General features: G+C 40.7%; 7 protein-coding genes and 1 long non-coding RNA gene across 11 annotated transcripts; 7 read left to right on the forward strand and 1 right to left on the reverse strand.

Moving 5' to 3' along the window:
- Positions 1-37,465: 37,465 nt before the first annotated feature.
- On the forward strand, positions 37,466-55,920 carry frmpd3 (FERM and PDZ domain containing 3). Its single transcript, XM_029512663.1, has 16 exons — positions 37,466-37,587; positions 39,412-39,524; positions 39,639-39,793; positions 39,949-40,051; positions 40,348-40,393; positions 41,099-41,203; positions 43,797-43,904; positions 46,095-46,226; positions 48,466-48,585; positions 48,923-49,059; positions 49,603-49,729; positions 50,000-50,089; positions 50,229-50,408; positions 50,752-50,887; positions 51,525-52,412; positions 52,870-55,920. The coding sequence occupies exons 2-16, from the start codon at positions 39,484-39,486 to the stop codon at positions 55,659-55,661; spliced, it is 5,160 nt and encodes a 1,719-aa protein (XP_029368523.1). The 5' UTR covers positions 37,466-37,587; positions 39,412-39,483; the 3' UTR covers positions 55,662-55,920.
- LOC115049984 (uncharacterized) lies at positions 39,428-59,263 on the reverse strand. The gene is made up of 4 exons (XR_003841163.1): positions 59,205-59,263; positions 58,916-59,009; positions 41,934-42,000; positions 39,428-40,114 (listed from the first exon to the last, which is right to left on the reverse strand). It is a non-coding gene; the product is annotated as an uncharacterized LOC115049984 (long non-coding RNA).
- A 236-nt stretch (positions 59,264-59,499) lies between these two features.
- prps1b (phosphoribosyl pyrophosphate synthetase 1B) lies at positions 59,500-63,447 on the forward strand. 3 transcript variants are annotated; one of them, XM_029512181.1, is made up of 7 exons: positions 59,500-59,839; positions 60,268-60,471; positions 61,149-61,248; positions 61,462-61,586; positions 61,780-61,953; positions 62,148-62,307; positions 62,481-63,447. In XM_029512181.1, the coding sequence occupies exons 1-7, from the start codon at positions 59,718-59,720 to the stop codon at positions 62,571-62,573; spliced, it is 978 nt and encodes a 325-aa protein (XP_029368041.1). In that variant the 5' UTR covers positions 59,500-59,717; the 3' UTR covers positions 62,574-63,447. The 3 variants fall into 3 exon arrangements, with proteins under 3 accessions (XP_029368041.1, XP_029368040.1, XP_029368042.1); XM_029512180.1 differs by having other exon boundaries at positions 60,268-60,457; positions 61,150-61,248; XM_029512182.1 differs by having other exon boundaries at positions 60,268-60,451; positions 61,150-61,248.
- An 836-nt stretch (positions 63,448-64,283) lies between these two features.
- LOC115050240 (solute carrier family 25 member 53-like) lies at positions 64,284-65,486 on the forward strand. The gene is made up of 2 exons (XM_029513061.1): positions 64,284-64,443; positions 64,598-65,486. The coding sequence occupies exons 1-2, from the start codon at positions 64,439-64,441 to the stop codon at positions 65,484-65,486; spliced, it is 894 nt and encodes a 297-aa protein (XP_029368921.1). The 5' UTR covers positions 64,284-64,438.
- Positions 65,487-66,652: 1,166 nt separating this feature from the next.
- Positions 66,653-69,632, forward strand: LOC115049513 (thymosin beta-a-like). The gene is made up of 3 exons (XM_029511783.1): positions 66,653-66,801; positions 67,900-68,014; positions 69,202-69,632. The coding sequence occupies exons 2-3, from the start codon at positions 67,912-67,914 to the stop codon at positions 69,240-69,242; spliced, it is 144 nt and encodes a 47-aa protein (XP_029367643.1). The 5' UTR covers positions 66,653-66,801; positions 67,900-67,911; the 3' UTR covers positions 69,243-69,632.
- Positions 69,633-72,157: 2,525 nt separating this feature from the next.
- LOC115049512 (SLAIN motif-containing protein-like) lies at positions 72,158-82,583 on the forward strand. Of its 2 annotated transcripts, none has more exons than XM_029511780.1 (9): positions 72,158-72,449; positions 72,887-73,563; positions 76,229-76,365; positions 77,276-77,398; positions 79,272-79,412; positions 79,693-80,022; positions 80,175-80,318; positions 81,164-81,461; positions 81,574-82,583. In XM_029511780.1, the coding sequence occupies exons 2-9, from the start codon at positions 72,896-72,898 to the stop codon at positions 81,626-81,628; spliced, it is 1,896 nt and encodes a 631-aa protein (XP_029367640.1). In that variant the 5' UTR covers positions 72,158-72,449; positions 72,887-72,895; the 3' UTR covers positions 81,629-82,583. The 2 variants fall into 2 exon arrangements, with proteins under 2 accessions (XP_029367640.1, XP_029367642.1); XM_029511782.1 differs by having other exon boundaries at positions 79,693-80,016.
- Positions 82,584-83,045: 462 nt separating this feature from the next.
- On the forward strand, positions 83,046-89,671 carry znf711 (zinc finger protein 711). The gene is made up of 8 exons (XM_029511779.1): positions 83,046-83,192; positions 84,243-84,322; positions 84,431-84,528; positions 84,851-85,693; positions 85,812-85,958; positions 86,092-86,274; positions 86,565-86,699; positions 86,827-89,671. The coding sequence occupies exons 3-8, from the start codon at positions 84,450-84,452 to the stop codon at positions 88,005-88,007; spliced, it is 2,568 nt and encodes an 855-aa protein (XP_029367639.1). The 5' UTR covers positions 83,046-83,192; positions 84,243-84,322; positions 84,431-84,449; the 3' UTR covers positions 88,008-89,671.
- A 3,861-nt stretch (positions 89,672-93,532) lies between these two features.
- kctd12b (potassium channel tetramerisation domain containing 12b) lies at positions 93,533-98,062 on the forward strand. The gene has a single exon (XM_029513138.1). It carries the CDS (start codon positions 94,099-94,101, stop codon positions 94,948-94,950), a length of 852 nt encoding a protein of 283 aa, XP_029368998.1. The 5' UTR covers positions 93,533-94,098; the 3' UTR covers positions 94,951-98,062.
- Positions 98,063-121,896: the final 23,834 nt, after the last annotated feature.

Consider the following 121,896-nt stretch of genomic DNA (forward strand, 5'->3'; position numbering starts at 1 on the left):
AGTGGCTGCTGCTCAAATATAACTCGGACTGTCCATCTGGTGTTGTGATATTTGAGAAAGTTATTTAAATGGTTACAATTTACACAGGCACATTTCATGTCTCGGTCCAAAAGCAGCAGTGAATCGAGTGAACGTGTGAAACATGCTGATGATGGAGTGTGAAAGAATATATTCCTGCTCCAAAACGTGGACCAGGGCATCTTATTAACTGTATGGTGTTTGCATTAAATCTGAATGTCTTCTAATGTTCTGTTGAAAGTAAATCAGCTAAACTTCCATCATTCACTTCATAAATGCACGTGACGGTTCAAGAACATTTGGATACAAAAACACACCTCTCCATCCAGAAGCAGTTTCTACAGCTGCTGACTTCATACATCTTTCCTGCCAACAGGACATGTGGACAGTCCCTCTTTTGCCAGACGGCTCACTGGGCAAAGGTGCTGTTCCCAGCTAAAGGCTGTAATCTCTCTCACACCTGGCTAGTGTGGCCATGGCCAATAACTGACTTGCTCTCAGGCTCATCAGTCTGGCAGACAGTGAATCAGACTGGGACCCTGTAGGAGCCCTGGAGCTGAGCTGCACTTCGCACACAGCACTTTAAACCTAATGCCTTCCTGCAGGCTTACCCCTCTGTTGGAGATGTACTTGCTTTGTGAACATAAGTATGGGGACGAAGACGGTTGGGTGTATTCTCAAAAGCACAAATTCTTTTTTCCTGGATGCTTTGCAAACATTCATTGTTATGTTTTTTCTTATCATTCATGATGCAGGAACAGATAATAAGCACACCTTCATCCAGAGGGAAGTGTTTTGGGGTGTTTTTTTTTTTTTTTTACTGAGTGATTACTTTGAATGCAGCTCCTCTGGTAGGTACAGTCTTTTGTCAGAGGATCTGAGAGAAAGTGACACACATTGTTTGTGCTTTTGCCAGTGCTGGGACCTGATGTGTATTTGTTATCAGTTTGTGCCTGTGCTTGTGCGTGTGTTAAGTGGATTTCTTAAGAGCCTGGTATGACAAAAGCTTACAGTTTTAGACAGACAGATGTTCCTCTTCAGATAACAATCTCAGCACACAACATGGCTGTGAGGACAAAGCTCTGTCCTGTGATTATGCTCCCTCTACAGTCTGAACCTGGGGAATACTTTATGCATGGTATAGTCAAGAACCAGCTGATTGGAGTCACACAGAGTTAAATGATTAATGCATTTATGACATTTTCTATCTTTATATCTACCACTGTAGTGGTTTCAAAGACCTGTGCAGACTCACCAACTTATTTATGTTGTTTTGCTGTGAGACTCAAAGCCCACTGAGATAAGAGAGTTAAGGATATGGCAGCTGGCAGAGTGGAGGCTGTTTTTGAGAAAAGAGAAACTTCAGAGCCGCGTTGCGTTTAATCTCCACCTTCTCACCAAAATCATCCCCAGCAGCTGGGAGAGGACGACCTGGACAGGTGATTACCAAAGGCAGAGCCAAGGATGTGCCTGAACACACAAAACTGACACAGCCAAGCTGTCCTGAAATACAAAAGCTCCAACTCAAGTAAAACACCCCCACACACACACACACACGTGCACAAAGTGTTCAGTATTCATCCTTCACTGAGTGACAGCGTCAGGGTTTTGGTGAGTGAGAGCTGATATCTAGAGGGGGAAAAGGTGAGTGCTTCAACATCTTCTCAGGCTGATGAGCTGCCTGCCACAGTGAAGCATGAAAGAGGGAGCCTTAATGTAACAAACTGCCTAAGAGGAGGCTGCAAGGCCATCCTGTTAGAAATGCACAGTAAACAGTAAATTTCATTGTGGGGGAAAAAAAATCTCAGTATGGAGAGTATATCTGTTTATCTGAGAATCGGCTTTAGCCTCAGGTTTTGCTATCTGTTAAGCCAAGGTGCAAATGATGGTTCTTTTTTTATCTCAAAATATAGAAAATTCATTTTTTTGAGAAATGATTGTATTCTTGATCTTAACCTTTAGTACATTAATGTTGTTTAAAATTCTGAAATAATCTGCCACACTATGGTCACCATGACTGAAGGGACTGATGGGTTTCTTTGCATGTCTGATCGTTTGTCTAATTTCTAAGTGTTTTCTCGGTTTTCTGTTTTTTTTGCAAGATGACAGTATATCTACAGGATTAAGGCCCCATGTGAAAATTCATTTGACTTCTGACTTTAAACTCAGACCTCTTAGAAAAAAGTCTGAATGTTGAGATTTTAAAATAAGAAGTCAAAATAATTTTTCACGTGGCCCTAAATCTCTTCTGTCCGTTTCACCACCTCTCAGATTTCTCATATAACCCTTTGGAGGGCCCCATCCTTCCAGGCCGCTGCACTAATAGGTAGCTGTATAGAAAGTGCTCTGTATTCTGGAATAGAAAAATGCTGTTACATGCTGATACACCTGTATGAATAAATATAATATATATTTATTATATATAATATAAATAATAAATCATTTACTTTTACATAAAAGAGCTGATTAAATTTTATCCTTTAATGTCTTCTATCAGATAATTTCAAAAATAATCACATGAACATAGTTACTTACTTGACATAATGTTATGAGGACCTTAGTCAGTTTTAATGAGCACAGCTATGAGGGACACAAGACAGCAAAGGAGACATGGGAATGAATATTGTGCAGCTTTCAGATGGGGTGTAGTTGCTGCTGATTGTATTCATTCAATTATTATTACGCATTTGACAATGAGAATTGTATATACCGTTTGTTGTAATCATCAAGTCATGTTTGTGTTATTTTAATGTCAGATTATAAAATTCTAAATTCTTATTCAAGATAGTTATGAAAATATGTAAAACATGTATAATGTACACATTTTTAACCTTATATGATGCGGCATATAATCTATTTTATCATTTAAATGGACAGAATAGACTTCTGTCCATCCACTTCACAATGTCCATATTTTAGCCGGCGGTGACATCAGAAAACGCACACACATCTGACAGGCTAAGATTTGCAGTCACAACTGGGGCTGTAGAGAGGAAAAGGGCAACTTTGACGTATTGATGCAGAGTGGGGGCATAGCCTGTTCTGCTGCCACTGATCAATGTTCACTTCAACCTTCAACGTTTCCAAACCAAAGCAGAATCCCATGTGTGCCAGCGCCATCAGACTGCATTTCCACTGCGTGTGTCACCCCAAGATGGCTGAATGGTGACTGTACTTGCTCCTGTTCAAAGAGAGGTGAGCTTTGGTGGCCCAGTGCAGGTGCTGTTTAATGATCTTGGTTTTATGGTTCTATGTAGAGCGTGACGCGAAGGATACGTGACAAAAATGTTGAGGAGGCAAAAGCAAATGGTGTACGGCACCCACCCCCTTTTTCTAATCACAGCCCTCCTGAGCTCCTCCCACTTCTTCATTGCAAATTTATGGCTCCTGCTGAATGCAAGCTGGGCTGTTTTGCATTTTACCCATCACCCCTGTGGAGGCAGCACGGTAGATCATAGGTTGTGCAAAGGGTTAGGGTTAGAGCAGATCCAGGGAAATTTCACTGTTGTTAATTCCAGGTAGAGACAGATGAAATTAGGAAAAATTACAAGAAAATGTTATTTTATGCTTATTTATGATTATGTGTTTCACTCCACACATAACCAAGGATTACTGTTTGGACTACTATTACGAAACCTGAACAAAGTTGAATTTTGTTAAGAAACCTTTTATCCCATGTATTTTCTTCAGTAGCCAAGGGCATAAAAACATATCATCTGACGAGGAGAAACTGGAGTGTGGTAAAAAACAGTAATTAAACTCAAACATCGTCTCATGAACCCAGTGGATTAGAAGTTGTCTTATAGCTTTGTAGACATGTTTCATTCTCCACTTAGCCTGATGGCGAGGCTCTCTCAGCACAGAACGTTTCATTTTAAATGAAGAGCAGCACTCCGTGTATCATCAAGTCATTTCAGTGCGTCAGCATATGAAGATCTCTTCAGAGTTTTTAGTGAGTTTACATCAGCTTGTTGAGCTGAGAACTGTTTCCTGAAATGGCAAGCACAGGCTTCTCATTTTCATCACAGTGTTGCAGCAGTTCTTATACCATAGCTCATTTACATAACTATATCTACTGTACTTTAGTTTATCTTATCAGGCTCAAAAATCAAGTTGAACATGAACTGTCTGTTATAGAGCTGCAGTGACTTTGCCATGTTACCTTGTGCCAGAATCTGATATCGATTCATTTTTCTTGTTGACACCTACAGTTATTTTCAGGATTTCATCATTTAAACAGCCGTAAAGATTCTTTTTTTTTTTTTTTGTACAAAGACATACATTTTGAATTAATCTCCTCAGGGTAAAATATTAAAAAAGATTAAACTATATAAACAATGTATATCTTGCTATGTGCAAGTTAGCTGTTTGAACATGCGTTCATTAGTGACTGTGTTAAAGTGATTGCAGTGGAGATGAATTACATTTCACTTGCAAATGTCTCAAAACAATATTATAGTACCAAACGATTTATAAAATTAATACTGTAATGTAAATGTAATTTTGGTAGTAGAATGAAAACTAATAAATTCGCCTTAGAAATGTCCAAATCCCAGTAAAAATAGCTGCTTACATTGAGGAATCAGAGCCAGAGCTGCAGTCTCCTGACATTTCTTTTGGACATTCACTTTCCTCAAAATGTTCTTGTAATTTCCGTCTTTCGATAGTGATTGAAGACATGAAAACACAATGCTTCAGCAAATTTCCATTATAATCCAAGTTCAGTTTTAAATCATGAAACAAAATTCCCCCGTTATTCTCAGTTTCTTGCTTTCAGTGAGCTCACCATTTAAAAAGGGCTTTAGATTGTTTTTCTGTGACCCTTTCTGTGTAATAGCTTTCTCTGGGTGACTACCTGTAGTAGGCCAGATGGCCTCAAGCTCTTCAGTAGGCTAAAGCTGTTATGATGCAATGCTTTTACCACTTCCTCTTGGGACTTGACTTTTAAAGAGTTCAAGGCAAGGCCCTCTCAAGTATAAAGAGGTAAGTTTATATTACAGAGTTATAATTGGCTTGAGACTACACTGCCGTACAGTATGTCCATGGATGCCAGTTCTAAGTGTGCTGGGGGCCACCTTCAGGTTTCTACATTTCAAGTACATAATTTATAAAGATATATATTCAAGTATAGTGTGTGGCTAGACTTTAATCGGTTGAATAACCAGCAACTGGGATTTTTTTTTTTTTTTAACCTTAGTTCAGACCGACACTGAACGGACTCAAGATGATGAACTTTGATTAAAAGCCAGAACACAAAACTCTTCAACCCTTTAATATGCAGTGTCTCTCATTTTGATTTGGACTATATGGCTGAATGTGAAGAGCTATAATATTTCTGAAAAGCAAATTTCCAAACCAATACAAAGCAAAAGCTTGTTACGGTTGAGAGAATAAATAAAAATCATTAATAATCACAAGGGTAAGGAACGAAGCCAATTCAGGAAGCTGCATCAGACCTGTGTGACTATGATGCCCCTTTTTTCGAATTGGAAAATAACAAGACTGAAATAACAACGATAATGATAATAGTTTTAATAATAATAATAATCATCATCATCATGACCATGCTTTAAGAAAACAATGTTGATGTTGGAAGGGGGTGTGGTTGAAGTGAACAGTTTTTGTGGGAACTTCCTGGCTTCCTTATCCTGACGGAGACCACTCGGACATTTATGAATATCTGTGTGATGAATAACCCACATGAACAAAAAAGAAAGACAGAGGGTATGCTTGAAATGAAATGCATTGATTTGATGGGCTGAGGGAAAATACATGATTGGTAATTGAGCCATTGACAAACATCAAAGGAAGAAGAGAAATAGGAGTTACTGAAATAATCGGCAGTCTAGTAGCACTCAAACTAAAGTAAAGTTTATTGTTGGCTACACTCAAAGTGACTGTATTTCGAAAATCAGGTTAGGACTGAAGCTTTTTATTAATCTGAATTATAATTGCAAATCATCAGCAGCTGGATGTTGCTGCCTTCTACACTGCAGAGCTGTGTTGAGAGTACAGTGTGAATAATGGTCATTTTCTCCACACAGAGCATCTAAGTGGTGGTGGTGCGGGGGAGTATTTTGGGCTCTGTTTGACATTAAAAAAGAAAACGAGGGGAAAGTGCAGTGAAAGACATAGTTAGTCACAGGTGCTCATGGGCGCTGATGTAAACTCCTTATGCTGGTCACTGGGTACATTTGGGTAATGAAGGACAGATTCCACAGCTGAGATGAGTGGGATGTAAAAGACACTATGAGGCAACATAGGATTCAAACAAATGCTAAAAAACATTAGAAATAAATATTTTATATAGAGTGCGGGGCATTTGAAATACATATGGAGAGTTACCCTCTGTGTTTACTCTGTATGAAACATTAAAGCTGTGCCAGCTGGACAAAAACTACTTTTAATAGAAAAGCAGCGGGAAATCAATAAAAGCAATAACTGTACAGTTGCTCTTTTTAATTGGGCAGTGACTGGTAACATACATTCACAAACAAAAACAAACATTATTGACAACGTTATGGCTTTTCTAATTGCACTGGACGATTAGTAAAAGTTGTTTGACTATGAGCAGGTAATGAACAACAACACTGGCAGTGGCCCACATATCCCACCTTCAACACACATCTCAAATGTCAAAGCCAAGATCATTTTTTTAACCAGTATTTGCATTTTTTCCAAATTAGGTGATTCCCATCAGTTTACATTGTGTAATATTAGCCTTTTTATTTGTGGTAGTGCACTGTGAGTGGTTGGCCTGCAGATGTAAAGTACAACTTGCACGCTTACAACATATATTGTATGTTGTTGATTAACCCTATCAAATACATGAATAAATAAATACATAGAATTGTTATATTTGGATATTTGAACTGGTTTATTAGTGTACTGGCTTATTTGTTGGATTGCTTTGAGAACAAATATTTTGCCCATTAATTGGGCAAAGGTCTGGTCTTCAGTATGTTCTGCCTAATCTAAAAAGATAGTCCATGTATTTATGATAGCACCTCCATAAATTTGTGAAAATTTATGGACGTGGCAGGCCATAAATTCACAAGAGACAGATTTACATCCTGAGTTTTTGGTCAAAAATGTGGGTAAAGCTGCAAAACAGCAGGATTTTGCTAAATCCATATTGGTGAATAGTGTCTGCAATGTCGATTTTTTGTTGAAGGTATTAAGCTTGAATAAAGTCAAAAAGAGACAGCAGAATTATTTTCCAGGCATTTCCTCCAGAGCTCACATAATACAGTTGTTATGAGCTGAGAAGGAGAATGCATGATAAAATGCATGTGTACTGAATCCAGCAAGGCCCTACATTTGACAATTGAAAGTGACTGATGATGACCTAAAGAGTGGCTGGTGTTATTATTCACATGGGGAGAATGAAAAATGTCCACTTTGTGCTTGTACCTCACATTTTTAATGTACATCAATCTGTAGTAAGCAGTAGTAAAGGTAATCAGTGTAGAAAACCTTGACAGCCTCTGTGAATGTTATACTGCAGTGCAACGTTATTAGATCAGATTATTATTGTTGATACAAAACTTTGCTGCCAAAGTTTCAAGAAAAATGTGTCAGATGCTTTAGCAAATTATAATCTGTAAAGTATCACATGAATAAATGTTGTCACAAATACGGTGGAGTACTTCAGTAAATAAATTGATTTTTGGTTTGTATGTATTTCAGGCTGCATGCCAAACTGGTTAGAGTAACACAGTTGATATTGGTTTTGGATTTAAATGCAGAGTTTCAAATGGATTAGGACTGTAGTCCTTTGTCTCATGAGATCAATTTGTTTCCAATTTAAAATATCTCAGGATACTGACAGTGAATGTGTAAACTGTTGTGTCTGGACCCAGACAAGCACAGCACAAACTCAAAGGCCAAATATGTTATTAATCCATCCAACTCCAATTCAGACATATTTTCATTCTTAAAATCTTGAATTTGTGAGAGGTTCAAAATCCATCAGCTTTTGACTTTTTTTTTTTTTTTTTTAAAGAACATCCCTCTGAGTAATTTGGTATAAGCTTCAGAGCAGCTACACTTCCTTTAGTTTTTATTGTGATCCTCAATGCACCTCCCGTACGAAGCAAAAATTAGGACGTCATAGTGCTTACATAATGTTAATATAAAGTTTGGTGTGATGTTGAGACAGCGGTGAATGAATGTTTTCTTGGTAATTTGGATCATTTCAAAGACAAGCAAGTATCAGGTCTCTGAAGACTTCAACCAATTTTGCTTTAGCTCTGAGATGTGCAGGGAATTAGAGACTGGTAATCATCCAACAAGCCCTCATCAGCACCACCACAGACTCCCGCACACACACAGGACCAGATCATTGTTCTGAGAAAACACTAAATTAATTAGATGCCCACCTTCCTATTCACTGCTCTCCTTTAGGCCCAGTTTTCTCTCTGTATTAATTAGGTAATCATATATGATTGTCCTGAGGTGTAAACATCAAGCTGAAAAGTAAATCATCATAATTAGCCCAGTAAGGTCTGTGTGGCTGATTCCCTGGGGGAAAAACTCAGTAAAGCTTCTATAGATGAATGTTGAGGATTATTTAAGTTATTCCTGGAGGTACAATTTATTGGAAGGGCTAATGAAGCGAGCACATGGTTAAAAGATATAATTCCCAGGTGGCTGTATCTGATTTTTGCTGCCGGTAAGAAAGAGAAAAAAGTATATGAAATAATGTCAAGCCAACTTTGTTGGCTGAGGGAATGTTTGACATTTCCTTCACACTAGTAAATGTGATTTACACCCAGATGAGGAGTTTTTGACATTGTTGAAAGCTTGTGTAAAGCAGGGGCAGTCCCCAAGGAGTAACAATCATTCCCAAGCTGCAGCAGTGGAAGGGAGAAGGACACAACCTTGTCCAGCTTTCCAGTTGGTATATTACATATACTACAGATTTCAACATAAGCAACAGTGCAAATCACTTGATGTCTTTGTTCATAACTCCTGAGCTGAGAAGCATAGAATCCAGATTTTTAGCTGGATAAAAAGTTTTGATCACAAATCCATGGTAGCTGTATGAACTAAGCACACTGAGGCTTAGGAAAAATGGAAATAAACAAAACCCAAATCCAGCAAGCACTGATAAAATATTGGTATTGGCCCAGTGAGCATGTTTGTGTGTTCTGTTTTGTGTATATGCAGTGCATGGTAAATTGATGAAGATGTTTTCTAACTATTTTACAAATTTAGGTTAGTAATTTATATGAAAAAAAAAAGACATTATTTTACCATCAGCAGCTGCCAAATGTTTGTGGGCTTGGCTTTTTAACAAGACCTGATATATATCTCAAAACAGTTATTACAGTACACTTATCCACTGTATACAGTTCTGAATAATTAATTACATTCTTCTGTGAAAAAGGAAAGGGAGTGAGCTTTGAACGTATCATCGCCTCATAAAGTTTGTTAGCTAACAGATCCCTGTTCACACCTGCAGCGTCTAGTGGACTGTTGTTTTTTTACTGGTGATGCTTTCCAAACTGTTGAAATGTGGGTTCTACAAATCTCGATTAGAACTTTTATTTAAAATCGTGATGACATGATATCAGGAAATCATCACATTTGTAAACTCCGTAATGGTGCCATATTTGGTGAGACATAGTGACAACATTGTTCTGTTAAATTAAAAAATCTCTTTCCTTGATATGAACTCTATGAGCTCCCTGTATTTCCCTCAAAAGAACTTCACCCTCACACTCTCTCTCGTCTTTTATTCTGTGATTTCCACAGAGGTTTGAGGTGCATACAGATCCGTCACCCTCTTGCTCACACAGTGGCCAAAGACCAACCTGCAGCTTAACATTAAAAGCATAACTAGGTTTGGAGCTAGCAAGAACATCTAACAGTTGGCTGGTCGAGGGTACTATACATAAAAATCAATGTTTACTGTCCATGTGTGAGCATGTACATCAGAGGACTCCAACTACGGTGCTGGAGGGCCACTGTCCTGCATGTTTTAGATGTTTCCTGCTCTAAACACACCTGATTCAAATGAGTGGCTGCTGGTCAGAGTTCAGCAGAACTTGAATCAGGTGTATTGGAGCAGGAAACATCTAAAACATGCAGGACAGTGGCCCTCCAGCACCGTAGTAGGTGAGCCCTGATGCCCATGGTTCAAATGTGTACGCAGGTGTGGCCTAGACGACTCACATAAGATACAATACAGGTTTGCAATAAATTGGAACCATTTAAACTGAAAATAGCCAGTTAGATGCCATGAAGCCTTGACACTCCAGAGGGCATATTATGGTTATCTAAATTCACATAACTTCCACATTTTTCCTTTCCCACCATCCAGCAGTTCTATCAGCTATAGCCAGGTGTTACCTAGCAGAACAAAGAGCAAAAGAATGTGCTCTTATAACCACTGAGCCTTGGATGGCATTTGGATGCATACTGACAACACAGGCCTATGCACAATTATAGGCCTTATCTTCCTGCCTGACAAACATTCTGCTTCATTATAGGCTTTTAGCCGGCATGTTACCTCAGCCTTCCACATTGAATCATCACTGCTAATGCAGAAAATGAAACGACTAAGAGGTTTGTTAAATATATCTGAATTGTTTAACTATAATTTCCCTCCTTAATAATCCTTTTAAAGCTTCCATCAGTGAGCAGATGTAGTGAATAACAATTCAAGAAAGGCCATTGGGGGATGTATGGGGGAGTAATAAGTAAAGCATAAACTTCTAAAGGAAAGAAGGATATATAATGGTTTGAAACTCTGTCAAGTATAAAAAATACAAAAAAACTAAGTGAGGTCTGTTTTCAGTGTAATTATCTTAGAATGAAATTGATAATGGAGATTACAGGTTAGGTATTTATTGTTATATTTCTTCATCCTTTTATGTCAGAAAAAAATCCTTCTGCATATAAAGTACATCCTTGAGCTAGCTTTAGCAGCTGTTGGCAGAACTAATAGCAGTTAAAAGGTAAATGTTTGTTTGTTTGGTTTTTCCTTCCAGTTTTTGCTATACATACTTGTACTTGACGGGAAAACACTTTTGTTTATGATGATATTAAGCTGTGCTTCTTTGTTGAGTTTTTTTTTTTTTTTAACTCAGGCTGCCTCATGTGGGTCTTAATTACATTGTCCACCGTTGGCAGATGTGCCACGGTTCTTACTCAAATGTTTTTATTAGTAAGTAGCTGTCCATGGGTCTGAAATCTCTTCAGGGCCCTGTTTACTAAAAGACGGATGTGAGACTGCAGATTAAAAGCCCATGCTCACTGAGGTTATGTGGATGTGATAATGTACAATTTTTGACAGTAATGATGGGCGCTGTTTTCATATGAGCCTCACTGTGTTAACTTTGTCTCTCTAATGAGTTGGAGGACTAACCATGAGTCCATCTCAACACTTTATTCCCATCCTTAAAATTTGGGGTACAGACTTGTGGACAAATGAGCTCTAATTAGTGATGATAGCTAAATGTACCTGCCATAAGGAATCTCACGATGTTACCATAGTAACACAGCAGGTGCCAGCCATGTGGGCAGAGTTGATATACAAATGTTGTGTACAATATGCTCCCAGATTTTCAAAGAAAACAACGAAGGCATGCAGCACGGCGGCATAGTGGTTAGTGCTGTTGCCCCACAACAAGAAGGTTGTGGGTTCAGTTCCCAGCCTTTCTGTGTGTGGTCCGGTTTCCTCCCACCATCCAAAGATATCATGTTTGGGTTAACTGGTGAGTCTAAATTGTCTGTATGTCCGAGTGTGAGTGGATATTGGTCTCTGTATGTTGGCCCTGCGATGGACTGTTGACCCTCACGCAGTGTGAGCTGGGATTGACTCCAGCATCCCCTGTAACCCAGAAACTGATAAGATGAATGAACAATATACTGCTGACATTAAGTTTTTCCATAAAATAGTTTTGAGATAAAAGATTGAATTTTTTTTTTTCCAGGTGTGTATGATATGACCAATCTAAAAAGGGCAGAGTCCGGGATGTGTTTCTGCTGGCCTGAGAAATAATCTCAGTGGAGAGATACGAGGGATGAGGCAGAGAAGAGAGTGTCCAGACAGACACAGTTGGCACAAGACAAATAAAAAGCCAGGAAGGGTTAGAGAATGCAGAGTCTTGCAAGAATTGATGGATGGATGGCTTACTTCATTTTACATCTCCATAATTCAAATGCTGGATGGTGGACAGAAAAGTGAGTTAGAAGAAAAATAGAAGAAAAATAAGTATCATCCCTTTCTGCTAAAGAAACAGTGGGAAAAAGTTATGAGATGAGAGGACACAAAGGGTAGGCATCTGATGCTGATTAATTCACAGCATTCGTTAGTGAAAGGGCCAGACTATCTGACTGGAAAATCACTAACAAAGAGGCCAAGACATCAAACGAGCTTCAGATAAGTTCACAGGTGACTTAAACAAATGTCTTCTCAAAAGACAAAGAGATCAGCCCAACAAAGACATATAATAGGGCTATTGAAAAATAATGAAGCTATTACATCATCATTATTACACGATGAGTATGCGTCATACTGCATCTCTCTAAAGACCCCGCTCTTTACATGAATAGTTTCCTCCAAGAAGTTAATATTTTATGTCTATATAGGAAATAAGACTGAATTCTAACTGAGACCCATAATGGGAAAAGAGTTTCTTTAGAATATATTTTAGTGAACTGAGATAGAAAAGCATCCTGGACCTTGTTTCATAACAAACAGGAATCCATTAGATTCCATCAGTGAAACCGGAGTCTGGGGGAAGGAGAGTCAAAGAACAATATGAATACAGGTAATTGACAACGGTTATTGGTTATAGTGTTTTGGAAAATGTATTGATGAGACTGATCATCATTTCATGTGTGAATTGTGACCTCCAGCCGCATTTCATCAACATTTCTACATTTAGACAACACCAGTAATAACCCTGACTCATAAAAGGGAAACAGATGGTAAAATTCATGCTGAAAATGAAAAACAGGGAAAGGCAAATATAAATGGCCATGTCATTGAAAGAGAAATATAAAATATGTCATCATCTGATTGAATGCAATTATCTGTGTAGCAGCATCAAAAAACACTGTAGTTCAAGATTAGTGTTTTATGTCTTTCACTCTTTGACCTCTAATGTAATTATTTAGTTTCCCGCAACATCCACAAACAAATTAAAATTCCACCCTTGACGTGGTGCACGTGTAGCCAATATTTTTACAATGATGGTGACCATGTGACAAATATGGAGAATTAGCACCTGAACTTTACCTTAGCTCATGGTCATTTTCAACTGAAGCCTTTGTTGCAGTATGAGCAGCCATTCAGACAAAATTTGCATCTTTTTTTATTTTGGCTAACTGATACTCAATTTGTTTATGTGGCCTCCGAGTGACCAAGAAAAAAACAATCTGTTATTGCAGGTTTGAAGCTTTAAAACCATTAAAAATTTAAGATCTGAAAGATGAAATTATTGACTAGTATCTTTAAATAGACTTATGAAATATTTACTACTCAAAAACATTCTCTGTCTAACTCTATTTACCTTTCTCCACTTGAATTACTAACTGTGAATTAGTAAGTGTGACTCAGTATATAGACATGAATAGTGAGGTCAACAGTCCCATTTACTTAAATCTGTGTGTTGTTAACCCCCCGAGCATTTCCACCCCAACTTTCCACTCCTTTGCCCAGCTCTGTGTTTTTTAAGTGCCCTTTTGACTGTTGTAGCTATTAAAAAAAAAAAAAAAAAACGCACAAAGGTCTATTGTCCTGAACAAACAATGAACAGCTGCCAGTGAAATTCTTACTCAGACTATCACAGACCACCAGCAGGCATTGTAGGTGTTGATTATTTCCACCCGCTTTTATGTCAGATCTGATTCTTATCTTGGATTTTACTTTTCATGATGAAGCAATCCTCCTGGGTCAGTTGTAAGCCACAGTGGGAGACTATTATATAGGCACCCTCCTGGTTCCAGTGAGTATCCACTCCTGCCTCTTGGAATCAAAAGCTGCAGGCTGCCAGTCTGTGAAACATATCATCTGTGCAATTATGAAATGAATATGGATGTCATTAAGCCCATTAAACCTGGAACACTGCTCCTGGTAAGAGTGGAGTATTTCGGTCTGTCTGTCTTTATGTGGTGAAAAAGACCAAATTACAGCGTGTTTCAGTGATTGGAGTGTCATTAGTAGGTTCACTATCATATCAAGAGATGTACACTTTAAATAAAAGCAATTTTCTTTGACAGGTGCGTTCCTTTCCTAATCAAGAGTCCATTTGAATATGTTGGATTTTGTCTTAATTTTTCACCTAAACAAGAACCTTCTTAGTAGCCTAAACATGCCCCAAAACTCAGAAACAGGTGTAGCCCCTGGCCTGTTGATCGTTTCTCGCAGCTTCAATCACTGTTGTTGTCATTCATTCAAAAACGTGAATAATAATAAAACAAAAAGCAACAGAAACACTACATAATGTTTATGTTTTTATTTGGAGATGTATATTTCAGACAGTTCTCATAAACCACTGATAAGTGAACCACTCTTGTCACCAAGATTGAGAAACCTAACAAGAGCAAGCACTTGGATTTTAAAAACTCCCTTTAAGAGGAAGAAACCTCTGGCAGAACTGAGCTCAGGTTGGGCAGCCAGCCATCTGCCTCGACTGGTTGAGTGGTAGGGGGGTGAGAAAGGGAGGGGAGTGAGGGAGGGGGCGGGGGGGGGTGAGCTTTGATTGGTAGAATTTGGACACTGTGATCAACGTAAATAACCATTTATTCACTCAATTGTTATATTGCCAAAATGAAATAAATCCCAATATGGCAAAATTGTGTTGGAGAGTGGGAGGGGTCTGGTGGGGAGGGAGGGCCATGGGGGGATGGGAGGAGCAATTATGTTATGGCACAGTTGCAATTATAAAGCCTGTAGTGAAGCGAGGTCAAAATGGCTTCTTAATGGTTCTAGTGTTAAAGTGTGCGTGTAACGTATGAGTGTATTTGTATGCACCCCCCCCCAAAAAAAAAAAATAAAACAACAAAAAACTATGGTATAAATAAAGAGGGATTCCTCATTCAAGCAGGGTTGAGAAAATTATTATTACAGTTTTGCGTTTTTGCTCCATCAATGTGTAAAACCTATGTTAGCACTAGCTTTATGCAATCAAGGGACACAATGATGATATAAAATGTTAAAGCAACAATGTGTACCTAAAACCCATTTACTAGTTTTATTAATTTTAAACTACAAAACACAGTATAAGAGAAGTGTTCAAATGTTTCAATATGAACAATTCAAATTTGATTTCAGCAAAACAGCTGAATCATTTAAATGTTAGCTTAATAACATTTCTACGTTGCAAGCACTTGTTGTAAGTGTTGCTGCTGTATGACAGTAATAAATTATATCACGTTCAGTTCTACAGTACTTGCATGAAACAGTCAACCGGACACAAACATTAACTGTCCATATCAACGGTCCTGCAGTTCACCCTTGTGATGCAGATGCCATTAACAGACTCTAATACTGTCAACATCAACTGAGCTTTCAATTTGTTTGCTTTATTTTATTTGTTTGTCTTTTTGTGTCTCTTAACAGATATACATTTCACCAACCAGACTCTTCAGTATGTGTGTGCATACATGTGTGGATGTGTGTATTTGTGGGAGATCCCTGCTTAAAAAGAGATCCTCTTGTGCACCAGTCAGCATTGAGAGATCATAAGTACACTTCCATCTTCTCCCGGTGCTTTTTATGAATCAAAGCTGAACATGCATCCTACAGGATTCCTGTGTTAATATCACACTGTGTGATTGTTTATTTAGTAGAAAAGCTAAACCCAATTGAAAGCTGAACAGACTATTAGAACATTAATCATATGAATAAAGCTTTCAAACTTCTTCTCTTTCAGCTAGATCTAAGAAAAGCAAATTAAACCTCAAAAGGATAAAATGCTAAATCCTTTATCAATGTGAACCATAGACAAAAGCTATGGACTAAAAATTATCTCAAATGCATAAGCACTTGCTCATTGACTGATCATTCTGCTTCTGTAAGTTGTCTAAAATGAGTCCTGTATTATTTTCGCAGTGCCGTACGAATCAGCCTTCAAGGTTTCCCTATCTTACTCTTTACCACCAAGAAGAATAAGTTGTATTCTGTAAAAGCTTATGAATTCCTTTTTAGATGGGAGACCTCGGTTGTCATGATATTGCAGTGAAGGTGTGATAACACACAACAGTAATAGTGTATGTGTGTGTGTGTGTGTGTGCGCGCACCCTCTGCAGCTTTTTGCTCACATCTGCAATTCTGCATTGATTCCATGCCAGTGAGCAGAGAGCTGATGCAGAGTGGTGGGTTCTCTGTTAGAGCCAGGTACATGAGCCAGCGGCTATTGCCATAACAGGATGCGTGTGAGGGAGTTTAATAATGCTGCAGGGTAAATGACTGCAGTCAGTATAGTAATTACATTTGCTGCAGTCATACGCAATTGTGTGGAAAAGTACTGTGTATACCATTAATACACAATTACAATTGTTCATGTCTCTCAGTTTTAGAAACATACATTCATACGTTGTATTATTAACACACTGCATTTCATGAAAACGAAACCTCAACAATTGGAAGCTCTAGTTAATTAGCATATGAAACACAATGTTCTCATACATCAAAAACATGGTGTTTATCCTTACAGCGCTTCAGGATTATAATCAACTCACAAAACCACTTATTGTCTCAGAGAGGCAGCCACTTATGCTTGGTAGAACCTCCACTCTGCTGAATCACTGCCACATGCGTTATCACCTTGCTTTCTCATCAAATTAGCATGCGTCCATGTCAGGGAGGGGGACTAAAATGTCAAAGTGTGATGTGTGTCTTACATTTCAACAGATGGAGGGGGAGCAGTCTGAGCTGATATTAACAAAATCTTGGGGGAGACATTAAGATTGTAAATCGCTTTCAGGACCTGTCAAAACAGAACACTTGCATTCCCAACACGCTACAACAGAGCTGGTTGTATTTGTAAAAATGTGTTGTCTCTTGCTGCTGCAGAGATTATTTCTGTTGTTGCACAGACTGCAGTGTTTCAAGCTTTTCTGACTGTATTTCGTTGACTTGCACTAAATGCTAATAGAAACATGCTAACATGCTCATGATGTTAGTATGTTGATGACCTATTTGCAGAAAGGTGTTAGACACCAAGTGCAGCTGGTATTTGCACAAAATCTAAAACTCCCTAGCAATACAGGTGTTGATATTGTAGTCTGGGCTAAAGCAGGGGCTTGTCTGATAGGCACAGTGGCCTAAATATTCCATCTAAATGCAAGGTAAATATTATTATTTTTCCAGAGGATTCACAGCTGCATATTGTTGCAGCAGACAAATAAAATGCCATTCCCAAATATCTCGGTATTACCTCTGGAAGAGAGAGGCCAGTGTCCTTCCTACCACTTCAGAAGAATTTGAGCTTTGCTGAGTGAGGAGCTGGAGTGGTGGGATAGACAATTTCAATGAGCAAAAAAAAATAAAAAAGCTCTGTGATCTGATGGATGAATAAAAACAACCACTCAAACATATGGAAGGTGCTATCACGGGCAAAGAGAGGGAGAGTTTGGTTTTATGTGCGTGGTGCATAATGAGTTTGCAGAAAGATTCCTGTGTGATCTGTTCCTGACCTTTAATCATTTCTGAGTATATGTGACCATATATACTGGAGGAGAGGACAGCTCCAACCGACACATCAGACAGTGATTAATCCTGAGGTACAGATAAGCCACTGCCACATGATCAGAAGCACTCTACAGACACTTAATATTATGCTAACGTCACTAAGAAGGAATTTATGGGACTCTCACCTTACACTTTCTGCATCTCATTTCTTCCTAAATGAGTCATAGGCCAATGCTAATTCAAGGATGCATGTAGCATGAGATTTACTTCCAAAAATGTACGTTTAGGTTAACTGGTGACTTTTGAAATGCCCATGGGCATAAATGTGAGTGCAAATGGACGTTTGTCTCTATATATCAGCCCTGCATTAAAGTTGTGACCTGTCCATGGCATAATCTAACTTCCCCAAATGTCAGCTGGGATTGTCTCGAGCAACCCCATGACCCTGACAGATAGGTAAATAAAGAATAAAAAAGTGAGATGAGTTGGGAAACTAACAGCAGCTAATCAGGAGACCACAGAGACATTGAACCATTTGAAGGAACCTGAGGCAGTTTAGACTTTCTAGCCTGTATCCAATCTTTTTCACAGGGCTTCATCAAAGATAGATGTACTTTAATATGATGAAGCCACTTCACACTCAGTCTCGGCCTCAAATGGCAATCCTCTGCGGTTAAGAGGTCCCTTTTACCCTTTTGCTATGTTACTGAAATTGGAGCTGACCTGATTGAATGCCTGGATTGAGGAAATTTATTGAATAACAGTCTGTCATTTGACTACACACTGTGGAGATCTCTGTAATTCAAGCCCAACTCTGCTGCATAAACCTCAGTGTATTTCCCCACAGTGCAGAGACTACGGATATCCTGTTCAAAGTCGTAAGAGCCAACATCAGTCATAGAGACCCATCAAAGGCCAGGCTGGATTTCCTAGTGGGGAGCGTTTACCAGTTCAAAACCAGCAGACTGATCCTCAGCGTCTTCATATCTAGACACGATGACCCTTGTTGCCTTCATCCCTGTCCTCACTGTTCATCTTAGCATTTACTCTTGCTTTCCTCAGCTGCTTTATCTCAGCTTATCCTTCACTCAGTTTGCTGTATATAATGGATACGACTTGTTTTTTTGTTCTTTCTCTCTGTTGCTCCATGTAGATGAAGATTCTGTGATGATGAGCAAAGAGAAACCATCAAACGCAGTCAATTTTCTTATCTATGGCCTCGTGAGCAGAGAAGCTGATGTGTTTCTTCTCTTGCTCAGAGAGGTACCAGTATCTTTGGAGGTGCTACCACAGCTGAGCTACCATGTTGAAATCACTAATTGCGGTAAATATTGAGCTAAAGATCACTTCTGCTAATCACTGCTGGCATAACTGTGAAATTGCAATCTGGTATTTACAGGTAGGTCTTTTTTCTCTCTCTTTCTTTGAAAAGTTGTGCGAATTTCAGCCAGGCCTTATTCTGAAATCCTTCTTTTATCTCTTATCTCTGAAGTGGGAACTTCATGCTTGTTAGATAAGACAGGATGTGTGAGGACGCTGCTTACTTCTGTACATATGTGTCTGTTGGTCTTACAAGTATACATCAGTGAGTGTGTGTGTGTGATTATCTCCAGTCTAATCAACATGGTACTCCTCTCCTGTCACAACACTGTCTGGCAATGAGCGCTGCTGTCACATTGGATGACACAGGACTCCAATTAATCACAGAGTCAGACCACTAATGAAGTCATTATGTATTCTGATAGTTTCATCTAGACATCTATATTTCCCACTAAAGAAATGACTGATACAGAAATATATGTAAAAGGCTTAAAGGCGTTGTGGTAATGGATTAGCAGGAACAGAGTTTGACAAATGATATATAGCTCTCTACAGGAGGTGGTTGATATCAAGCATGAGTCCATCTAAGTGTTTATGTAATTTCCTTCCTTGTGCTAACACTCTGTTAATTTTGTCATCCCTTCCTGAGTATTAAGATGTTTTATGCTAATGAATCCAAGAACAAAGTGCTCAAACTACTCCTACCCCTCAGCTACGTCCTTGTCAAAGTGAAATCTTTATCAGAAGCAGAGAACTGAGTCAGATCTGCTGTCAGAATTAAATAGTGGCGGCTGCTACATGTGGCTGATTTTTGTTTTAGCATTATTTGGTCATGAAGTTGTACATGTACGTCCTCATGAATGTTGTCAGACTAAAGGGTGAAATAATAAATTGTCTGTTATTTCACTGCAATGAGCGTGGGCTTTATCACAGCAGGATGCTTTGTTTTTCCAACTTTTAAAAACATTTTCACCAATCACTCAAACCGTGTCATACTATTACAACTGAAATGGAAAAAACACGATTACGTGGCAACCAGCCGCAAATTGATTTTCAGCAACCCTTTAATGCTGCATGTTTGCCAAATTCTCTAGAAATGTGACACCTTAGTAATACCAATCTGTGATTCAATAAGAATTTAAATAAATAAATAAATACATTTTTACAGCTTTCAAAGTGAGGCTGAAATATTGGATTGTTGTATCAGACTATGCTATCTTGTCCTAATACAGTAGGGAGATTACAGTGTGGGTGTAAGGATGTACAGTATGTACTTCAAGTACTGCCAAAGAACCAACATTTACCATTTACAGAAATATTCTCAAGGGAAGCACTCCTTCAACCAGTTTCAGCTCTTTAGCTCTTGAACAGAATATAATAAATACATTCCATATATTGCTGGTCACCCTGAGTATATTACGTCAACCTCTCTGAGCCCTCGCTCTCTCTCTGCTTTATTCAGCGTTAAAAAAAGACACTGCTCCAGTAACACAATATTTTTCAAAGAACCTATCAGGTGATTTTAACTTTCTCATATTTCAGCTCCAGTCTGAAGGTGTCATTTTCTGTCATGATGACTGATAAGGATCAAACTGCATTTATCTACAGTTCTCATATTTTGGATGATGGCAGGATGGCAAACTTTTTAATTCATTGGCTTTGACCAATCCCACCAATGATTTATTTAAAGACTGGATTAGACTTCACTTATGCTTAAAGGAGCTGTTACATAAATTTCAATTCTAATAAATTAAAAAAGAATAAAATATCTATCATCTGACAAACCTCACATTAAGAAGCAAGTTCAGAAAGATCTGTAAATACCAAATACGATGTCACATCCTAGTAATTCCCACCTTATAGCCCATAATTAGAATGAAATAAACAGAATATTTATAAATGATGTCTAAGCTGCAGACACAGACACAGTTTCTATTTTTTAGCTTTCCAAAACATAGAGGGGACACCACTCTGGGATGAAATATGATTCTGTGTTTATAAACTCTGTCGATTCAGTAATCTCTGAAACTGGCATGCTGCACATTTGGAAACCCAAGACTAAAAATCATGAAAAGACAGTTGGCACTCAGCAGGGCAACAAAATCAGCTTCAACCTCTGAAAAGAAAGTTAAATCTCCAAAATTCTTTACACAATTCGTCATTTTCATCTAATCTTATATGAGCAGGCTATTTTTAGACAGAGAAAATGTCACTCTGGTAACCTTTCTTAATTCAATATCTGAAGGAAAAGTGCCTAATCAAAAGGCAGTAACACTAAGTCGATATAAAGCACTACAATGCTCTGTTAATCCACTGTTCCCATGATGCTCAGACCTGCCAAATGTCATTTTCAGGCTATGCTTTATGTAACTCCTCTGAAATTAGCAGCCTGACAGCTGGCAGGCACACCTGCCTGCATGCAACAAGAGAAAATGTTGTGCAGCGAGACAAAATGAAGTGAAGACAGACAGACTACAGCAGAAAACAACGAAGCTAGAGATTAATGATAGAGCTGTATACATGCTGAATCTGCTAAATCAATCACAATGCCTTTTCTTGGGTGATACTATGTGACAGGTTATCTGATGAGTTAGAGCATTAACCATCTTCCATACATTACACCTAGCTGTGTACATCAGTGTGTGTATGGACATATGCTGAGAACAACTAAATAAACGAGATTTATGTAAGCTTTGCAAACAATGGATGCCTACAATTATTAGCAGGAGAGGTATTATGTATAACATGGCATTTCAGATAAACACTGGACTGATGGTGTAAGCCTCCAGATATGTTCAATTGGACAGCCAGATGAAGGGATGAGCGGGAGAAAGAGATAAAGAAATGGAGTGAGAGAGAAAGAGTACGAGGGTGTTGTAGACGGAGTTCTACATGTAGAGTTTAGTCTCGGGGGTTTTGTACGGCGTGTCCTCTTACTCATAACCTCTCTCTTCGTTCCTCAGCCCTCAGGCTTACAGCTGCTGCACTGTACAGAGGATATTTTGCTTCTTGCTCCACAGGTTGCTATGGTGATCACTTTTTAGAAAAAAAAAAAAAAAAAAAAAAAAACAACCAATGGATGCAATTTTGTTTTTAGCACATTTCCTAACTCTTTTTTAAATTTTATTTTTAACTAATTTGAATCTGGATCTCATTAACTACCTGAGTGATCAGTAAGCAGTTTCCATGGCACTGGCAGAAGTGAAAAGGTCAGCAGATAAGAAATTCATAGAAAAGAGCTGCCAACAATTCTGATCAATGATTCACCGTTTAAAAAAGGACATTTAGCTTCTTGCATGAAGATGTATAAAAAAGGATGGAAAACAAGAATGATTTTGTCATATATGACTACTATAATGGGATGTATTATTAGAAAATTCCCTCAGATATAAGTTTAGAACTGATAATACCCATAGTAAATATTTTATTTGTCCAGACAAATTAATTATTAAATAATTAAATATATGTCATGAAGACAATATATGTCTTCATGACATATATTTAATTAAGTCCAGCATTGCCAAGGCAACATAGTATTCTATGTTGTATATAATAATTTTATTACATGCCAAATATACTTTTTCCTATATTTTTTCTCTTATGTGTACATATATTTTATACAAGAAAAATTCAATATATCCAGTACGCACACATTTTTATATGGTTCAAATGTCAGTATTTGCTATTTTTTTGTGACCTTTGAACAGTTGCTTGGATTAAATGAGCAATCTGATGATGCATGTTACCAAAATATTAGCATGCCCTGCTAAAGATTTATAGGCCAAAAATGAAAAGGTTGAATGTGTGCATCTATAAAAACAATACTGAAGATTGATAATCAAGAAAAGTAATGAGAGATTTTAGATTTCGGTACAAGCAAAAACACACACAACCACAAAGACACACACAATTATGTATGTGTATGATGTTTGAGTTTCTGGAGCATGAAATAAGCTTTCTTAGGGTTCAGTGAAGAGCTGAGTAGTAGATGTACCCCACTATTTCTTAATTAAGTACAAGCAGTCATCATCTTAAAATCGTAAATGTCACCTCAGAGCTTCTGGCGACTGTTCCAGCCCTTCTTCTTGGTTATGGCTCTTAAATAAAATGCTGAGGTGCCGTCTGAGAAGTACAGCACTTGACCATACTACATACAAATAAGATGCAGAGAGCGAAGGGCTCTGCAGCTACAGCGGCAGGTCGCTCATTAGTTTGTGAATCCAAACATAAACTTAAAACATTTTGTCCTAATGTTTGAGTGTTTTTTAATGCAACTATGAAAACACACAATAATTTCACAAGAGCTTCTTTTCCAAAACAGATTAATGAATTCTCAATTTTCATCCACCTCCCTCTTCGAATCTATTCCTTCCTTCTATATCACACTCAAGGATGTGTATGTGTGTGTGTGTGTGTGTGTGTGTGTGCGAGGGTAGTTTTGTGTGTCTGCATGTGCCTGATGTGCTCTGGACTGTGATGAGCTGAGATGAGGCAGCTTAGTGATAGGAAACATATCAGTGCTCAGCACCTGCCTGTCTGCAGTGTTGGGAAGTGGTGAAATGCATTTTATTAACTAGGTGAACTGCTTTCTTCACAAGCTATTTTTCTGGCAGCTCATGTATAGTGATTCAAGTAGTTAAATTATAGTTATTACCAGTTATTTATCAAAACAATATTTTGGGATATAAAAGAAAAGAAATCATTTTTTTCCTGTCCTTACCAATTTTACAAATCGACCAGGAAATCCATTTTTCTTTCGTGTAACAGCTAAGATCAGGCTTTGCTCAGACCATCTAGTATAAATCTCCTGAATCTCAGCATGAGGCGCAATCATGACCAAACTTAAGCTATTATGTTTTTTAATTTAAAACCAAATGTTTTAATTTTAATTAATTAACAATAATCAATAATTAAATTTCCAGCACTTTTTTTGTTGATAACAATACAAATAAACTAAATTCAGTGGTATATTTTTAATCACACGTACAGTAGCCTGTCTTTTTTAGTAGTGTGGACTACTTTTTCTGAGTAGCTTTAGCTAAACAAACTAGATTTTTCTACTTTGCCTTTTCAAGTTTCACTATAAATTAATTTGTAGATTGCAAAAATATGCTTTATAGTTTTCATAGTCCCAATGCTGTCTATCTCCCAAATGACTGCAGGCAACAACCCAAGCTGATGCATGCGTAGATAGTCACAGCAAAAGTCAAAATCTGTAATGAGGAAATAAAGTGCAGAGTGTAGACTTGGTTATGCCAATGAATACATCTCCTCCAAGTATGCCAGCTGCTGAAATTAAAATCAAATACAAATAAAAAAATAATAATAATAATAATTTTTTGATCGATCCTCAGGAAAGATGAGAGGTGAAAGCTTTGAAAAGAAGCAGCAACTATCCTAAAAAAAACAAACAAACAAACAACAACGAAAAAAAAAACAAAACACAAGCCTCAATAGTTTTGTTGCCGTGAAACAAAATACTGTAGTAATTTTGCTGACAGGTTAGCTTCTGTCAGCACAGTTGTACATCTCACAGGTTGTGTTTGTGCTATAATGGCTCTGACATCTCCAATCACATCTATCCAAAACATCCAGGTCTATTGAAATGGACACACCAAATGTTTTGTGTCCTTTATTACCCTGAATGGATCAGAAGAATATAATCTGTCATTCTAGTTACTTGTTCTGTTTGGTTTGGTGGGCCTGCAACTCAGTGGAACAGCAAAGGGAAGGTTAGAAATCATGTTCAGCACACAGCTGTTAATTATCTTAACGCTTGTTGAGTTTGTTGAGTTTGTAAGAGTTTGTTTGTCAAGGCTTCAAAGCTGAAGGCTTGAAAAAGACAAAGGAGTGTTTAAACTCACTAACTTTTAACCCTACTTTAAGCAAAACCTTAAATGTTTCTCCCTACACAGAACGTGATCTAATTCAGCTATCCAATCCCTCTCCTCCCCTGCAGTCACCCCCCTCCCCACATCCAAATATATGTAAACATGCCTTGTATTGCACAATCTTTTCAGTGCCCCTGTCACAACACCATCTCTTTGCAATCAACTTTGCTTTCTCAAACGTCACACACATGGCTGAGCACCAGCTTTTGAACTGTGCTGGAGAGGAGGAGATGAGATGAGACGAGAGGAGGGGAGGGGAGAGGAGAGGAGAGGAGAAACCCACTAAAACTCACTAAAACATTATTTGGTGAGGAATTATCAGCATCCTCTACCATCATTAGATAACCTCTGCATCTTGATTGCTACATTTTATTGTCTGTAGAGGTAGAAAAGATAAAAAATTATATTCCTGGGTAAAAGACAAGCTGAAATCCTCACAAAGTGACAAGGTTGCACAAATGAGACCTATCCTGGTCAGCTGTGACTAAAATCCACTCATATTTCTCCTATTCTCAGCTCCAACATCCTTGCACAAATGTTACGTAGTGCACTGTAGGTGCAATGCAACACTCTTTGGGCAATAGACAATTTCACTGATTGATCCCTTCAAATGGCCCTGCAAAAGGGTCGATATCACACAACATCCGGAGCATTACCTACAATCTTGTTGATTATCTGCACATTCACATCGATTATCATGTGGTTCCCGCCCTCCTCATACGCTGTTATCACACTGTGGTTGCTGGTATGAAGCTACATTATTGATCGCAGCCCATTAACAGGTATCCAAGTGCGCAGTTGTGGCCTGATTCAACACATTTCACAACAGAGCCATCAGTCACTTCTCCCCCTGCACTTGCATCTGGAATAAAAATCCCTTGGCAGGTTCACTTTACACTCGTTCTTCTGTGGAATTAATTCAGAGAACTTACTAAAGCATAAAAGACTCAGAGCTGAAAGGTTATTTGCTGTGTATCACACTGTGCTTTTAAAATCAAGCCATAGGTACAGAAGCATAGTGCTGCCACATCAGTAAAAGAAAAAAATATCAGTACTGCATTATAACATGATAATTTATTGTTAGAATAATACACCTCCAGAGGGTCGGACTCATTCTTCGTTCTGTACAGCCCCATGCTTTTTTAAAACCTTCGTTGTGTACACATAGCTATCACAATATCATCCACTGTGCGCAATAATAGTAAAATCTTGCTATGTCTCAACTCAAGCATTAAGTAGAACTTGAGCAAATGGTGTAAATCCGCCATATTCCTTCTCTGTTCCCTCATTCAAACACGAAACCTTTCACGATATAACAAAATAAAATATCACGTTATAACGTGATAAATTTGTGTATTGTAATAACGTGAAAATATTAAATTACAATGTGAAATGTTTATTGTTCTAACAATAAACTTGTCACATTATAACAGATTTTTTTTTTTTCTTTTATCTATGTGGCAGCACTACGCCACATAAGTATGTAAACACTACGTAAACAGCAGCTCCTCTAAAACCTGTACTCTGGATTCTCTCCATTAGATGTAAAGATTGAACCTCCCTTAAAAAATGTAAACTGTGCTGAGCTTAGTGAGATTTTGGTCACCAGGAGGAGTGACAAACACTTGTTGGTGAAAGGGTCAATAAGTCACGGCTGTAAGAAGCGATGTCCGATCGATTAATGGCTAGGAGAAATTCATTCTGCATCCTTATTTTCTCTTTGTAAGATACTGGGGAAGGCTTTTTCCCCCCATTCTGAACACCCTGACTGAAGCTAGCAAGCGAATTACACATGACAATGAAAACTGCAACAAGAATTGACATGCAGTCAGGGGTTCTGCTTGAATGCAATAGTCAAGCTCTTTTTGATATGTGCACCACAGCAAGTTACATATTTCTCTCTGCTATTCTATACCCAGAGTGCATTAAATGGATTAAAGCACTAAAAGTAGCCAAGCATATATTCATTTCTTCCACACGAAGGGTGAAAGCAGCAAGCTGTAGGCAGCATATTATGAGTGCCATGAAGTCCCTGGACCATTTCTGCAAATCACAGACACAAGATTAAAATCTGTGGATACAAAATTCTTCATTAAGCAGCTTTGATGTTAGAGTGTCTGATTGTTTTTTGTAAGTGTTTAATGTAAGTGTGGGTACAAATGTATTTCAACTTGCAAAAATGCTAAGGAGTTGTTGCATGAATTATGTTCACAGACACACGTGTTTTACAATGAACGACAAATTCAGATTTACATTTCCAAAGGCAAATGATAAGAAGGAGGTCACATTAGTTAGCCACATACTGTAAAACTCATGACGTTCACACTTCGACTTTCATAGTTTGCATGAGGTGAATTGTAAAATGAGCATTTCACAAAGCAGCTTCAGAAGACACTACAGCGCAGACTACATATGTAAATACACAAAAAAAAAAAAAAAAAAAAAAAAATCACTCACTAATACAAGCTTTTCTGTTATTTTTTAAGTTCTATTTAGACCAAGACAGCTCAGTTGTTCTTTCGCTGGAAATTGCAGCTTTGCAGTTCAACATGTCATCTTTTAGTCTGAAGGTCAGGCTCCTAAGACAAGTCAAGGATTAGGGCAGAGAAACAGTTCTGGTACATATTGAAGAAGTTGAGAGGAGGGGGGGGGAGAAAACTGTCTTAAAACCCAAAGCAATAATTTCTCACTGCTGGCTTTGTCAGCTGGACACTTTGAGAGTAAGGATATTGGAAGGAAAACAAATTAAATTCACAGAGATCTCTGCAGATACATCCTTTGCATTATTGTTAACCCAGAAGAAAGTTAATACGGGGGTTAAAAACCCAATTCTTGTGCATCAGTTTCAAATTAAATTTGATAGACGTTGTTTAACTGAGGCTTCAAATATTGGCCATAACAGCAGGAAGACCCAGGGGAAGCAATGCATGATAGAAATGTACCCTAAAGACATGTTAGCATGAGATAGGTTAATACGATTTTTGGTACCATCCTTAATGAAGATGACATTCAAATTAGTAATTTAGTGTAGATACATAGATAACATTATAAAGTGACAATGACAACATATTAAAGAACAGGAAGGAGAATAAATGATGGCTACACAGCAGTGCCCTCAAGGTCCAAGCTGAGAGTTGGGATAGGGCTGGTTCCCAGCACACAGGCAGCAGGAGCATGGCAGTTCAGCAGGCCAGATAATTACACACCCTGACGGGGCAGCTGATTGGTATTCTCTGCACACCCACTAAAACATACCAGCACTAGATAAGTCAGTTGCAAGAGACTTCGACAGAAAGAGAGCAAGAGAAGAGCTGCCACAGCAGCTCCAAGGCCAGCTAGACCCAGACATTAAGGAAGAGTGGGTTACAAATCAACCCCATGCTGTGCTTTGAACCTGAGGTGCTGAAGCTTCTTACAGATGAAATCAACACACTGTGCTGATGTGTCAGAACTTACATTTTAAACAGTACATTCATCTTTAGATTGAGTGGAATCACCTAATTTTGTCCTGAAACACGAGCCTCTGGGCACAGACATTAGAGCAGGTGTTGTCGTTACTGACTTGCTGCACTGTTGTGTCCATACCTTGTCATGATTATGTGTAAATGAAAGATACGAGCAGAAAGCAGGTACCAACTATTATTATAGCAAAGTTCATTAATATTCTCTGCTAAGCTTCTTAAGTTATGTTCTTATGTTCTTATGCTACATGGAAAGGTACAGAGGGGGGAAATCCAACTGGGAACATTATGTTTTGTGCAGTTAAGCACAATGCATGCATGAATATTGCAGGGAGCGACAGAAAATTTGTTTACTCTGTGTGATATAACAAATATCCATCAGTGGCGCAAATAGAGAAAACAGGGAGGGTGTGGGAAATAAACTGCATGCTGAAGCCTGCAGGGAGTAGACCATTTCGCTGGCAGTCACAAAGGGGCGGAGCTGGGAAGGGCAGAGAGTAATATCTTCTGGGTGGCAGTGAAAGGGAGAGGAGGGGGGTGGGGGGTAACCATACTGTATTTCTGGAGAAAGAGTGTCACTCTGTCATTTCACTGTCAGGCATGCTTTACTGAAGAGACTGTCTCTCTGCCCCTCTCAGTTTTTGGCTTTGGGAAAACAGCTGGTGCAACTAGCCACTAGCTGCTGGACATCGGTGGATGATCATATCATTTTCACTATGTATGTGAGAGTTATAGTCAGAGTCAAATATTAGCAGATGCCTTCGTTCAAAGCTCATTTGTGGAGAAAAACGTGGAGAAGGATAGAATTGATTGCATAAATGCCAGGTTTATTTTGATGGAAGCTTTGCCACACTGCCCAGACCAAAAATGTCTGTCTTATTTACAGTATTTATATGCCTTGAAAGGTTAGGTCGGGTAAATAGCCAGAAACAGAGAGGGAATAGATGGAAGTCAAAGTAAGCAGATTGTCTGCAGAGTGCAGGCTGTATGTTTGGCTTTGGGGAGGGAGCAACACTACGCTGGCCAGCCTTGCTGTTTTCAGCTCCTGACTGATGAATCAAATGTAGTCAGTTGGAACCTCCCCAGTCTGGGAACAGAGATTCAAAATAACCAGCATGGTCTTTCCTTCTAATGAAGCTTGTTGAACTGTGATGGTTGATTTTTTAACTCTGCTCCTCTATTTCATTTTGAAAATATTCTTCATCCATTATTTCTCTGTTCTGTGTTTAATTTTACATATTTAAATTTTACTGCCTTGTGGTTTCATTTAGTTTCTAAACTTATTCCTCAATGTTGCTCTGTTTTTTTTTTTTTAAGCTACAACAACACTATGATTTCAATAACAAGCAAAACTCTCAATTATGTGCACACTCACCCATGCACAATTAGAGCTGCTGGTGTGGAGATGCAGAAGATAGAGGGTTGATGTATGTACGCATATTATATAATTACACATTTTCTCAATAACTCAGTATTATTTGCCCCCTCTTTTCACTTCAGTTTAATTCATGTTCACTGGAGTAACAAGCGAACATCTGACTCAGCACATCCCATGGGGCAATTGGGTAATGGCTCTCCGTGTCATTTTCTCATATACCCTATATGTAAATTACATTCAGCAAGCCAATGAATATGTCCTTTCATGGTTGGATGAAGAGGACACAGTGGAAGGCTAAGAAGATTGCCTCTGTGGTACTCACCAAACCCCAGTGCTATGGAGATGCAGCTCCACACATGGCTGCCCTTACCTCTCTCGGTTTAAAAGCCTATCCCTGTAGCTGGAAATTAGTTAGAGCTCATATCAGATGGGGATTATGGCATTGGGTGATGTATCGCAGGTGTAGAAAACATTTGTGACTGACTGTAAAGTTAGTAATGTGAATGACCTCTGAACAATTTGGAGTAATAAAGTACAAAGTTTCCAGCTCGTAACATCAGGAAGGTGACTCCGACTATTGTATATTCATGAGTGTGGTGCAGAGGTATAAAAACAAGAAGAATGTCCAGACCATTTTGCCTATCATCAGACTGCACCACCATGTTTGCCTTAATATTTATGACCTTTACAGAGGTGCTGCAGTCTCTGGACAGCATTAAAATCTGCCCCTTGCCCTCTATAAATATTTTCTTTATGGCTGGAGAAGTGAGAGAAAGTCAAAACAAACTATTACATGCGGCAGATGAATTTCTTAACTTCATCCAATTTTCTATCATGCAAGGTCCTGCACAGTGGCCTGCAGACACCAGCAGAGATCAACATCTGTTCGGTTAAACTCCTCCATCCATCTCAGCTGTGTGACAGACCACCTCCTATCAGGTGATCCATCACCTTGTGCTACCCCTGCTCTCCATATGTCTGTCTGTCGGTGCGGGGGCAGGTTGGATTATTGATCTGAGCTAAATGAAGTGGGCTCAAAGTCTTAACAGCAATGTTAACTGACTTGACCTATGAGAGAAGCACACTGTCCAACACAGTTTTGTCACAGTGAGACAAGTTCTGCGTTGAGATGTGGGACTTAGCTGTCAATGTCAGTGGAGCTGAGTTGGACTGAAGCACAGACATCACTAGATTGGTTCATTTAATTTTAACTTAATTTTCTGAATGCAAACTAAAATTTCAAACTCATTAATATTATCAGGACTGTGAATTAGAACCACAACAGCTGGTTTACAATAATCAAAAGTGACCAAATTATACAGTGCATTAATATTACTACATCGACGTGCCTGCAGTAGTCAGGAGCCATTTGCTGTTAGGACAGTTATTTGATGTTTCCGTGATCAAATTTCTTGAGGGTTTTTTTTGGTGATTAATTAATTAACCATTTTGTCTAATTATTGCAAGAAACTGTGAAAATTACTTGATAAGCTCTATTAAAATGGTTTTTGTTTTGTTCAACCAGCAGTCCAAAGATGTGGAATTGTCAGTGTTAAACATAGAAAGCTGATAGCTCAAAACTATGATTTAATCAAGATAATCTTATTTGTTCCCAGTTAATTTACAATCAACTAACTGATTAATTGTAACAGTTCAATTTATATCATAACCTGAGTTTAGACACAACAAAATGATGAGTGAATATTGATTAATTTGCAATTTGCTTTCCCATTGTATTTATTAATTATATTAATTACTGTTAAATGTCAGAAAATTGTGGGGGAAAAAAATATGTATAGATGCAATGTATCTTTTAATATGATTAATATGGGTATAATTATGGATTCATTTTCTGTTATTTAAAAGATTAATCACACATTTGTTCAAGTCCTAGTGGGAATTCTTGCCATGGAAAGGTCACACAGCAATTATTCTGTGATAACCCCTGTGAAAATAATCCTGTTTGTAGAATGTGCAAAGGTCAGCATTATGTGGCTGCTGTGACTCAAGGATACACTGTAGAGCCAGATTAAGGCACAAAACAGGAAAAAGCTATACTGTAGAAGAGGCTCATAGAACAGATAGCAGACCAGGGTGAGGACTCTAATGTGGTCCTGACTTGTACCAGTGTATCGCTACTCTTCAGCAGGGAAAATGGGGGGATGAGCCAACCTGCAGTCTGTGCACTCTGTAGGGTGAGATATTAATTTCCATGTTGTGGTGAAGGTTATGTAAGTAACAATCAAATAAAAAATGTAGGCATTAGTCAGAGAAGCAGCTATGCCCAAGACCAACAGGTCAGCCAAGTCCGGTCAAGTAGAGCTACCCACCCTTTGAACATGCAGCCAGGCCAGATGTTACGCTTTTTACCATATTTATATTCAAGGTATTCCCAGCTAGAATAACGATGACTCCACTTTTGAGCTTTATCAAATCCCTGGGTATTCCAGTCAGATTTTATAGTGATCTACTGTTAATTTAATTTGTCTCCAGTTTATCACAGTAGTAGTTATAGATGTTATTGTTACAACAACAAATAATATCGTGATATAATCAGTTTGAGAACTGAAAAAGACTCAAAGATCCACAACTGTGTAGTATGTGCACAAAAAAACAAAATGGTTGAAAATATATTTGGCAATTAAACCACAAGTGTATATGTGACTTGAGTAGGTTTGTCCACTCAATCACAATCCAAACATTTCCAACCTAATATGACCACAGGCCTAATAATATAATTATACAAATAAAGAAAGGGGCTAATTGTTTGGCAAGACAAGAAAGGCAAGCAATTCTGTCAGCTGCCTGGAAACATCCAGGGGACATTTTCTACACAAATTACAGCCCAAAGAGCTGCATCAATCATGACTCAAGCTGTCACTTTTACCCACAGCCACAATCCATTTTCAAATAAGCAGTCATAGGAGGCTGTTAGAGGAAAGGGAATAGGCGGTGACAGACAGAGAGAGACAGTAACAGAGACAGGGGGCTAAAGAGTTTAACTGAGAAAAAAAGAGTGAAGAAGTACTAGGTGGGCAGCAAGTTCTGAGAGTGAAAGTGAAAAAGCAGTAAGTAGCAGTTGCTAAATGGACGTCATCTGGGCTCTCCTAGGGAGGCCATTTGTGTAAGAGTGGAAAGGATGCAGCCATCCTGTCAGGAAGACCAGCAGGTGACAGAGACACGCAGCCAGGGACAGACAGAGAGATGGGTCAGTGCTGCAGCTGCACCAATCTTTTTGTCTGGATCTGTATTTCGCAGGACAGGAATGACTATTGTGTGGACCCTGGCAGCAGGCAGCCTGTCAAGTGAGGCTTACAAGATTAAGTTCATTTTGTTGTTTACTTGGCAGTGAAGGTAAGCGGGGCTTAGGCTGGAGAATGTAACTGCGAAACTGAGGAGTGAGATACAGCGAGAAAACAGTTGTTAATGAAAAATGGAAAGCAACTCCGTGTATACATGGGTGTTACAGGTATAACACAGGTATAACTGAGAGCGGCTGAAAGAACTGCATAATAGCGATGAAGGACAGGAGAAAAGAGAGTTGGAAAATATAAAGGGAAAAGCAATGTGAGTAGTATCAAATTTTAGGCAAAGAACTGTCTGAGGTTTTAAATTGATCCTATCCAGCTGATAAAACACACCGTGAAAGGTTTATCAGGAAGGAGGTCCAGTACTGACTTTTATATAGCAACCTTCACTTTTCCTCCAGAACAAATTGGTTGTGTTGTCCTGCAGGAATTCAGTGGCATTGGCAAGGGGGCCATACCGTGACAGACGGGATTAGGCTCAATGCCGATGGTTTCGTTTGATTGGCCTTCTCAGTGAAAAGGCCTGTTGATTACCGCGAGTCACAAACCTCAAATCCTTTTAGAAAAACAGCTGCAAACAAATATTTAGCAGATGTTTCATTGCAGCCACCAATTGAAAACAGAGTGAAGACAGTGGCGACGCTGCTGCCAGGATGACTTTGCAGCTTCTTACAGGGCAAATATGTGAGAGGCCAACTATCTTTGTCTTAGGAAGGCTCATTTCACCCTACACAGGGGGAGATTATTATGTCGCCTCACTCATAATTCTAACAGGATTTTTTCCAGATTCAAGGATTTGCTTCATTTATTATGAATTGCCACATTTTGAGCTGACAGAGGAATGCTCTTTGATAGAGTAGGAGATTTGAGTAAGTAATATGACTTTAAATACATTTGAATGGAAAATTAGACAGAGCAATGATCTTGTAACTTTATGCTGCATTATCTTGCTATCTTTTGTTTTCTTAAATATCTATAGATATGATTGACCTTCACCTTCCTTTCAATAAAGCAAAACAAAGCATGAAGACAATGTCAGATTTTCCTCAGGAAGAAATAAAAAATAAGTCTTTGACAAAATGGCTGATAAATCCATCAAATTTTCGTTGGGTACTCTATGTGTCCAGTGGCACACTCTGTCACCACTGATCCACCACAAAAGTGGTCATGCCTATACTGACTTCATAAAAGATGTCACATTTAGAGAAGCATCTTCTTTACAATTACACTGAAGCCTGTAAGGTCTTGCTTGCTGCTGGATCATTTTCAGTAAATCGCTCGTGTATGAGACTGCAATTTGTGTGTGACTGTGACACTTTATATGGCACCTACCAGTGGTACCTTTATTGTCTGGCTATTTTCCAGTCCAAGTAATTTATCTCCAAGCATTTGACCCTGCTGCACCAAAGAAGAAACATATTGCTCTGACAAGTTACAGTTTCTTCTTACACTTTTAAGTTGCCCTTGAAAAAGCAAGCACAAAATTGAATTTAAACAAAAAACTTTATTATTGTCATGCATTTTATTTATTTTATGACTAAAGAAAGAACCCGGTATAACAGAGTAGAAGCTTGTTTGTGTTTTGTATGTGTGTGAAAGCAAAAGAGAGAGAGAGAGGGGGACCGAGAGGACAAGCTAGTTTAACACCAGCAACATTCGTTTAATTAATTTGAAATATAAAATTACGTATGTGGTGGCAGCATCTTCAGTCACGCTCCAGACCGTAAAGGGACCTTAGGCCTAAGGTCCCTCAACGATGCCTTTGTGAGGTCGCCTTGTCCCCTCTTTGTATGCCTAACACCTATTAGTTTGATTTTTCCAGCAGGCACACAACACAACCCGTGAAGGCTACTCACTCAAAGTAAATATGTAAATAAAATAAAACTAGTAGCAGACCAGGGTGAGGACTCTTTAATGCAGTCCTGACTTGTACCAGTATATCGCTACTCTTCAGCAGGGAAAATAGGGGTTATGTAGTGGCTCAACTAAGTGGTCGGCAAACTGACACTAGTGCTGGCACACCCTTACCATGCAGATAAAAACTTGAAGGTTCTTTAATTAACAATATAATGTTTACTATTCCTGCTGCCATTCACCATCTTACATAATCAAGATTAAGTTAACTCAGAGCAGTTCACTAATGGTACCAGCACAAACTAAGGAGCAAGCAGAGAATGACACACCTAGTGCTAACTCCAAACAAGGGAAAGCACATATTAGATTGAATTCATAAATGCCATTGCTCATGTCCAGCGGATATAAATTTTCCCTGTTTGTCTGTCAGTCAGTCACAAATAATCACCACGATACCACACACCTATTGTCTGGCAACTCAAGGCAATGATCCAATAACATACAGTCACTTATGTCTCTCTTCCATTTCCAATTAGTGTTGCACAACTCCCATGTTTCTGCATCTGATTTAATCTCTGATTCAAATTAGAATTTATAATTCAGGCATTTGCCAGACACAGTTAATCAGAAAGAATAACAATTAGTGTTACAGTGAAATAAGTGAAAACTCCTGAAGCATCAACAGAGTAAGTAGCCAGATAATTCGGAGCGCCTTGTGGAAGTTCCATTCTAATTGTCATTGGAATGGACTCTTTAATTCCTATTAAAGCATAATTAAGAATCTACATTTGAGATGGAGAAGCTAAAAGGCTAAGCTGTAACTCCTGCACTTGGGAATATCCTAAACTAATTAAGTCTGGATAATATTGCACAAGCAGAAATTATGTTGCATTCACTTAGCCTATATGCATTAATCACTGCTAGTTGACAAGTTAGGTATTTTATGAAGTAGGCTAGATACCATACATCCCAATTTTCAGTTTTTAGATTTTTCTCCACTAATGCATTTGATCATGTTCACAAATGCTGAATTTGCCAAGCGAGGCAATTGTGTTTCAGCAAACTCATTTTGACATAGGCAAAGGCTTCTTTTGTGTTTGCTTGCTGTGAATTGTGAATAGAAAATTAAAAAAATGAACCATTTCTACCAACACTAACATATTTCAGAAGTTGAAAAATTTGAGAAGCTTTTTGTATTAATGTATTTATACAGTCATGATTTCTTTGGGTCGTATGAACTGACACAGGCAAACCTGCAAAATGCAGGGTTTTTTTTGTATCTGCACCATCCTCTATTAGCCAAGGATGACAATAATTATTTCAACAAGAAAAGAGCACAGAACAATTAAAGTGCAATTCTGTATCAAACTGAGCAAATGCATTAGCTGGCAGCAGACTATAAGTGTATGCTGTTCACCACACAAAACAGCAGACAGCTCTCAGCCTTCAGTACTTGTACTCACAATGGCTAAGATGTCCTTCATCTATCCTCCCAGACTAAACTAATTTGCCTTCTTTCATGGCAAATTTCATGCAGAGCTCATCCAGTTGCCACAGTAGCTCCCTCAGATGGCCCGTTACTCTCTGCATAATAATGTATTTCACTCTCACAAAGTATTTTTAAATCTGTGCCGCTAGTGTAATTATATGTCAGAAAACACATTGGATATCACTTTTTTGGCCACTTTTTATATTATTATTTTACTTTATTTATTTTATTTGCATGTGTCTGCGTGGGTTTCCTCCCACCGTCCAAAGACATGCATATCTAGGTTAACTGGTGACTCTAAATTGATCGGAGGTGAGCATGAGTGGTTGTTTGTCTCTGTCTTTGTGTGTTGGCCCTGTGACTGGTGACCTGCCCAGGGCGTACCCTGCCCCTCGCCCAATGTGAGCTGGGATTGGCTCCAGCAGCCCCGCGACACGGAAACGGAAAAAGCGGTAGAAGATGGATGGATAGTTTGATAAAACATGAAAAGCCGCTCTTTTCAAGCATATCTAAAGTGTCCTCAGTCAGTTCTTCTCGTGTTTTACTGACACACACTGACACATTTTTCTTTAAAGTAATTTTTAGTCATCTAATTCAACTATCACAACATTTAAACGAAAAGTTCTTTTACTGCTGTCTTGTCTGATTTCGTCTTAATTAGCAACACTGCCACGTATGAAACATTAAACACGGAATGATACACAGTATTTTGTTGTATTTTCCTCAGTAAATGATTGATCATTACTTTTTGAGCAACTGATTAACCTGTGGTTTTTACATCTGAGCACCTGATCTCACTGTAACTGAACTTCACAGCTCTGTGGGATGCACTGTCCCTCAAACCTAAGGAACTCGATAGAGTGCAGGCCTGAGAGGACAGCAAGTAAAAGGTCTTTTTCTCCCAGACCCTGAGGCCTGATGAGCTGTTATAGACTGGGACACTGGAGCAGAGCAGGTATGTGCTGCCCTGACCTCCGATGCCCGAGGAAATGTGGGCATCTGGCCAAAATGGTTGCATAGTGATCGGCGAGCGTCTGGCTGTTTCTCTCTCTCTGTCTTATAGCGACTACATCACTATTCTCATCCACCCACAATTCCTCCGTCGAGCTGAGCTTTGACAAGCTACCGAGAGCTGTAGTCATGGCAACGGACAGACCTGCCGATGCCCTTGTGGATCATTTCTTGACAGAATTCCTCAGTGTCCTCGCCCAGTAAAAGGTCAGCCCCTCTCTGAATGGCTGTTTATCTTTGCAGATGCATAGCGCCAGTGTCCCCTGGCTACCTACATCGCTCCTGCCCAGGAGCTGTTCTTTTTCACCGTTTATTCTGAAAGCCAGAGCTCATCTCTAAATTGAGTGAGGAATTTGCTCTGTGGCATCCACAAAGAGGATCCACTCCCATGATCCTACAATTGTGCTACAAAATTTCAGCCCTCAATTTCAATTTCTTATTTCATCCTCATTTCTTCAGAAAGACTCAGGTACTATCAAACTACAAAAATGCTTTTGCAAATAAAGGTCTATGGTTCAGCATATTCACAACAAGGACATCTATACTGTCTCCTGAAGGTCACAAATCTTGGCTCCTCTGCACTGAAGAAGCACTGAGGAGTTTTTGACTTTTGTTGTGACACACAACAACAATCACACACACCTGATGAACAGCCAGCTCAACAGAATGGATGTCCTTCCAGCAACTGGAAAGAGGAAGCCAGAGACTGGAGGCTGGTGGTTAGGGAATGGGGACTGAGGCTGGTGACTGGTGGTGGTAGGGTGGGGCAGATGGTTGAAAACGACATTTGTGGGAGTGAAAGAGGGAGAATAAATGAAGGGAGAAGGGCAATGCCAGAATCCATTGGGAGAATCAAAGGAGAAAATAATCATTCTCAATCAAAAACATGTAATCCTTTCTAGAGCCCCAACCAGCTGGTGCAGCACCATTCATTACCATTATACACCTTTGTTACAGACAGGTGATTCCTTTTAAGTCAGATGACTATTGAATACAGAATTTTTCGCTCAAATCTAATCTTTTCAAATGATAAGTATAGTTAAAATTCAAAGCGGATATTATGCAATGTATTTTTAGTCATGGACTGAACTCACTATGAAGCCTATCGATGATGCATAAATCATCATCTGATATCATGACACAAGGTAGGGATCAGTAATGCATCACTGGAATTGTAAATGAACCATGCTCCCCCATAAGCCACTGTTATCAGAAATAACAAGTGACAAGAATACAAATCTGAACTATTGACTAATGTGACTCACACTCCTGTTACTGACAGTTTTTTCTCTGCCTGTGGCACTCAAAAACATTTTTGCTTTCAAAAGCCAATCCCTACATAATAATCCTTAACAGTACTCGTTCCCTTTATTTGTCTCTTTCTGTTTTAGAACATCTGTACCATTAACATCACAATCAATGCCTCAATTTAGTCAGTAATCATCACAGGCCTAGATCACAGATATGAGCAGAAATATCTGGCTCTCTTTCTATCACACAATCATTTCCATCCATTTTTTTTTGCAGCCATTTTTCTACCATAAACACAGAAACCCACGTGCCACATAGACACTATCACAAAAGACTTTCAGTAATCTTGCTTTCACTGCCTCCCACACAGGCATCTGCAAAAGAGCACGTGTGGTTCACAGCAGTAGCCTGGTCCATGCTGCCAGAGACTGGCAGATTCAGAGATCTTAATGTGCTGCATACTCTGTCAGCATTAGGTTGTACTGTAGGTCTTTGACAGCTCAGAACTAAGATATCAAGCTTTTAGCAAATCCATTTTAATCATACTGAAATTTTTATTTTATTTCCCTACATTGAACATGCCTCCATCCTGCATATTTCATCATAATGCAGAATATGTCAGGGATTGTGATAGTGACTCTTTCAGTTTTCAGTTTTCTTAGAGAAGCTGAGCAGCATAAAGAAGCAAAGGAAATCTTATGGTTTTTTGGTTTTTTTTAATAGAGTTAAAGAAACAGTTTACACCTCTGCTTAAGTCTTTTTCTCCTTTCTATTGTCCAGGTGAATGATTGCAAAACAGAGTGAGGCCTTTGCAGTGCGACCCTGTCCCATGCTGCTTCCTCCTCTCAGGGGATGGCCAAGGTCCAGGATGGACACACAAACGCATGTGACAGGTACGTGATACTAGCCATGACCTGCACAAATGACAAATGCCTAATCCTCTGTTGCATTTGTATGGATATTTATTTAGCCATTTAAACATATATTTGTGTCTATACACATTGCAGCTCTGTGATGTTAGAGGACAGTCAAGATGGTATGGACAATGGTACCCTGAGTCCTGCCTCAGCTCGACAGGTCACCCTCCAGCGCCATCCAACTCAAGGCTTTGGCTTCATTGCAGGCAGCCAGAGGCCTGTCATTGTACGCTCCGTCTCTGCTGGTTAGTGTGTGTTTGGTGTGTATTTTAGTAAGAGAGGCAGATATTGAGGATATGTGGAGAGTGATGACACTTTAAGTAGACTCTGGGGTGGCTAAATTTAAACTTTCCCCTTCACTGTGTGTACATGCTGGATGTGTGTCCCACCTCACGTGCAGGCGGCCCCTCCTTTGGCAAGCTTCTCCCTGGGGACCAGATCTTGGCCATTAACGAAGAGACGGTGAGCGACGCGCCCCGAGAGAGAGTCATAGACCTTGTAAGGTAACATCCTTTACTGTCCCAGGAGGGAGGGAGGGAGGGGAGGGCATGGGCCAGGGTACCACACTAGGGGACAAGAGGGACAAAAGAGGATATGGGTAAAGAGGCTGGATCAAAAGGAATAAACTGTTTCCTACTGCTGGTGATGCATTACATCAACACAGATCTGAAGATGAGTCAGTCCTTTTGCAGCTGAAGGACAGCAAGGAAATGGCAGATATAAACTGGAGAAGCTCTCTAAATACCATTCTGTCCGTAGCATTATCTAACCCACTCCACTCTCTGTTGTCTTTCCATAGACGCTGCAAAGACACTATAGTTCTCACTGTGCTGCAGCCCCATCAGGTAGTATAATGCAAAACTCGCTTTCATGTTCCTCTCCCTCAAGATTCCTCTTACTCTTTGGCAGTCTTGACACTTTTCCTTTCACAATGAATCATGCAGCAAGATAACACAATGCTCTGCTCCAGCACACTCTAATACACTTCAGACATACATTTGGTATTCATAGACTGTGCCTACACATTAGAGTAATTTCTTTTTCTGGCTACCTTGTTTCGAACAGCCCCATGTGGGCACATAAACACAAACATAAGATCACATTAAATAAGGATTCTGGGTGCCTCCATATCAAGAAAATATTTATTTAGCCAACTAACCAAATTGTATATTTAGAAGATGAAAAACTGCTATGAAAGTGTAAAAATATGTAAATCTCAATAATTTTTTTCCTGGTCCATAATTTGCAACATGGAGATATGAGTTACGCAGCTATACTGGAGGGTTTTGCTTATTAGATAAAATGACAAAGATCTATACTGCACTCAGCAAAAATAAGCAAACAAACAAAAAAAAAATACAGAAACTTTTAGCAGGTGAATGTCACATATAAAAAGGTTTGTCGCATTGCAGGAACATTTGCCAGCTCTCAAGAAAACGTCTCTTTAACAGTCACACAGCAGTCACAGGGGCTTTTCTCTCATTTACGTCTCTTCCTTTCAAGCTGATTCAAGAGTTCCCCTGTCTCTCTGTCTCTCTTCTTGTCCTCAGTCACCTAAGTCTGCCTTCATAAGTGCAGCCAAAAAGGCCCGCCTGCGAACTAACCCGCCTAAAGTGCGCTTTTCTGAGCAAGTGTCCATCAGCGATCCAGACTCAGTAAGTTCAACATGTCATGTTTTTCCGTGACACATGTATGGAAACATGCTGTCACAATGTCCTTTCTTCTCCAGCTGTGCATTTCTTTTGTCTGATCATTCATGCATTCATCTTCTACCACTTATTCGTTTCCGTGTCACAGGGGGTGCTGGAGCCAATCCCAACTCACATTGGGTGAGGGCGGGGTACACACAGAGAGAGACAGAGACCAACAACCACTCACACTCAGACCTACGGATAATTTAGAGTCAGCAGTTAACCCAAACATGATGTCTGATGATGATGATGATGATGATGAAAACATGTACATAAAGGCCCGGGAACCAAACCTCTGGCCTTCCTGTTGTGGGGCAACAGTGCTAAACACTATGCCATCATGCTGCCCACACACACACAAAGAAAATCCAATTTTGGTATTGACTATAATTTTGAATTTTAAGAACTATGATTAATGAACAAATTTATTATCTATATGTTATTTATTCAAAAATGTCAAACAAAAACATATGAAATCGTTTTTAATGAAGAAAATATATTAATATATATATTTTTTTACCACACACACATCTCAAAGGTTTTCATTCAGTGCTAAATTCTGTGGGGTCAGTAAAGAATCTATGGAAGAAAAGGATGCAACCAACTAGTGATCGAATGAAAATGACAAGCATGGACAATCAAAGATTCAGGACTCTGAGGAAGGGGCTATTTCATCATGTTCTTTTCCATTTACCTGAACTTAATGGAAGACAGTAGAGAGCAGGATTGCCAATCACATGTTCCTCCAGGTGGTTGATAACCTTTGAATGAAATACAAGACAGTGTTAGTGAACCAAGCTCACTTTTCATTACGACTGATTATACCATCCTCTTTAGTATGACAGTGCCAGAAATGGCGTTCATGTGATGGTCATAGATTTCCTTTAGTTGAGTTCGGTCAGCCCAGCAAAAACCATTGGTTGACAGCAACGGGAAGCCTGCATAGGTTCTCCTCCCAAATCTCCTTCCCTCTTCCTCTAGCAGTTGGCAGGGAGATGCTACAAGTGATAATGATTGGATATTTCAGCCACTAACCTTTTACTTCTGACAAGACATTTCTTAATGTGTGTCCTTGGTGATCAGGAGCCACAAACTACTATTGATCCTTTAAAAAAACCTATCACTCCTGGCCATCAAGGCTGGTTTTTATTGAGGGAAAGAGATGAGGCCATCGCTATGAGCTGCCTGCCATAAACCTTTGCCTATATGAGGTGAATCTGCTCCAGCTCACCCTCAATAACAAGGGCAAAGGTAGTGGCTTCCCATTTGGGGCATTTTTTCAATGCTGCACTCTTGTTTTAATGCTGAAGTAGAGAGATCTGTTCACTCATAATGCAGGCTTTAGACATTTCTTTCTGCAGAGGAACAGCTTGTTGAGGCTTCTGAATACTTAAGTTCTCAAAAAAACAGACTGCTGGGCATCTGCTGTGGACACAACTGTCTCTCTATTCCAACTAAATGCATTTTCTGAGATATACTGTTACAATGTCTGCCTACTATTTCTATAAATCTCATAAGCAGATAAAATGGGAGAAATGGACAGGAAAAAGATAAGGATTGATTTTGTTTTGGAGTTCCTTCCTAAGAAGTTTTTCACTTCCTGTTGCCTCCTTGCCAAATGTCACATTTAGACCATTGGGTCTGTCTTAACATTAAGATCCTTCTTTTTCTCTGATCACAACTGTGATTCCTTAAAACTACATAATTGGAACTGAGTCATTCTCTTAAAAGGCCTTTAGCAAGATTAAAAACGAGAGGTTGGAACAGAAAAGAGTAGTGTCCCTGTCCCTTGTCACAGAGGAATGAAGAATGAACTAACCTCCATACCACCTGAAGTCTTGTTCTCACACAAGCTTTAAGTAGAAGCACTAACCTTGAATCAAACACCAATTTGATCGATTCCACTATCCAGTTTCTTAGCATGTATACATTGCAGGGGCAGCACAATGGCATAATGGTTAGCACTGTTGCCTCACAGCAAGAAGGCTGTGGGCGTGATTGCCAGGCCTAGGCCCATTCTGTATGGAGCTTGCATGTTCACCCGGTACCTGTGCGGGTTTCCTCCCACCATCCAAAGACATTGGGGACTCTAAACTGTAGGTAGGTTTGAGTGTGAGTGTGAGTGGTTGTTGGTCTCTGTGTGTTGGCCCTGTGATGGACTGGTGACCTGTCCAGGATGTACCCCGCCTTCCCCCAGTGTGAGGTGGGATTGGCTCCAGCACCCCATATGACCCTCACAGATAAGTGGTCAAAAATGAGTGAGAGTGTAAATTGCATTAATGTTTTGGAGAAGGTGTTAAGTTAAGTGTGTATGGTGGGCATCCTGAGGCAGAGTTAGCCCCCTTGCCAAACTGAGCAGAGTTCAGTTCAGGTGAATGTTCATTATTCACTTAAGAACTCCTTTCCTCATTTTTATTACTTCTCCTTCAACAGCACTACAAGTGCACACCCAGCCTTGTCCCTGATTGTGTTTGTATTGTGCAAATTATTTTTGAATATTAATCTCATGCCCCCCCCCCACTAAATCGAAGGTGTTCTCTATTTCAATCACTTTCAGACAATGCTAAAGGACGACTCCTTGCTACTCATACCAAATGTGCTGAAGGTGTTCTTGGAAAATGGACAGATTAAGTCCTTTACATTTGATAGCCGTACCACTGTTAGGGTATGTATTCACAACAGCTCAGTCTGATATTGAAATGTGTGTGGATGCTTTTGCAAGGGTTGAACAATTTTAATATCACTGTGAATTAGGGGTGTAACGGTAAGCTAAAGTCACGTTTAGGTATGTATCTTAGTTTTGAAATTGCGGTTCGGTACATTTTCAGAAAAATGAAAAAAAAAAAAAAGTGTCTTGTTTTTCATTTATTGTAAAATTGAGAACAAAACACTGAAAATATTGAACATAACAATTCTCTGAACAAGAGATTTTTTGCTTTTTAAAAAAAAAAAAAACAATAACATACCTGGGTCTAAGTACAAAAATAAAAACAAGTAATAAAATAATGAATTAAAATACAGTATGTATAAAATACTGTAAGCATTTTCAACTTCACATTCAAACTGCTCAATAACATTTGGTACACCCGTCTATGCGTACCAAATTGTTTGGTACACCAGTTTATTCCTACCAAACGGTTCGGTATGAATACACGTATCGTTACACTCCCGCTGAGAATTGGGCTACTTAAGGTTCAATCATAGTAATTAACCCAAAGGGATCTATTACTGGACTGCACGTTCCTCAATTGTGTAGAGACCTTTCAGGTGATAGCAGCTGTCCAACCCAAAGCTTTGCCATTAGGTTTCACTCCCTCTCTGTGTGCCTGCCCAAACAAAAAAGCTGGTGAAAGTAAGTTGCAAATATAGAGACATTTATAGAAGTTGGGACAAGGATAGAATTAACAAAATATGGAACACTGGACAGACTTCAGTCAGGTGGCAAAGAAAACACCATCATCGCGAATAAATAATAATAATGCTTCATTTCAGCATAACTTGCAAATACGTTTCCATGTCATTATAAAAGTTTGGAAATATGTCAATGTTGTGTTTACAGCTTGTTACTCCCCCCGAAAAGAAATATAAAAGTTCAGTGTATGATAGAAATACCACCACTTCAATCTTCAGTTAAGTTATGTTTTAGAGCTTAATAGAGTGATCACCAAATACAAAACAGTCACACATTATGAATTACTACATATCAACAAGGTCAGTCACACATGCATAAACAACTTCATTTTCGCCTTCAAATTTATATTTAAAAAGGATGTGTTTGGAGAAAATAAAAGGAAAACAGCCAATTTTGGGAAACATCATCCTCTCAAATTTTTGGAATTTAAAATCTCCTCTATGTAATTAAAGTTATAAAGTAACAAATGAATCCAGCAAGACAGAGGTCATTTCTATCTCCATGTCAGCCACTAAGATGTGTCTGACATCTCCGAGCAGACTCATTAAACAGACTATTAGATTTCACAAATCTCTCCTCTGTTCATGGAGGGAGAAACAGAGCAGCACTTTAAAGGAGAGATGGAGAAAGCGCTCTCCTGTCAGCCTAATTAAATGAAATTTCAGCATAATAAGATGGCTCAGATCAATAAAACAATATCACAGATTAAATCAATGGAACAATAGGATGCCCAGTGGTACGCCAATTAGGCTGTCAATTTAAGAAGCCTTCCTACAGTATTTTATTTTAAAATCTATAGCACACTGTGGGTCCTTTAGTCAACTGTGAGGCTTCCCAAAGCATCATTTAATGCAAAGCAAACAGCTCAGCCCTGTTAAAACTTTTAGGGGCAGTTGCAGTTCAGGTTATATCTGCAAGTGTCAGTTAAATCGTTAAATCGTTTACGGGAAGCAAATCATGAGTATAAATATTTTCCTCCACATTGACTTACAGGCAACATAGCATCACAATTGAATCCCTTTTAATGGCCATGCCTCCATTATATTCAAATTATGAAACTTCATCCTCAGACAAAGCTCATGGTAAAATGCAATTTTTCATATAGTATTCTCTGTGTATTATCGCCAAATCATTTATAGATATCAATTTATATGGGACCAAAGGTTTGCCCAACCAGGCACACAAACATTTTCTTAAATAGGATGCATTCACTGTGCAGAATAAAATGTCATTGGAAGCTTTCTACTGCAGAAACATCATATCACTATAAAAATCTTGCACCAAAAATAGAAATTTCAATTTGGTAAACAATTCTGCTCAGACACTGAGGGAATTCATGAGGAAAATAGCCTTTGTAGATCAAATATACTGTATATTTTAGCTAATAAAATCAGTTTCAGCTGTATTCTGGCCTCTAATCTTTTTCCATCTCCATCCCTCCAGGACGTAATCTCCTCCCTGCAGGACCGCCTCTCACTGCGCTACATTGAGCACTTTGCCTTAGTACTGGAGGCAGGTGGACTGGACCAGAATCAGAGGTTGCAACTGTTGCAAGAGAACCAGCCTCTGACACATGTAAAAAAAAAAAAAAAAAAAAACTGTTGAAATAATGGCTACACTTAAACGTGATAGTTTGGGTTATCTGTTGTGTTTTGTGTTAGGTTTCTTGTATTACCTATGGTAGATTTGGAGCATCACACAGCTTATAGAAGCAGCAAAGGCACCATCACAGAAGCTGAGTAACGATGTGGAGGAATCCATCCACAAAAACATGCATGAGCCATTTTTTCAAAAGTGCACAAAAAAGCCAATATCAGTTGAAAAGTACATTTCATTCTAAATATTTTCACAGATTTTTCTTTTTTTGTGTCAAACAGTCATTTCTGCTACAGTTAGTGAACCACTTTAGTCGTGTACAACTACAAACAACCATAGTTATTAGCCACTCCAGAGATCAGCTGTTTGACTCATATAGAACTAGAAGCAACCGCTTTTCTGGTATGGTTGAAGAAAATGCCGTTTTGTGATGACAAGGTACAGCAACGCTCTACGGTGCGCACTTAAAATCCTTAAATTTTCTCAAAAATCGGCAGTGCGCCTTATGTGTGAGTTCTTGTTGTGCTTTCTGACCTCGAACCAGTTTTATGTGTTACACTGCGCTCAAAAATCTGTCAGAGTGTTTTGGTGCGATGAAGCATTCAGCTGACACAGGGAGTTGTGTTAACGTTGGTCCTTGGTTGGATGTGGGCTGCAGCGTCAGACAACCTTAGATAACTAATTATGTAGTGCTGCCAAGCAACCATCATTCAACATTTAGTCAGTGTTACCTTACCATAATTAGACGTCAAGCCAACGTTAGGTTTTTAACGTAAACCCGATTTTCAAATCCTTATCATAATCCAATTATAATCAAATGTTGGGATACATCACACTAACTTCAGGTGTTTTCTATCACTGGCAACGATAAACCAATCAGAGAACAGGACGTAGCATGCTTACCTCCGCCATTTTTTGCAATACGGAACTGTGCTTCCAAAAAATATTACTGTACATTAAGATGTGAGTGTATTTTTCTGTATTTGTTACAACTGAACAATATTCTGAGTTATTGGGAATGAGTTGAATGAAGTTCGGCTAACCCGACTGTTTTGTTTCGCTTTATATGTTTTATCATGAGCCGTTCATTGATAGTGCGTCTTATAATGCGGTGCGCCTTATGGTCCGCAAAATACGGTACTCAAACATTAGCATTAACATTGAAGCATTAACTTCAAATGATATTGGTTTTCATCTGTGTGCATTTTTGTGGATGAACTGCACATTGCTCATCTTCTGTGCCAGTGCTCCCAACAGCGTCTCAAAACTGAGAGGCAATGATGGGACTGCAGATAATGCAGATTCAACACTTAGGACAGTTAGTACCTCACCCAGCCAAAAATCAAACAATCCAAATGGTTACTTAAAGGTATGAAAATAATAAAATCAACCACAATCTACAACATGTGTCGCTTGCGTGCTGGAGTGTTGGGCAATTGGTTGATTTTGCTTGCCCATTCTCCATTTATTCTAAGTGTGTATTTCTGAGCTTGAGCTTGTGTTTATTTGACAAATGCTCAATGGGAAGAAATTTTGGGTGGTGAGGCTCTGCTGATCTCCTATTTGTCAGAAAACTACCAATGATAATCTGCAAGAAGAACAAAGAGAACAATGTTTTTAACACCCAGGCAATCCTACTAGGCATGACAGCTGGCTACCAGTGTTGTTAGACACTCATATTTGGTTGAATGTAGGGTGCGATGTCAGTTAACTAATTTGTGCCCCAACAAACAGCTAATACTTTGTTGTTGTTTTTTTTTTAGTCTGTTTGTTTTAAAAATAATTTTAGTAATTAAAGTCCAATGTCATCCAAATGATTCATGTCAGGGTAATCTTGACATTTGATACTAAAACTTCTGTCTGACATTGGCGTCCAACATCCCTCTAATGCTTCTTGGGATATCACTAAAACTAAAATTCGAAAATGAATTGATCTACAGATGACTAACCTAACTAGTATCTGACCATCTTTCATCTATATTTCATCTCTGTCACCTTTTATAGTACTAATAATTTGAGGTTGTTTGAATTGTTTCATATGTGGTAATGCATTTCATCACCTTGATTAAAACAACTTTGTGCACATAATATGAGGGAATTGTGAACCTAGAGGCTGCATCCACAATTGACTTATTGGAAATTATCCTGTGATATATACCTTATGTGTGACTAATACCAAAGATTTAGTTATGTAGCTGATAATATTGTATTCCCTCAGGTGGTGCACAGAACCTATTTCCAAGGGATGAAGTGTCTGTTCCGCATCTGCTTCTTCCCTAAGGACCCTGCGGACCTGCTGAGAAGGGACCCTGCTGCATTTGAGTACCTTTATATACAGGTAAAGCACTTGTTCAAAGAGGATATCCTTCTAAAATATATTTAGGCAGAGGGTTCTAAAAGGGAGCCACAATTAGTCCGTATCTAGCTTGTCCTATAGATAGTTTTAGTCTCCTGGTTTAATTAAGGGGTCTTGAAAGGATGCAAATGCCAGACACAGACTTTTGACACATTGTTGCAGAAAATGAACTGCACATTGCTCATCAACAAAACACTTTAGCTGGATAAATTAAAAACCAAGTAAATTTGAATGCTCTTCCTAGCAATCAGACCAAATATATGACGTACAGAGTGATTCCAGACTTTGGCTGTGTGCAAAACAATTCATGTCTTTACAGAGTCGCAACGATGTCATCAAGGAACGCTTCGGCATGGACTGGAAATCTGACATCACATTACGTTTGGCTGCTCTCCATATCTACATCACTGTGTCCTCTGCAAGGCCCAATCAGAAGATTTCTTTCAAGCATGTAGAGTAAGTCCCAAAAAGAGAATTAACCTTCAAATGAACTAATGAGAAATTACAGACATAAATTGATGCATTGCATTATTTTTTGCCTCATTAAGAAATATGAGTAGCATATCATAGAGTCCCACTGTGAAGTTTGTTCATTCAGTAATATCTAAATGATTAATAGTTAATCCCAGTAATATGAAAAACTCTAATTACTCAAGGATCATTTTCCACAGGTCGTTATGAGACAAAGGAATCCATTGCTTTGTGAAATTACATCTCTCCCTCAATTTGTTCATTTATCCTACAAAAACTCCACCTAGCAAGTAATTGGCTTCTCCAGTCACAACTGAAGAAGCATAACAGATCCACTGTGCTTGTAATAGACTTAGGGTGGCCATGCCAAACCCGCAGTTATGGAAGATGTAAAATAGGCACACTCTTGTGTTCCATGGGATAAAATAACTCCTTTGACTGCTCAGTTGTGACTGAGCCTGCCTAGCTTCTGATAAAATACACTTTAGTTTTTCTTCTTTTCTTTCACTGACTGCTGTTTGCGCACAGAAAAGAGTGGGGACTAGAACCTTTCCTGCCCCTCACTCTGCTTCCAACCGTCAAGGAGAAGAATGTGTGTAAGACCCTATCTCAGTTGCTAAAGACCTATCAGCATCCACCTCCATCAGGCAACAAGGTATCTCCAGATCAATCATTTCCACACTGAGTCCTATAGTTAATTTCCAATATTATTACCATTTGTATCTCAACCTTTACTTCACTGTATTCTATATGAATGTCTGCTGGATTATCAGCCACAGCCCCTCATCTCCGAGATGAAACTGTTGCATAAGAGTTTTTAAACAACATTTGTGGCTCAACAGCACCCCCAGGAGGACATAATTAGTACAGGAGGAGGATGCTGTTCCCAAAGATGAAAGCCTCTTGTTTATCACTCTGTTGACAGGTCCCTCCCCTCCAAGGAAAACTGCAGTACATGCGTGTACTCAATGACCTCCCACCTTTTGGCGGAATACTGTTTCACACTGTTGGACTGGTAACACATTTTTGAATCTTTGTGCAAAAGCAAATGTGTGTATTTCTTCAACTTTTAATTCCATGTTCATATTGAAAAGGTGTATATCATATTCTAGTAGTCTCAGCAAAAGCAAATAACTTCCAGTGTTTTTCTACAGGATGAGAAACAATCAGCTACAACACTTCTTGTTGGTCCTCGACATGGAATTAGTCATGTGATCGACTTAAAAAACAACCTCACAACAGTTTTGGCCGAGTTCAGTAGGGTTGCCAAGATTCAGCTTTACCGGGAGAGTCAAGGAGTGGCTCGTGTGGAGCTGACAATTCATGAGGCTAAGGTATTACACCAGCCTCAAAAATGCATGTGACCAAAACACTGGGCATTAACATGACAAATCATAGTACTGCAGAGAAAAAAGGGATATTTTGCTGGGCAAATTCTTAGAGAAGGGTTATTACACTGTCTGTGGACCTTTTGTACTGTAGGAAAAAAAAAACAAAAAAACAAAAACAACAACTGCTATACACAAATGATAAAAATAATAATAAATAAAAATTAGGTACAAATTCATTCAACAGTTTTAGAAATCTGATCATCTCCGTTCATTACAATATGAGCTAAAAATACTCATTGTTTGTTGCCTAAATATTTAACTAATCCCCTTCACTGTCATCATGCAGCCCCTGGTCCTGCTAATGGAATGGCCTGATGCCAGTAACTTTGCGTGCCTCATCTCTGGCTACTACAAGCTGTTTGTTGACCCTAAACGAACTATCTACTTCCGGACTGCTGGTCAATCTCAGCTGACCAAGGGAGGTACGTTATTATTTTTCTTGACTTTTGGTTAACTTTGAACACCTGATTTGCTAAGGCAATAAATTCAAAAACACATTTGTGTTTATTTAGAGTTTAAATGAAAGAGCCTTTATCTCAGCATCATTCAGCAGAAATGTATGACAATATTTGCAGTCCTCATGTGTTTAGGCTACATAACACCTGATTTAGTTCCTCATTAGCTGAAACCATCAACTTTAGTGACCAGGTTATCTAGAAATATCATCCCATGGCGCCCTCTGCTGTCTCACCTCTCATCTTCATCTTGACTCATTGGAATGAGATAATGCATATTTCTTTTTCCCAAGCTATCATAACAATTCAATTAAAGTCAACGGTGAATTGTACTTTTTGCTGTAATCATAAACATCTTACTGTTCAAACATGAACAGATTGTCTGCCATCTGCTGTCTCAACCTGTAGTCCACACCATCACATTCCACCAGAATTTAACCCTCCAACCTCAAACAAATTTCAATTCAACATCCATCTCTGAAATACAAAATAACCTCCATGTGACCACCAGCTGTCGCCTCTGCTTTCCCATCTGGAACTTCTCTCTCGCCACTAACTTCTTAACACCTCAAACTATCAACTGCTCTGACAATTCTATCCTCAGATTACAGAACCTCCCACCATGTTCACCCACGTCCTGGAACAACCAGCTTGCCAAGCGGAGGCCGGCGAGGGGATGAGAGAGAAAGCTCGCACAGGGAGTCAGGGTCTTCAAGGGCCCTAGTTCCAGCAGAACCTCAGCATCTTGGCTTGTGTCATGTCCACCTTCGAGAACAACAATTTCAGGAGCTCCAAACAAACACTGAAGCTGAACTCGACATCAATGAGAATTTAATTTCCCAGGAGCCCCACGGGCGACCTCGCACCAAGTCAGACCCTACTCAGCAAAGTACAGAGGAAATAGCTGAAGTTTTGGAGAGCCCACCAGTGGAGAATGCCAACTTTAGAACAAGAGCCCAAACACTGAGTCAGTCCCAGAAAGCTACACGATATTTCTGTGACTCCTGCAAAGCTAGGCTTCGAGCAGAAGGTTTCTCAGCAGCAATGAACAGTAGTGGCAGCTCTGGGAAACATTGCTCTAGTGCTTGTGCCTCCCGAGATGCAGGTGTAGTTGACCTCATGGCCCTTCCGCCCCCAGGGAATGAAGAGGAGGATGAGGAGGAGGCAAATGGTGGAGGAGATAAGCTGCAACCTCCGCCACCTGCTATTGCTGCACCACCACCTGGATTCAGGGACAATAGTTCAGACGAAGATGACACAAAGAGAGGGAAGAAGGCTCGAGTCAGTGCCAGTCCAGCAATCGCCTCTGGGAAGCTGGCTCAAGCCAAGGAAGATGTGCCAGTGACTCTGATTGATAATGTGGCCACAAGAACAGTCCGAGATCATGCCCAGGAGCTTGATGATGCTCTAGTGTCTACCTTACAGGCACTTGAGGCTTTGGCAGCTTCTGAGGACTACCCCCATCACCCTCAACAGCCAACACAGACTGCAGGTCAACAACCTCAGTCATGCAACAGCCAACATCTCAGAATTAAAAGTAACACTAACCCAATTAAACACATTTTTATCAATTACAATGTGCATTTGCAGTGCATACTCTTTATTACAACCGAACAATAATATAAAGCAGAGGGCTTAACACTATACTATAATGTTTTAGACACGCTTTGTGTCTAAAACATTATAAAAACAAGCACATTATTTAAACTGAGTGAAACCTTTTGATTCTACAAATACACTGTGTGCACATATCTGAAGAACACAGATCTATGTTGAAAAGCTACAGTTCTTCTAGGTTGAGTGAGACCTGCTCACTGGTCCAGAGATGACTTTGACACTTTCCTTATGTTTTTTGTGAATAAGGTGAACTCACTTGACTGCAAATGTGCTGTTGCTGTTTGCACTTAATTGATTATTCTAACAGTGTGTTGTTGTGCATTCTTCCTCAGGCCTGATTGTCTTAGCTGCCATTACACCTGAGTCATCATTGGACTCAGGACACGAGACCAACTCTTCTGAATTAACAGATGTTTCTGAGATGGTGTCAGCCATGAAGCAGAACCAAAACCAGGCCTACTTGCTGGCTCACCACATCAACAAAGAACGTATTCTCTGCCGCCGTGATTTTCCCCTGGCTATTCCTGGCTGCACTGCAAAAACCATTGGGACAGGGGCCTTCTCTGTGGGTCAGATTCGTGCTGGCTGTCCACCGAAGCAAGTAATCCTCAGCAAAACTGTTCCCTTTAAAGTCAGTCCAAGTCCAGATTCAGCAATACTCAGTGTTGTGACAGAGCAAGGGGGCAATCAAGACACAACTCAGACTGAACAGAAGGCAGAAATTAAAGAAAGTTCTGAGTCCACCAAAGTAAACACCCCTATTCCCCCTACTAAGTCATCCGAAGAACTTAAAGTATCTGATGCTTCACTGAAAACTCAAGACCAGAAGTTATCAAATTCATCTGGGGAGACACTGTGCCAAAATCTCATTGAGGGTATAAAGGGGAAGGCAACAACACCCCTTAATACAGACCCTAGTAACAAAGCCTTACCAATCCTCTTGCCTGTGGACAGAACTGCCTCTGCCAAGATTTCCCCCACAAAAATGTGCCAAGATGCCAAGACTGCCTCTAGCGAGACCATGAAGCCTTCAAGCTCAACAGAACTTCTGCCAGTCGACGACCTTTTCTGCACATGCCCAGTGCAACAGGAGACTGGGCCTCAGCTAAGACTAAAAGACCCACAAGTTCAGAAGGTAGTGGTGTTTCAGTCCTCGTCCCCCACAGACGATGAGCGTCTTCGGGCCAAAGGCCTCCAGCTAGCGAGCAGCAAAGAAAATGCAGTTAGAGTAGGAGATTCTTCTTTAGCAAAACCCAGCCCTCAAATACAAACCAAGTACCCTCCTTGTTTGCCTGTAAAAGCAGAAAAAAAAGAAGCAGTTGAAAGCAAGACTGAGACTTCCCAAGGAAAATCCCACCCCGATACACAGAAATGCCACATAAAATCCTTACCTATTTTGGATGATCCAACAATGTCAAGCCCATCTGAAGAAATGGTCTCCACTCTCCCAGTTAGAGACTCAAAGAAACAAGGTAAAGGGAAGTCCCAGCGTAGTGCTCCTTTCTTGAGCTTTAGAAACCTTCTTTCAGCTACATTCCCAGCAAGAATGCGAAGAGAAACAGATGAGCGAAGGGCCCAGTTGCAGAAAGTCCGCCAATATGAGCTAGAGTTCTTGGAGGAGTTGCTGAAACCCAAGTCATCCCAGGGAGAATTTTTGCCCCAGGGATCTTCACCTGTGCCCTCAGGCACTCCTTGTGCCTGCCAACTCCGCACCAGCCCTGTCCTAAAGGCACCAGGTATCTCTAGGGAGCAGAGACGCAGCTGTGACTGTAAGCGAATGTGTAGGGGAATGCGACTACCTGACACTCCTGTTGGCTCAGCAACAGAGACACAACACAGAGGCAGGGAGAGAGCTATCTCAAAGACCTCTCCAGCAGTCTCCAAAGCCGCTCACATTCAAGGTGCTACAAGGAGACCCCAAACCTTAGAGATCAAGACCACACGAATACGATCTACCAGCCTTGAGTCAAGAGAGCCAAGAGGAGAACATGGCTCTTGCCTGCCCACCTGTACTTCTCAAACAGATTGCATGGGAGCACCGCAGTATAAGAAACTCCAAAGGAGATACAGCATTGGAGAACTGGATAACAGTACTAGCACACCTGTGTATGCTGAGGTGAAGCCCAAAGCTAAGAGTCTGGAGAAGGAGATGGAGAGAGTGAGGGCTACAGGGCTGAGGCTCCCAACCCCAGTAGAGCCAGTCCACACGCAGTCTCATCAAGTGGAGGGGAAGGGGAAAAAGGGTGTGTTTTCCATTCAGGGAGAAGAGCTACTGTGTGAAAATAAAGAAGGGACTGGCGAGCTGCTGACCCTGCCGAGTGAAGACAGTGATGAAAAGGATAAATGTTGCTCCTTCTGTTTCTGCTACAGAAAGTGTGAAGCAACAGATGAAAGCAGTGAGAAGGATGAGCTCTCATACTCCATCCCCCTACAGGTCCTTCCAGGCATGGAGCTAGACTCTCGTACCTTTCCCGTGGTGAGCAAAACTCTCCAGGTCCTCAATGCAGAGGACTGCAGTGGGGAGGAAGAGGAGGAGGAAGAGGAGGAGCCACAGACACAGGAGATTGACCTGAGAGCCTGTCGTACACTGGAGGGGAGTTTGGCAAGGGTACAGGCTCTTCAGGGGAAAACATTCAGCTTACCTGATGGTTTCCTAAATGCCCAGTTGGATGCTAATGAGTTGCTAGCTATCTTACGTCAGTGCGCAAACAGCCCACAAGCTGAGGGTGAGGCTCGTCTTCAGCCCTCAAGGATTGCAGAGTACAAACAGGAGCTGGCAGTGCGCTTCAAAGAATTCAGAGCATCTTGTCGACGAGTGGCAAGTGTTGAAAAAAGTCCAACACGTATGCTTGCCGTTGTCTCGGCTAGCTTCCAAGTGTTGTGCGAATTGACACAAACCTTCATTAAATTGGTCAGAGGGGTTCGTTCAGAAGCGCAAAGGCTGCAGCTGTTGAGAAAAGTTGAGGAAGTAGCTATCAATTACACTTTGCTTCTGCGTGCAGCAGAAGAGTCAATGGGACACTCAAGCAGTCTACCGACGAAGACGGTGAGCCCTCAAGTTCCCACCAACACCAACAACATGTGCTCACTCACCCGACCCATCAAAACTTTGCCTGCCCAGTAAAATTTAATCTGGCAGGGTTATAATCAAAACAGTTCAGAATGTGGGTGGCTACTCTATACAAATTCATTATTTATTCATTGTTTACAATTTTTTTACAAGACGTGCAATTAATCATCCTCAGTAAAAATTGCAATGCAGCTGTCCATCCCATGTTTACAGGCCCTGAGGTAGCCTTGTGGATCTTGTTTTGAAATATAAAGATACACCGAACTAATGCACAATGGAATAAGAACCCTATAATAGACTGGGTGATACAGGGCTAATCACCTCATATTGATATTCACAGTATACAGAATTCATTATAATATCATAATTTATATGTAATATATATTTAAGTTATGTTTACTTAGCAAATACTATAAAGTTTTGTGAAGAAAAAGGGTACAGAATATATTTGAAATTTATTGAATTAAGAGAAATATAAAATCTATAACAAATCATGATAAATTAATGTATGCTCTGGACAAAATATTTCAAGGATCTCGTTAAGTAGCGACTTCTGTAAATTTGTAGTCCAAGGCATTGGTTGGTTAGATGGTGATGTGTTTGTCTGTTGAACTTTCTAACTGTTGTAATGCAAAATGGCAATCTCTGTTGGCTATGTTGACCTATGTCTGACATACTGATACAAAAGTAAAAATGTAAGTAACAGTGTTAGAAAATGAAACCCACTGAAAGAAAAGTATGACATTAAACTATCCTTACTTACAGAGGCCCATTCTCTCACTAAAACAGTGCAGGTATGAAGCATACCTGCTCAGGGCAGACAATGTAGCAGATACCTAAGTCACAGTCTTATACACTACACACTAACGAGTGTTGTTGCATCACTTAGTTGGAGAGAAGAAATACCCATAATATACTTCATAATGCACAGAGTGTATTTTACACCATCACTAACCCATAGCTCACTTGCCTCTCATGTGTTGTGAATCATAGTTTTAAATATAGCCATCCACTTGCAAATGAATGAACATATCACAAGGGTGTTTGTACAACCTCTGAAATTAGTTTTAAAAATCAAAATTCATCTTTTAATATTTGACTGTGTTTTTTTTTTTTTATTCACTCACCACTGCTGAAACCCCACACAAACAGTTTCACACAATTGATCGCCTCAAGTTAAAACTTATCCCTTTCAAAACCCCTTTGTTTTTATTCAGGGTTCCATATACAATATAAATACATTTGCTTTCTATGTGCTATTATACATTGTGCGATCTAGCAAATATATAAGAAACACACAAAGTAGTTTTCTATGTATTTTAATAAAATTAACACATCTGTTTCCTGTCTGAAATCTCCTTTGTGCCTCATCCTATTGTTATTCTTATTGTTATTCTTATTCACAGAGGCTTTATAGTTGTACTGGCCTAACATGTATACTGGACAAACTGTTAAAAGAAAGTGCAGTGAAACCAAATTAATAGCATCATCTGGGCTGCCAAAATGCTGAAGACCAGAAATGCAATATAGCTGTTTTTTGCAAAAAAAATTAAAAATAAAATAAAATAATAATAATAATAATAAAAATAAATAAAATATTGCTCAGTCCAATGGGATGTTACATGGTACTCCAATAAATCTCACTCAATATCACTTTTTTAAATATACATTTTGTATGGTTTAAACATCCACCCTGAGACATTGCATCTGATCAACCTCAAATCAAGGCATTAACTCTTATTGTTTGGGGTTGAGGAATTAATTTCACTAATTTTATTGCAGTTTAAAAGAAATTCACAAATGTTCATTTTATTGCACTATATTTTCTAGCCAGATTGTGATTTTGTACTAAGTGTAAATTTGAGATAGACATTTTTCTGCTCATTTCATTCAGTCTAAACTTAGAGTGGGGTTCTAAAACATTTTTTCATTTTGTGCTGATAATGTCCATTCCATACAAACATATCTAATTTGTTGTACTTAATTTCTTGGTTTGAGCATATAAATGTGGTGTTGACAAGCACTTTCTTTTAACTGGCTTTCCTCTCCTGTTGAAGTGGCAGTTTCCATAACCATATGCAGTGTTAGTGCATGTTTTCCCTTCTGTATTAGACTTTCAGGGGCAGATGCTGATGATACTGTTTGTCAAGATCATTGTCCCATTTCAGTGCATAAAAATGGGGGAAAAAAATTAGAGGTCATGGAGGCAACATGTTAATGTTTTGCAAATGACATTTGGTATGTTAACGGATTATTCTACGCTATTAATGTAAATAATAAGATAAAATATTTGAGAGAGCAAGAACCACTTTTAAAACATTACTCATAACAAGATTTATCCAAACTCTTCACTATTTTGTAAAAAGGACAAGATGAAACATGTCTGTAAGGTAATTATTTATAGTAGTAATGTAACATAGAGACTAATAGCAAAACATATATTTTAAAGAGTATATTATGAGTATAAAGCATGGGACATGTTTATTTTTATAAATAAAAATATTAGACAATGTTCTCCCATCAGCAATTGAAAAATTTAACATACTTTCTGTGGTTGTCACTGTTCAGTTGCTTTGCTAAACTATGTGGATTTATCTATGTTTCATTCACTCAATGAGCGCTCCAATCCATAGTTTCTTTATGAGCACATATTCATTCCTGCTTTTTTTCTCCCCTCTTACTGTCAATGACCTTGTCCTCACTGTGGTCCTCTGTCTGTGTACAAAGTTAACTCATGTTTTAAGAGCAATAAAGTATATTATTTAAACTCTTTAACAGAATTGGAAAATTACATTGCATGCAGAAAACTTGTGGTAGTCACAGGGTATCCATAAGACGGATGTCATGTGAAAGATGAACATCCTGTTTGTGTATGTCTTGGTGTTACTTGTAGGTTCTTATTGCTGGATTTGTTTCATTCATGGGAGTTTGGCAGAAACTGGAATAGCGCAACATCATGGTTGTGCAGTTCTGAGCCATTTCTGAAAGGCTAATGGGTTTATGTAAAAAAAAAAAAAGTTACTTAATTGGTGCAACATTTGAGCAGAAAAAAAAAAGATGATCAAGTGCAACTATAGCTGTCTGTGGACGAACTACTGTACAATACTCACGATTGCACACACAGGTCAAACCACAACATATTTCAATAGAATTAGTGTATTCACTGTGGGCGCTTTAACACTCAGGTGTTATAATAACACTATCAATGGCAACTACAAAATTCCATTGAGCTGTGCTGCCAACTGTGCTTTTCCACTGTGGGAGTAAGAAAAATAGTATTGTTCTTTAAATAGACATATCATTCTTACCTCTTTGAGTAAGTGCAGTTTAGTGAAACTGAATTGAAGTCAATAAGGCCACCGTGTTGTCTCTGAGTTCCTGAAGGGAGCATCGGGAAGACATCTGCCAAACACAGAAAGTTAGATTATGACCATATGAGAGAGTTGTGCAGTTGTGTTGTCTTTCTACCAACAGGAAGGCAGGCTAAATACAAACATGCTTAAATGTATGAGTAGTGTAACTGCAATGCCCGCCCTAACAAAGAAAAGATAAAGAATATTCATTTTCAGAGAAAACACTAATACAGAAGCATATTACCTGAGAGCCAGTGCAGGTGTGTTTGTTGTTGCTTTTTCTTTTCTCTCTCTCTCTCTCTCTTTTCTGATTTATAAAAGAAACCTGCACCCCGGAAACGGATAAGTGGTAGAAAAAGAGCGAATGAAACTGTGTTTTTATTTGAGTTAATATAATGTAAAAAGGTTACAAATCTCCCGCTATTCGTTAAAATACTAATCACGTGCTTCTCAGACGCTACCTACTAGGCGCGTTCACGTGCAGCTGTTCTCGACTTCTCGCTCGTGGCCGGGATGACATCATCACGCCAAGACGTAAGTGCGCGCCGCGCAGTGAGGGAGAACTGCACGCGTGATGTGTGGGGACATAATGGTGGATAGGTAGGCAACACGCTTTAGCTCTGCAAGTCGCTCATCAACTGTTGATTCATTTCCAGCTTCCGTCTCGGTCTCCTCGTCTTCGTCCACACCACCGCCCCCCACCCAGACTCTCTGCTGCTGCCCCCTCGGACTGACCGACGCCCTGGACCGCAACAAAATGCCTAATATCAAAATATTCAGCGGGAGCTCCCATCCGGACCTGTCGCAGAAAATAGCAGACCGCCTGGGTCTCGAGCTGGGGAAGGTAGTTACGAAGAAATTTAGCAACCAGGAGACTTGGTGAGTCGACCTGTTTTTCTGTCCGCTTTAAGGACGCTCAGGCTCAGAGGTGTGTCACGGCCGCTGGTGTTCCAGCCTGGCGACATTGTTTTAGCTGGAAACGTGGTGTCACGGTGAATCTGCCGCGCGGCGTTGGTAGGAACTTGTAGTCCACGCGGGGGCTGAGCGCTGACGTTAACTAACCAGCAGCCTGCTTCATTTTCAGGGAGAAATCGTGCTCATTTGGCTGATCTGATAATATCTTATCACATACCGTGTTGACACACTAATTTTTCTGACTCAGCATCCCCGCTTGACCCGTAGGCAGATCAGATCACACACACCCACAGGCCGTTGTTTACTCTGCCTCATCTGTCTCCTGCCTGACATGGTGCGTTAGCTCCGTGGCACTAAGTGATGTTTGTCTTGTCACCTGTGTCCTCTGGCAGCGTGGAGATAGGAGAGAGCGTTCGTGGGGAAGATGTCTACATTGTGCAGAGTGGTTGTGGGGAGATCAATGACAATTTGATGGAGCTGCTGATCATGATCAACGCCTGCAAGATTGCCTCAGCCTCCAGAGTCACCGCAGTCATTCCATGCTTCCCCTACGCCCGACAAGACAAGAAGGACAAGGTGGGGGTGAGGGATATCTGTCTAATTACTTCTGTCATGCCATTTGCCCTCCAGCATCATGACAAGAAGCCTGCTGCCATGTCAGTCAACACAGACTCCTCAATGCACATTTACTTTGTTTTGTTTGTTTTCCTCTCCACCATCCTGCATATGATACAGGAACAACTGTCATGCCCATCTCCTTGTTCCCTCTGAAGCTATTTGCCTGTTATCTACTCCCATTCCAACATTTCACTCATATTGCATGAATTGGAAGTTTTGCATGTTGTATTTACCAAACCTAAACTGTCATTAATGAGTAGAACTGTTAGTTTTTTGATACTGTGATGTATGAAATAAGTGTTGTATTTAATGCCACCAAATAGTAAGACAAAATATTTATTTTGAATATATTTAAGTTGTTATTGGAAAATGTAAACTGCTTAGCATCCATACATATGGTACATACAGTGTACATCAAAACAGTGATTTTTGTATATCAGTTATCTTAGTTCATGTAAAAAAGAAAATAGTAAAAATATCACTGACCATTAACTAAATTTTGTCACTTTAAAAATAGTGTTTTCTAGACCCTTAATATTGACTCTTTATAATTTAAGGGAAATGTTAAGCTCTCAGTTAAGTGTTATTTTTAGAAACAAGCCTTGCTTGCCAGTTCACTTATTCCATGTGACTGAAGAGATCTATTTTCATTGCAGAGCCGTGCTCCTATCTCTGCCAAGTTGGTAGCCAACATGTTGTCAGTGTCAGGTGCTGACCATATCATCACAATGGACTTGCACGCCTCTCAGATTCAGGTGAGCAACATAAAAGCAAATCAAAACAGTGCACCTTGTTTCCCATCCTGGCAATTTTGGTTTGCATCATAATCCCACTTTAGCCTGATTTTTGGAGAGCCTGTGTTAAAAACATGACCTTACATTTACCTTAATCCTGATCAAGACCTTCAATGACATAAAATAAGCCACATCTTTTGCTAGCCCAGTGGATAAACTGTTATCTTTTTCCAGGGTTTCTTTGATATCCCAGTGGATAATTTATATGCAGAGCCAGCTGTTCTGAAATGGATCAAAGAAAACATCCCTGAGTGGAAAAACTGTACCATAGTGTCACCTGATGCAGGAGGAGCCAAGAGGTTTGTCAAAGCAACTTGCCATAAATGTTATACCCTTCAGAGTAGTGTACAATCTTACCTTATCTTCACCAGAGTTTACCTAGGATTAAGCTTCTGTTGACTGATTTCTGATTTGACGTGTACAAATACAGTTTTATATACTTACTCAAGCACACCAGCTCTAGCTCATGAACATTATCATTTTCCTTTGCAGGGTCACTTCAATAGCAGACAGGCTGAATGTTGACTTTGCCCTTATTCACAAGGAGAGAAAAAAAGCAAATGAGGTGGACCGCATGGTTCTTGTTGGAGATGTGACAGATCGGGTCGCTATTCTAGTGGATGACATGGCCGACACATGTGGAACAATCTGTCATGCTGCTGACAAGTAAGCCCTATTATTTGTGGTAAATAAACAGAATCACAAAAGTCTTGACCACAGACCTGTTTACCACAGTCTAATGTGGCTACCAGAGCCCTAATAAGATAATAGAAGGTGATTTCATTTTGATACCTTTGTTCCAGGATATATCCAGTGATGCATGTGGATAGCTCTAAAGTGTTGTACTTCTTGTCCTATAGACTAATTTCTGCTGGAGCCACCAAGGTGTACGCCATCCTAACCCATGGCATCTTTTCTGGCCCTGCTATCTCACGTATCAACAATGCTTGTTTTGAAGCTGTCGTGGTCACCAACACGATCCCTCAGGAGGAGAAAATGAAACATTGTCCCAAGATACAGGTCAGGATATATTTACTACAAATTAGGGTAAAGTGGCTGATGTTTTTTGATAGTGAGTAAAAACAATGCAAGTTCCATTAAAGGTGCCTGTATTTAGTGTGACATCAACTAATGAATTTAATCGATGTTCTCAGTAAACTATCCTCACTACTTGCCATCTTCTCTGCCTCCAGGTTATTGATATCTCCATGATCCTTGCAGAGGCCATCCGTAGAACTCACAACGGCGAATCTGTGTCGTACCTGTTCAGCCATGTCCCCTTATAACTGATGATGTTTACCATCAACTTTTTTTTTTTTTGCTGTTACACCAAATATGAGACGAGGGAATATCCCCGACCCAAACACAACCATATGAAAATATGTTCAGCCAACTAACCGCGGGGATAAAAAGAAAAAAAAAAAAAGAGAAACAACCGTTTTGTCTTTTACTAATCCCAACCCCACTCACATAAGTTCCTTCTTCCTTGCACAGTGTCTGGGGTACCAAAGTAATCACAAGCTACCATTTTAGGCCAGCATATTTATTGTACATGGATAAATAAGAGTTTATCCACTATCCTTCTTTGTACCCTTTTCATAACATTTAGATGCAGGGTTTCTCTTGACTATTTCACCTTTCCAGGAGTCCTTACAATCTGTTGTCACAGCTTGTATGAATATCCCTGGCAGGTTCCAGTGGTCAGGAGAAGCATCTGGCATATAAAACTGTCTGTTACAGTGCTTTTTTTGTTACTATAAACAACTGTAGTTTTTCATGTTGCTCTTGTTATCCTCTTATGTTTGAAAGATTATGATGAAGTGAATGTGTATTGAACTAGTTTACCGTGCCACTGAAGCTCCACTCAACCAAGAGTGCCTCAACAGTCTGAAATGAAATTACTTTGTTCCCAGATTTGATCCAGTCCCCCCACTGTTATTTTACTTTGTTAATTTTTTAACTGCATGCAGAGCCTTCACAAGTCTTAGACTGCGGTAGACATTTTGGGATGTTTCTTTCAACTCTTGAGGTGCCCTCATTGAGTGGGGTTTGCTCAGTGTCCAGAATATATCCTTTGAGGTCCTACATTGAAAATCTTTCTAAAGAGAAGCTGTTGGGTTTTTAGCTCGGGGTCTCTGCAGGCAGGAGCTTCCTTCAGAACCCCCCCCCCCCCCCCCCCCCCCCCCCCAAAGTCTGAATGGAGGGATTTGTCACTAATGTGCATATTCCAAACCTGTGTTTACTTTTTCAATATGATGAATGCACCAGTCATCTGAGGGTACGTTCCTAATAAAATTAAATATGCGTGAAATCTTAAAAATGGCTTTTTCTTTATTTGTTATAAATTGTACATGAGTTTAAAATGTAATTTTATAAATATTCAAACAAGCTGATTAATCAAACATTAACTAATTTAAATTACTCCTGAACATTTGCTAATTTGGTCGATGTTTCTATCCAAAGCAATTTCAAAGTGAGGGATTTTATCAAAGCTTTTGTGTTCTCAGGAGACATGAGTCCTGGGAATGTGAAGCTGTGGCAACATGGAGGGAGCTAACAATCTGCACTGACACATTGCTGTATGCTTGTTTTTCTTGTGCATTGAATGAGGAATTTCACCACCAGAAATTAATGAACTGCAGTAAACCGCATTTTGAGTATTAGATATTCAACAATATAGCTGAAAAGTTTATCTGTAAAAAAAAAATAATAATAATAATTTAACTGTCTGATAACAATTCCGGATGAAAATGCACATTTTTAAATCATGAAGATGAGTTATTCGGAAGTGAACATATACAATATCGGTGTTGGTGCACACATGAAAGCAAAAGACTGAGTAGCGATTAACCAATCACAGGCCGGATGACATAATGGTTTTAACCAATAGTAACTAGAAGAGGCGGGCGATGACAGTGAACCATCTTAGCGATTCGCCTTTATCAATACAGTTATATTTACGGGCTGGAGCAGAAAGCAAGCCGCTGCTGTTAGAATAGAATAAAGAATAAAAGAAAACTAGTTATATTTGCAGACCAAATGGCTGCTATTGCTGCCTTTAATTTATAAAAAACAACAGCAGAAAATTGATGTCGACTGCAGGCGATTTTCTGTAATCTTAATTCCTGGTTCTGACGCTTTACCACAGAATATGACGTAAGTAACATGAATGCCATGTGTATGATCTATTATATAATCTGTTCATTTTCTTTAATTATTTACCTGTTTTTTTTTCTTTATTTCCAGTTGTATTCTGATTTTCTTATATCAGTGCAAGCATGAAACAATTTGCGGTTTTATTTCCCTCCAGAATAAGTATGACAGGAAGGCCTGAGCAGACACCAGATGAAGAGCACCGTAGGTACTCAGTGGTTCATTTACAGAGCTACTTGCATGGCGGCACCTCCAGCTTGCTGTCTACCATCCCCACCCTTGTTGTCTTCCCTGTGTACAAGACTGTTTTCCGTCAACAAATCCACAATTCCACAGTTCACCGGGCAGTCGGGCAGCTCTACAAGGAAGGGCCTGTGAAGCTCTATAGGGGTGTGGTCCCTCCGTTACTGATGAGGACACTGAATGGCACATTGCTCTTTGGGCTGCAAGACACCCTCCTCCGCCAAACCTCTCTGACATCCCAAACTGTCATCCCCACATCTGCTCTTCCTGCTCTGGCCGGATTTGGTGCAGGTCTGGTAGAGGCTGTGGTATTTACCCCTTTTGAACGCGTCCAAAATGTGTTGCAGAATGGCCAGAACGACCATCAGCTGCCCACCCTGAGGAGTATTCTTGTCAGGCTAAGGTCACAGAGGCTGGCTTTAGGGTACTACAGAGCCTTTATGCCCATTGCAGCCCGCAATGCTCTAGGCAGCTCACTCTACTTTGGCCTGAAAGGGCCTGCATGTTCGGCTGTGGCAGGACAGGGGCTCCCTCCAGTGGCCTCCTCCTTTGTCTCAGGGACCCTGACCTCCATGGCAATCAGCTTGGCTCTGTACCCTCTCTCTGTGCTCGTGGCAAACATGCAGGCACATGTAGGAGGAGAGACGAAAGGGGTTATGGCTTGTTGGAGGATGCTGTGGGAATCCTGGCAGCAAAGTGTGGCTCTTCTGTACCGAGGAGCTTCCCTTGTCATTCTGAGGTCGTGTATCACGTGGGGCATCACCACCGCAATTTATGACAGACAACAGAAACATTCAGGCTAGTGGGGCAGAGAGAAAATCTCTGTAGCATGTGAAACTGACAAGTCGAAAATAGTCATCTTAATATTGTTTTCAATATTTATTACAGTAAATTCATCTTGCCAGTCAGCAGCAGTCTAGTGGGAACAAATATTCAATCAAACCAAGATCCACTGCAAATTTAGAATTTCAGAGTTCACCAGCAAGGGGAAAGCACCACTGCCAGAATTTCAGCCTTAATCTCCAAAGTTATGGACAAGTATTTATCATTAACCAAAGTTGATTGCTCACTTGAGATAAAAATATGCTGGTAAAAAACGATTCACTATGCTGCCATTGTGGTACAGGGAAACTTCTCCAGACTCATACATGCACCTGTAATGTCCTCTACGACATTGGGAGAGGTTTTTCAAACATGCAGAAGTTCTGGCATTTATTTACATCATAGAGTAGGAAATAACCTGGGTATGAAGGGAAGATGGAGGGTGATATCTACCAAAGATCACCATAAGTGCATGTGCTTCCAAATACAGCCATGGAAGTATGTAAAATGTAGACAGCTTCAGGGTAAGTGCCACTTGTCTTAACATCATATAGTTTTTTACCTAAAGGGATATAGTTATATTTCACTGTGGGCTTCTTTTAATTAATGAAATACAAATTCACAATTTAACTGGAGACCATATTTCTTTGGCATTGTGTTAACAAATCCAAGGTGTAAACTTCTCTACCTCAAACCCAGTGGATGTTTATTATTCACAATGTAGCTTGTTTGACTGAAAGAAAAATGCCTGTAATCTCCACATATACTTGTGAAATCGCCACATAAAATAACTCCATTTGCTGAAGGTTTTTTTTTTTTTTTTTGTGTAAAGTGCATTAATAAAGTGAGAGTAATAATCAAACACTGCATTTAGTTGGGATTGCCCTTTTTGTCTTCTTGTCAAATCGTGTTATGTCATAATCAGCCCACTAGATGGTACTGTGCTAACAAATAACACCAAACCAACCCCTAAAACAGGAGCTCAGTGGTCACTGAGCAGGTTAACGGTGGCTGTTGCAGGCACAGGGAGGAACAAATGATTTCAAATTATTACAACATCTGGGACAAGAACGGGCAACGAAGTTCAACGGGCAGCCTATAAAATGTCAGGCCTCAAGCGTGTCCAATTGAATTTCTTCCCGTGAGCTTTGGGAGCCAATGAGAGGCCGAGCCTCAGTGTCCATGTTGGCGTGCTGAAGGGCGTGTTGCCTCTATTTAAACCGTTGTCTTTGCACGGATTACACACAAACGCATTTTACCTGTAGACGACTCAGTAACTGCGCACCCCTGCACCAGGTAAATTTACTTATTTCTAACTTATACATCCGAGAACTGTCAGTTTTTAATCATGCGCTGAAGAAGACAGAAAATCACTGCGAAGCATCCTGAAGCAAACATAATAATTAATTTGAAGGCATGTTTTCTATGTGTCTGTCAGAAGATTGTGCGTGTGTTATGTAACATCTGAGGTGTGGGCCATACACCCCAGTATGACAGCTTTCATGGTCTGAGACTCTGACCTGTGAGACTGTGACTGTGTGGAGGGTGGATGTACCTGGCGGCGCAGCATTCCTCTGCACCCAGCGCTGTCTGTCTCTGTCCATCACCAAATGCTGTTTTTACGCGCGATGCTGTCACAGACGGGCCTGTAACAACTATTTTCACCGCTTACATCCGTACTCTGATGTTGCTTTGGACTGCTGTGGACGAGGGTGCGTGTAAAATGTAGGTGTGGACTGTGAGCTACTTCCCAGTTTGCCAGGCACTGCCCAGAGAGAAATCTGAAAGCCTGGAATCCTCATCTTTTTATTTATATATATATATATATATATATATATATATATATATATATATATATATATATATATATATATATATATATATATATATATATATATATAAATAAGCATAATAAACTGCACAGAAAACTAACAACTCTCATCTGATAGAAGCACTGACTATTTTTGTTTGTGTGTGTGTGCGCCCAGGTGCGTATTTAACATTTACCCAATCCCTTTAATGACCTTGTTAATGCAAATCATTGTACTGTGCATGTGGAAGCCAATAGTTGTAACTAACAGAACAATGTAAGATGACACCATATGGAGCTGTTTGTCACTGAGGAAAGGTAGGTGATAGAGTAGGTACGTGCTGCTGCTTGTCAGTGGGTTACATAACTCCAGCTTTCAGCCCAGTACTCAGCAGGTCTTTTTGTTTTTTTGTTTTTTTTTTTAACTGTGGTTCAAAGGTGGGGCTTGATTTGCGCACCTGTATGGGCATGCAGCCACTGCAGATGAGATCTTGATTGGCTGGATGACAATGTGTGCATTCTTTCTCTTTCTCTTTTTTTAATTTGAGTTGCCATCTCTCCTCTCTCACTCTGTTCTCCCTTAGAACTCTTCCAAAATGAGTGACAGCAATCCAGTAAACCAGGAAGTTGAGCAGTTTAACAAACAGAAGTTAAGGAAGACTGACACACAAGAGAAACAGCATAGGCCAACCAAGGAGGGTAAGAGATGTTTTTAGTATGTGTCTTTCATTATGAACCACAATTTTCAAACATTGTATCACAATTACCTGCAGGTATACACCCTGCTACCTGAGATCTTGTTCTACTTAATAGGTTTGTTCAGGTGAAACACGTAATCTATTTATTTTAACATCTCTTTCTGCTCTGAGTAAATGGCGCTTTGTGCTACCCAGCATGTCTTTTTTTTTTTTTTTTTTTTTTTTTTTTTTTTTTTTTTATGTCAATATTTGGCCTAGAAGATATACTGTGTGGCAAAACACTCATCCTACCCCTCCAGAGGGTGACAGGCTCCCTGCTGACTGACTTCCTCTGAATAGTCCTGGCTGGTTTGCCAGTGGGAAAGCACACCCAGGTGGCTCTACTGGTGAATGTTGGCTTTTCATGACTCTCCAGTGCTGCAATTTACCACAAATTATAGTTAAATGTAGAAATAACACAGTATTCTTCTCATAAAAACATACATTTAATTTCTGGGCTGCATTTAATTTCATTGCTGCAGTAAGTTTACAACTTGTGATGCATACTTGATGAAATAGTAGAAAAATAGTTGTGCAATGTTTGGAGTTGCACAGACAGATGCCTAAATCCCATTGTCATCTACATTTTCTCAATTTGTGCTTTAAGGCAACAGAAACTCTGTTTTACAAAGTTTTGAGTATAAAAGGAATTCATCTAATAGAAGATGCCACCATAGATAAATGATTTAAATGAGCAAACACCGAAAACCCTGGATCCTATAATTTCCCATTAAGTTTTGCTTTTTGATAATTAATCCTTCTCATTTTCAAAATTTTGTGTGGGTTCCCTGCTAAATTTCTTGAGTGCTTCTTAAATTATTTGCACTCCAGTCAGTACACACCTGATGATTGAGGGGGACACTTTATCATTGACTGGATGTTTTGTCAGCTTATTAACTGAGCCGAACACATGAGTGTAGCCATCTGCCGCACCAGCTGCTGCAACAAAATCTTGCAAACCATCTTTGCTATTTGACACTAAAGCTTTAAATTATAATTGTTTTGTGTGTCTCAGTAGTAGTTTAAACACAACTGATAGATATAAACACAATGTTGTCCATTGGTTTCTTTAATGCAATTCAAGATTGCAGAATTTTATTATTTTGTCTGTCGGGCCACAATGACCATCTGTTTGTTTTGGTTCAACAGAAATTGAAGAGGAGAAGAAAGCCATGAAAGAGGAGAAGTAACAGAAACACTTCTACCATGGTTCCTCTTTCTCACTCCTGCCCTGTTGACCTACTCCTACACCAATTACGAATCCAGTCTGTCATCTCTGCTCCTGCCACTGTTTTCTTTACCACCATTTACGTTTGATCAGAAATGGGGTTTGGGTTAACACTATGGTGCAAGCTCTGTCTGCAGTCTTAAATAAATGAATTCAATTGATATATTTCAATATGCTTTTTCAATGCAGTTTAGAGAGTTCTGACAGGAACAGCAAAGTCAAAAAGTAATTGTATTTATGATAATCAAAGATACAGCAATGTTAAGAATACAATAATGGCGCCACTAAGGACATGGTCTGAAAAGTAACACATAAAATGATTCTTCTTTTAATAAAAATCAATGTGTCAAAATTTTTTCTTTTTTTGTTCCCCCTCAAAATACATTTTGCTAAACCATCTTATTTAAGCATATATGAACAGATTTTATCACAGGACTGTCCAAGACGGCCAAGATGTGCAATAACTTTGAATCATAAAAGACAATCCTGCTGGTACTTGAATTTTCCTAAGTGTCTAATTTAAAAAATGTTTTATATAAATTACACAAAAGACAAAGTAGATATGAACATTTTTACCTATTTCGTCCATAAGCGGTCATATTGACCGCACAGAATTTCATGGTATTGAATATTGAATGTCGCAATTATAATTGCTCAGCAACTACTACTGTCTGTCAAGTCACGATCGGTCTCGGATTATACAGAGATCTGTATTTGTACCATTGTGTATATATCAAAGTTTAGAGTAAGGAGACCAAAGTCTAAAATAAATGAGCGAAGGAAGAGAACGATGACAGCTGCCATGGCGTTGGAGATGCTTCAAAACTTGGACAGCGACGATTCTGATGGAGGGGATCTGTCAGAGGTGGAAAGTGACTGCAACCTTTCCTGGGTAAATGAAAATAGGGCTTCATCCTCAGACAGTCAGAGTCCGTGCCAAAGAAAAGGAATTGACCTTCATTGGATACTGCCAGGTGAGCTCCGCTGTCCTGTCTTTTTCTCCTGCTGCTCCACTGTTATGTCCCGTGCTGCCTTTTTCTCCACAACATTATTATTATTATTATTCCAATTAGCCGATTCTTCTTATTCTTACTATTATTGTTGTTGTTGTTATAGGTCTTCCCGAACCAGTACATGCCCTGAACCAAATGTGTCCAATCTGCCCACGAGTCATCTCGGCTGGAGGCAGCTGTGGAGAAGGGGAAGGATGGGACCGTATGGACAGTCCTTCAGTCATCTTAGCATCCAGGGAGAAGGCAAAGTCAGAATGTCCTGACTGAAGCTGCTGGCCCCACAGCGTACGCAAAGTGCAATATTGAGGATGTGCTCAGAACATTTTTGTGTGTGATGTCATGTGATGGCATATCAGAACATCAGGGACGATTTTTTTGTTACAAATGTTAAAATAAAATGTTTAACTATCGTGTATAATACTTAAAATTTTTGTGTTCGTGTTCTGAGTTATGTTGAATTCTATCGAGAAAAAAATGCAATAATTACGATTCATGATGCTATAAATGTATAATTAAACTTGTTAAAATATACATCTTGGTGTTATTTAGTTTTTTTTTAGATATAACACAATGAATGAATTAATGTTTAACTGGGTATTTTTCACGAGAGATTATAGAGTTTGGAATCAAGCGGTCAAAATGACCGTTTACAGCAATTCCAGTGTTGTGTTGTGACAAAAAGATTCATTTATTCAAAAATTTTCTTCATTCTACTCATACTTATTAGCTTACAAGAGAACAAAATTACACACTTGGAGCCCTCTGGTGTGAGCAATAGAGGAGCAAAACAAGTGTAAAAGTGATTTGCATTGTCCAGTTTTTCTAGACAATGAGCATTTATATTCAGTTTGACTTGAAAGACCATGAGTTATATAGTGCTTATAAATGTAAAAACAGTAATTTCTTCAATTTCAAATAATTGAGTGAACCTTACACAACCGATGGAGTCCCTCCTTCTAGATTTACAGCAGGTTTAAGCCTGCAAGAGAAAGAGGAGTGGATGAACTGCAGATTTTTCACATTCCAGAAATGATGTGAAAGGTGGTCTGTGTTGGAAAAGTGCATATTAATGTCTGAATTTAGTTTCCATAATCAGGGCTTTAATATCTACAGTTTTAGTGCTTGTAATCAAGAGTAACAAGTCCACATTAATTCTTTCTTAAGTATAAACATGTTGCAGAAAGCCCATATTGAAAAAGGAAAATTGCACATCATGGATCATTGAGCATGTTTTTTCTCCTCAGACTATGTGCAGCGATTGCTTAAGGCATGCTGTATTTTTCCACCACAAGCCTGTTTAAGCATGTCTGTACACCAGCATGCAAATACTTGAGAACAAAAAATAACATACAATCTCACCAACCAAAAATTGTGCCGATATACAATTCCAAATCTGCTGTAAAGATGCCTGACAAGGATGAAAAAAAAATTATCTAAAAAATTATATATATATATATAATTATATATATATATATATATATATATATATATATTTATATATATATATATTTAAATAAATAAATAAATGAAATAAATAATTTCAGGAAGCAATGATAGCATGTTGCATGCTTGTTCTCCTTTAGGATCAGACTTGTCTGTTGGAGGACACGAGTAAATGGCAGATGAAGACAAAAATCTTGTGCACTGGAGCCAGGTCGATCAAAACTTCCACGCTATGTATGCTTTAGTATTACATTGTCACAGGGCTAACCCTCTTTTGAACCATCTGATGGTTGTTTTTTGTCAATAAAACTGTGCATCGCACCAACAGGTAAACAGCGACACCCAGTGGCTTTAACTGTTGCCTCGCGTGTCCTACCGTTTCCGCTCCACAGGGGGCGCTACATCCCGGCGGAGGCCGGAGGGGGGAGGGGCCAGCCCCGCTGCAGGTCCGCTTGGAGGACCGTAAAGACCATCAAAGAGCTACTTAGCAGCGAGCAGCGTGATGATCGATGCTGGCGGTACAGCAGCAACAGGAGGACATGGACTAGCTGACCCAGAGCCAAACCGGGTGCTGACTATCACCATCACAGCCTTCCAGCTCCCAACCGGCCGCTTCATCCATGAGGGCGCTGCAGCGCCGGCGGCTTTGAGCTCGGAGCGGCGGACAGGCTCAGCCATCGGCGGCTCGCTGGGACAACACGGCTCACTCACCGGTACGACCGTGCTAGCTGAGCTAAGATTAGCCTCCGGGCTCAGACACACGCACACACACATTTTATGTTTTACTGTGGTCCGGGGGTGCGTTTAATGTCGGACAGTGTCCTCGTGTCGCTCTCGTCCTTCCTGCCACAGTTGAAGAGTCGGCGACACATCGAGCGGGTCACCTAAATGTCAGGGTGTGTTAGCTGGAACCGGCTGGATGCTACAGCTACCGTGTGACCGCCAGCTAACTTCGCATGTTTGAAGTGGCAGCTTCGGTGTTTGCTTTACGGGGGGTGGATTTTCTGCTGGGTCGCTCAGAGAGCCCAGGTGTGATGCGTTCAAATTAAGCCTGAGGCAGTCCATTCTTTGTGTTGTGTTGCGTTGCCTCCAGCTGCTTGTTATTGTTTTCATGTTAATGTTGTTAATGTTGCTCTCTCTGTGTGAACAGGGCGGGAGCATGGTGGTCCCGGACAGTGGCAGCATGGTCCCCCAGCCTCATAAAGGCAGTCCCGCCGGCCTCACGCAAGGCTCCAAGTCCGGGTGCCAGGAGGAAGAGGAGGGGAGTCAAGATCTGGCAGGGGAGGAGCTGGAGGAGGTCCGTAAACTTCAGGAGCTTGTCCGGCGGCTGGAGGTCCAGAATGAGACCCTGCGGAACCGGGGGAACAAGCCCATCATCCACATAGGGTCGAGCAGCAACAGCAACCTCACTGTGGCTGATGCCAACATCAATGAGAGGCTGACCTGTGAAGGGGTGACCACCTCTGGCCTCAGGCTGCAGCACAGCGGTGAGCTGGGCAGAGCAGAGTTCAAGCTCTCACCCCCACAGGACAGCTGCAGCAGCAGCAGTGAGGAGATGTCACCTCTGCCCACGGCCAACAGGCTGGAGGAAGAGGATGAAGAAGAGGAGACTCAGGGTTCATGTGGGGGCTTTCTCACTTTGACCTGCAGCAACGGAAAGGCAGATACCCAGGAGCACAGCCAGACACCAGAAAGCCCCTCTCAAGAGAGTTATGAGTCCGAGACACTGGCAGAAAGCGACTCTGGGGTGGACCAAACTGCACTGGATGAGGTGGATGTCCTAGATTTGGAGGATGAATGTGCAGACGTAGAGGATGAAGACAGTTGGTATGTTTCACCAGCTGTACTGTATACCCCATTTTGTTTGTGTTACCCAACACGTGGTTCAGATACATCAGATTAGAGCCGGATGCTGCACTAGCACATCCCAGACATGCTACCATCACATGTGCAACTGTTAGTGGTGGCTTCCACGGACATTTTTGTTTCAGTTTCAGTTGAAACAAGTTACATGGGCCTGTTAACTTCACCTGTTTGTAGTTCAACCATGACTCACATGCTTTTTGATTTATAACTTCTTGTTCTAAACTGCATCAGCCCCACATAGTTCAGTAACTATATACTAATACATTTAGTTATTTGGTTTCAAAGAAACTCCACATATATATAAATTTTATCCTTAATTTTGAACACTGACAGTGGTGAACATGTAACTATGAGAATATAACTCATCGTTATATTGGCATTGGCATTGCTGAAAGAGAAGAAAGTCTGATGTGATAGGTAGGCAGCAGAAGGACGCAGCAGTCTGTGTGAATAGTTTCAGAAACCGTTACCTCTTCTCTCATGTGTTTGGTTTGATTGTTTGGCTTTGGTTGACTAAAACCTAAACTTGTTTTGTGTCTGTTTGACAGGTTATGGAGAAAACAAGGGGGGGCTTAGCTGTGTAATTGAATCACACATCAAAATGCTGCAGCAGAAGCGTTATGTTGAGCCGGAGAAGAGGATATTCATAATAGAATTATCATTAGCATAAGGCTCAATGCATAAGGTTAATTTTATTAGCTCTTCAGGAAATTCATTTGGTCAAGGACCAGGCAATACTTGCATAGATATAAAACACAGTACGCTGGTTATTATTACCTGATATTGATCTGTACACCTGCACCTTAAACCTTGTTACACAATGTGCTGAAGATCAACAAAGCAATATTAGCTCTTTCCTTAATGCAGGTCAGCCTTTTAAAATCTCAGTACACAAGACGTACTTTGCTAATTTTCGCTAGTATAATTAGCAGAATATTATTAAGGAACGTTAATAGAAAGTTGATTATTAATAATCCATGTTAATTTTATACTAGCGTTTATGTTTTGCATCTTGCATTGCCTAAAACAGATATTGCATTGTGTTTTCATTGGCAACTTGAGCAGCTCACCCAGGAGGCTCAACAGCCAGACTATTCATGGGCTGTTTTTCAGTTTCACATCATTAGCCATACCATATGTGCTTTACAGGGTTATCATAGCCAAAACATCCAATAATCCAAACGGCGACACAGACTAATCTGCTCTGGGCTGGATGCTGCAGCATGGCTAAACTGCTTTGGGTGGGATTGCACAGCATGTGATCTGAAGGCCCCCTTGTGTGACCGGACTTTGGCAGGCGCTGAAATATTGGAAGCAACTGTTGGATTTCTGACCCTGAACTTAGATTTGATGCTGTTCAGCTTTACACAAAAAAATTAACACAGGCTTATTACAGTAGCCATAAGGTTGAACATAAGGCCTGGCATCGTTTTGCATGGCAGCATTAATGTTTTTGGAACTGCAGTGGAAGATGTTTCTTTTTGTGTATGTGTGTGTGAATAGGAGCGACCAGGTGCTAACCTACAACCACACTCTGCCATGAATAGATCAAATGCAGGTCGAAAAGGACGTTATTCCACATCAAACGTGGGTTTGCGTTTGAAAAAAGCAACGTCCTCACACACAGAGGCTGTGCTCTCTGGCACGTTGTGTGACCTGAATATCGCTCATTGTATTGTTGTTTATTCCATTGGGAAATTGGTCTCTTTGTGTTTGTCCAAAGAGAATATGATTTGTATTTGATTGGTGTAGAACCAGTTTAGGCCTTTTACTCAACTCAATGGATCTGGCCGTGTGAATGCCAGCTCAAAGCTTGTGGTAAGCTAATGGCTGTTTGATCTGATCCATGCAGCCCAATTTGGCATGTTGAAGAGGAAGCATAGAACTGATCAAGTGTTGATTTCAGTTATTTGGCATGCTACTTCTTCATCTGCAGTGGAATCTAAGGCCCACTGATAGCCAGATGTATGACATTTAATTTTATACACGGGGTTATCCGTCTACATCCTGAGTGTGGCACTACACTTAAAATGCACCATTTGGCATTTTAAAAATGTGTCCACACATATGTTGTCAGTGTGGCCTGCTTTTAAACGGAGTACAATGAGTGTGATAAAGCAGAAGTATTGGAGGCAGATGTAGAATGAGGATTGAGCCAGCCTGAGGTGCTGATAAGGATGTTTAAACATGATTACTTATTTAAACTATCTGATAGCATCAATTCCCAAAGACAGAAGAGCCTGTATAGCTGTTTAATGTGGGCTCTTTGCAATACCATTGAGTTCCTTTGCCAGAAAAACATTCAGTTGTTCGTGGTAGTTTGGGCTTGAGCTCAGTTAAGTCCGTATAGATGGCATGCTAAGTGCTAGTAAATGCATATTTTTCACTCCAGTTGTTCCCACTAACCCCAGGCCTGTTCTTATTCAAATTGTCTTCTCTGCACTTCTTAGAAAAAAGTTTGACAAGAATTTTTAATGAAAAGTAAATTATGCCTACATCTTTGTCCTTTTATTTACTTCAGTTTCCCTATTTCTGTATTACTCCCAGCCCCCATTTTTCCCTATGATGGTTTTGCTTTCATTCCCCTTAGTAATAAATAATTTTCTTGTCTACCTCTTCTACTCAGGCTGTATGTGTCACCTAAAAAGCAAGTGGCAGATCCGGGCCCAGAGTCTCCGCTGAAATGGTGTCGACAGGTTCTTGACCACCGCAGCCCAGAGACAGAGATGGCTTGTCGGACCCTGATCAGCCGTTTGGACCAGAGTATGTTTTTAACAAACATATATGTACATTATACATACAAAAATATGTAATCATGTCTATTTTAAAACATTTGCAATGCGAGCTTTGAGACAAGCAATCATATCATAGCAATCATATATAAATGAACAAAATTTTAGATCTAGCGAGCTCAGTCAGTCCCTTCAAGAGGCTTTCATCAAGATTAAGGCAGCTTGGTCATCACAGGTAGATGGCCTCACCCCTGTACTCTGCCTGGGCTGTACTTTTACTTTCACCTCTACTGTTTAATTGCATGCACCTACTTGGCTTTAAATCACATAACACTTCAGTACACAACGTGAATGTGCACATGGTGTTTACATCTTTGCATGTGGACAGAAGTTAGTGTCTGATCCAACAGATCCCATTTATTATTTATCCTTCTCTCAGCTCCTACTTCCTGCACACTGCAGAATCCGAACAAACATGTTATTCACACCGGCTGAATGACTACATGTAGTCATGAGCTGGGTTGAATTACCATCCCCAGGGGCCAGCTATTCTTTTTAACTTCAGCACTGAGCCATGAAACTGCCAGGTTTAGAGGAAGTTTTATCCTGACTCTAAAACAAATGGGTTAGTAGTAAAGGCGTATGAAAACATCTTTTTCCTACCTATACTATCTATGTAAATATTCCAAACATTTCTCAAAGGTCTAGCATGAAGTGAAATTAGACATTTTGTTTACCTTGGCCATCAAACTTTCTACATAGTGTATTCAGCTACAGCATAATAGTATTAGTAAGATTGTAATAGTATTGATATTCAGTATTTACAATATTTCCATCTACTTTTGGATGTTCTTCACATCTGTCTCTTTATGTCTCTCGTTTCAAATGCACATATAGTGTGTGAGTATCTCATGTCTCATCTCCTCCCCTGTCCCTTGCAGCATCGCGATGGAGGAACATGTACAGCAGCCCATCAGCAGAGGCAGGCTTGGCAGGCTCAGGCCTGATCTCTCCTGGGTACCACAAATCAACTAACAAATCCCTACTAACATGTGGCAGCTCAGGTATGGCATGACATTAACACACTGTGCTTCTTATTTTCTGCTCAACACAAAATTGAGATTGACATCAGTTACTGTGGGGATATAGATCTCTGTGTGTGCGTGTACACTAATGCATCTACAGTGTCTTCGCTCAGGGATCTGGGTGATTAAAGTGTATGGTATTTTTTGCATGTTTTCTCTTTTAAATATATATCACATATTCATAAATAGTTACTAACCATTTTCCGAAATATGTAACTTTCAAAGATTTTACTCTTACCAGGCAGCCATTGCTTATCATTAATTGTATTACTTTTTTATAATCAAAAGTCAATCCATCATAGATATTAGGCAAGCTCTAATTTTTTGCTTAGAATTAAAAGAAGACTTTTGGATAGGATTTAATTCAGGACATCGTCCCCAGTTAACAAAGAACAATAAGTAAGTACAGAGGTCCTGCAAAGGCACATGTGTATTTAGTAGCTTGTTGCATTGAAAAGGTTGCTTTCAGTCTGCTAGCTTTGAAGTGGTAGCTTTTTATTTCTGTCCAACACATGAATGGCTCGCAGACAAATATTTCTCATGGCTCAGAGCTTTCAAGTAGCTCAATACTCAATAATCACAATGATTTTTTATTTTTTTTAAATCTAAAAAGAGGCTGTCATGACTTGATTGTCTCAGCTTACTTGAGTTGATGTTGTATTACAATAAATAGAAAAACGGTGTGTGGCGGATACTTTGGAAGATAGTCAGTAGTTATGAGCAGTGTGTGTGGTTTATATTTGAGGAGATAAAAACACAGGTATATTTACTTTGGCAATGCCAACCTGTATGAAATATACAGTAAATTCATGCTGGTGGTCTTGACTTTGTAGTGGTGATCATTGCTTTGCATTCTTATTGTCTCACAACACCTGGCACCTGACAGTGCAAAGACCAACATTGCCAATGTTGTGAAACACTATAAATGGCATATCTTTGCATGAACTTGTAAGTTTTCCTTGTTGGTGGTGACCCTATCTAATGCCAGACTGTTTACATAACCAAATGCCCCTGGTTGATGATGATGTCATTTCCAGTTTGTCTCAGTCTGAGTTTTGAGCCTGGGTCAGACAGACATGCCTGGCAGAAAAACTGTGCGTACAGCTTTTCTTGCCATCATCATCAGCAACAGTCCTTTCTAGACAAATGCTTGTGGACACAGCAGGGGTGAAGTTTGAGGTGACAAGATATGAATTTACATATACTGAATGTAATTGTCAAACAGAGCTGTTGTCTACATTCATATCTTACATTTTCAAATTTTGAACTTAAATCTAAATTTGTCCTAATAAAGGAAACACTATATATCTAGCAGATTTTAAATGCTGGAGAAGAATCATCATCAACCTTGTGTTGAGCTACTCTGTTGGGGGTAATCATACAATTCTATAAATCTCATCAATTAATGCCCGACATCTGAGTTGTGACAGACCCCTGTGGCATCAAATTTTTTGTGTTTGGTTTACAAGCCACATAAGTGATGGCCTAACATTTGTTATATGCATTTTCTTGTGTGAAAGGGGCAGATTAATCAAGACAGCATTGTAGCCAGGTTTAACTGTAATTGTATACAACCAAGCAAAAGCCCCATTCACTCTTCTGAATGATCATGAAAGTGCATTGGTATCTTCCCTCCATAGAGGAAGTATCTGTAATCTGAACTATTATAATAGAGATCCTGGTCCTTTTTTTCCTCTGACCTTTATTTGTTCAGAAAAATCCCATGGGCATTATTTTAGTAAGGTAACTCTTTTACCAACACAGGTGAAATACACCCAGAAAATGTAGTCACCGTTGCTGTCATGTGTGTAAGAAACGATAGTTTGAACAGGTAACCCCACTGTGTTTACAGGTGTCACAAGCATGCAGTCAGCCCTGAGTTCCCAGTCCTCCATTGACAGTGAGGTCAGCACATCAGATGACTCCATCTCTATGGGCTACAAGTTACAGGATCTTACAGATGTCCAGATCATGGCACGCCTACAAGAAGAGAGTGAGTAGATGTGTCATGTGGTTCATTAGACTTCCACTGTAACTGTATTTCCAACCTCTAAAGTGTGGAAGACAGTGGATGAACACTGATGATGCAGAACACTAAATAGTTAAATTCGTCGTCAAACTTTGTGCACAAATTTTTGCACAGCTCTGTAAATTTGATACAAGATTTGACTCGTTTTCTGTGGGCTTTTTAAATGAGCATGAATCTGTGTGTGTGCATGTGAATGGCTCTTTGTATATATGAATTCCTTTTTTAACTCAATTTCTGCTGGCAGGTCTAAGGCAGGATTATGCTTCCAGCTCAGCCTCTGCATCACGCCGCAGCTCCACAGCATCTCTTCAGTCTCTGCGCCGGGGTGGTACCTACAGCGACCAGGAATTTGACAGCTACAGCCTGGAAGATGAAGAGGATGACTTCTGCTCCATGCCCCAGCGACGACATCGCTTCACCCCCTCGCCCTTAGGCTCACCTCGGTGCCTATCTCCTTCCATCTCCAACCACTGTCAGGAATACAGCAGCCGACTCGGGGTGCCACGCACAAGGACACCCAGACGATCTCTCCAGGGCCCCAGTGCAGAGCTGCTTAAATTTGCCAAGAGTGAGGGTAGGCTTTTACAAACAATAAATCAGACTTTGTGTTAAATTTAAACACAAAGTCAGAAAGGTCAGAGCGGCAGCGAGAGAGATGGGTTTTTGTACCACAGCTGTGATGATGTACGTCCTGTTGTTAAATGTGTTGTGTATGTATGGTTCCAGAGGAGTTGAGGCACAGCATGCCTAATCTGGCCCCACGCACCAGTCTACGTTCATTGGAGGCAGTCAGAAACAGCCGCAGCATGGAGGCTAACCTCCAGAGCTCCGGCAACCGCATGTCCCAACTGACTCACTCCCCCTCCACAGGTAACCCAGCCCTCCTCACCTGGACCACACCACTCCCCTATCATAGTGGCACCTGCATTTGTCTTGCAAACAGTCCTCTGTGTACTATGACTTTAATCCTACCACGCTCCCTCCTTTTTGCCTTTTTGATCTCTGCATGACCACAGGTAGGATTTGACTGATATGCAGCAACATTATCTTAAAGGTACCATCTATGTGGAAGACAGTGGTATAGAAGTGGAGCAGTTTAAATGAGTATCTCCAGCTTTTGGTTATATCACACACACTACAGGGGTTATTTGGTTATCAGAAAGGAAAGGCATGTCATGTTTTTTTTTTAGACATTAAGAATCCATACAGTGAGTTCTGGAGAGGAACACAGAATGAAGTAAATATAAATATTGCTTGTTTACTAGGAAACTCCACATGGCGCATTCTTAATTATTTTAATTCAAGCTTCAAATGGCAACTATTTTGGTTAATTACATTAACCTTATTAACTTTCCAAAAACTTTTAAATGACAATGACATGAGCATATCCTCAAATACCATGACAGTCTTAAAAAAAAGTCACCATCTAGAACTCCTGCATGGATCACTCTTGCTTGTTCCACAAAGTGCCCCACATGTTGTTCTCATTCTTCCGTGCATACTTACCTTCCATGACTAACTTCAGGTAATGTACATATAACCTGACCGAGTCAGAAACCTCTTTTTTCCCACTTACTAGATGATTATCCCATCACTTTACTCAAAACTCATCCTTTATAATGCTTCCACGCTTGCCTCCAACTCTTACTTATATTCATGTTTGTTTGCCAACTCAGTCTGGAGTGGGATCCTGTTATGTCTGTCTTTCACTCAAGGTATGGCTTGTAGTCGGCTACGAAGTAGTGGCCAGTCTCCACTCTCTATGCGGACTCCGGTTAAAGCTGTCACTCCAGTGGGCCCCATGGCGGCTAGTCGTCAGCCATCAAGAGGTCTGCCTGTCATCCAAGGACCGCCTGCAGGAGGGGGCCGCAGGGTCCAGTCCCCAGGCTCTGCCAGTGGTGGAGCATACATACCTGGGAGAGCCTCAGCTGGGGCAGGGAGACCTGCTGTGAGCCGAGGACAGTGTGTGCCACCAGCATCCTCCAGAAGTAAACTTTCACAACCCCCCAGGAGGTGAGTGTTTAAATAGAAACCTAATCAGTTATCAATATGGCAATTTATTTAAAGCCTGTAAAAATATTTATAGTTGTGTGAATTAACACTAACTTTGTCTTCTATTAAATAGGTCTTTGGGCATGACTAAAATCTCAGATGAATCCTGGAAAGATGGGTGTTACTGAATGGCCGGTGATGAAGGATGTTCACTGCTGCAGCCCTCACCTGACCTCTCCTAATTACCTCTCAGAATACTAAAAACAAAGCTGTTGTGTCCACAAATGTGTTGTACAACCTCCCCTTTTTCAGACTGGAGCGCTGGGCTGCACTGGATTCCAAGACTCATCTCTTTCTCTAGCATGAAACACTGTCAACACACATAGAAGATGTGTAGGCAGACAAAAATGGCACACATCTACACTCCACTTGTTATATGGACCAACTCTTGAGCTTCCAGAAGATTTGTTTGTGTCAATCTTACTTATTTTTCTATGGTAATTGTGAGAAACTGCTGGAATATAAAAAGGTTGTAATTACTGTTCTCTTGACGTAATTGATATGAAGACAATTTAAATGAAGATATTGCTGGTTTGTTAATTTTCTTTGTGAATTTCTACTAGATGAAGGTGCTGAGCGTTGCATGCTTGGTTTAGTTTTTCCTTACCCTTTCAGCTGTTGCATCATTAGGTAACTGCAATATGACAGAGTTTCCATGTGTCCCATAATGATGTGTGAATTTTTTAACTTTTGAATGATTCACAGTGAAATGATCTCGGGTTTGTGTTGTATTTGTGTTTTTGCTCTGTGCTTACACAGCAATGCAACTCCTGTAAACCACACTGCCCTTATGTACAATATATAAAAAAGGTAAAATATGGTTTGTGCCAAGGTGCATTTCAGCTGCAACACTTTCTAATTCCAGAAGTAATCTCAAGTCATTGAAGGTACTGTTAACTTACTGCATTTTCCAGGCATTTTTACTGCATATCTAGAAGGGTCTAGTGTTTGCTTTTGGATACCACTGTAATAAATATGATTATGCACGAAGGCCGTGTGCCTTGAGACAGCTATGCACCCTCCATGCAGAGTGCCTCTGAAAATTAGGAGCTGTAATGGAAAAGAAAAATAAAGTCAACCCTGAACAGAATTGGACCCCTGGTATATATATATATTTTTTTTAAAACTCCATTCTAGCTGATCTGACCGCAGTTTCCATCATATGCTAATCGTCCACAGGCTGCAGAGCTTCCGCAGGCAGCTCCGTTATCATCTGGATGCTTCCTGAGTGCATGACCAAACGCCTCCAACGGGCGCTGCACGCTCCCCTCCCCCTGTGACAAAATGGCCTACAGGCCTCATCTACCATACAAAGTCTGCAATCACATTATTCCATTTTATTTTATTTACATTTTTTGGAGGGGGGACTCGACGGCGTCTCTACACCGTGTGTACCGGCAGAGTATAAATGTGTCCCCATTAAGAGAATGGCCGTGTTAATGTAACTCTGCTCTCTTATGCATGACGCAAATAGTAAGGGATCAGCGGTAAACGAGGCCACGCATTGTCTGCCCCCCGCCCTCCCTCTGCTTGTCAGGAAGCAAGCTGATTGGCCGAGGCCTAGCAAAGAGTGCCCGGGGATCCAAAACTGCAGGCCGCACTTAGCTTACCGTCAAAAACAAACCAAAACAATAACAGACAAAACTGAGAAGGGGGACAAACGCCGATAGAGTCGGGAGACGACGTTATCAGGTAAATTTTTTTTGTGTCGATTGGAAGGGCATGCGGAATAAGACGCAAGGGCCCAGTCGGCCGTGGTGGGCCTCTTCCAGCCTTTTCGAAAAACAACATGGAAGATAATGCGGCACAAGCTGCGCCAACTAGCTTAGCAAGCTAGCTAGCCAAACGGATGACCGTCGTCGCGCAGATGAGAGCGACATGTCAAAATTAGGCAAGTGGGGTATTTCGGGTTGCTGCTTGTGTTGAAGGTTTCATTTGTGGTGTAGACGTTTGTCAATTTCACGCTGAAATTGTGAAATGATTTTGGTCATTGTCTCTCTTATATTAGCCATTATGCTAAAACAAAATGGCGCTCAGAGGACCAGCCCTAGCTCGCTTGCTAGTTAGCTCTGGTGGGTGGAGGGCGGTAGCCGCCCAAGAATGCATTGCATAATATCTGCGGTACTTTCATTGGCGGCCATAAATTCGTGCAGAGTCTGAATAAGACTTTTCCCTTCAAGACGTCTGGCAGCACAATAGTGTTTTTATCTTAGACTTGGAGGAATCGGGCACCCAAAGCGTTACAACTGACCACTCCAGAGCTGACATATTAGGCTCATTTTGAATCATCATGTGAGCATTTCCTCCCGCGTAAACAAGCAGCACTTCTCTTCAATGAGAATGAGACGTCAACACCGCTGCCCCTAGCTTGTGCCCCCCTGCACACTGAGCTGGACAGCCTTTGTCTCAACTGAGCTCCAGCCATCAGGCTCAACCAGCTCCAGGTGTATTGCTCTGTCTTGAGGTTCAACCTGCCTGCAGTACTTCAACCAGGCAGTGGATGGTGCCATCAGTCAACAACACGCCCCCTCACCTCCTCCCCAGCAGTAGCAATTATAATTTGTTGCCTTGTCTATTTTCTTGATACCGAAGCAATTATGTGGGATGACACTAGTGCCTGCATTATAATCGTGGATCCATGTATAAAGTTTGTTGATATATTGAACTAATTACCCCGGTCTCCATTATCTCTCTCCCTCTCCCCTCACACACACACACTAATTGTTTTGCTTCTTTGTCAAGGGATTGGTTACCTTGATGGAAGGAAGCACGCCAGATACCCAATTTGTTTTATTCTAAGGGTTTTGTCATCAAATGTGAAGGTCTGTATAGACTATGACTACGTTATCATTTGCATTCAGTTTCAGAAATTACCAAAAATAAACATTGTGCAAGAGAACATCTCATAGACTTTACACTGTAATTTTCAGTCTTTTTCTGAGTGAAGACATGGATCAAGGAGGAGGGGTGTTGGAACTACACACTCAGGAGCTAAAGATGCCCCACGCTATGATCATGCAAGACTTTGGTAGGTAATTAAATAGAACAAGGTGACATTTAATTATTACAAACATCCCTTAGTTTTATTATTTATTTTCAAATTTCTCCACTGTTGAAATGGCGAGGAAAAGTAAAGCTTTGATTTGTATACTAAAGACTACTTTATGAATTACATGTCCATTTTATGAAGTAAATTAGCCTACAGCTAGTTTAACTAGTTAACTTAGAATTTACTCCAAAGTGAGATTAGAGATACTGTCCAAGCATTTTCTAACTATTGGTTATGCTATGTCCTTTTATTTTTTTTATTTTTATTTTTATTTTTTTTTTATTATTTTTTATTTTTACAGTTGCTGGCATGGGAGGTCTGGCTCACATTGACGGGGAGCACATTGTGGTGTCTGTGCCTGAGGGCATGCTTCTTTCTGATGTGATGACAGATGAGGGCATCCTCCTCGAGCATGGTCTTGAGGTGGTGGGAGGCCTGGAGGCAGATGGGGTTGAAGGACTGGAGACTGAAGTTGTGGAGAGCTTACATGCAGATGTAGATGGCTTAGAGGCAGAAGTGGTTGAAGGCCTACAGACAGAGGTTGTAGAGCTGGAGGCTCAGGTTGTTGAGGGCCTAGAGGGTGAGGTCGAAGTGGAGGGTCTTGAGGCACAAGTGGTAGAAGGCCTTGAAACTGAGGTTGATGTAGAGGGTCTAGAAGCTCATGTTGTTGAGGGCCTTGAGGGAGAAGTAGAAGTGGAGGGTCTAGAAGCAGAAGTTGTTGAAGGTCTGGAGGTAGATGTGGAAAGTCTGCAGTCTCAAGGGGTTGAGGCCCATGAAATGACCAGTGAAGACATGGTGCCCTCAGAGCACAGTGTGATCATGCCTGAGAACATACTTGGGACAGAAGTTGCAATAGAGGAAGCTCTGGACTCCCACCACCACCATGTCCTGACCTCAGACCTTATTCAGGATTCAAGCCACCACCACGATGATATGCCAGACCAGGTATTTGTGGCAGAACTACTGTCTGAGCACCAGGACCACAACACCCTAGATCACCAGCTTGTGTCAGAAGGCTTGATGGTGACAGAGGCCAGCTCTGAGACCATAATCCATGAACAGCTGCCAACTGAGGGAGTTCCCTTGCAGACAGACGAGGACGATGATGCAAGAAGCAGTTCAGAGGATTACCTCATGATATCTTGTAAGACAACTTGCCATATGATAACACAACTTAGATTAATGAACACTGTTCTTGTGCAATAACCTGATTATTATAATATTTTAGAAAACTAAATTTTTTTGTATATTTCATGCTGCAGTGGATGAGGTGGGAGAGAAATTGGACATAGGAGACACTCCCCTTGAGATCAGCACTGAGGTAATGGAAGATAAGGAATCCAAAGAAGAGGACAGCTCTGAAGTCATCAAAGTCTACATTTTTAAGGCGGAAGCAGATGATGATTTAGGCAAGTAAACTAACCAAATTCTCAGTCTTCTAGAAATGCATAACATCAGCAAGAAATTACCTCAAGATTTATTCCTGGTGTAGTGAATATAGAGAATGCCTTGAACATTATTGTCAATTCTTCCAATTTAAAGGTGGGACAGAGGTAATTACTGAGGATGATTACCAGAATGGCCACCCTGACTTAGAAGCTGCCTCATCAGGCAGACTGGGAGTTGGCCGTGACAAGATGGTCTACATGGCAGTCAAGAATCATCCCAAAGAAGAGGAAGATGATGATGAGGATGACAGTGACGAAGATGACGATGATGACATTAGTATGTATCTATGTGAAACAGGTCTCAATTGGCTGTGTCACAGGTTGTGTCTTTGTAAATTAGATGAAGTTTCAGTAAGTACATTGTTACAGGAGGTTGCTATGTACAAGTCAGTTTGCACAGCAAATGCTGCCTTGTCTTGGATAAATAATGTCCCGAATGTGGGACAAGCTCTGGTTTCAAGCTAATTTTATTTGGAAGGAAACCACTGTTAGAAGGCCCTTTCCTTAAAGTAAAACAATTTTCTCTGTCCTATTCTTAATATGATGTAAACCGTCATGTCTGTGCAGGTAATACCATTGAGCAGGTGAAAAATGGGGCAGCTACACCATTTCTGCAGATTCGCGAGAGCTTGGGCACCAACCGTGCCCTTAAAGCCAAAGCTAAGAAAAAGAAGAAAGGAGAGACACGGCAGTGTCAGACGGGTATGATTAAGATAAGATTCTGATTGACTGAATGATATTGATATATGACATTATAACGCAAATGTCTACATTGAAGGTTAATTACACTATTCTAACTTGTGCACTAATCTTCACATTTCTGTTTCAGCTGTTATCATTGGACCAGATGGTATGCCTTTGACAGTCTACCCCTGCCACATATGTGGGAAGAAGTTTCGCTCACGAGGCTTCCTCAAATGCCACATGAAGAACCACCCCGACCACCTGCTCAAGAAGAAATACCAGTGCACAGACTGCGACTTTACCACCAACAAGAAGGTCAGTTTCCACAATCATTTGGACAGTCACAAACTGCTCAGCCACAACAGTGAGCGGTCTCCAGAATACACTGAATACACACGGCGCTACCATGAGTCCAGCCCCCTGGGCTCTGACAAGCTAATCGTCAAGGACCGGGAGCCCAAACTGCATCACTGCAAGTACTGCGATTATGAGACAGCTGAACAGGGCTTACTCAATCGTCACCTGTTAGCTGTGCATAGTAAGAACTTTGCACACGTTTGTGTTGAGTGCGCCAAAGGCTTCCGCCATCCATCAGAGCTGAAGAAACATATGCGGACCCACACAGGTGAAAAGCCCTACCACTGCCCGCATTGTGAGTTTCGCTGTGCAGATCAATCCAACCTAAAGACTCACATCAAGAGCAAGCATGGAGCAGATCTGCCTTTCAAGTGCAGCCACTGTCCCCAAGCCTATGCTGATGCACGGGAACTCCAGCGTCATATAGAGATGGTCCAAGGCCACAAAACCCACCAGTGCCCACACTGTGAGCACAAGAGCACTAACTCCAGTGACCTAAAACGACATATAATTTCTGTTCACACAAAGGACTTCCCCCATCAGTGTGATGTGTGTGAGAAAGGTTTTCACAGGCCCTCAGAGTTGAAAAAACATGCGGAGACTCATAAGGGTAATAAGGTGCACCAGTGTCGGCATTGTAACTTCAATGCTCCTGACACCTTCACCCTGAGCCGCCATATTTTGTCCTTGCACACGAAGGACCTCCCCTTTAAGTGCAAGCGCTGCCGGCGAGGCTTCCGGCAGCCTGCTGAGCTGAAGAAGCACATGAAGACACACAGTGGCAGAAAGGTTTATCAGTGCCAGTATTGTGAGTATAACAGTACGGACGCTTCTGGCTTCAAACGCCATGTCATCTCAATTCATACCAAGGACTATCCCCATCGCTGTGACTACTGCACCAAGGGCTTTAGGAGGCCTTCAGAGAAGAGCCAGCACATAGCCAGGCATCATAAAGACATGTTGATGTAATGTCATTGTGCACACAAACACACTTTTCCCGAGCAAATCTGTGTCACACACCCAGAGGTAATTTTAGTATATTAACAAAGAAGTGACGGATGTAGGCTGTTGACAGAGGCAAGAACATCATAATTGCCGGTCTGTGTTCTTTGTTGTAATGGATGTGAACAAGAACACATTTTATAGAGGGGTGAAGTCTAAAAATATGGTGTGTACACTGATTGGGACAGCTGTAAATTGTGTTCTGTTTTGTTGCAGAAAATCACATATGAACATTTATTCAGGGTCTCAAATGTCTATATTTTTATACCCACTCAGCTGAGATGCTGCAAGATGATGACTGTCTTGTAAAACAGAAAGTGGTGCTCTGTGAACGTCATGCCAGTTCAGAAGATGATGTGGACTGAGAACAGGACACGTTTTTCTCCACAGTACCAACTAGTATCTATTTTCATTATAACCAGCTTTTACTATGATGTTTGTGTTCAATGCCGTTCAATGGTCTTCGTTCATGCGTTCATAAGTGGTTTTCAGTGACACAGACACACATTACGCACCTTAAAAAAAAACAAAAAAACATTTCATTAACAACTCATCTTCCGTTAGTTAAAAGTTTTTCTCCCAAGCCCAAACATTTGGAGTTCCACTGCCTGAATCATGTATATTATAGGCTATTCTGTTAAATATATCTTAGAATATTAAACAGACATTCTCTGATCTGCTGAGCAGTTTCTGGCAAGCAGGGGGTGGCTTAATTTGGTATATTAGTAGAGTATCCCTTTAGTGTACACATTTCTGACACAGAAATCTGCTATTATATCTGCAATGATGGTGTATTAGATGGTTGGCTATACCTCAGCTATTAAAGACCTGAATTGGTTATATTTGACTTCCACTGCAAGTTACATATGTGTGACATTATTTATGACACAGATGTGCTCTGAGCTAACCATTTGATTGCAATCATGCCTTACATCTGTTGGTCTTTATCCCTTGAGCACTGATGAACACAGCTAATCAAAAAAAGTAAGTGATTTTAACTCTCAAACATGCTGTATCAATACCATTCTCCCAGAGATTGTGTGTTTGAGTCAGTAGAAAGCACTTTAATAACTTTCTTTTCTATTTTAATAACGTGTATGTGGGGCTGTGTTTGTGTGTATGTGTGTGTGTATACACACACACACACACACACGTATGCATATATATATATATATATATATATATATAACCCTCCATAATAAGTACAGAGCTTTGTGAGTGGGTAAAGGAGTAGATTGGTTTGAGCGTCACCTGGCAGGCGGGCATGTTCCATTACTGTATCAAAACTGAATTGTCATTGAAAGTGGTAGGTGAAAACCATTTATTGTTTTGTTCTATGGATAAGTGATTGGGTTTTGTGTTTTGTTTGTGCTCACTAACAAGTTTCCCATACCCTAGTCCTACAGTCCTAAATAACACCCAGTCCCCAGCATTGGATTATTCCCTTGAAGTCAGTGATCATCATAAGTATGCCTTTAAAGTATGCACATATGCTGTTTCCATGAAATTATTTGTGGTATATATTAAAAATTCCTGCATTTTGTGTACCTTAGTCTAAACTTTTTTTCCAGTCTGATTGTGGAAAAACTACTGGTGGGGAAGAACCAAAATAAACAATTATCTTTTTACAATTTTTGTCATTTCTGTCCTGCACAGAAGAATCAACAAAATGTCTGTTGAAATGGATACAAAGACCTAATGAGGTTTCTGTGTAGTTTGCGCTTTGTTGAACTGTTAGTTTTAATTTCATAGATAATTTCTTTACTAGAACTGACACAATACAAATCAATAGTTTGAAGTCTCAATTCCTCCATTTGACTTAAAAGGAAACTCAGTTAATGGATGGCATCATGGATTGCAGCGTTGATTGAGATAAAACTAATAGAACCATTACTCTGTTGTCTTGTGTGAAAACGAATCACTAATCAGCCACTGCTTTCTAATAAATCGACTTGTGCTGACATAAGTTGATTTATTATTTAAAGGCCTCTAACGTCTGTTTTCAACGGTAGCAGTCACTACATTAGTTCCAGCAAAACTTATTGTCCTAGTTTCTATCAAGTCTTTTGGTGATTAAGAGTATTGAAATGAAGTTTCACTTGATCACTGTCTCAGCTTATCATCTTTGCCTCCATGTTTCTGTAAAAATGCAGGATTTAGAGCACAGGCTGAAGTTGTACTGCACTCCAGTGCAAATCTTCGAATTTAACGGGCACAGAGTGAAAACTATACAATCATCTGAAAGCTCCAGACTTAAAATCCAGAGTCACCAAATCCACCTTAAGTCAAGCGCTTTCCCTTTAACTCAATGGGGGCATGCTGGTTCTTTCCCCTATCAGTGGCTATGATGCAATCCTCCAGTTCAACAAGTAGATTTCATACTTAAAAGCAGCATACTAATATCTGCAATCGGCAGCTATTGTGAAGTGGATAGTAACAAAAGGCACCGGGGCTACTGTAGACATCAGTTTTATTCGAGAATACCAGTAAAACAAGTGTGTGACTGACCCTGACCCTGAAACTGAAGCCACAAGATAATCAGCGATCATTCATTGATAATAGTCACCTATCATACATACATGCAGCACATCAATGTTGACACATACTGAAGCTTTCAGTAGGAGTTTGACATCATGGCTTTACAACAGATATCAATTATGCTTTAAATTCAGACCTAAAACATCAGAAGAGCGAGTTATCAGAGAAGTGAAAGCAAAAACAGACAGTGATGAATGGGGAGCCAAATTAATGAAGCTGTATACTCAGCCTATTCAACTGGCAGCCTGTGGGCCAAATCCAGCCCATCAATCAAGTGCAAGCAGCCCTGCAGATCAAATAGGGGTCAGCTGGAATTGATGTAAAGTCCTGTGTCAGGCCAGTCAAAGAATTAGTGATGCTGGATTGCAAGTGAGCTAATGTACATTTGGAGATAAAGATCTGGAATAAATGCATAATAAATTTGTTTTACAAATTCATCATTGCAAAATGTGTCTCTTAACACTGATTTATTCAAAACAATGCAAAATTTGCTGCTGAAATGTTACTTAAAAATATATGATGATTCCTATCTTAAGTAGTTTTTCCTTTAGAATAAAAAAAAAAAAAAACAGACAACCTTTGGCTCTCCACAAATGCCACCAAAGCAACATAGTTGAATATTCGTATTGTGCAATTTTTACACAGTTTACAGAGAGGACTTTTTTGGAGTGACCTCAGAGAAGGAGGAAATTATCACTGATGAAATTATAGGTGTAACTAGAAATAGAGGTCAAAGCAGCAACTGAGTCAGGAAGAAACTGAAGTCAACTGATTTGATTAAAAAGTTGGCTGCATTAATTGTATGTGTGATTACTGTGAAGACGAGGCAACGTCTTCCTAGTTTAATGTCCACTTTAATTCAATGAACATGCTCCTGTCAGATCAAATGACTGCAGTGCTCACTCAGTCTCATTATTAAATGAACTAACATTGTAGAAAAATATATCTCATTGAGGCGTGCTGCTGAAATGTCTCATCATGACTTCTTATACATGTCCGTACCACCTGCTTGGAAAGATGTCTGATGTCTTATTGAGGGAAATGAAACTGTGCAGATAAGCTCACATGGACACCGCAGAAAGGACTGAGATAATAGATGCCTGTTCGTTTTTCTTGATCCCACAAATCACTTACTGATGCAGTTGCCAGCACGAAGGGCTGAGAAAGCAGAGGTCTGTGTACAGACATGTCTATTAAATTCTCTGTAGTAGCCCCTTGTTTGCCCCTAAGTCATCAAAGGAGTCAATATGAGTACCACTGTTTTTCATGCAGATTTAGCAACACTTTATATTTCCACTTCCTGTCTGAGTTATTCTGCACCACTATCACTTTTCAGTAGGTTGAAGCTCTGTTTAAATCAGCAGACCGTCAAACACACACACACACTGTCGGCTACACCTAACAGCCTCCAAAGGCCATCCCTGTGATGAGCATTGACTGGCATACACAGATAATCCAGCTGTTGCAGAAGGTCAAACTAATTTATTTGATGTAGTCATTTCGCCCACATTTCTGAGGATCAATGGTCTGTGGTGTGGATGTGATTAGAATCAAAATCCGGCTAGCGTGTTGGTGTGCAGGGATTTTAGAGCCAGCAACTGAAAAGAAATAAATCTCACAGTCATTTAATCAATTAGATCAGTGGCTCGGCTTAACATTTCACTTCCACCCAAATATTTATACATGATTCTGGATCAGAGTGTATTATTTATTGAAGATTTTAGTTTAGACTGCACATTTTGGTATGGGATAAGTCCCTCAAAGAAAAATGAAAAAATTCACGTGAATGTCCGTCTTCAGGGGTCATCCCACTGGCAGATTGTCTTGCCATATTTCCTCCAGTTCCTGTGGCAGCCCACATAACCAGAGTCGTCCGCGACAAGGCTTTATACCGCCGCAAGTTTCCTGGAAACTGCTGGGCCCTGAGGGAAATCAACACCAGATTGCTTGGAGACTGGCAACATTGGCCTGCTTATTAGCCAGAGAAAGACCCAAGTAGTGAACATCAAACTCGTGAGAGAAAATAGGAGCCAATAAGACACAAAAAGCGTAAATAACAGGCAGCTCAGTCACACAAATGACTCATGTCCACTTAGAAATGTTTAAACTGCAAATAGCATTTGTCACCTGATGAAGCTTAGAAGTATTTTAAAAGGAAATGGACCCAGACTTGAGATTGTTTTGTCAAACTTCAGGGTGTTAAAGATGAGATCGTACCAGCTTATCTTTTTAAGACATCTGAGCAGCATGAAAAAGCAAGTGTTGATGTCACAACCTCATATTTAAGGCAAGCAGGGGGAAACTTCCATCCTTCTGCAGATTGATGTGAAAACAGCCATTAAATCATTTTAGTAAAAGTAGCAATAAGTCAAGCACATGTATAGTTTTAATTAACGTAATGGGGCAAACTAACACATAAAACTAATAGTTCCCTTGCTGCCAGTAAGAGAGAACATTTCCGCTGAAGTGTTCACTAGATGTCACTGTTATCCCGTGCTTATTTAAGACATGTCTGCTCTGATTGACTGAGAGCTCCCAAAATAAATGCATCATAATTAAATGCACGGCCATTTCCGAGTCAGTGGTCTCCGGTAAAGAAAAACTGGCCACCCGTCTGATTTCGTTCATGTCACTGTCGTTTCGATCGAGCCAGCGTACTGATAATGATATTTGGTGAGCTTCCCATTTGAATTTGTCCAGAATATGATATTTATATTTTCCATAAATGTTTTCTTTTCCCTCGTACTTATGATTTGGGGCAATTCATTATTCCACTCGAGCCCCAAGAGATGACAATGATGACAATAAAGACGGACCTAAAGTTTCCTCAGCTCTCAGAGGGCTGGCTGTTTTGACCTGGATGACAGCGGAGACGCGTCACGGCGGGTGGGCGTGGCCAAGAGGGAATGAATAACACTTGACGCTCCGTTACGTCGCACAGTCACAGTCCGACTCGCGGAAATTTGAAGAGGCAAGTGATGGAAAGGCTGGAGCTGTTTCTGTACGCCTTCCTGGTCTCCCACTACGTCTGGAACATCGTCTTCATCTCGTGGCTGTTCGTCAGCGGGACGCCCACAGACACCACCAACTATGGATTGCTTCTTAATTGAAGTTGGGCCACCTGATACAACCGACCGCCACTAGAGCAGCACTGGTCGTTATGGACTGTTGTGAATTTCATCACATCTGTGTGTGCGTAAAGGACATGAGTGGACGCGTTTCATCCAGTGCTGCCTGAAACACTGCGATGTTCCAGTAGCTGTAAGTGAGCGCTATAGTTAGAATAGAGTGTGACTGAGTGTGTGTGTGTGCGTGTGTGTGTGTGTGCGCGCGTGTGTGTGTGGCGCTTCAGTTTCTGCTCTGATGCAATAGAGGCCGTCAGCTCTCATTGCGCGCGTACTTTAGCCACTAAGTTTCCACAAGCGACCCACCGCGACCAGAGCTGCAGTCTGACAGCAATCCAACTTTCACCGAAACAGAGCTCCTGAAGTGCAACCTAACCCGAACCCAGGACTGAGCCATGGCTTTACCCGATGGTGGGATATCTGGGGAAGAAGTCCCCTTCCCAGAGATCATCGAGCTCAATGTTGGTGGTCAGGTGTACATAACCCGCTACTCCACCCTCACAAGTGTGCCAGACTCTCTGCTGTGGGAGATGTTCAGTCGAAAGTCAGCCAAAGGATTGCCCAGGGACACCAAGGGCCGCTTCTTCGTGGACCGTGATGGTTTCCTGTTCCGTTACATCTTGGACTACATGCGGGACCAGCAGCTGGTCCTTCCAGACCACTTCCCGGAGCGTGGGCGTCTGCAGAGGGAGGCCGAGTTCTTCAACCTCCCAGAGCTCGTCAAGCTGCTGGCTCCCAAAATCAGCAAGCAGAACTCACTGGGCGATGAGGGGTGTCAGAGCGACCCAGAGGATTCCTCACCTGGGACTGACGTAGCCCGGAACCTGAGCTCTCTGGGTGCTGCTGCCGCTGCCTGTGCCAGCCTGGTGCCCGGTGCCATGGATGGCAAGCGGTCAGGGTTCATCACAATTGGCTACAGAGGTTCATACACCCTGGGCCGTGACAGCCACACTGATGCCAAATTCCGCCGGGTGGCACGAATCATGGTGTGTGGGAAGACCTCCCTTGCAAAAGAGGTGTTTGGGGAGACACTGAACGAGAGCCGCGACCCTGACCGCCCCCCTGAGCGCTACACATCCCGCTACTATCTCAAGTTCACCTTTCTGGAGCAGGCTTTTGACAAGCTGGCTGACGCAGGCTTCCACATGGTAGCCTGCAACTCCACAGGAACCTGCGCCTTTGCCCACGAACAGACGGACGACAAGATCTGGACCAGCTACACTGAATATGTGTTCTACCGTGAGTGAGACTATCGGCTTTGTTCCCCTAGTACCCAACCCTGTCTCCAAGTGCCCCCCCCTCCTCCTTCGTCCAGGCTCCAGCCATCCTGTCTTTCTCTCTCTGATGGCTCCTGCACCAGTAGATGTACCGTAGTTGTTGATCCCTTCCATCTTGCTCTGCAACATCCAGCTTTTAACCCATGAACAGTATGCAGCAGCAGCTCCGACTCTTCATACCTTCTCTGCAGATCCAGTCTGCAGCCCCCTCCCCACCTTAAATCCAACTGCCATCATCCTCAGATGCATTTTTTGCTTCAGTCGTTGTTCCATCTAGTTGTAGTTCCCCAGTCCCCAACCTCAGTGACCCCAGACTGCCTTTTCCTGCAGAGACTGCTACCTTCTGCATACTATTTCCCTTTTTACTACGTATTGCTTCTGCCTTGGTGAAGCACAATACGGTTCCAAGAGCTACTGTTGTTAAATAAGCGCCCGGTGTGTCTATATGGCTATTGAACCAGTCATAAGAGCACAAGGGAAAGGGCTTCAAAGAGTGGCCATGATGTACAGTGCTATACTTTGCCTGCTTGCTCGAGCAGATTGGACTCTTTGCTGTTCTTCTGAACTAAATTACCAAATAATTGGACATCTTATCAGCCTTGAGGGATGCAAGCAGCCCCAGCACAAGAAAGAAGTGTGACAAAAATCTAATTTCCTTCAGTTTTCTTTTAAATGTGTCCAGTGCCATGTGACCTGGGAACAGGCAATAGCTTCTATGATCAGATTATTGGCACAATACAACCACATGAATGGGGAAAGGGACACCTTAAACGTTTTCTTTTGAAAGGGAAAAGCAGGTTGTAGGTGTTTCCTTTTCAAAAAGACAATGGTGCACTGGCAAAAACACAAGCAACAGGCTTCCATGGGGGAAAAAAAGATCAAATAACAAGAGATCACATACACAAGGAGAAAAAAAGGTTGCTAGATGAAGTGTGTGTATTGATCGTGCAACGGAGCTTTCAGTATTTTAATCATCCACGCTGGGAGGGCAGAGGAGATGGTTGGTGTTTCATCTCTTGTAGCCCAATGCTCCGTTTTCTCGCTTATTGTGCTTCTTCGACATTTCTTTGCAGAGTTAGATATTTAGGATTGCTTCTCGGAGCAGGCTTTAAACCATGACTACGTGTTGTTTCTATGAAAAGAAAAATGTGGTAGTCCACTCAGCGGCTCATGTTTTGAATGTTCTGTAAACAATGAATTACTCTAAATACTTTTAGTTCAATATCAGTTGAAGCTGTGGCATATTTGACGATAGCTCTCTCTTACTGTAAGTGAATACCCATGAGAACGGGTAGGATTACACTGTAGCCAACCAAAGCCCAATGTCTTCTCACCACTGTAGCAAAGGCAACATGAGAGCAGTTTATAGTGACCAGCTAAAACGTAAGTTATAAATTACTGGGTTAAGAAAAGGGGGTTGTTTTCCAGTTAGAGGCTCAGGACAGGTCTGCACATCATATACCTCAGACTGAAGGCACTTCAGTCCAAGAAAACATCCACCTGGTGAAAAGAAAAGGCAGACAAAAATGGAGATGTTGTATTACAATTATATGAAAAAAGTTTAAAACAAAATGTATTTGAGACAGTATAGTGTGCAATTCCACCTGAACGATAAGGTGTCAGGTTGAAGAGTGTCTGACAGTGACAATAAATGTATTCTGAAATGTCTAGAAACCACAATGTTGTGTTTCAGTGTGATGACCTGCTGTTGACATCAATATGTTAGACCTGCTGCAGTGTGTCGCTGCAGGCGTAGACAACACTGAAATGAAAAAAAAAATGAAATGGGAGAAAATGAAATGGAAAAAAAAATTGATTTGTCAAATAAAATGTTTTCTTCCTATTTGGGTTGTATTTTCCATTCATGATTTAGTGCTTTTTTTCAGCCATGAATGGCATTCCATATAAACTGTGAGGAGAGGTACACGCACTTCTGTTTCTGAAGTGTAACATTTTAATGTTCATTGACGATACAACTCAATCAAAAAAAGCAGCCAATTCAAATTTTCATCGAACTGTTTCCCATTAAAATTATGCTCCCGATATGCCGAACACTTGAGCCTCAGGCTCACATTCTCCATCCGCCTTTTTTCACTTCTTTCCATCAAATTTTTCCATTATTACCCTTCCTTGGTCTAGTCTTGTATCAGGCCGTTGACCAGACACTAGAGCCCTGATAGAAATGAGGACATGCAGAGATAACAGGCTCTGTTAAAGCAGCTTACCAAACCTTTATTTTGTTGCCAGTAATTGACCTAACTATTTTATGCCGTAAAAATCCGAAAGCAGGTAAGATCCAAAATCTAGGATGCTGAATACCTGCTGTTCATGTAAAGCAACGATTTGCCAAATTTTAAACAGCCAAAAGTGTTTCTGTCTGGTATCAATACAAAAACAACCCAAGACAGCACACTTGTTAAGATTATGTAGATAAAGCATTCATATGTTCTTTAGAATTCAGACTCGTGTATGTGCTCTTTGCCAGAGCATCTCACAGGCCAATAACCTCAGTATGAGACCTCTAGACCTGGTTTCAGTCTGGCCTGGATAGCTGTTGAGCTCCACATACATTGTTGAAAAATGTTTGTAGCTCCCTTAATGGAAATCAGATGATTTGTGTTGCAGTCTGGGGTGTGTGGCAGATCCTTAGAGAGCGGGACAATGTGATGCCTGCACAGTCACAGGCAGCATTTCTCTGTCATTGTCCTCCGGCATTGCAGTGCAACAATGGTAGCGCCAAGGTCAGTCATTAGCCCAAGCAGGGAGAGGCATGCGTCGTGTGTGAAATTTCAGGCATCAGTGTCCCTAAACTCTCTCGTCTTTACCTCCACGTGTTGCCTTGAGCCTCGACATTCAACAGCAGATGTGTGAGAAGTGTTGTAACTCAGACACTGAACAGCAGCATCACTCAGGTCCTCAGGCCAGGCTGTGGTGACATGCTGCTTGGGTTTTTTTGTTGTTGTTGTTGTTGTTGTTTTTTTAACTGCTATTGTAAAACTTAAGGCTGCACAGTGTGGAATGACTGCTCTGCTGCCATATAAGAATAGAGACATGTTTATTTTATATTACAATATTACAATAAAGCTATTTCACCATGAAAGTTTGCTTCTCTGTCTTTTCGTAAAAGTCAAAAGAGCAGATTGAAACTGACAGACCTGCTCATAAAGAGTACAATCAATTTATAAAAAAAAACAGTACAAGTCTCTGTCCGTGGGCGCTCCACCTCGAGGCGGAGTGACCTGTGTCGTGTCCCTGTGGTGCTATTGTCACTGAAGGCAGCCCTATATGGCAACAGGCCCTGGCCTGGTCTGTTTCTTTCTGTTGATCCTCTTGTTCCATAGCCAGCTGGGTCATCACTTCCCCTATTTGGAAAAAAAAGGAAGAGAGCAGAGGAGAAGAATGGATGCACGTCAAAGGGAAAAGGGATTGGAAAATGGACAAGAAAGCAAGGCGAGCGATAGCCCTGTAGAGGTGAGATGAGGGTGGGAGAGTTTGTGAGAGATGGATTTGGTGTTCCCATCTTGTCTCTCTTCCTGCACAGCTCCAGCACAAAGGGTTATGCTCAGGTCCATCAGTTCTGAGATTCAGTTACAGACAGACACAGAGCCACGGCATTGTTGGGCATAATTGTGATTCATAGTTCGAATATGTCAACATAAAAGGCAGAATAACAGCACTTTGCCATCAAAAGAATTGTCTGTCTCACAAGCTATGCCTTTGAATTCACTACAGCCAGCTCAGGTTCCCAAACTGCAGAAATGCCAAATTCTTCAGACTGACAGAACGCCACAATGACTCATTTTCTCCTCATCTTGGATACTATAAGATTTTGTCTGAATGCTGCTATTTATGCTGCACTTGCAGTAACAACTATGTGTGGCTGTTAACTTGTTTATGTCTTGTCAGCCTCAGTGCGGAGTCCAATTTTGGCTCTATTTATCAGCATGCTTTGGCTCCGTTTTGTTTTCAAGCTCATGTTTGTGCCCACATGGATTTTTGGAAAGCTGGTTGGGTGAGTGTTGGAGCCTATGTGCTTGGTGGGCCAGCCCTGCGTTGGTATGGGGGCCACAGAGGGGTAATGAACTAATGAACTATAGCACTCCCTCCATCAAAAAAAAAAAAAAAAGCTCAGCTAGCAGTTGGCATCTCTGAGTGTGAGCCAAACACAAAAACACAGACAGGCTCATGCACAAAGGAAGGGAGGTTGAATAGGGAAAATGTGCAACAATTGTGTGAGCGTAGATTTTTAGAGGTAACTAGCTGCCCTCATTTTACTCCGCTTTGTGATCAGTTAAGAATGCGTTGGCCAACAAAAAAGCCATTTCTCTCCCCTAGGCTCTCGTGACGTCAATAAAAAGGAGAAGTCCAGCGTCTACAGAAACCATCACAGTCAGCCCTGAGGCCACCCACCGCTTTCTCCATCTCTGTGTGATATGCTGAATGTTTGCGATAAGAGTGTGTGCATGGTATGTGTTTAAACGTCAACAGCAAGCTTTGCACGTTCTTGTTGATTCTCGCATCTCTTGCCTGAGCTGAGGCCCTACACCGTTTGTGTCCGTTCTCAACAACAACACGGTGCACACATGAGCCCACGTGCACAAAGTACAGTAGCACTGGCTGGGGGCATCTTTATCTTATTGTGTGTTGGGTTATTTATAGTGATCCAGGCATTGAGCCAGATGTGCAGCTCCACTGTGCTGCTCAATGCACGGGCACATGCTTTATCCCTCTTCATGCACATTTCCTACAGCGAGCAGCTGTCTCAAAACATATTGGTCCAACAACTCCGGAGGGACTCAGTCATGCAAGGTCAAGGGTTTGTGATACCTTATGGGGACATAGCTGAAAAAAGAGCAGGTTTTTGACTTTTCTCCTCCATCACGCTGTTATGGTGTTGCTTTATTATTTCCTCTTACTTTGCGAGCTCTTCTGTTCTCTTTTAAGCCCCAAGACACAGACAGAGTAACTGACAGTTGAAAGCAGGAGGGATGTGTGAAAACACACAAAGTAAAAGCAGGATGGGAATGAGGGTGCATGAAATTTAGCGAGAGGGTGAGTCAGAGAGTCACGAGCAAGTTGTAGGATTAAAAAGAAGACCAACAAAAAAGGGATAACTCAAGTGGCAAGCTCCTCACATACAGACCCAGATAGACTATGAAGCTAAGAAGGGGAACAAGAGGAGCGAGGCAGCAGTTACGAAGGAAAGAGGAAAATAGAGGTACTGTAATAGAGATTGTGAAAAGTGAGGTGGAAGTGGTAACAACCGACTGAGGACACAATCAGAGGAGCCTTCTCCTGCTAGGCAGCTTAGTATGATGTAGTATGCTTTATAAACTCCCATTTCATTTTAATCCTCCTTTTTAATGCTGTTCTCAAATGGTTGTTGTTGCTCCATTTTCATGCGTTTTCATTGTGGAATAAAGTCTCACATCTTTTAATTTATGGTCATATTTTATGGGTATTTATCTAATATGTTTTTCTGAGCAGTGTTGATGGGGACATTTTGTCTCTTGAAACTTGGTTCTTTAATGCATCTGTGCCCAGATGCCTATTGTCTCTTTGTCTATGTGATGCTCATCAGGTGATATTTTACTAACTATCAGCCAATGAATATTTAATGTCTCCTTGCAAATAATTGTCTCCACATGGCAAATTGCTTCAATTTGATGAGTTTTAATTGCATGCCATCAATCACTGACTGACCGGAAAGAGTTGTGTATATTCCAAATTCATTTTCTTTTCTACTTTAGAAAACAAAGCCACACACTTGTCTCCAGTGTTTGCATAGGGATAAAACATCCCTCGTAATAAATTACAAATACACTGGGCATTGTTTCCACAATAGATCAACCTTGTGAATCTAAAACGAAGATTGCAAGCAGTTACTTCTGCTTGAAGCAATGAGTTGTGAATGTGTTTGTCAGTGCTGTAGTCAGGATGGGATTCACCTCGGCCATCTGGAGTCCAGGGTGCTAATCTGCCCCCGCTAAGTATCAGTAATCTCAACTGTCAGTCTTGTCCTTGGTGCTGCAGTCTTGAGCAGGGTTGGACGATGGCTGAAGCCTCTGCCCCGGCTGAGGGGTGCCAGGATGGACTTTAGGGTGTTTAAGCAGGCCAGTTAGAGGTTGTGGAAGCCAGGCAGCAGCAGCAGCAGCAGGAGGGGATGATAAAGCAGAGGCATGCAAAGTAAATGAATCAGCAAGACAGGCACAGCAGGAGTAGATGTAGATTTGTGCAAGCCTGTAAAAATAAAAATAAACAAACCTCTTTCTAATCTTGATTGAACTGAATTCTCTTTCAATCCCAAATGGGATAACTGTAAGAAACTGTATATGTGGGTGAAGTATTGATGACTGGCTTATTGATTTACTTCAAACATCTCCCCTTCTCTCTCTGTCTTCTAGCCCTTTTAGTCTGTTTTTTCTCTTCTTGCTTGGCACCAGCCACCCAGTCTCCAGATGTTCGTGTCACACATTTCTTCAACATTATGTAGACTGACAGATTTGTAATTGCTCAGAGACTAGTGAGTACACTTCAGTGACTTTGACATGGGTGCCTATTTTTGTGCTCCGGCTGGTCTAAGTTGGTCTAAGGAATCTCATGTTACCATGTCTGATTGTGCTGATGTATATATTTGTTCTAACAGCAATCAGAGAGGAAAGACAATGAATGTGGAGCCTGTAGGTGGTGAGGCCAACCCTGTCTTTAGGTGCTGTGCAGATCATTTCACAAAACAGACATTGGATATCTGAGGTAAATACTTGGATATAAAATATGCTGTAATTACCAAATCTATGTAATTCCATTATTCCATTATTCTATTTTTTGAACCTTTTTTCAATTTTTAACATTTTATTTATCTATTTTCTATATATGCACGCATTCATTGTGGACGGGAGAAAAAGAATGTAATTGTACAGGGAAACCTGTTCCTTCACTGCACATATGACAATAAACACTTTGAATCTTGAATCTTCAGGACAACAGGAAAGGCCAGATGTACAACTTCACGCTGGGAGTAAAAAGCTCTTCTCAGTCAGAGAGACATTATGATGCATTTGTGTATCTCTGGATGGTGCACATCATTGTGTTGTTATCATGAGGATGATGCTGTCCTCTTGTTTATGTTTTCCTATCAGCTTGTCTGGAAATACACAAGTTGAGACTGTTTGGCCATTTATAGGCTACAAAGGTGTGCAGCAACAATATAAATGAAAAGGAAATTACTCAGTTACAAATATTCCACATTCCAGAGTATGGGTTTTGATTCATCATCATGGTTTTATTTAGAATGACTGTGTGAACATACAGTGTGCTGTGATTTGAGTAAAATAGAAATATTCAGGTGATAAGTATCATAACAAACTGTGGAGGAGACATTTTGTGACTGAGTGGTGCTAAACCCTGGCAACAGTGACACATTAGAGTTGCTAATAACACAAATGATGGCAACGGAGTGATGTGTCACAGTGAACAGATGGGAGAGACTGAGAGAGGCAGAGGATGTGTGAGAAAGTGCTTTTGCTTTTGCATATATCCCTGGAGAAGTGGCCCGGGGGAAAGGGTTGAGTGCTCTCTTTCGCTGCTCTCCTCCACGAGGCTTAGTGGAGCCCATCCCCCAGTGGATTACTCCTCCGACACTACTAAGCCCTCTGTACTCCCACATCCATGCGGCCCCTCAAACACATGTATTCACTATGAGAAACACTGAATGCAGCCGACACATTGACACAGAGTGAAGATGCCTCCGTCACCCCTCCCTCTCCTACATCGTCTTTCTTCCTCTGCCTTTGTTTGTGCTTCTTTCAAATGCCAATACATGCCCAGAATACAACAACACGTAGACTGACAAACACACACACAGTTACACGCTCAAATACAAGGCAACACTTGCTAGCTCACAAATATGGGCTTGATTGTGTCTTCATACACACACTCGCTCATCTTCAGGTATTGAGAAAACCAAGGCTGTGGGAGAGGATTCTGTGCTGCCTTCGTTTGACACAAGCAGCTTTTCGTGTTATATAAGACGAGTTACCATGACGATGAGCCCCGTTGAAGGAAACAGTCCAGGCCCCTGAGTGTCTTTGTGTATCATTATACATATGTGTGCATTTGGGCTGCGTAGTGTGTTGTACCTGCATGAGTATGTGTGAGAGGCGGTGGGGAAAATTGTCTGCTCTTCTTCATTTTCATGCCCAGTAGTAGCGTGTCCTGTGCGTGTGAGTGAGAATGTGTGTGATTTAATATTATGTGACTGTGACTCTATCGGATGATGCCGTGCACGAGCAGCATGAACGCAGGGCTGTCGTTACTATTTAACTTTGTACTTGGCCAAGTCCACTATCTTGGATAAATTGAAAAATGATTTTGTGTAAGTCTTCGACCATCGAGCATTTTATGATTGTACTCAAAAGGGTTCACACTGAAATACTAGAAAGAATTTTCAATTTATCAATCAATCATTTAATCTTTATTTGTATTCCACTTTTTGTGCACACATACATGCAGATTCAATAGACACATAGAGAACATACTAAATCAAACAGCACTGGTGAAACACTGTCGTTTATCTTAGATTTCATCTTCGGAGCCAGCAGCTTTACATCATTTCCTTCTCAAATACTTTTTATTGTTTACAGAATGAACATGAATGCAGATATTTTCCACTGTCAGACAACCTTTGAAGGCACATCGATCATTCACAACAGTAAGCTTTCATATTGGCTGTGCTTTCCTCGTTCCTCCCTTCCAACACCAAAGGGGCAATTTTGAATTTGCTCTGTGTGGTTTATTTTCCGTGGTAAAAAAAACAAAACAAAACAAACAACAGGATTAGTGCGAAATGGGAAGGCAAAAAAAAAAATAAAAAAAGATGCATTTTGAAATATATCGTTCATGAGGGATGAGAGCTAAGTTTGTTTTACAAATGTGAGGCTGCTTTCTGATGATGTTGAAAATAAAACTGGAGGAATAATGAGAGTGTGTGTTGACTGCCCACTTGTTTATAAAAAAAATAGGCTTTTTGCAAAATGAGAGGGGTCCGTTCAAAATGGTTGATGCGTAAGTACCTAGAGGTGCAGAATTTACTTGTGCCATGCCAATTATTCTCAGAAGTCACACAGCAGCAACTTCCCCAGTCTTCACACAGAGATGAGTAGAGAAATCAACATACCATGAAAAATGGCTTCAGTCAGGGAGTCTCACAATCTCTGTTCAGTCACTGCAATCACGCTAAGATAATGACCGTGCAAATAAAGGTAAAGGGTCAATTATAACATTAAAGTGAAACTGTCTTCCTTAACTCAAGTTTTCTTTCCTCTCCCATGAATCTCCTTTCACTGCTAGTCTCTGTATCCGAGAAGCTCCTATGCCAGCATGTGTACATTCTGTGCTCTTGACTACTGCACAGCTCAGAGCTGAGGTACTTGCTTCTGAGCAAGTACCAAAAAACAAACAAACAAAAAGCAACAGAACAAGCTAAATGTAATCTAATTTCAGTGTGGGGAGCTCCCTTGTTAGCTGAGACCTTCATTCGTTTTGCCAAGAGCGACATTGGAAAAATTGATTTCAAACTAATTTCTCTATATTAAATATATATATGAACTAATCTCCTAATCCTACATTTAATGCTGAGCCATTGAAATTACAATACAATGTTTTAAACCTCACTCACATTTAAAATGATTTTGTTCTTTCTGTTGCAGGCAGTTCATTACGAAACGACAAAGTGACGACCTTTGACCCCCCAGCTTTTGCAGAGTTGGGGGACTCTGCACCTGCTGCTGCTCGTTCTGAGTGCAGCACCGCGGAGCTCAGCAGCACCGGGCGAGCCCAAAGCCTTCCCGAAACCACCAGTGTCCCGACACTTAACAATCAAAATCTGCTGCCCCTGGACTCGCACCCCCCTCTCACGCCTCCTCTTCCTCCTCCTCCTCCTGCTGCAGACACCCCTGACCTCCCACCTTTCTCACCTCCATTCCTGCCTCCACCTCTGCCATCTTCCAAACCTTCATCCACCTCCAGCCCTCCACCTCCCCCAACGCCACCCCCCACCGAGAACACGCAACGTCCAACCACCCTCGAGCTAAAGACACTGCCACGGCCCACAGTCAAGGAGAATGGTGGCCCCACAATTGGGGTGGATGAGGATGAAGAGGAGAAGAAGATGCTGGAAGAGGATCTGAAGAAATGCATCGAAGACTTTAAAAAGATCCGTTTGCCCAGAGTGTTCCCAGATCGCAAGAGGCACTGGCAAAGTGACCTGCTCAAGAAATATAATGCGTAGAGAGCTTTGCTGCAGTGAGATGGAGAAAAGCTTTTTGAGCAATGGGGAGAATATGTCGTGAGCAGTGAACTCTAGTGTAGTAGCTTTTTGCATGTCAACAGAGCAAAATGAAATGAGTGATGAAGTGTAGTGCTTAGGCTGAGCTAGTCTGGCAATCACACTTACAAGATGAAAGCACTAAGATTAGTCTTTTCCCATCAGAAGAAACAACACCCCTTTAGAAACTGTTAGACACTTCTTTGTTCCACACAGCTATTTGGAAGGGTGAGAATACTTTGAGTCATTTTCTTCCTCCGTGTAGCAACTCAGTCAAAGAAAATATATGTAATGTGATCGATCAAATACAAAATTCTGCCCTGCTCTCTGTAGCATTTCCAGTGATCAAACAACTGGAAGATGTGAGCTATTTTAGGCACTTGACCTTGCTGATGCAAAATAAAAAAAAAAAAGTGAAATCTCTGGTGTTGATCATGATTATCTAATCAAAACTATTTCACTTCATCAATATTAAGCATATGACTTCAAAGCCCATCTCCTCTGTGCCTGTGATTTGAAAACTCTGCAGATTTGTTCATTTCATGATTGCATTATCTACAAACTGGCTGCGGAAAGAATTTAAGACGAGAAAGTGGTGTATAAAAAAAAAAAAAAAGAAATCATCCAGCCTCACTGATGAATTACCAGCTGTGTGTGTGATTGTTCCTCTGACTCTGACATTATTGCCAAATGGGAAATTACTCACCATTTATAGTCACCAGCCACTTTATTGTGTACACCTTGGGAGTACATTTGCATTCAGAACTGCCTCAGTTCTTTGTGGCATTGGCAGACAACAACAACAGTGATGGGCTGATGAAGCCACTTGGCCTTACAACTTCACTCTCATTCATTTCTACCTCTTATCTGTTTCCGGGTGATGGGGCGGGGGGGGGGTGTGATATGCTTAAGTGAGACATAGATCAACAAAGCTCCTGTGGCACAGTCATGAGCTGTGGCCCTTTATCATCCTCAGAGGGGTGTGTAGATGTGTTTTTAAATTTCCTGTTTTTCCTGTTTTTATACCAAAAGTCAAATTGACCTCCAGGCCCTATAACATCAAACTGTACTCAGTGGCACAAACACAACTGATCTTAATGAGTGAAGTGCAGACACAATATGTTAATCAGCTATAGACCGTCAAAAGCTACTTGCTTTCATTACTTTCCCAATTATTTTTATTCAATATGAAGTTCTCAAGATAGCTCACAAACTGCTTTGAAATTTTTCAACTCTTTTGATCACTTCCCCTTTGTGTCTTTACCAGCTGCCTGTTTCCACTAGAGATGATAGCTGATAAAAGGGCCATTCAAACTGCTGTTTTCTTGTGATTTGCAAAAACAACATGGGAATTTTGGCTTCATATCAAGCTACCAGTGAGCAACAAATATAACAGAGATCCCACCTCATTCACAATGAGGCAGAGACTCATTGAACGCACTATTGCAAATCATAAGTTGTCTCATTTTGTAAATTTTATTTTCTCTGTCTGCCTTCTTGGGCCGATGCAGAACCATCGTCCAATCTGCAGCTGGTCATAATGAGCCTGTTAGTCATCCAAAGCATCGCTGGTTAGGAGACCTAATGATGTTGTGATAACCCTGAGCTTTCCATCAGGGCAATCCAACAACCTCACGCAGTGAAGATTGATAACTTAATATTGAGGTGTACACAAATAATTCTCAAGTGTTTGGCTGAGAGGGAAGTTATTGCTTGTTAAACCTCAGACAAATAGAATAGTTTTATCAGGCCCATTGGTTACCACTAAGGAGTAATAGCGATACCTTCTCTCCCTAAGTAGAGCTTTAACAACAGATTAGGGTTTTGCACAGCAAATAGCTTTTCCTCCAACAATGTACGCTACGGTGACAACATCATCTCCCCCCTCAGTCCTCACTGATTACACGCGCCAACCGGCTGTCGATTGCTGAGAAATCCATAGAAAAGATTACACTTTGCAACTCATTAGAGAGTATTGCCTCATCAGCTCCTTTTCTCGTATTTCTCATGCCTTGACGTTGGCTTGGATAGAAACGTGGTGCTGGCAGGGCTCCCAGGCTCAGTGAAATGTCATCAGAGCACCTTAGTCAAGACGCATTTAAAGGATTGAAACGAGTCTTCACGATTTAAGATTCTTGTTGATCGCAGTAGAAGCAGCAGAATCTACCATGTTGGAGTCCTGTTAGACAAAACAGACTTCCATATCCAAATCCTGGTCATTGCGTTTGGGGCTCTCCATAAGAATCTGTTCATTTCTCAATTCTCTTTCACCCTTTGTCTTTTTTTGATATAAGCCTCTGAAGCTGGCCCTTTGACTTATTATGGATGGACCACAAGGATTTGATCTGTGAAGTTGATGGGCTCAGCCCTTCAACAAAGGGAATACTTTTCCTTTGAAATGAAGAGGTAAAGCAGTCTGGTGGGAACAGGGCTGAGATGAAAAAAAAGAAAAAAAAATCTTTGACAGAATATTTAAACATTTGAGATCAAACCAGTGAATTGTAGCAGTGCTGATTATCAGTTTACAGGAGTGGTGCTAACAATGGACTCTTTCATTAAAGCTTAAATTTTTATTGTTATGGTGCTGTGAAATATATGGAAAATAAATGAAGCCTCTGACCAATCATTTTCTAACGACAGTGATGAATCAAGAGCTAGACTTTAAAATTTCCATCAGTGGACACCGTAATAAATCATTCGAGTGCAAAGAGAAAAAGAGCAGCTTTTCTCCAAAAAGTGAAATCCCTCCTTTTTCCCAGGTAATGCCCGACTCGCCACGGTAGCCTCCAGCAAGAGCAGAATGTTGGAGGAACCTTGCCATTAAGGTTGTGAGCACCGTCTCCATCTGCTTTTCTCAAATGTTTTTTTTTTTTTTTACCATTTTCTGTCACATAGGGTGCCTTGCATTTGCATGAAACAGAAACCTGCAGACATTGCAAATGGCCAGCAATACATTATCATCTCATTTCTTCAGGGCATGAGTTATCTCCAGTACATGCCCTCCTGACAATTAAAGCTCAGCTGAAAGTGATCCTTGTAAAATACAGTGCTGCAGTGAGGGTCTTGGGATGTTTTTTTAATTCAGTCGGGAAGAGTTTCACACTTAAAGATAAACTTTGTGCAGTACGTATGTGCTAATGAAATGTGGCTTCAGGGAAAGATAAGAGAACTGAGGAGTAATAATTACGTCTGATTTGGGAGTGCAGAGGTGGAAGTCACGGGTTCGTACTTGTGTTAAAATTTGCAGCTTGCTCTTTTCACAGGTTTGCTGTGACCTTAATAAACTGCTTTGTTACAATTATTTTTAGAGGTCACCTACCACTGAAACTGAACTAAACTTTTTTGTTTCACGTTACAAGGGTTTTAATCATGTTATAATTAGCAGTTAATATAATACCCTACTAATGGCAACTGCATTTAAACTCTTTTTCCTCATAAGAGAAAATTAAGATATTAATTGCAGATCAGTGTTTCAGATCGTCAAAGTAGATGTTTGCAGCCTGGTTTAGTTTTGTGCATGTTGCTCCAAGGTCATACAATTTAACTATTACCTTTAGTTTTATTTAAGAGAAAAAAATAACATGGCTGGGAATGGTGGAGAAATTATTCAGCTCAGAGACACATAAATAATGCTAAGTTGTTCCATTAATTTATAAAAATAAAAGCAGAACGTACTCTTAGTGGCATTAATAAGATGTTCCCAGTAAGAGACTACACATCATCGCAGACATTAAACTGATTATGTAAACCCAGGTTGCTGTGAAGGACTGATTACTGTGAATCATGTGCTTTAACCTATTACCTTAATCCTTTTATTTACAGTATGTGTGTAATGTTTGAGTGGAAATATCCTGAACAACTGAGTGTGTGCACACGTGCAATGCCAACAACAGTGAAAATTGAACTTTTTCTGTGCAAAATGTGTTGTCCTGTCCAGATAGAATTTGTTAGCCAGAGCAGCTGCATTGCTTCAGGAAACATGCTGGCACATAAATGGTCCTTAAACAAATGTATGTTATTTAAAGGGGAGCAGAGCTGGCTCTCTCCTCAGGCTGTCCACACAATCAGCGAGAGACACATGCTCTGCAGAGATGAGGACCAATGGAGAGACAATGTGGCCAACTCTGCTCACAGTTTTTCCATTTCCATCATTAAAACCTGGAGCCTAATCCTGCAGCTACTTTAATCTCCTAATTTTGGACCCCGCTCCCTCCACATACAGTACACTCCCTTTCGCTCTATCTAAATTAAAACCATAGATTCAAAATGAAAGCTTTCAAACTCTCCCCAACTCACACACATCATTATCACAGCATACAAGTACGGCCACTTCACTTACTCTTAAATCCTTCCCATGAATATGCATCTATCTAATAGCTGTGTATGGGGAGGCTTTGATGCTCGCTCCTGTCGTCACTGATATCCTCCACTGAACATAATTAATGGCATGTAAGAGGGCATACATCAGCATCATAGGAAGTGCTGTAGAATGACGGGGAAGCAGGCATGTTGAGATGAGCAGTAGCATGATGTCAATGGAAACACTAGATATCTCGATTACCAAGCGTCACATACCAGAGAGAATTTGTAGGATAGTGCAGCAGATGGCCCGATAGTCCAATCTGTATGCCAAGTGCCTGGTCTGCTACAGTTCTCGGTGGAAAATATGACATGGCCTGTCTGAGTGAGAGGCACATTGCCTTGTTGCTGTTTTGTGGAGACTGATTCGTGATTGGACCAGCCTCCCTCGCTCTGCATGGGAATTATAATGTACCAAATATAGAAACAAATATCAAACAGGCTAAGCCTCCTCCAGGAGAGTAATATATTTATAAGAACTTATAATGGTTCTACAACTGGGCGGCAGAGATGCAATACAGTACATCATTTGAATTGATTAAAGAAAATTTGACAGTTGTCCCGGGAAGCTCTGTTGCTTATTAATGTTTTTCTTGCTGCAAAGCACTGTTCTGTATTCTACATTAATCTTTGCAGATAGTTGCATTTTTATGCATCGCAGTGAGTGCCCTGCTGACATGTCACCCTGCAGGCCATCTGCTGTCAACGTGGAGAGGAGTGGTGCTGAGGATGCAGCTAGACATGAGTTCAATCTGCCAGCATCAGAGCTGACTGCGTTGTGATGGCCTCTGACTGGTCAAGCATCTTTGTTTCACGGACTGCAGGACGCTAATTCAGTGGAAACATTGGTGGAGAAAATAAACTACACAGATAGTGTAGTGTGCTATGTGGAAATGAGATGAGGCACCTTATTAGTGGGGTAAGTTTACATGTTTTAGAGGTGAATGTAACCAAGAATAAAAATATGAAATATATGTGATGATGGGAAACAGAAGCATGCCTCACTGATGTCGAAAAATGTAAAAAAACAGTGACCTTTTAAAAAAAGCTTCTGTTTATGTATGAATTTGTCCAGAAATATGGTCAGATCTTTATCAGAGCTACAATCGTCAGCTAACACAATCTCATATTACTGCTCATATTACACACAAATCATTGAAAGTATGTAAACCCCTCAGCTAATGAAAGTATCTGCCATAATCGTGCAGCTCACCTGGCCGGCCTGCAGTCCTCCTCAATTTGTTTCCACTCACCTGGTTTCCCCAGCCCTGAACTGAGGCCACTCACCTGTCTCTCATCTGCACCCGGTATATAATCCCCTCACTCCAGTCACTTGTTGCCAGATTGTTCCTTTACATCATGCACAACTCTCAAGCCTTGTTTCTGTACTGCTTGCCTGTTCCTGACCCATCTCCTCTGCCCGCTTCAGCCCTTCCTGGTTCTCATCAGAGCACCTCATGCTCTGAGTGTGTTTGACACATGTTGACCCCAGTTGTGGGAAAGCCTGTCCCCCTGACTCCTGATGCCTCTGGGTACACTGAACAGACGCTCTCCTGCCGTGTGAGGGGTGCTTATCTTGCTGCTCTAGACAATAAAGGTTGTTGCCAACTAGAGCTGTGGCTGTGTGTAGGGTCAATAGGGTCGCACTGACACCTGATTCAGTGACAAAAGCTAAATGACACAAGTATGAGTGCTGCGACACTCATCTAAAAACACTGATACGTACACTGTGTGTGTTGTAAAAATGTCATTACATACCAACAATTATGGGTGTTGCAGCCTCTGGGTCTGACCAGTTTGTTGAGGAAAAAGAGAGAAAAAACTAACTCCAAAGCACCTTAAGGGGATACTGTCATGGTGACTGTCCATCTGTTGGAGATGGACGAGCCAGCAGGAGAATGAACCTAAAGATCAGAGTAAACCTACTACAGAACGACTCCAAACATAGAAAATCTGCCCGTTGGAGTGGCCTCGTCAGAGAAGATCTGACCTGAAGAGGGACAGTCACAGCTGATAAAATATAGCTGAGCTGAAGCGGCTCTGTAGAAAGAACTAAATTCCTCCAGAGCATTGTGCAGGTTTGACCAACAGCTGCTGGAGATGTTTGTTTCATGTGATTGGTGCTTAATGATGTAGGAATAGTTATTCTTTCCACCTCCTCTGTGAAAGTTTTTTTTTTTTTTTCATAAGGGTTTGAGCTAGGTTTGTGTGATATTAGTTCAGGGATATTGTGCCTGCCTCCATTTGTCATGGGGATGAAGATCGGATCACATTTTATTTGTGATTTATGCCTAGAACACATCGAAATAACTAATCAGCAGGGAAAACGCTATTGGAATCTACAGATGGAGCTGTCTTTTAGATACAAAACCCTTAATCCGATTTAACACAACTTTGCCTTTAATGACATTTTCAGACTATCAAAACTCACCTGCAATTTCCTCATTGGCTGCAACCTAATCTGTTCAACAACAACAAAACAGTCCTGTTTCATGGTCACATAATGAGCAGATTCTCCATCACTTGTGTTGCGTTACACATTTTTCAAGTAACTTTTCATACATTTTACACAAGCTTAATGTAAGATTTGGGACTGAGGTTTTGGAATGTTTAAAAAATAAAATTTATGAGATCTGTAAAAATTTATTCAGATGGCAACACAGTGGTTTGCACTGTTGCCCCACAATAAGAAGGGGCTTGGTTCCTAGCCTGGGGTTTTCTCTGTGGAGTTTGCATGTTCTCCCCGAGCCTGTGTGAGTTTCCTCTGGGTCCTCCGGTTTCCTCCCACCATCCAGAGACTCTAATTTGTAGCAACAAACCAACTTCAAGCGATAGCTGTTCCTTTCTGATCCATCCATCACTTTGGTCTCACTTGTGTCTGTACTGTAGTTGACCAACTCCAGCATGAGTGCCTGCTCATTCTTCCTTTCATTAACTAGTCTTTTGCATGTTATGATGATCATCAAAGAAAAAAAGAAAAGAGAAACATTAAATTATGGAAATACTGTTTTGCTCTGTTGTTATTGTTTAAAAGGGAAATCTAGCCTGAAGCAGAAATTATGCATTTTTTATGTGGCCTTGGACAATGCAGCCAAAATATTTTAGAGATAAACAACTGTAGAATTTGGAGGTAGAAAACATTGCATATAGCTGCGGTGAATGCTGATCTTATTGTCTCCATGAAATCCCTGTTGTGCAACACTGACATAGACTTTGAAGTTCTGCCACTTTACACAAGGTGTCATTTCTTCATGTCAAAACTTTATTTAGCTACCGCCGTTGCACTGAAGTAGTAATGATCTGAGTCTCTTTGTTAATACCAATAACTTAATCTTTATTCAACAAAGATTGGGATGCACGGCCACACGCTCTTTTTGACTTATCAAACAAAGCACGAAAAAGAGCATATTAAACAACAGATGTTACCATTACCTATAGGGGCTTGAAAGCTGCAATGTGGTACAATTAATGGTAGAGGAGGAATTGTGGTGCACTGGGAACAGATTGCAGTTTCCTCGTCTCCATTCTCACGCTGTGTCAGCCTGAGTCACTGCAATCTCCTGGCATGCACTGCTGAGGAGACTCCTCAACGCACCAAGGCTGTACATCATCATCAGTTTTAATGTACCCTCTGTGTGTGTATCTTGTCTGCGACTCTCCCACAAGTCCCTGCCAACTTCTCAACGACAAACAAACACTGCAGACACAGCATAGCCTGCTTGCAAGTCCCCTGTTGTTCCCCAATAAACTAGGAGCATCTTGGCTTCCTTTGTTTTTGCATCCAAAAGGGGCTGTTTGCATTAGTGATGCTGTTTTCTGACTGGCAATCTGCCAGTCACACTACACCGCAAGTTCACACTGAACTGCTGGAAAAACAAAATGTCATCAGTAAACTTTGGTGCATAGTCACAGTTTTCAGTCACGTGGCTCACGCTGACACCTGAAGGGCAAAAAAAAAAAATCGGGTCCAAGATGGCGGCTAACGCTGGAAACGCCGGAGAACAACGACACAAACCCGTCAATTTCCATACAGTTTTAAGACACGAATATTTAGATCATGTCTCTAAAAAGGAAAACACAAGATGTGAGATTAAACTTTACGGTTTGGGCACTTGCGACCCATACACGGTACCCGCCGCCGTATTTCAGTCCCTGCTGGCGATGTTTCCATGTATCTGGTGGAGAATCCCTCCTCTTACACTGCCGCCAGGATGAGAGCAAAAGTACGGACAGCTGTACGGATTTTCAGTCTGGATGGGTCAACAGTGATGGAAAAGAAACTCTCCACTGTCAAAGCAAAGGTGAGTGCTAACGTTAGCTAACGTTAGCTAACGCTGATATTCACTTCTTCAGTCAGCATGAATGTTTTGGTCAGGTTGACACGGTCCCTTATAACGTGAATCTGATCCAAACGCTCTCCCTCCCTAATGTCAGGTAAACCATTCCTACAGTTGACAGCTTGGATTGGTGAGATTTGGCCACTGCACCTGCATGGCAGGTTCCGGGGAAATGGGATTCTGTAAAAGCACAACCAAGGCTTGTCTCCTTGTCGATTTGTGCAGCCAATTGCACAGCAACTATCCGGCGTTTTGGTCAAAGTTTAGCCAAAACTAGTTAAAAAAAAAAAAAAAAGTAGCTGCCTGCAGGACAGGCAGAGGAAGTAGCGTGTTTTGCCCTCCAGGGGGCGTTCCCTCAATGGTGTGACGTCACTTGAAAACTATGAATAGAAATGTGAGTGGCTATAATTTATATTCTCCATGTCATTCCCTTTAATGAGAAAAAGATCACCACATTGAGTAATTCCCTTCAGCTACTCATTCAACATCCTTCAGCTCTTTGTCTGTCTCATAGCTTCCTTGTTGTTATTTACCATACTCACCTGGTGTATATACTGCTCCACAGTTTTCAATAGAGACTTCTGCTGGCCCTGATTATGTTTGAAAACTTGTAAAGTCACAAATGGTGAATGAAACACGGCTACCATATTCCAAGGTTATTGACCTTGTAGTCTTCCCCAGCAGTTGCAGTTACTTTCAGCATTTTAATGACCCACCTCCCTTTGCCTGTCCTTGCTTTTTTGTAGCTACTGCAGACTATCTGCAGAGATTCAGCTTCCTGTTTAAACCAGCACGTTCAAGTCCAGTCTATTGATTTATGTGATAGTATGAATGTTGTGATTAGATGTGATATAGAGTTAAAATGCTGTTTAAAATGTAAACATCGTAGTGGTAATGAGTGGATGCTGCTCTGTATGTGCTCGATGTGCTGCCAGCACATTCACCAGTGAAAAAAAGTAAAAGTTAAATTTATCCATCACAGTACTAAACGTGAGAAAGCTCTTGTATACTGTAGAAACGTCTGCAGCTCTGGAGGGAATCTGGTAAAAATAAACCTGATCTGATGTCCTCGTGAGGGCCTCAGCAGTGTCAGCAGACTTGGCAGCCGTGGCCATTTAGCAGGCAGAGAAGTGATAATGGCTCACCTTGTGGAAAAGCGAGCTTTAGTGTTTTGACCTGCTAAATATCAGGATGTCTACCAGTTTGTTGTTTTTTTTTTTCTTTTTTTTTGTCTGTCTCTTACGAGTCCAGCAGCTTATGAAAAAAGCTGAATTGCTGTAAAACTTCTGTTAGTAATTTCCTTTTTCCTCTGCCAAATATTAATGCTGCAGTTACCATCTAAGTAAAATAATGTAAATATAAATTTATTGACACTGTCTGCATGACTGGCATGTGGTCAGAGTTTTGCTGGGGAATATATTTTCTAATTCAGGCAGCAGACTCTCATCTTATTAAGGTACCTAAGGAATAATTATCTCTAAATTAAATGGGAGGGAAGAACAATGCAATTCAGACTGGTCTGGTGTCATCCATCAGGTATATTCTGTCTATTCGTCTGTTCTGACGGCTTTGAAGTGATCATCACGCTGCTGTATTTTTCTCTCTTGTGAAGTCTCTATTATGGCCTTTGGCTGTGTCTCTGTCTCACATCATGGTGAACAAAGAGAGCTCTACCTTGTAGCCACAGCCTTTACAATGTACAGACACAATTCAATTAAAAAAACACCAGCAGCAGAACATGTTGGCATTATTGAGATTAAATTAGAGACTGTCACACTGAAACACTCCAAGTGAATGCCACCAATTAATGGAAGACTAAATGAATGGATTACTGGAGGGCTGAAAAAGCAAAAATGCTAATTCCTGCCTGTTACCCACCACATATTCTCAGAACTGCATTAAAGCTCGGGTATTGTGGTAAAACCCTAAATGGGAACGCATTTGAGCTTTTTATCTTTTATAGCATGCTTTTAACTGCCCACTTTAACACACGAAACCCATAGTTTACTCCAGATAATGAAAACAAGCACCATCCATGTTTCAGAGTTCATGCCACATTATGGTCAGGGGCAAATTGCTTGGTTGCTGGTGTTTAATCAACGCCCAGGCCTACTACAATACATCATATACTGCAGCAATAAAACACACATTACTGCAACAAATATTTAAAACATTGACATGTGCTGACTGACAGCTGTGTTCACTGTACTTATGTGTGTGTGTGCGCAGCTTATCCAGCCATTAAATCATGTTATTTCATGCTATCCTTTCAACATGACCACTGGGAGAAATGAAGGCAAAGATGTTTCTTTATTTTATTGCTTTGTTGTGTCAGTTAATCACTATAATATAAATATACCTTTACTTCTGTTGACAGGGATAGAACATACCGTCCTTGATAAAGCTGCAAGCTTGTTATATTACAGTCAAACCTAAAGAAAAGAAATGTCATAGACTTGCTTTTTGTGGCTAGATAAGAAAATACTTGCACATCCAGAATTTCTTATACTGAGCCATCGGAGACAAGATATTGAGCTGTTGCCTGAAACATCGCACCCCTGTCCCACATAATTTTACTCCCTTCAGCAGCTCTCTTCTGCCAGGAATTTGTTTTGAGTTGGATTGTAGAATAATAATGTACATCAAAAACCCAATTTCACTCAAAAAAAGAGGTTTTGTTTGAATGCTTCTGCTAAGCGCCTATGCAGCAACTCATCATATTTCACAGGACAAAAAGCTTCTACAGAGGAAACTGCATTCAGGTTGTCCTGCACCTGATTATCATCTCTGTCCTTGTAACCTTGATCTATTGATCCTTATCTCAGTCATTCAAAATTTCAAGGATTCAAGGAAGCTTTATTGTCATACCAACAACATATGCATGCACATGAGGGGGGACGAAATTAAGAAATGAGGAACTGAGGTCAAGCCAAGAACGAATGAAAAGAAAAAAAAAATTATGCATATAAATATATAAAATGTGCCTTAGTAAAAATATAAAGTACTGTATTTACATATATGAATGTATTTACATAAAATATAATATGCGAGAAGAATAATAGTTCGGTTGGCTAATTTAGCCAATATTGCACATGTCCATGGTGAAGGAGCAGGGGTGTGTGTGTGTGTTTAAAGGGGGCCAACAGAGCTTGTGAGTAAAAGCTGTTGTTGAGTCTGGTGGTTCTGCTCCTGATGCTCCTCCACCTCTGGCCTGAGGGGAGGGGAGTAAACACTGAGTGTGTGGGGTGGGTGAGCTCCTTCGTGATACTGGAGGCCATTTTCCTGCATCTGGTTGTATAGATGTCTGTGGTGTGTAGGCAGCATCCCACAATCCTTTGCGCAGCTTTCACCACCCTGTGCAGGGCCTTTTTCTCTGCAGCAGAGCAGGACTGACCTCCCAAGTCCAGCACGTCTCAACCTCCCTAAGAAAGTAGAGTTGCTGGTGGGCCTTCCTAACAAGGCAGGAGGTGTTGTTGCTCCACGTGAGGTTGTCAGTTAGGTGTGCGCCCAGGTACCTGATGCTGGAGACCATTCCGAGCTGGAGCTGTTCCTCCACAGACAGCTGTGTTTTCTTCACATTGATGCAGAGGTTGTTCTCTCTGCACCACCCTCTAGGTGTTGCACCTCCTGTCTGTATGCGCACTTGTCGTTGTTATTGATGCTACCAACCACTGCTGTGTCGTCCGCAAATTTAACAATTTGACAGCTGGTGTAGTTTGCAGTGCAGTCATATGTCCGCAGGTTGTACAGGAGGGGGCTCAGCACACAGCCCTGGGCGAGCCGGTGCTGAGGGAGATGGTGGAGGATGAGGTGTTCTTCACAGATTTTGGTCTGTCTGTTAGAAAGTCCAGCGCCCAGCTGCAGATGGAGGAGCTCAGTACATGTTTAGTTTTGTAACCAGAGTCTTGTTGTGTTAAATGCAGATGTGAAGTCCACGAAGAGCAGTCAGAGAGTCCTTACTCTTCAAGTGGGTGAGTGGGTGAGGGCAGTGTGCACCACAGATAAAATGGCATTGTCAGTGGATTTGTTTCTCCGGCAGGCGTACTGGTGCGGGTCCAAAAAGACCAATTGAATCATGTCATTTCAATATTGCATATCTCCTGTCGTTTTATTTTAGTCTTGGAACAAGCCCAGCTAATTGGATTTCTTAACCTCAGACTGTCAGCACTACCAGAGAAGTTTGGGGAAATTAAAATCTTCCCTTTGCAGTGAATCAATAAAAAAAAACCAAAAAAAAAACCCATCCCCCTTTCACACTTAAAATGTGCCAGACATGCACAGAAAAGCAATTAACCCACTGCAGGAATTGATTTGGTGCACTTCAACTTATCTCTTTTGGCATGACCAGGCTTTTACATACCCACTGGGAAGATCAAAAGTTTTCCTTGTTTCAAAACCTGACAACATCCCAGGATTAGCACTGATTTTTATCTCCACCAAGCAATTACCTGCTATGGTAATCAATGCAGGGAAGCCGTCTTTAATAGTCTGTGGTATCGCTTCCTCTGCAGGCTGCACAAATTACAGTGATTCATCACAGCGCCACTGTGCACGGCCAGCACTGGTGAATCCATTCGTACAGCGTACGCGCACACGCCTTCCTGCTGCTGTTGCTGTACGCTCCGGATCCTGGTGGAGAGGTTGCTGAGGGACCTAGAGCTCAGTTTTTTCAAAAGAAACATTTAATCAAATATAATAAATTAACAAAAGTAACAGCTGCATTCGCAAGTTTTGTGTCTCACACCAGCAGATCAGCAGACTCACAAGCTGCCAACAGTAGTATTCAAGTTACCAAGAATCATATTTACAATCCAAGACGGAGTGTTAAGTAACATTATTTGAGCACCTACTGTGCAATAGGTGGAAAACTGTGCATAAATAACACTAATTGAAATAGTGGTTGCATTTATCCACTGTCGAGAACAACAGATCTGAAATTAAAGTGGCCAAGAGATGGAGTGAATCTAATAGGGTGGTATCTGCCTGGCTGTACAGGGTTGGAGGTCAGAGCGGCAACCTCACAGAGAGCCTGATGAACTCCAGGACAAGAGCCCCTGCTCCACTCATCTGTAATGAACACATCTGTCCATTCTCCCATTTCCCCCTCTACCCAAGTCCTTTATGCATGCGTACCAGTTCATGGAGAAAATCAATAGCAGTCCCACCTGTCCTTGTCTCCGGGCGACGGCTGCAAACAGCTGCACATGCCCCATTTTACGTGTTTTAGACAAACACAGAAGCAGCTGAGCACAGGAAAGAGCGGAGGCAGAAAAAGATGTGTATCTTTCCACATCTGACAGGCTGCATATACTCTGGAAAATGAAAGGCACCGGGACAGACTCTCTGTTTGGGAACAAGACAGATGGGTGTGAATAGGACACTTCCCCTTCTACTGGGTTGTCTATATATTGTGTTGTATCTATTTATTTTATTACACTTTTTTCATTTTATTTCAAGAGAGATAGCAGCAGAGATAGTTAGCCCAGGTTTGGTTGGACAGTTTGAAAGGATTACAAGATTACAATCTCTTGCCCCCTTACCTGCAATTATATGACCAATGTTAACATATAAACTTGTAGTTAGAGCTTCTTATCAAAAGAAGTGTGTATAACCTCTATAATATGTGAAACTCAGTGGTTCACTACGTCTCACCCACAAAGCTCTCTGTTTCTGCCACACAGTTTCTTCAGTCTGCTGTCATCAGGGAGGAGACTGCGGTGTCTCTGGGTCAGGACCAGCAGACTCAAGGGCAGCTTCATCCAGCAGGTTGTCACATGTGCACACTGCACACGCAGCTCTGCACTCTGACCCTCCAGCTCCCTCTCCAACACTAAACTCTGACATCTTCACAATCTGTTTACTGTTTCTCTCTCTCACATACACACACACACACACACACACACACACACACACACACACATATTCTTTAGACTCAGCAGGTCCACCAGCCACTTTGGACTGCTCTCCTTGCACAACAGCAACTGTCTGCACTCCATACACAACCCTGTTCCCCCCTTTAACTTGTTATATGCCCTTAAGTAAATACTAGCCTTAGATTGAGATCATATACTCAAATTTATATTTTGCATTTCCTAACTTATATTTTATTATTTAATGTTTACATGTCCCACTATGGGTCTGGAAAGTAGTGCAAATTCAGTCCTCTGTATGTGATATATATGGCAGAATTGACCATAAAGCTGACTTTGAAAACAAACTGTATTTTGGTGAAATAAAGAAGCCCAAACACATCCAGTATTTTACCTTATCTCACCTTATCTCCTCCTTCACCACTGCAGTGTAGAGATTTGACATGAATTTTTGATAGGTGTGTGGCGAAAAAACCAGGAAAACAAGATCTGAAGGATGCATTGCAGGTGTATTCACTAATGCTTAAAACCAGCCAAGTTTTAATTCATGCATAAAAAATGAAATAATGAAGCAATTATAATGATACATTACAGGAACAATTGAGCTGATCACCAAAATGAATCACAGTTTTCCCTCCAACATAGGCCCTAATTTATAAACCATTACATGTAAAATGTTTTCTCATTTGTTTCGGTTGCGCTAAACATAAAAATGTGATACAATTTTTATTTAAGAATTTCTCAGAATTCCTCATCTCATGTCAAGGTAGAAAAATATGATTTGAATTCAACCCTGTCTCTTTGTCAACACTGTCTTCACTTTTTGCAGACTAACCATCTGACAGCAATGACAATGAAACTGTTTCCTCACTGTGTGGGCAAATTACATCTGGAGCCCTGGTTTCCTCAGTATGTTGAGCATGCAGACAGACCTATTATGAGCTCCGTTCCCCATAACAGGGAACCGTATCTGAACAATATCCTTGGCACTATTCAGCTATTCGTACAGATTAGTGGATAAACTAAATCCATGGCTCACAGTCGCAACATTTTCTGTGGTTCAAGGCCCAAGGGTGAGGGATGAGCTGTGTATGCATCAACAGCCCAGTTTTATTCTTCATGCGGCATATGCTGCTGATAAGAGGCATTTAAGATGCTTACAGGTTGTAATTCTCAGTATCTTGGTCCGAGACAATGAGAATGAATTGAAAAGCTGCTACGTTCATATCAAAACACATTGAACTCTTCTGTTTAGACATAAAATTAGCCCCTCAGCTGCAGTTAAAATGAAACTGGCCTTCATGCACACAATTTATCTTCACTTCCTGGAAAAAAAAAGATTCAAGAGCAGCTCAATCAGATTAATGGTGCAGCAACATCAGCCCACAGACTGATATAATGACAACAGAGATACTAGTGATGGAAGGAGTTTTCTTTATCAAAGTAAAAGTGATGGTAACACTGTGTCCTGAATTAAAACATATACTTGAGTGAATGTACTGAATATCAGCAAAATTTTGTCCTCAGTATTCTACTCTGTCAGTATCATCTCATGATGATCATTATCTAAAGATGAGCTTTGAAAAATGTCTCATCCGTGTTGATCATCCCGTCACATGATCGTCCATAACAGTGGCTGTTCAGGCTCTTAAGGGCCTATAATGAACTTTGATGCTCAATATACAGAATATTTTTCATTATATGTGTTATATTTCAGATGCATCAACATGCAATAACATGGAAATGGTGGGCTTCATTTTTGCCAGTAATGGAAGTGGTTTTACCCAGGTACACTACAAGTAGCTGGACATTTTAAACTGAATAATTGTCTTTCTATTTATTTATTTCTTTATTAGATGAGATATAACATTTCTTCTGGAGCACAACGGAACAAGTCTTAAGAGCAGTAGTTAGACACACTGGTGCTTTGAGCTAAATGCTAAAAGTGGGGTAATAATGCCGTTGCTAACCTCCCAATGTTTGGGTAACATAATGTTGATCATCATCTTAGTTTGGCAAGCTGAAG

The sequence above is a fragment of the Echeneis naucrates genome, chromosome 10, assembly GCF_900963305.1.
Source record: "Echeneis naucrates chromosome 10, fEcheNa1.1, whole genome shotgun sequence".
In the NCBI taxonomy this organism is placed as follows: domain Eukaryota; kingdom Metazoa; phylum Chordata; class Actinopteri; order Carangiformes; family Echeneidae; genus Echeneis; species Echeneis naucrates.

Coding starts and splice junctions, on each gene's coding strand:
- kctd12b (XM_029513138.1), top strand. CDS start 94,099: ATGGCTTTACCCGATGGTGGGATATCTGGGGAAGAAGTCCCCTTCCCA.
- prps1b (XM_029512181.1), top strand. CDS start 59,718: ATGCCTAATATCAAAATATTCAGCGGGAGCTCCCATCCGGACCTGTCG. Junction 59,840..60,267: donor TTTAGCAACCAGGAGACTTG/GTGAGTCGACCT, acceptor GTCCTCTGGCAG/CGTGGAGATAGGAGAGAGCG. Junction 61,249..61,461: donor TGCACGCCTCTCAGATTCAG/GTGAGCAACATA, acceptor ATCTTTTTCCAG/GGTTTCTTTGATATCCCAGT.
- LOC115049513 (XM_029511783.1), top strand. CDS start 67,912: ATGAGTGACAGCAATCCAGTAAACCAGGAAGTTGAGCAGTTTAACAAA. Junction 68,015..69,201: donor GCATAGGCCAACCAAGGAGG/GTAAGAGATGTT, acceptor TTGGTTCAACAG/AAATTGAAGAGGAGAAGAAA.
- frmpd3 (XM_029512663.1), top strand. CDS start 39,484: ATGGCCAAGGTCCAGGATGGACACACAAACGCATGTGACAG. Junction 40,052..40,347: donor AGAGTCATAGACCTTGTAAG/GTAACATCCTTT, acceptor GTCTTTCCATAG/ACGCTGCAAAGACACTATAG. Junction 49,060..49,602: donor ATTTCTTTCAAGCATGTAGA/GTAAGTCCCAAA, acceptor GTTTGCGCACAG/AAAAGAGTGGGGACTAGAAC.
- LOC115049512 (XM_029511780.1), top strand. CDS start 72,896: ATGGTGGTCCCGGACAGTGGCAGCATGGTCCCCCAGCCTCATAAAGGC. Junction 79,413..79,692: donor GGCACGCCTACAAGAAGAGA/GTGAGTAGATGT, acceptor TTCTGCTGGCAG/GTCTAAGGCAGGATTATGCT. Junction 80,319..81,163: donor GACTCACTCCCCCTCCACAG/GTAACCCAGCCC, acceptor CTTTCACTCAAG/GTATGGCTTGTAGTCGGCTA.
- znf711 (XM_029511779.1), top strand. CDS start 84,450: ATGGATCAAGGAGGAGGGGTGTTGGAACTACACACTCAGGAGCTAAAG. Junction 85,694..85,811: donor GGATTACCTCATGATATCTT/GTAAGACAACTT, acceptor TTCATGCTGCAG/TGGATGAGGTGGGAGAGAAA. Junction 86,700..86,826: donor GACACGGCAGTGTCAGACGG/GTATGATTAAGA, acceptor TTTCTGTTTCAG/CTGTTATCATTGGACCAGAT.